Genomic DNA, 144,179 nt, shown 5'->3' with positions numbered 1-144,179 from the left:
AAAATTCTACCCCACTGCCTCATGATGCTATAAGCATTGCCTTGTGTAACATGGAGCCGCACAGATCTTCCCTTCGTAACAGAACTGAGTATAGCTATACCAAATGGACTGCAGCGGTTCAAGAAGGTGGCTCACCACAACCTTCTCAAAGGCAATTCGGGATGGGCAATAAATGCTGGCCTAGCTGGCGACACCCACATCCCATGAAAGAATAAATTTTTAAAAGGCCCGGAAAATGTTCCATGTAGGAGTTCATGATATCTCTGTTCCAGGGTAATTTTATTTTGCGGGGTGTGTGGGGGAGTTAAAGCTGAATGCCACCCACAAATCTATATAAAATTGTTCCACAGGCCGGGATTTCCCAGCCGCCATGGGACCGGAAATTCCAGCCCAAAGTCAATAGATTTTTGGCTGGTCCATCAAATTTTCCATCTCACCCAAGACAATTCCCACCACGGGCGGGACCAGAAAATCCCGACCACAGTGTATTGTTCAAAGAACAAAGATGATCTTGTCCAACTCTAATGTAGCCTTTGCGGTGGTTGCGTGGATATGATAACCTGCAATTGTGTAGCAACCTAATTGCAGAATTAAAGAGGGAAGTTCTATTGACTTTCCATTTTATAGGCTCCCTTGATTGCTCAGTGGTTAAATGCATGATTAAGTGCCATTGAACCACACATCAGGAAGGCTCCATCTGTCAGCTGTGGCTCAGTTCATAGCACCCTCGCCTTTGAATCAGAGGGTTGTGGGTTCATGTCCCACTCCCGGAAACCAAGAACTGTGATTGTACTCAAAAGAGTTGCAATCTGTGACTGTTGATAACTCGAAAGAGTTTCCAGTTTGATCTCCTAGTCTCTGTTGAGTCAGCTGGCCTAAGCCAACTGGTTGAACACTACAGTTGGTCTCAGGGCCCCTAAAGTGCAGCAGTGGGATCACTTAGCAGTTCCTGTTGGAACACTTGCTCCTTTAAGTTCATTCTCGGTATGTCACTGGCAAGGCCAGCATTCATTGCCCATCCCATGTTGCTCAGAGAATATATGATGGGCCTTCTTCTTCAAATGTTGCAATTCTTTCTAGTGCTTTTATAGAATTACCAGGCATGCTAGGCCAGTTTAGAGGACACTTAAGTCAGCAATGTTGCAGTTTGACTGGAGTCACAGATAGGCCAGATTGAGTAAGAGCAGCAAGTTTCCTTCCATAAAGGACATTCATGAACAACATTTACTAATACCAGCTTTTTATCTCCAGGTTTTTTTTAAAAGGCTGAACTCAAATTCTTGAACTGCCACAGTGGGATATACGTTGGGCAAAATTTTAACAATCAAAATCCATTCTCTTACATAGAGTTAAAATCAAGCGTCATGTTCTCTGACTTAGTCCAGACTTCTGATTTACTCATACAGGAACATAACTACTGAAATATCTGGTTAATGCCGACGTCCAGTGTTGAAGCATGATAAGGTTGCAGGCAATCACACCACTGCTCCTCAACATGGTTCACCATCTTCCAGAAAGGAGAAGAACATTTTTATCTCAAATATGAGGGTAAATTTTCTACTTCTTATTCGCGTTGCAAAGTCGCACTCACGGGGAGTGAATATCAAGGAATCATATGGAAGCATCATTAAGATGATTGGACAGAAAATCAGGGTATGCAGTTTCCCAATAAACGCTCTTGGTGGATAAGACTTCACAACGGCAAAAGAAGAGGCTACAAGTTACCCTTTGGCTTGAATGAAATATAACCTTTTTTAACCGTCTTAGCCTAATATTTTTGTAGATGTGAGTGAAATTTTAAATGTGTACACTTTTAGCAGCCAGAATATTGCAACTAGTGGCAGTCCATTGCACAGTTTATTTCACATCTGAGAAAGACCTGCAAATTATAGCAAATCTCTCCCAAGTGGAAGAGCATCAATGGTCTAAGAACATAAGGAGTTTGGGCAGGAATAGACCACGTGGCCCCTCAAGTCTACTCCGCAATTAAATATGATTAAGACTGATCTTCAACCTCAACTCCATTTTACCAACTCCCCATACCCATTGACTCCCTGAGTGATGAGAAATCTATCGATCTCAGCCCTTAAATAGATTCAGTAATGGAGTATCCACAACTCTCAGGGGTAGAGAATTCTACAGATTCACAATCCTCTGAGTGAAGAGATATCTCCTCTTCTTAGTCCTAAATTATCGACCCCTTATCCTGAGACTGTGTCCCAATGTTCTCAATTACCCAGCCAGTGGAAACAATGCCTCAGTGTGTACCCTATTCAACCCCTTCACAATCTTGTATGTTTCAATAAGATCACCTCTCATTCTTCTAAACTTCAGGGAATATTAGCCCAATTTACTCAGCCTCTCATCACAGGACAACCCTCTCATCCAACTGAGTGAACCTTTGCTGTACCGTCTCAAATGCAAGTAGATCCTTCCTTAAATATGGAGACAAAAGCTCCACACAATATTCCGGGTGTGGTCTCACAGAAGTCCTATACAATTATAGCAAGACGTCCTTATTCTTGGTACTCCAGTCCCCTTGCACTAAAGGCCAACATGCCTTTTGCCTTCCAGGTCAACCGTCTGTGTTCCTAGTACATTGCACCTTTGCCGGTGAGCATCAGCATTTAAAAGTTTCAAGTTTTTTTTCCTCTTCTTAGTCTTTTTCAGTTTTCTGAATGAAGGCAGGTGTGACCCACAGCACTCTGATCTTCACCACAGGTAGGACAAGGAGTCAGGTCCAAAAACCACCCCAGCCAAAATGGGGATTAAACACTATACTATTGATACCAATGTGATCCACACCAGCCATCCAGGCCCCGCAAGCAGCTTGAGTTGCTACACTTTTACATGCATGTTGTAGTCCAGAGCTATGGATAAGTGATGATAGAGGCCATCACATAGCTTACCTGGAATCTCTCTCACTCTTACCATTGTATGCCAAAGGATTTATAAGTTGATACTCAACCTGTTTGGCTACATTATTAACGCACCTTCCTTGGCTATCACGTCCTAGAGGGGGAATTTGAACCCAGAACTACTTGTCCAGAGACAGGTATGCTACCCACTGCACCAAAAGACATCCCTCTTCTAATTTTGCTACCAAAAGCGAATAACCTCACACTTCCCTACATTATACTCCATCTGCCACCTTGTTGCCAACTCACTCGAACTGTCTTCTCTTTGTAGCCTCTTTGTGTCCTCCTCACAGCTTATGTTCCCACTTAGCTTTGTATCATCAGTAAACTTGGATACATTACTCTCACTCTCTTCATTGAAGTCATTAATATAGATCATAAATAGTTGAGGCCCCATCACTGATCCTTGCGGCACTCCACTAGTTACAGCCTGCCAACTTGAAAATGCCCATTTATCCCTGCCCTCTTCTTCCTGCCCAGTAACAAATCCTCCATCATGCTAATATATTACCCCCAAATCCATGAGCCCTTATCTTGCATTTTAATCTTTTGTGTGACATTTTATTGAATGCCTTTTGGAAATCCAAATATACTACCTCTACTTGCTCCTTCTTATCTACCCTATGAGTTACATTCTCAAAACACTCCAATAAAAATTTGTCAAACATGGTTTCCCTTTCATATAACCATGTTGACTCTGTCTGATCATACTATGATTTTCTAAGTGCACTGTTAAGACTTCCTTAAGAATTGATTTCAGCATTTTCCTGATGACAGTTATCAGGCAAACTGACCTGCAGTTCCTTGCTTTCTGTTTCCCTCTTTACTTGAATAGTGGAGTTACATTTACTAACTTCCATTCCACTGGGTCTGTTCTAGGTTCAAGGGAATTTTGGAAAATTATAGCCAATGCATCCATTATCTCTACAGCTACCTCTTTTAGAACCCTAGGATGTAGGTCTTCAGGTCCTGCAGATTTGCCAGCTTTCACTCCCTAAGTTTCTCTAATACACTTCTCTGTTAATATTAATTACTGTACGTTCCTCATTCTTATTAACGCCTTTTTAAAATTATATCATGGGACTTGGGCATTGCTGGCTAGGCCAGCATTTAATGCTAATCCTAATTGCCCTTGAGAAGCTGGTGGTGAGCCATCTTCTTGAACCCTTGGTTACCCCCTATTTCTGGTATGTAACTTGTGTCTTCCAATGCGAATACACACACACATACATACACACACACACACAAACAATGTGTGTGCAACGTCTCTGCCATTTCATCATTCCCCATGATAATTTTTCATGTCTCAGCCTCCAATGGGCTAACATTTACTTAGTTACTCTCCTCCTTCTTATACATTTGTAATAGCTCTTGCAATCTGTTTTTATATTTCTGGCTCATTTACTCTTATATTCTAATTTTTGCTCTTTTAATCAGATCTTTGGTTGCCCTCTGCTGGCTTCTAAAACTTCCCCAAATCCTCTGGTTTATACAATTCTTTGCAACCTCATAGGATTCTTCTTTTAATCTAAGACCATCTTGAACTTCCCTGGTAAGTCATGAATGGATACTTGTTGCCGAGTTTTTGCTTTTTAATGGTATATTTCGTTGAACATTTGGAATTGCTTCTATAAATTTTTTGCACTGTTTACTTACCGCCATATCTTTTAATCAACCAATCAACCTTAGCCAGGTCTCCCCTCATATCTATGTAATTGGCTCTGATCTTATTACCTTGTAATGTAGCTAAATTTCTTTTTCAATTTTCTCTTCTCCCCTGAAGGCAGTGATTTTTGCTGAGAAGCAATTCTGCAGCCAACATTGTCTTCCCCACTCTTTGGGTGGAATTGTCCCAGAATTGCATGACGTGCAGTAGCGGGCGCGTAAAACAACGTTTTACCCGCCGGCCACAACGGCGGGTTTTCGCACCGTATTGTCCCCTTCCCGCCTCAATATTTATGCAGTCACGGGAAACACGCCGTTTTGCTAGCGGGCTTCCTCCGATTCGCCCGCCACACTGTTACCTTGTCACTTCCCCATGTCAGGCACCATATTTGAACTTTAACTGCGCGCACAGCTATCACAGCTTATGTTCAGTTATGAAACACGTCGGTGTGATTGCCCAGATGGTCCAGCTTGGGAGGATGATTCCGGTAAACAGGGCTTAAGAGATGCTAAAATATTGAAATTAAGTTCCCGACGTGCAGCAACAGAAACGCGGCCCGCCATTGATGGGTGGAGCGGACCATCGTAAATTGGTTTCACGACGGTGTGAGACCAATTTTTGGCCGCCTTGCCATATTGTCTCCGCCCCACCCACCATGACACCCGATGCCAACAGTGCTGGGAAATTCCGGCATTTATCTCATCCTACTGGACATTCGGGAAGAGCAGCTGAAGAGGCGCACCTGTGGGAGATACATGGAGAGGGGAGAGAATAAGTACAGCCCGAGGAGTGCAGCTGACATCACTCACCTTTGGGAAGAGCAGTCGGAGAGGCAGACCTGTCAGCTGCTCAGAACCAGCCCGCGCTGAGTTCGAAAGGAGAGTGATAAAAAACAAATTGTGATATCACAGAAAAGAAGCAGGATGTTGCCTAGGATGAAACATTTAAGTTATGAAGAGAGCTTGGATAGACTTGGGTTGTTTTCGTTGGAGCAGAGAAGACTGAGGGGCGACCTGATCGAGGTGTACAAGATTATGAGGGGCATGGACAGGGTGGATAGGGAGCAGCTGTTCCCCTTAGTTGAAGGGTCAGTCACGAGGGGACATAATTTCAAGGTGAGGGGCAGGAGTCTTAGGGGGGATGTGAGGAAGAACCTTTTTACCCAGAGGGTGGTGACGGTCTGGAATGCACTGCCTGGGAGGGTGGTAGAGGCGGGTTGCCTCACATCCTGGATGAGCACTTGGCACATCATAACATTCAAGGCTATGGGCCAAGTGCTGGTAAATGGGATTAGGTAGGTAGGTCAGGTGTTTCTCATGTGTCGGTGCAGACTCGATGGGCCGAAGGACCTCTTCTGCACTGTGATTCTGTGACTCTGTGATTGTTTGAAGAAGAAGCTAGCTGTTTGGTGGGTATCTAGTAAGTGTTTAAGGTTTATTCTATTCCTAAGGTTTAGAATAAACTAGGAACTGTACTTTTGGTAAGGTTTATTAAATAGGGCCAAGGAATATAAAGTGAATAGAAGTAAACCAAAATTAAATAAATGTAAAATAAGTAAATTGAAGCCATGGCAGGGCAGCTCAGTCATGTAGACTGCGTGTCCTGTAATATGTGGGAAGTCGCAAATGGTCCCGATGTCCTAGATGACCACATGTGCAGAAAGTGTCACCAGCTGCAGAACCTTGAGCTCCGGGTTTCAGAGCTTGAGCGGCGGCTGGAGTCACTGTGACACATCCACGAGGCTGAAAGCTATGTGGATAGCACGTTTAGAGAGGTGGTCATACCACACTTAGCAGCCTAGGGGTAGAAAGGGAATGGGTGACCACCAGGCAATCCAAGAAAACTAGAGGTAGTGCAGGAGTCCCCTGGGGTCCTGCTCACAAATCGGTTTTCTATTCTGGAAGCTGATGAGGGCGCTGGTTCCTCAGAGGAGTGCAGTCAGAGCCAGGTTTGCGGCACCAAGAGCAGCCCAGCAGTTCTGGAGGGGAGGAAGAAGAAAGGAAGAGCTATAATGATAGGGGATTCGTTAGGGGAACAGACAGGCGTTTCTGTGGCCGTAGACATGACTTGAGGATGGTATGTTGCCTCCTTGGTGCTAGGGTCAAGGATGTCACAGAATGGCCGCAGGACATTCCTCTGGGGGAGGGTGATCAGCCAGAGGTGGTGGTCCACATTGACTACCAATGACTTAGGTAGGAAAGGGGATCAGGTCCTGAAAGCAGGCTTTCGGGAGCTAGGAAGATTCAAAAGCAGGACCTCCAAAGCAGTAATCTCAGGATTACTCCCAGTCCCACGTTCAAGTGAGTATAGAAATAGGAGAATTGAGTGACTAAACATGTGGCTGGAAAGCTGGTGTAGGAGAGAGGGCATCAGATTTCTGGGGCATTGGGACTGGTTCTGGGGAAGGTGGGACCTGTACAAACTGGACAGTCTACACCTGAACAGGACTGGGATGAATATCCTCGCAGGGAGATTTGCTAGTGCTGTTGGGGGTGGTTTAAACTAGATTGGCAGTGGGTGGGCACCTGAGGGCAAAGTCAGAGCAGGGAATGGGAGATGGAGAATTAGTGAGTGACTCTAAAAGACAGAAGAAGCACAGGTTAAAAAGTGTACAGTACGAGAAGTGTTAAAAGGTATATATTTAAAGCAAGGAGTATTGCAAGTAAAGCCGATGAGCTGAGGGCACACATGGCAACATGATATCGTTGCTATAACAGAAACTTGGCTTAAGGAGGGGCAAAAATGGCAGCTCAACATCCCTGGGTATAGAGTTTTCAGACAAGATAGGGAGGGGGATAAAAAAGGTGGGGGTGTAGTTTTATTGGTTAAAGAATCAATTACAGCTGTGAGGAGGGATGATTTACTAACTGAGGCATCAAATGAGGCCATATGGGTTGAGCTCAGAAATAAAAAAGGGGCAGCCACATTGCTAGGAGTGTACTATAGACCCACAAATAGTGGAAGAGAGTTAGAAGAACAAATATGTAGACAGATTTCTGAGTGCAAAAACAATAGGGCAGTATTAGTTAGGGACTTCAACGACCCAAATGTCAATTGGGATACAAACAGTGTGAAGGACACAGGGGGTGCAAAATTGTTGAACTGCATTCAAGAGAACTTTTTTTAGCCAGCATGTAACAAGCCCAACAAGAGGGGGTGCAATTCTAAATTTAGTCTTAGGAAATGAAGCTGGGCAAGTGGATGAAGTAGCAATGGGGGACCATTTTAGAGATTGTAACCATAATACAGTTAGATTTATCATTATTATGGAAAAGGACAAAGATAGAACAGGAGTGAAAGTTCTAAATTGGGGGAAGACAAATTTTATGAAGCTCAGAGGTGAGCTGGCGAGAGTGGACTAGATACAGCTATTATAAGGGAAAAGTGTCAAATCAGTGGGAGGCATTCAAAAGGGAGATTTTACGGGCATGTCCCTGCAAAGTAAAAGGGTGGTACTGCAAAATCCTGGTTATCCAGAAGCATACAGGCCGAGATAAAGCAGAAAAAGAAAGCTTATGACAATCACAAAAGACTTATAACTGTAGAAAGCCGAGAAGAGTATCGAAAGTACAGGGATGAAGTAAAAATGGAAAGTAGGAAAGCAAAGAGAGGATACGAAAAAATATTGGCATGTAAAATCAAAGAAAACCCAAAGATGTTTTACCGGCACATTAAGAGCAAGAGAATAACAAAGGAAAGGTTAAGGCCTATCAGAGATGTACATGGTAACTTGTGGGTTGATGCTGAAGATGTGGGCAGTGTTCTCAATGAGTACTTTGTCTCTGTCTACACTAAGGAGAGGGATGATGCAGACATTCTAATTAATGAGGAGGATCATGAAACATTTGATACAATAAGCATAGTGAGAGAGGGAGTACTGGAGTGATTGACATCCTTAAAGGTGGAAAAACCACCAGGGCTGGATGTATTGTATCCCAGGCTGTTGAAGGAAGCCAGGGAGGAAATAGCAGATGCTCTGAGGATCATTTTCCAATCCTCACTTGATACAGGCAAAATACCAGAGGATTGGAGGTCTGCAAATGTTGTACCATTATTTAAAAAGGGTGTGAGGGATAGGCCAAAAAATTATGGGTCGGTCAGTCTAACTTCAGGGGTGGGCAAATTATTGGAAACAATTCTGAGAGATGGGATAAACTGTCACTTAAAAAGGCACGGGCTGATCAAGGACAGTCAACATGGTTTTGTTAGAGGAAGATCATGTCTTGCTAACTTAATAGAATTTTTTGAGCAAGTAACAAGGAGGATTGATGAGGGTAGTGCAGTGGATGTTGTTTACATGGATTTCAATAAAGGCATTTGACAAGGTCCCACATGGCAGACTGATCAGAAAAGTGAGATCCCATGGGATACGGAGGAAGGTGGCAAGTTGGATCCAAAATTGGCTCAGCAACAGGAAACAAAGGGTAATGGTCAATGGGCGTTTTTGCGAATGGAAAACAGTTTCCAGTGGTGTTCCACAGGGTTCAGTGTTGGGAACCTTGTTGTTTGTTGTATATATTAATGATTTGGACATAAATGTGGGAGGTATATTGTGAATTTTGTAGATGACACAAAAATTGGCCATATAGTTGATACTGAAGAGGATAGCTGTTCTCTCCAGAATTACATCAATGGTTTGGCTGAATGGGCAGAAAAGGGGCAAATGGAATTCAATCTGGAAAAGTGGGAGGTAATGTATTTGGGGACAGCAAAAACAAAATTAGGGAATACACTATAAACAGGAGGATATTGAAACAGGTTGAGGAAGTGAGAGACCTTGGAGTGTACATCCACAGGTCCCTGAATGTGGCAGGACAGGTGGATAAGTTGGTCAAGAAAGCATATGGAATGCTTTCCTTTATTGGACGAGGTATAGAACACAAAAGCTGGGATGTAATGCTGGAACTGTATAAAACACTGGTTAGGCCACAGCTGGAATTTTGAGTACAGTTCTGGTCACCATATTACAGGAAGGACACAATTGCTCTGGAGAGAGTACAGAAGAAATTTACAAGAATGCTGCCAGGGCTTGAAAATTGCAATAACGAGGAGAGATTGGATGGGCTGAGGTTGTTTTCCTTAGAACAGAGGAGGCTAAGGGGTGATCTAATTGAGGTGTACAAAATTATGAGGGGCCTAGATAGGGTAGACAGGAAAGACTTGTTTCCCCTAGCTGAGGGGTCGATTACCAAGGGGCATAGACTTAAGGTGATTGGTAGAAGGATTAGAGGGGGCATGAGGAAAAACTTTTCCACCCAGAGGGTGGTGGGTGTCTGGAATTTGCTGCCTAAATCGGTGGTTGAGGCTGAAATGCTCAACTCATTTAAAAGGTACTTGGATCTGAACCTGAAGTGCTGTAATCTGCAAGGCTGTGGACCAGGTGCTGGAAAGTGGGATTTAAATGAGCAGCTTGCTTCTTTCTCATCTTTCCTGGCCGGCACAGACATGATGGGCTGAATGGCCTCTTGCTGCGCCATAACTTTTCTATGGTTTCTATGTGCAAACCAAGGCAGCAGTGTCAAGGAGCTATTCCACTCCAGATGGCATCACAGCAAAAGCCCATAATGCCATTCACCTCCACCCTACCTTCAATGTCCATAATTTCCAGAAACAGCAAGAACCTAGGTAGATATTTTTACCCCACACCCCCAGCTCAGGGTCGCTCAAGACAACTGTAGCAATTCCATGGTCTCACTGGCTTTAATCAACTTCCTCAACATAGACTGGCCATTGCACCTGGGAGCTGCTGATATGTCTGACTCAACACAGCAGAGCTATCATGGGATCTGAACTTTTGTACTCATCAGGAGGAGGCACAGCAACTTAGGGGGTGCAGCAATTTTTCAGTTCTTTCACTTGTTGTCAGTCTCAAACATGCTGGGATAAGTTAGTAACAAGGCAAAATTCCTATTCTTCAAATGTGCTGTCCTTCACTTTTCTGAAGTCTTTCATTTGCAGCTGACTCATTGACATTGTCTGCCACTCCGAATTGCCCATTCTTCACGTGTAGCGCTAAATTATAGAATCATACAGCACAGGAAATGGCCATTCAGCCCATTGTGCCTGTGCTGGCTTTCTGAAGGAGCTACGAATTAGTCCTACACCCCCTCTCTCCCCAAAGACCTGCAAATTTTCCCATTTCAAGTACTTATTTTTGAAAGTTATCGTTGAATCTGCTTCCACCACCCTTTTAGACAATGCATTTAACCTGCCAAGTAAAAGATTTTCTCCTCATTTTCCCCCTGTGCTTTTTTTCAAATTATCTTAAACCTGTGCCCCTTGGTTACCAACCCTCCTGCCAGTATAAATAGCTTTTCCCTAACCATTCTACCAAAACCCTTCAGCATTTGAACATCTTTGCTCAATTAACCTCCGATTAACCCTCCTATTAACCCTCTTTGCTGTAAGGAGAACAATCGCATACAGCTAATGTGTATTCCCAGACTGTCTGAGCAAGGTTAACATCACAGATAAGTCTGATCCTGTCCTCAATTGACATCCACATATGCTTGCTTTCCAATGGGAATCACTGGACAGAGTGGGAACCCTGGCAAGTTTTTCCCTTCTCTAGGCAAATATGCTGAACACAATTGTGATGCTATTCCACTCGACCTGGCAGAGACTAGCTACCCCAGCCTAGATTGAGTATTAAACAGGGGACATTCCTGGTCATAGACAGGGCGGCAAATTTATTGATCAAGTCACTGCTGTGCTCATGTGCCCCAGCAATGTGCCATGGTTATTATGTCCTTGATGCCAATTTTCCATCAGAAGAAGCTCCCTTTCTTCTCCAAAGGCCTTGCATGTATTTTCACCTCCCAAATCTTTGCCCAAACTTCATGTTTGAATCCTTCCAATCAGGTTTCCACCATTGCCACTGTACCAAAATGACTCTTATCAAAGTCACAAATATCTTCTTGTGCGACTGTGGCAAAGGTAAGCTATCCCTCCTCATCCTTCTCGATCTGTCTGCAGCCTGTGACACAATTGACCACACCATTCTCTTCCATTGACTGTCCACTCACTTCCAGCTGGGTGGGACTGCTCTCACTTCGTTCCATTCTTATCTATCTAATCATAGCCAGAGTATCACTTGTAAAGACTTCTCTTCCTGCTCATGCACCGTTAGCAGTGTCCCTCAAGAATCTATTCTTGGTCCTCTCCTATTTGTTATCTATATGCTGCCCCTCAGTGACATCATCAGAACACCGCATTAATTTCCACCTGTACACTGATGCCACCCTTCTCTTCCTTGCTGCTACCTCTCTCAATTCCTCCTCTGTTGCGCTGTCACTAAATTGTCAGATTGCTTCTCTGGCATCCAGAACTGGATGAACAGAAATTTCCTCCAATTAGATACTGGGAACACCGAAGTCCTGAACTTCCCCCCATCTCCCCTGCAGCCCCCAACACCCCTCCAACCCCCCCAACACCCATCACTGGTACAAACACTGTTCCCTAGCTACCAACTTCACCCCTCTCTCTGGCAACTGTCTGAACTAGACTGTTCACAACCTTGATGTCATATCAGCTTCTGACCACATATCTGTGCCATCACTAAAACTGCCTATTTCCACGTCCATTACATCGCTGACATGGCCCAATCCTCAGCTCATTTGCTGCTAAAAGCCTTGCCTCTTGGCTCGATAATTCCAATCCAACTCCTAGACGGCCTCCCACATTCTAAAGTTTGATATCACCTAAACTCTGTTGCTCATGTCACTTTTTGCATCAAGTCCCATTCACCCATCATCACTGTGCTCATTGATTGACATTGGATTCCAGTTAAGCAATGCCTCAATTTTAAAATTCTCATCCTGGTTTCAAAATCGCTCTACAGCTTTGCTCTTCCCTACATCTGTAATCTCCTCTGGTCCCATAACTCTCCAAGATCTCTGCACTCCTCTAATTCTAGCCTCTTACACATCCCCAATTTTATTCACTCTCCCATTTGTTACCATCCCTTCAGTTGCCTGGGCCCTAAGCCAGTGGTTCCTGAACTTTTTCCTGGTTGAACAGATTGGGCCCTTGCCCAATGGAGTTTCAAAGAATGACGAGTGATCTCATTGAAACATATAAGATCCTGAGGGAACTTAATAGGGTGGACACCGGGAGGATGTTTCTTGTTGTGGAGGAGACTAGAACTAGCGGACACAGTTTAAAAATAAGAGGTCTCCCCGAGATGAAGAAAAACATTTTCTCTTAGAGGGTCATTAGATGTGGAATTCTCTCCCCCGGAAAAGGTTGGAAGCTGGGCCATTGAATTTATTCAAGGTCGAGTTAGATTTCTGATTGAAAGGGAGTCAAGGATTATGGGGAGCAGACAGGAACTGGAGTTGAGATCACAGCCAGATCAGCCATGATCACATCAAACGGCAGAGTAAGTTTGAGCAGCCAAATGGCCTACACCTGCTCCGAGGTCCTATGTTCCTATAGTACGACCTACTTTAATGCCTCAGACTTCATGTGATCTTAGAGTGAAAATTTGGGAGATGTGAGAGCTGTTGAGCAGGAGGGTAGCACAGGGAGGAAGGTTCAATTGCTGAGCGGGGAGATTTCGGGTGTGGAGGAACAGGAGTTAGCGGAACTGATGAATAAGATAAGGTTTCAGCCGCAAACGGGCCTTAGAAAACAGCCATTAGGCCACGCCTACCAACTGAAAGAAATATATGGATTTAAAGGGGCCTTGCAGCTGAGAGAAATCAGCCATTGCTGCCTCGAAGCTCATGACCCCAAAATCATGTCTTGCTGAAAAATCACTGGGGGTCACGATGTGCAGTTTGGGAAGCCCGGCCCTAAGCTCTAGAATTCCCTCCCTAAACCTCTCTTCTTCTATACCTCTCTTTCTCCCTTTAAGACACATCTTAAAACCTACCATCTGACCTAATGTTGCATTATGTGGCTTGGTGTCATATTTTGTATGATAACGCCCCTACAAAACAGTTTGAGATGTTTTATTGTGTTAAATGCCCTATATAAATGCACATTCTTATTGCTGTTGTTGTGAAACACTCCCTTGATTAGGATCCTTCCCTTTTAACCAAGCTATCAATTTAATGCCAATTGTTGTGGATGAAACAAGGTGATGTCAGCAAACAGAGGAACATAGGAAATAGGAGCAGGAGTAGGCCATTTGGCTCCTCGAGCCTGCCCTGCCATTCAACTAGATCATGGCTGATCTTCTACCTTAATGACATTTTCCCGCGTTATCCCCATATCCCTTGACATCTAGAATCCTATCGATCCCTGTCTTCAACATACTCAATGACTGAGCCTCCACAGCCCTCTAGTGTAGAGAATTCCAAAGATTCACCACCCTCTGAGTGAAGAAATCCCTCCTTATCTCAGTCATAAATGGCCTACCTCTTCTTATGAGACTGTGCCCCCTGGCTCTAGATGCCCACAACCAGGGGCAACATCCTTCCTGCATCCACCATGTCGAATAAGAATTTTGTATGTTTCAATGAGATTACCTCTCATTCTTCTACACTTTGGAGAATACAGGCCCAGTCTCAATTTCTCCTCATGGGACAATTCCGCAATCCCAGGGATCAGTCTGGTGAACATTCGTTGCTCTCCCTCGATGGCAAGCATATCCTTTCTTAGGTAAGGAGATCAAACCTGTATGCAATACTCCAGGTGCAGTCTCAACAAAGCTCTACACAATTGCAGCAAGACTTCTTTAGTCCTGTACTTAAATCCTCTTGCATTAACGGCCAAGATACCATTTGCCTTCCTAATTGCTTCTTTATTTTAATGAGTATGATCCCAGTTCTCCAATCTCTCTGCTGAATTGATGTCCCTCATTCCTTGTAACACCCTGATTAACTTTCTCTGTACCCTCTCCAGGACCTTGGACACAATACTCTGGCTGAGGCCTCATCAATGTTTTTAAAAGTTTAGCATTGCTTCTTGTTTTTGTAGTCAATACCTCATTTACAACGCAAAGTATTCCATTAGCTTTCTTAACTACTTCAGCAGCTTGCTCACCCACCTCCAAAGCTTTGTGAATATGCACTCCCAGATCCTTCTGTACTTGTCACACTCCACCCCAAAAGCAGTATCATTTAGATTATACTGCCTCTTGATGTTGTTTCCCTGAAAGTGCATCACTTCACAAGTATTTGCATTAAATTGCATCTGACACAAGTCTGTCCATTTCACTAGCCATTGGTCTCAGCTGCAGCTCAGTTGATAGCTCTCTCACCTCTGATTCAGCAGCTAATGCGGGGTTCAAACCCCACCCCAGAAACTTCACCTTGGCTGGCACTCCAACGATGTACAGTTGGTTGCTATCTTAGGTGGCTGTAAAAGATTCCATGGGTAAAAGCAAAATACTGCGGCTGCTGGAAATCTGAAATAAAAACAAAAAATGCTGGAAAAATTCAGCAGGTCTGACAGCATCTGTGGAGAGAAAGACAGAGTTAACATTTTGAGTCCGTATGACTCTTCAGAGCTGAAGAAGAATCATACGGACACGAAACGTTAACTCTGTCTTTCTCCGGAAAGATTCCATGGGGCTGTTTTGAAGAAGACAACGGAAGTTATCACTTGATTCCTGATCAAAATTTATCCCTCAATCAACATCACTAGAAACAGATTATCTGGTCATTCTCACATTGCTGCTTCTGGGAGCTTGCTGTGTAAAAATTGGCTGCCGTGTTTCCTACATTCCAACAGTGACCACACTTCAAAAAGTATTTCACTGGCTGTAAAGTGCTTTGAGACATCTGGAAAAGTGTTATATTAATGTAAGCCTTTCTCTTTTTCAGTAACAGCTGGACAGTACATATGGTAACGTGCTTTGGGATGTCTTATTAATATAAAGAAAATTTTGCGTTACTAATATAGATTTGTTTTCAAAGTACACTAAGGTAAGAGTGCCTCCATTAGCTTTCCATTTTTTCTCTGCCACTCCTGAAGGTGCTGTCACACATGGTACAATTCTGCAGATATCAGGTGATGATCTTCATGTGACATAAGTAGCCATTCTTCATGTATAAGCTGCGTAATGAGTGCAAGCAAACTACTCAAAACATTGGCCATCTTGGCTCACCTGACATCCGTATACTTTCCAACAATGGTTCCGGTGAGCAGTCAGGAAACCTGGTTGAATTTTCTTCTCCCTACACTGCAGGCTCTGAGGCCAATTGTAGGTCTTCAGTTTTAATTCTGGCTGAGTTCAGCTAATTCAGAATAGATATTAAAATAGAACTTGGGACTTTCAGGATCCGTACGGTACACTGCCACATCAGACAGTGCAATTACCAACTGAACCATTTGTGGGCTCCTCTATTGCTAAACTTCAATATCCGTGTCAATAGCATTGTAACTACAAACAAAATAGATAAAGTTCTGCACTTAGTTTGAATAGCTTTGATTTTAGGTGCAATCACTGTCTAGCGGAAAGAAATAAAGATTTACATTCATATAACACCTTGATGGAGCACTGAATTATTTTGGAGTGAAGTTGTTATGTAAACAAACATTGCTATGTGACACACAGGAAGATCCTGCCGACACCCCCTATGAGGCAACTGACCAATTAAGCTGCTGTTGCTTGTTGTTGAAGGAGGCTTGTTGGCCAGGACACAGGGAGAACTCCCTCCTTTTCTGTGAATAGCGTCATGGGCAGACAGTTCTTCAGTTCAATCTATTCTAAAGTATAGCCTCTGTGACAATGCAATATCAGTTTAAGTCTATGAGCTTAAATTCCCAGTGTGAAGCTTGAACATATAACCTTTGTGATTCAGAGGTGAGAGCACTACCAACTGAGCCAAGCTCTCACACAGCATCAGTGAATACCAAATATTTTGCTTTATGTTTGTCACCCTATTTATCAAGCAATGTAGGTCCTTAACAATACTGCTAATTCCAGTTTTTGGCTGGGACGTATCTTTTACTCATCCTCCATTAAATAAATCTTTTGTTGTCTTCATGCATTTTAAAATAAGTTGCTATTGGCCAGGTCATGTCTGATTCGTCCCGTATATCACGCTGAACAGTGATAAGTGCAAACATGATCTCATTTAGACACTGTTGCAGCCATTGATGGGAGATATTGTCAGTGTTGAGTGATATCAAATACTATCTGTTTTCATACCGTCCTGCTTCCTCTATTCTTTGATAATTTGATAACCACAAGAATGTTATTTCAGTGTGAAGCTTCCGTGTGGAAAAACTATTTTGTTGGAACTTTGGAGAAGAAGAAGTGTGAAATTTTGAATTGAGCTCAAAAAAATCCTCAAGTCAAAAGCTGGTATCAGAAAAAGTGAACATGAAGCAATCGGACTGTTGCAAAGCCCCATTGATTCATTAATGTCCTTTAGGAGAGAAAACCTACTATCTTTGCCCAGTCTGGTCCATATGTGACTCCAGTACCATACCAATATTAATTTCTGAAATGGCCTTAGTTGCATCAAATGGGCAACTGAGAATGGATGATAAGTGCTGGCCTCCCCAGTGATGCCCATATCCCAAGAATGAATTTTTAAACATTTTTTAAAATGCACTGCTGGTATCTCTCCATGGAGTTAGCTGATCTCAGCCAAGGCAGTAAGAGGTGCCTGGAAATGAATCTATATTAGGGAGCAGCACTGGTCTCAATGAGCTGTTATGTGGACATAAGATGAGGGCAGGATTCAACTCAGTCATGTCACCTCCACAACACCCCTATCTCCTTCTGCCAAATTTTGTCAAATTGCTTGGGCTTGAGCTTGAGAAATGATTACTTGGTGGGAAGGTTTCGGAGGAAAAAGAAAGCACTGTCTGTTAAAGAGTACAATAAGTCTGTCAACTTAAATGGAATGTAGAATAATGATTTGTATTCATAGAGCATCCTTAATGTACAATATGTCTTGAGGTATTTTACTGATTAATACCTAGAGGAATAGAACTTTGAATTGGGAGCGAGAGCTTAAATGGTGGGATTCAAGGTTTGGCAGCAAAAATGGATTTGGAAAATAATTAAAGGGAGGTAAAGAGAAGTGGGTGATGGTGTACTGGGGAGGAGTCTGAAGGGACAGGGTGTAGGTCAGGGATGGTAGGATGATGGGCGAACAGAATTTAGTGAGGGACAGGACACGAGCTGTGGAAAAGTTGGAGTTTATGGAGTGTGCATGAAGAAGGGGTAGAAAATAGAGCTTTGGAAAATATGTGCTTATTTTAAAGTTCCCGGCAGTCTGTAGAGTTCACAGTAAATCACTCATGTTCATTTGAGTCTATGTGGCAAGAAAAACTCTATTGCCTGACTACTATCTCCTCATCATGTCCTTTATCCACTCTCTATTTGATGGATATTGTTGTGGTCAGTGCTATTCTGCACTTTTTCTCTTTTATCCCCAAGTTCTCAATGTTCTATCCTAAGTACCATTCTCCCTTCCTGCATCTTCTCAATGTTGAAATGGAAACTCTTTGCACTCTAACTCATTCTTCTCCAAGACTTTGAAACTGTTGAACTCCTTGTCTTCCTCATTGTGCCCACACGTCCTCCCAATCTTCAGATCTTCAAAACCAAGCTTAGCATCAAATTCTAATTGACCTGTCTTCTCTTTGACTTTCTTTAATTTTTGTGGTGTTCTGCGCTGTGAGCCTTCACGCTTCAGATGACGCTTGCAAGCCTGATGGAAAGGGGCTGACATATATGTAATACTGCCATCTCCTGAGGGGCAGGATAAGGATCTAGGATAGACTTCCTGAAACTGTGAACTCAATGGGCAGCCTCACCCATGTGGCCATGCATATTGGCAAATTGCAGATGGGATGCCCATGATTTCCAGTCCATTAAGCTGAATAGATGGAAAATTGAGAAGAGTACTCCTGAAATTGCCCCGTACAGATGGCTGGTAGGCGAGTTTCCCACTGGGATCATGAACCAGGAGTTCAACCTTCCCCATTTTGAAATCTTAAAGTTGTCGGAATATCAACAGGGGAATCAACAGGAACCTCTGTTGTGACCTGCAAATGAGAAAGAAGGACTCTGAAGTTGTCAAGGATCAGTGCCACGTTACTCTTAGACTTCCGGATGCTAGAAATATCCAGATAGCTTTGGATGTGGAAATTGCATAATGCACATGAGACATACCCATGGGTATGGGCATTGAGAAAAAACAGTTGTGAATCTAATAATTAATAACTATTTCAGCTATCACAAGGCATTCCTTTCCATCCAACCTCCTTCATACAGTTTGATAAACATACCATTTTTTGGTATTCATTTATTGAATGTGAACATCAGACAAGGATTAATCAAGGACAGTCAGCATGGCTTTGTTAAGGGGAGGTCATGTCTGACCAATTTGATTGAATTTTTTGAAGAGGCGACCAGGTGTACAGATGAGGGCAATGCATTTGACATAGTCTACTTGGTCTTCAGCAAGGCTTTTGATAAGGTCCCACATGGGAGACTGATAACAAAGGTAAGAGCCCATGGGATCCAAGGCAACTTGGCAAATTGGATCCAGAATTGGCTGAGTGGCAGGAAGCAGAGGGTGATGGTCGAGGGGTGTTCTTGTGACTGAATGCCTGTGTCCAGTGAGGTTCCACAGGGATCGGTGTTGGGTCCCTTGCTGTTTGCGGTATATATAAACAATTTAGACTTGAATGCAGGAGGGTTGATCAGTAAGTTCGCGGATGACACGAAAATTGGTGGGGTGGTAAATAGTGAGGAGAATAGCCTTAGATTACAAGAGGATATAGATGGGCTGGTCAGATGAGCTGATCAGTGGCAAATGGAATTTAATCCGGATAAGTGTGAGGTGATGCACTTGGGCAGGACAAACGAGGCACAAGAATACACAATGAATGGTAGGACCCTGGGAAGTACCATGGATCAGAGGTGTGCATGTCCACCAGTCCCTTAAGGTAGCAGGACTGGTAGATAAGGTGGTTAAGAAGGCATATGGGATACTTGCCTTTATTAGCTGAGGCATAGAATATAAGAGCAGGGAGGTTATGCTGGAACTGTATAAAATGCTGGTTAGGCCACAGCTAGAGTATTGCGTGCAGTTCTGGAATCCGCATTATAGGAAGGATGTGATTGCACTAGAGAGAGTGCAGAGAAGATTTACCAGGATGTTGCTTGGGCTGGAGAGTTTTAGTTATGAGAAGAGATTGGATAGACTGGGGTTATTTTCCCTGGAGCAGAGGAGATTGAGGGGGGACATGATTGAGGTGTATAAAATTATGAGGAGCATAGATAGGGTAGTCAGGAAGGAACTTTTCCCCTTGGTGGAGGGATCAATAACCAGGGGGCGTAGATTTAAGTTAAGGGGCAGGAGGTTTAGAGGGGATGTGAGGAAGAATTTTTTCACCCAGAGGGTGGTGGGAATCTGGAACTCACTGCCTGAAAGGGTGGTAGAAGCAGAAACCCTCATAACATTTAAGAAGTATTTGGATGTGCACTTGTGATGCCATGGCATACAAGGCTATGGGCCTAGAGCTGGAAAATGGGATTAGAATAGTTAGGTACTTGTTTGACTGGTGCAGGCTCGATGGGCCGAAGGGCCTTTTTCTGTGCTGTAGACTTCTATGACTGTATGACACTGGCTAGGCGAGCATTTATTGTCCATCTCAAATTGCCCTTGAGAAGGTGGTTGTGAGGCACCTTCTTGAACCACTGCAGTCCATGTGGACCCACAGTCCTGATAGGGAGGAAGTTCCAGGATTTTGACCCAGTAACAGTGAAGAAACAGCGATCTAGGTCCAGGTCGGGATGGTGTGTGGCTTGGAGGGGAACTTGCAGGTGGTACTCTTGTCCTTCTAGGCAGTGGAGACCATGGATTTGGAAGGCGCTGTCTAAGGAGCCTTGGTGAATTCCTGCAGTGTATCTTGTAGATAGTACACTGCTGCGATTTTGCGCCAGTAGTGGAGGGAGTGAGTGTTTAAGGAAGTGGACGGGGTGCTAATCAAGCAGGCTGCTTCATCCTGGGTGGTGTCAAGCCTCTTGAGTGTTGATGGAGGTGCACTCATCCGGACAAGTGGGGAGTAATCAATCAAAATCCATACTTGTGCCTTGGTGTGCCTTGTGGATGGTGGACAGGCTTTCGGGGACTCTGAAGGTTAGTTATTTCCACAGATTTCCAAGCTCGCGTCGCCACAGTATTTACTTTAGTTCTCTGCCTGAAGGCAGGTCCAATCCATAGCACCACAATTTCTTCCACAGGTATGGCAAGGAAGCAGGTCCCAAATCCACTGCAGCCAGGACGGCGATCGAACCCCAGGCTGTTGGCACCAATCCGATCCACGCCAGCCAACTGACACCCTAAGGAGTCAAAGTTGCTGTGGCAACATGCACTTTTATATACGTGATATAGTCCAGAGCTATGATATTGATGGTAGAGACTCCAATTTTCTTTCCATCATATCGTTGACCAGCAATCTCTCCTGCTCTTACTATCTGTCACAGGTGTATTTTGGAAGGATCTACAAATTGATATTCAACCTGTCTGACCGCATTATGAACACACCTTCTTGGCCATCACATCCTGGAGTGGGACTTAAACCTGGAGCTTTGACTCAGAGGCCGCGATGCTACCCACTGCGCCACAAGACCTCCTAAGCCACAGTATTTATAAGCATGGTCCAGTTAAGTTTCTGGTCAATGATAATCCCCAGGATGTTGATTTTGGGGGATTCAGCGATGGTCATGCCTGTCAAGGAAGGTGGTTAGATTTTGAGCACTTGGTTCTGGCCATTTTCAGACTGAGCTCCCAAACTGTCCATTTGTGATTCTGCTGTTGCCACCCCATGTCGACCTCCCTTGACATCCAAAGGAAACATAGAAAATAGAAGCAGGAGTAGGTCATTCGGCCCTTCAAGCCTGCTGTACCATACAATATGATCATGGCTGGCCCTCTAACTCAATGCCATGCTCCCGCTCCCTCTCTATACCCTTTGATGCCTTTAGAGCCCAAAAATCTATTTCCTACATAAATATATTCAGTGACTTGGCCTCTAAAGCCCTCTGTGCTAGAGAATTCCATAGGTTCATCACTCTCTGAGTGAAGAAGTCTCTCCTCATCTCAGTCCTAAATGGCCTACCCCGTATCCTGAGATTGTGACCCCTTGTTCTAGAACCCTCAGCCAGAGGAAGCATCATCCCTGCATCCAGTCTGTCCAGCCCTGTCAGAATTTTATACATTTCAATGAGATCCCCTCTCATCCCTTTAAACTCCAGTGAATATAGGCCTGGTTGGCCCAATCTCTCCTCATACGACAATCCTGCCATCCCAGGAATCTGGTGAACTTTCGCTGCACTTCCTCTATGTACCTTTCTTAGGTAAAGAGACCAAAACTGCACACAATGCTCTAAATGACGTCTCACCAAGGTCCTGTATAGCTGCAGTAAGACATCCTTGCTCCTGTACTCAAGTCCTTTCACAATGAAGGCCAACATACCATTTGACTTCTTAACTGCTTGCTGCACCTGCATGCTTGCTTTCAGTGATTGGTGTACAAGGACACCCAGGTCTCTTTGTACATCAAAATTTCCCAATCTACCACCATTTAAATAATACTCTCCCATTCTGTTTTTCCTACTGAAGTGGATAACTTCACACTTATCCATGTTATACTGCATCTGCCATGTATTTGCCCACTTAGTCAACTTGTCTAAGTCGCCTTGAAGCCTTTTAACATCCTCCTCATCACTCACATTCCCACCTAGTTTTGTGTCATCAGCAAGCTTGGAAATATTACATTTGGTTCCCTCATCCAAATGATTGATATATATTGTGAATAGCTGGGGTCCAAGCACTGATCCCTGCTGTACCCTGCTAGTGACTGCTTGCCATTCTGAAAAAGACCCATTTATTTCTACTCTTTGCTTCCTGTCTGCTAACCAATTCTCAATCCATGCCAATATATTACCCCCAATCCCATGTGCTTTAATTTTGCACACTCACCTCTTATATGGGACTTTATCAAAAGCTTCCTGAAAATCCAAATACACCACATCCACTGGTTCTCCGTTACCTATCCTGCTAGCTACGTCCTCAAAAAATTCCAGTAGGTTTGTCAAACATGATTTCCCTTTCATAAATCCATGCTGACTTTGTCTAATTCTGTTGATATTTTCTAAGTGTCCTGTTATCACATTCTTTATAATAGACACTAGCATCTTCCCTACCATTGATGTTAGGCTAACCAGTCTGCAATTCCCTTTTTTTCCCCTCCCTCTTTTTTTAAATAGGGAGATTACGTTTGCTACCCTCCAATCTGCCGGGACTGTTCCAGAATCTACAGAATTTTGGAAGATGACAACCAACGCATCCACTATTTCCATGGCCACTTCCTATAAAGGTGGGATATAGATTATCAGACCCTGGGGATTTATTAGCTTTCAGCCCCATTAATTTCTCCAGCACCATTTTTTTAGTTATACTAATTTCCTTCAATTCCTCCATCTCACTAGACCCTCAATTCCCTAGTATTTCTGGGAAGTTATTTGTGTCTTCCTCCATGAAGACAGAACTAAAGGAGTTGGTTAATTGTTCTGCCATTTCCTTGTTCTTTATTATAAATTCTCCCCTTTCAGACTGTAAGGGACCTACACTTGTCTTCACCAATCATTTTCTTCTTACATACATAGAAGCTTTTACAGTTTTTTTGTGTTCCTTGCAAGTTTACTCTCATACTCTATTTTTACCCTCTGAATCAATCTCTTGGTCCTCCTTTGCTGAATTCTAAACTGCTCCCAATCCTCAGGCTTGCTACTTTTTCTAGCAACTCTTTGGATCTAATACTACCCTTAATTTCTTTTGTTTGCCATTCAGATTTGAAAAGTTACAAGCATAACATTTTCCCTCGTGCACAAGCATTTGTTAATTTGTATTGCCCTGCTGTTCAATCCAACCTGCATTGTAAATAGGATCGATTTATCAGCAAAGGAATATACTTAATTTCAAGTCAACGCTTTGGAAGTGGTTTTGTGGTCCTGTAATGTAAAAAGCCCTGTATTGTATTCAGGCTGGTTGGATTAAATGCTATCAATCTGTTTAGCTTCAGTGATGAGAAACCTTTTAGAAACGATAATCTGGGACAAAATTAACTGTTATTTGGACATGGAGGGCAGAATTTTACGGCCCCTCCTGCCATTGTGATCTTCCATTCCTACTGAGGTCAATGGACTTTTGAACGGCCCGCCACATTTTCCAACCCCACCCTTGCTGCAACAAGGCTGTAAAATTCCGTCCATGGATTAATTAAGGAAAGCCAGCCTGGATTTGTTAAAGGCAAATTGTGTTTAACTAACATTTTTTGGTGAGGTAAAAATTGTCCTTTTTTGAAACTAAGTGCCATGGTGTGGGCGGGTTCTGTAGTGCGTTTCCCGCTGGTCTGAATGGCAGGAAATCATGCCCGATTTCGTGCTTGGAAGCTAATTAATTAGGCATAGGCAAGTGGCTCCCTGAATCACATGGTGGGTTGGGACTGATTTGTCTGCCCTGCCGTAACCTAATGGGTTCAAAGGCCCAGGCGCCATCTTTAAATGCCACCCAAGTATACACATTTCATTCTCTCCAGCCCAGCTGTCTTTCAGGAGATCTGTACAGATATCTGTGCAGCAGAAGAAGGTTGCCCTGAGGTTTAGCCACGACTCCCTCGAGGCATTGATAAGAGGAGCATGCGAACACCAGAATGTGCTGTACCCGTGGGATACTTCCAGGAAGCACACCAGCCTCACCTCTGGCCTGGGAGGCTATGGCAAGCCAGTCAACGCAGCTGGCAACGCCATTCAGTGCAGGAAGAGGATGAATGTTCTCATCCACTCCACCAGGGTAAGTTAACCTTCAGTTCACTCCAATCTCACACTCTCATCATGACATTATGCACTCAAAGTGTTACACTCTTCAGGGATCTCACACAACTTTAACGGGGACACATGTTACCACTGAATGTTTCACGGATATCATGCTGCACAAACTCCATCCTTAGGCCTTTCTGGGGAGGGCTCACCACACACAGGAGGCTTGCATGTTTCCCAACCTCTGCTCCATCACATTCCTTCCTTTTGTCTTCATGCAGTCCAAGCTTGCCCACAACAGAAGGGAGAATCCCAGACCGGGAGGAGGGACGGCCAACATCAGAGCTGTCCAATTTTGAGGAGGATGCCACTGAACTGGCTGGGGAGGACAGGGATCGCTCCTGTGGGGAAGGCAAGATTGGCTTCTCCCAGCAACCTAGAATAGATGATACCTCCCTGAGTTGATCACTTCCTTTATTCACAGTGAATGACATGCAATCTAGCATTCTTCCTGCTCATGAGCTAAATTTGTCTTCTCTCTCTTACAGGCATCAGCGGGTCCAGGCAGAGGAGGAAGGCAAACATAAGCCCCAGCCCACCTCAGAGGACAAAGCTGAGGAACCATCAGAGGAAGATCCATCACTGTGTTCACCCGCACCCTCCACCAGCTCTTCGACGCTCCCTCTGTTACTGTCACTGCCCCTCCAATCTTCCTGGAACCCCACGGTGTGCAGGTAGAGATCCCTCCTGTTATCCTCCAGTCTCCCCCAATAACCCTCGATCCAATAGTTATTGCTTTTGATATTCTAATCTTCCCACCTGAACCTATAACTGTAGATGTCCCAATGCCCACTGTGGACCTCAACCATCTCCATCTTAAGACTGTGTGCATGGTCATATACAGAGGAGACCCCCCCCCACCCCCCCCAACAACCGCAGGAAAGTTTGACATACCCACCTCTTCATTATGTTTTCCTCCTTTACAGACTGCAGATGCCTCCCCAAACCCTGACTATCCCACCTGCAGTGCAGTACCAAGACCCAAGACAGGCACGACCATGGCCAGTGACAAAGAGACCCCAAATTACACCCTCCCAGATAATGGAGGAAGGCAGTGAGGAGCGCAAACCTACACCCCACCAGTGTGGCATCTCACTGGCTTTGGTGAGAACCCAGAGCAGCACTGCTACAGGTAGGCTTTCAGTGTTGTGCTCACCTTGAAGTCATGAGAGAAGTGAGTGCCACCAGCTGCATGCCACTTCCATCCAAACGTGATTCAGACCAGTCTAATTTCCCACTGATGTGGTGCTTGATTGGGAGGAGCTACATGATTCCGGCGAGAAACGTTTTTAATGAGCGTTCATGAGATGGTAATGCGTGCAAATGGGGTTGCCGCCATGGATCAGCGGGAAACCATGGATCAACCGCCATGGATCAGTCTGCCATGAAAGTGGTGAAGGGAAAATTCCAAACACTTTTCCTGCTGGTGGGTTTCTGATTTTTGGCCTCTTACCAAATTTTCTGATCTTGCCCACCATGAAACCTGCTGCAGGCTGGAGGGGAAAATTCTGTCCAGATGTTGATGAGGGTAATCCAGTTGATGTGGTCGACATGGACTTCCAAAAGGGCTTTGATAAGGCGTCACAAAATAGGTTTGCTAGCGAAGTTGAAACCCATGGAACAAGGGTTTCAACATGGAAATGAAATTAGTTGAGTGACAGGAAACAGAGACTGGTGGTGAAAGGTTGTTTTTTGGACTGGAGGAAGTATACCTTCCTCCAATCTAAAAAACAACCTTTCACCACCAGTCTCTGTATACCAGTGAGGTTCCCCAGGGTTGGCACTTGGACCACTGCTTTTTTTGATATTTATTAATGATATATTTTACGGTTGGGTGTACAAGGCACAATTTGCCCTGTCAAAATTTGCGGATGACACAAAGCTTGAAAGTATTGTGAATTGTGAGGAGTTCACAATATTGTGTGATGAACAATGTATAATTTTAAAGTTGTATTTTGATATATATGGTATTTTTGTTTTAAGGAAGATAGCGCGATTCCAGTTTCACTTAGGTTTTTATGAGCCTTGGTGCCTATAGGTCTAGGTGGACCTGTGGCTGAAAGGTCAGTCTTTTGGGTTTGTTCCTATACATAGATATATATAAACATACAAACACATTTTTAATGAGGCTTTACAACCCTTGAAGTTAAAGAGATGGGTTAAAAAGGGGTTAGGAGTTTAGCACTTTGGAAAAAAACACGAAGCAGAAAAACTGAGCTGTTGTCTACTGACAGTGGTCAAGTAACACAAAGACATAGGGATAGACAGGGAAGAGTTCAGTATGTGTGTGTCAGAGAGTGAAGACAGGGATTTTCAGCTCTCTGAGATAAGAAATACTACAAGGCTACTGGGAGACTGAGTTGAGGGAATTCGTGTGTTTGCTGTGCAGTTGAAGCAATAGCGAGTTTGAAGTGCAGTTTTAGGTGTCTCCGGGAGTGATACGAGTTGGGTGAGTACCATCAAGTGAATGCTCAAGAATTCACCAAAGAAAACCATTTACATGTGTGCCAGTCTCAAGCAAGGAGCCTTTGTGTCAAGCTTGTGGTAACTCCTCACTGGTTAATGTGTCTGTAAAGATATTGCTGGGTAAAGAAATATTGAGAAATTCACTCGTCTTCATATGTTTGTATTGAGATCTTTCCAACCCATTTGTCTGGTGTAGTTAATTTTTCTTGTTGTAATAAATATTTTATCCTTTGGGTTAAAAGTTCATCAGCAGACTCCTGTGAATTTGTTCAGTAACTTTCCTCCATGGTTTCTAAAAAGAAAAGTCAGGATCTATCAAGCCACATTTCACTCTGGGATCTGACTTGTCCAGTATTAACATTAGCTGGAATCGTAACAAATGATAGACTTCAAAAGGACATAGACAGCCTGGTGGAATGGGTGAACATGTGACAGACGAAATTTAATACAGAGGTGCGAAATGATCCATTTTGATTGGAAGAATGAGGAGAGACATTATAAACTAAAGGATACAATTCTAAAGGGGGTGCACGAACAGAGAGATCTGAGGATACATGTGCACAAGTCGCAGAAGGTGGTAGGCCAGGTTGAAAAATTGGTTAAAAATGCATATGGGATCCTGGGCTTTATAAATATAAAAGCAAGGACCTTAAGATGAACATTTAGAAACTCTGTTTCAGCCTCAACAAGAGTATTGTGTCCAACTATAGGCACCACATTTTAGGAAGGATGTTAAGGCTTTAGAGAGGGTGCAGAAAATATTCACGACTATGGTCCCATGGATGAGGGACTTCAGCCATGTGGATAGATTGGAGAAGCTGGGGCTGTTCTTGGAGAAGAGAAGCTTGAGAGGAAATTTGTTGGGGATGTTCAAAATCATGAGGAGTCTAGACAGAGTAGATAGAGAGAAACTGATTCCATTGGCAGAAGGGTAGAGAACTGGAGGACACAGATTTAAGATAATTGATAAGACAATCAAATGTGACATGTGGAAAAACCTGTTTATTTAGTGAGTGGTTAGGATCTAGAATGCACTACCTGACAATGTGGTGGAGGCAGATTCAACTGTGGCTTTCAATAGGGAGTTGGATAAATGCCTGAAGAGAAAAGAATTGCAGGCCGACGGGGAATGGGCTGGGGAATGGGACTGGCTAAATTGCTCTGCAGAGAGCTGGGATGGACTCCGTTGGTGCTGTAATCATTCTATGATCCTATTCCACGATGACATTTGTCATTCAGGATTGTAACTATTGGGGTTTCAATGCTATTCTATTCATTCATTACAAAATTAACTAGCATTTCATAAATCTCACAATCAGTTATTTTCTGGTTATTAATTCCAAGTGTAAACTGAAAAAAAGGCAACAATAACAGCGCTGGCACATTTACTGGGAAAACAGAACTCTTGCAAAACCCACACATAAATGTAAAGCCAGTAGCAATAGGTCAGCTATACAATAGATGGGCTATTCTATAGTCCAGTTATACTGCATTTTTTAATGCAAAAGCAAAGTGATTTTGGCTTCAACGTAAAATATCTTGTTTAATTTGGAACTACTGTTGATGGTGCGGTATTCTGACAGTCGATGTGAGACTACCTCCATCCACTTCACTTCACACCAACTGTAGTATAATGGGAGAAGGTTAGCAGAGTTTTTCTGGATAAATAAACTAAGATGGACAAAATGCCTTTCCTCAGCTGTAATTGTCTTGTGAAAGTGAGCGTCAAAAAGTTCTCCGGCAACATTGTTAACCTTGTATTTTGATTAATTTTCTCCTCATATTCCTCTCTTGAAAACTCCAGCCCATATTTTCTGATCAGGATAAGTTTGAGGTCATTTCAGTTTGTGATTGAAGCAAATAATATACATGCATATAAGGGGGAGCTAGATAAGCATATAAGGGAGAAGGGAGTATGGCTTCCAATGATAGATTCAGATGAGGGAAGGTGCTTGAGTGGACCATAAATACCACCATTTACAGCCAGAGCGCTTGTGAAAAGCAGCGGGGCCATTTACAGAGAGAGTGCTTGTGACTTCATTTAAACACAGAGCAAGTGAGCGTGGACTTTATTTAAACAAAGAGCGGGGAGAATTCATTTAAAAAGAGCGCAAAGTGCAGAGCACAGCTGATTGCTGAGTTGGATTGGTAAGTATTTCTAGTCTTTAGGTTAAAATTAAGGCCTATTTTTATTGTTTAGGTCTCTAGTTTTTATTTTCTCGTTCTTAAAAATAGCCTGTTAAGTATAAGGTAGATACTGGTGTAAATAAATAAATTCAATAAAGTGTAAAGAGCAGGGATATGAGAGTAATTAATTAATACATTAAATAAAATAGTATAGCAATGGCAGGATAGGCGATGTGTTGCTGCTGCAGCGTGTGGGAGCTGCTGGACACCAAGATGATCCAGAGCGAACACATACGGACTAAGTGTTTGCAGCTCAAAGAACTTTGGATCTGAGTTGAGGAGCTGGAGTCCGAGCTGCAGACATTGCGCCACATCAGGAAGGGGGAAAGTTACCTGGAACTTTGCTCCAGGTGGTGGTCACACCCCTCAGATTAGGTAATTCAAATTTGGTCTGTGATCAGGGACAGGAGGGTGTGACTGCAGGTGAGGCAGGTATGGGGACCCAGGGAGTAGTGTTCGAGGAGCCTCAGCCCCTGAAATTGTCCAACAGTTATGAGGTTCTTGCAAGCTGTGTGGACGAGAGCGGGGACTGCAGGTAGGATGAGCGAGCTGACCATGGCACCGTGGTACAGGGAGCCATTCAAGTGGGGGGAGGAAATGGAAACGTACTAGTGGTAGGGGACAGTATAATTAGGGGGATAGATACTGTTCTCTGCAGCCGTGAGCGTGAGTCCCGAAGGCTATGTTGCCTGCCTGGTGCCAGGGTTAAGGACATCTCCTCAGGGCTGGAGAAGAACTTGGAGTGGGAGGGGAGGATCCAGTTGTCGTCATCCATTTTGGTTCCAACGGCGTTGATAGGACTAGAAAGAAGGTTCTGCTGATAGAATTTGAACAGTTAGGAGCTAAATTTAAAAGCAGAACCTCCAACGTAATAATCTCGGGATTACTACCTAAACCACGGGCAAACTGGCATAGGGTAAATAAAGTCAAGGAGTTAAACGTGTGGCTCAAAAATTGGTGTGGGAGAAATGGATTTCAGTTCATGGGGCATTGGCACCAGTACTGGGGTAGAAGGGAGCTGTTCCGGTGGCACAGGCTTCACTTGTACTGTGCTGGGACCAGTGTCCTGGTGACTCGAATAACTAGAGCTGTAGAGAGGTCTTTAAACTAAATAGAGGGGGGAAGGGTTCTGGAAAGGGGATACATAGGCTTACAAAGCAAAAGGACATGGCAGCCCTGCAGGGCAGCTATTTAGGTAATGATACCCAGAGTGTGACAGGGAGGGATAGAGTGTACAAACATAAAAAAACTGCAGCAAATAGGGTCAAAGGGGAAAAAACTGGTAAAAAGGTAAAATTAATGGCTCTTTACTTAAATGCATGTAGTACTCGGAACAAAATAAATGAATTAACGGCACAAATAGAGATTAATGGATATGATCTTATAGCCATTACTGAGACATGGAGGTCAAAGCTGGGAACTAAATATTCAGGGGTTTGTGACTTTTCAAAAGGACAGACAGGAAGGAAAGGGTGGTGGGGTAACTTTGTTAGTCCAAGATGGAATAAGAACGATAGCAAGAAATGATCATGGATCGAAAGATGTGGAATCCATATGGGTGGAAGTAAGAAATGACAAGGGGAAGAAGACACTGGTGGGAGTAGTCTATAGGCCCCCTAACACTAGCTATGCTGTCGGACAGAGAATAAATCAGGAGATAATGGGGGCAGGTAAAAAAGGCAGTATATTAATCATGGGTGACTTTAATCTCCATGTATATTGGGAAAATCCAATTGGCACAGGTAGCCATGAGCAAGAATTTATAGAGTGTATTTGGGACAGTTTCCTAGAACAATATGTTGTGGATCCAACCAGGGATCAGGCTATTTTGGATCTGGTAATGTGTAATGAGGCAGGTTTAATAAATGATCTCAAAGTAAAAGATCCCCTAGGAAACATTGACCATAACATGGTGGAGTTTAGCATTCAGTTTGAGAGTGAGAAACTTACTTTGGAAACACCTGTGCTAAACTTAAATAAGGGTAATTACAAAGAAATGAGAGCAGAGTTGGCTTGTGTGAATTGGGAAAGGAGTTTAGCAGAAAAGACGGTTGATGGATGGACAATGGCAGACATTTAAGAAAATAGTTCATGACTTTGAGGGTAAACTAGCAAGTAATATAAAAATGGACAGTAAGAGCTTCTTTAAATAGATAAAAAGGAAGAAAGAGGCCAAAGTGAACATAGGACCCTTAGAGAATGAGGCTGGGGAAATAATAATTTGGAACCAGGAAATGTCGGAGGAGTTGAATAAATACTTTGCATCAGTCTTCACGGTAGGAGACACTAATAGCATACCAAAAATACTAAATAATCAAGGGACATAAGTGGAGGAGGAAATAAATACAATAACTATCACTAGAGAAAAAGTACTAGGGAAACTAATGGGGTTAAAGGCCGATAAGTCACCTGGACCTGATGGGCTGCATCCTAGGATATTAAAGGAAATAACTGCGGAGATAGTGGATGCACTGGTAGTAATCTTCCAAGAGTCCTTGAATTCTGGAAAAGTCCCAGAGGATTGGAAAACTGCCAATGTAACACCCTTATTCAAAAAGGGAGAGAGACAAAGAACAGGTAACTATAGGCCAGTTAGTTTAACATCTGTCGTTGGGAAAATGTTGGAGTTTATTATAAAGGATGTAATAGCTGAGCATTTAGAAATGCATAATCTAATCAAGCAGAGTCAGCATGGCTTCATGAAGGGGAAATTATGCCTGACAAATTTATTAGAATTCTTTGTGGAGGTAATAGGCAGGATAGATAAAGGGGAACCAGTAGACATAATATATTTGGAATTACAAAAGGTGTTTGATAAGGTACCACACATAAGGCTACTTAATAAGATAAGAGCCCATGGTATTGGGGGTTGTATATTAGCATGGATAGAGGACAGGCCAACTAATAGACGACAGAGAGTTGGGATACAGGGGGACATTTTCAAGATGGCAACCTGTAACCAGTGGAATGCCACAGGAATTAGTGCTGGGACCACGATTATTTACAATATATATTAATGACTTGGATGAGGGAAGTGAATGTACTATCACCAAGTTTGCAGATGACACAAAAATAGGTGGGAAGGCAAGTGATGAGGATGACACAAAGAGTCTACAGAGGGATATAGTCAAGTTAAGTGAGTGAGCAAAAATATGGCAGGTGAAATATAATGTGGGAAAGTGTGAGGTTATGCACTTTGGCAGGAAGAATAGAGGAGCTGACTATTATTTAAATGGAGAAAGACTGAAGAAAACTGCAGCACCGAGGGATTTGGGGGTCCTCGTGCATGAATCCCAAAAAGCTAGCATACAAGTTCAGTAGGTATTAGGAAAGGCAAATGGAATGTTGGTCTTTATTTCAAATGGAATTGATTAAAATAAAGGGAAATCTTGCTAAGCCTATACAAGGCTCGAGTTAGACCACACCTAGAATACTTTGAACAGTTTTGGTCCCCTTATCTAAGGAAAGATATACTGGCATTGGCGGCAGTCCAGAGATCACTAGGTTGATCCCGGGGATGGAGGGATTTTCTTATGAGTCGAGATCGAGCTGGTTGGGCCTGTACTCACTGGAATTTAGAAGAATGAGAGGCGACCTTATTGAAACATATAAGATTCTTAGGGGCTTGACAGGGCAGATGCTGAGAGGTTTCCCCTTGTGCTAGAGTCTGGGACCAGAAGGCATAATCTCAGAGTAAGGGGGCGCCCATTTAAAACAGAGATGAGGGGGAATTTCTTCTCTCAGAGGGTAGTCAATCTGTGGAATTCTTTACTGCAGAGGGCTGTAGCGACTGGGTTGTTAAGTATATTCAAGGCTGAGATCGACAGATTTTTGATCAGTATGGGAATCAAGGGTTACGGGGAAAAGGCAGGAAGGTGGAATTGAGGTTTATCAGATCAGCCATGATCTCATTGAATGGCGGAGCAGACTCAATGGGCTGAATGGTCTACTTCTGCTCCTACTTCTTGTAGTCTTGTAACATGGATCAGTTGGGCTGAATGGCCTTTTTCTGTGCCGTATATGCTTTGTAATCACAGCAACATCTGATTCTGTTCCTACCTGATCCCCATATATACGCATACTTTTCCGCAGGAGTTGCAAAACCGCAAATAGGATGGAAACTCTTGCTGATTTTACGATTCCTTATTCCAGGAGTGCAAATGGGAATTCCAGTGTTACAACTCTCATCCCAAAGGAGATCAGCTAACTCAGCACAGAGTGCGGATTGCCCTTAGGACATCTTGTTCTGCATGAGTTTCAGTGAGATTTCATTTTGTATGTGCCCGACTAAAGTTAACAATACTTAATGAAATTGGGCAAAAGTCAATCATTGACTGTAAGCATTCTTGGGAGAAGCACCAATTGCCCTGTGGTATGGGAGACCTGGAGTTTCTACACACTCCATGGCATAATGTAAAGCTGTGCAGATGAAGCTATAGGCTTCTCCTACCAATCTGCTATCTTTAGCCCCCTGCTTGGTACAATCCATGAATGATGACATCAACTCAATGCTCAGAAATCTTTCAACTTTTAATACAGGACATTAGTGAACAGGTTGTATTTTGACAATAATCCAACAGTTCCAAACCCTGTAGAAGGTGCACCTGCAGCAATGATTGTGGGCAGCTCTGGGCCATAGTGAGCTACAATATCAAGTGATATCAGTATCTCTTTGATTTTCTCAAAAGGCCTCTGTCTTGCTTCTGCCCAGCACCATGTCTTGTTTTGTCGGAATAGCTGACGTATTGGCTCCTTGATGACAGCTAGATTGGGCATGAACTTTCCATCTCGGTTTACCATACCCATGAATCTCTGAAGCTGTCCCGTTATGAGGAACTCCTGGATTGCTCTTGTCTTCTGTGGATCAACTCTGATACCGGACACATCCACAATATGTCCAATGAACTTGACAGCTGGCTGTGAGAATTCACATTTGTTGTGAAGTGTAGGTCCTGCTTCCTGTAGGTGTTGCTTCAACACAGAGTCAATTTCCTTCTTTACTTTTGGCAAGAGTGGATGAGAACTTTTCTGGGTGTAAACAGACACACAGGCTTAGTTTCAGGACTTAGGATGATGTCATACGCTGTCTTGGTTCTGTGAACAGCTGTGGAAATTCAGCTCTGAAGTTTATAGGCTGATCTTCTTGGCTTTCCAGTTCCTCTGCTCTGCAAATCCGATGGAATTTGGTACAGGCTTTCCTGCTTGCAAGTGAATAGCTCTGGTTCAAGATCACATATAAGGTTTCAGCGATTTTTCTCTCTCTATATTGAGTGATTGCATTCAGTTGTCCTATGACCATGAGTTCAATACCTCCTGACCCATGTAGTATTTTTGCACGATGGCTGAAGAGAACTTTTCTCCAACCACAGTTCAGCATCGGAAAGAACCGAAACTGCTATACCAGTGTTGAACTTAAAGTGTGTCTTGTTACCCTCTACTAGGATATCAGCACACCTGTAACTTCCGCTTGGTTCCTGGATCTCTCCAAGGAAAGGCATCTCAAGATCATCGATATCTTCTATTTCATGGATCTTAACACCTTTCAAAGACTTCTCTTTTTGCTTTTCTTCTTACTGTGACACTGCAAAAATGGCATTCGGCCTCTTTGGCAGAACAATTTTTGTGCCCAAGTTTTTTCTGCGACACTGATTACATTTACTGGAGCAGTTTAAAGGCTCTCTTCCTACCTCTCCTGCTTTTTTACAGCCACCTCACTGCTTTTAAAGTTAACATACTCCACTGGGAATATTTTAGGATATGGTGCTGCCTGTCACCCTGAATCACCGATCGATTTTGCTTCCTGACCTCAGCTTGTCTGCTCAGTTGACTTGCCTTTGTTAAGGTTAAATCATCTCTCGACTACAAGTGGTCAGACCATGGTTCATCCAAGACTCTGACAACAATTCTGTCCCTGGTTAGTTCATCTTTAAGCTGCCGTATTCACATTTCTCTGCAAGTCTATGCAGATCATTGATAAATGTATCAATACTTTCCCCTTGTCGTTGGGTGAACTTGTTAAATTTAGCCCGCTTGACAATGGTATTCTTCCACAGATTGAAGTAGGATCGAGTGCTTTTATTACTTCATTATACATAGCTTTTTCTTCGTTGCTCCCTTGCCTGACTCCGATATTGTCTGCACAGCCACCGATTGCATATAACAGCATAATGACCTGCTCGTCGCTTGGCTTTGCTTGGAGGCCCGATGTGGAGCAATATCTGTTAAATCTTTGGCGCCAATTCAACCAAGCTTCTGATTAGCGGAGACATGTGACCTTCTCAAAGCTTTCCAGTCATGACAGAAACTTTTCCATGTTTGTTCTTCCACTTGCTGCCTATAACATTTTTGGTCTCATTGTGCTAACACAGAATATTTACAAAGCCTACTGAGATAAGGAAAATGTTACCTTTATTGGAACACATCTTACTGTGAGCTACATCTCACCATGAGGTTGTACAAGAGAGAGCAAGATCATGAGACAACACACCACTTCCTGTGTTGGTTTATACCGTGTCTCACTGGCACATCACACACTTAGAATTACCATCTTATACTAAATCTCTCCCTTGGTCTCTAATTCTCCCCATTATACTAAAAAGATAACCAGCGGTCCCTTGGGGAATATGAAAAACTTTATCTCAAAATTACCTGGTAGCTCATATCATCAGTTAAAGACAAAAACAAAAAACTACTGCGGATGCTGGAAATCCAAAACAAAAACAGAATTACCTGGAAAAACTCAGCAGGTCTGGCAGCATTGGCAGAGAAGAAAAGAGTTGACGTTTCGAGTCCTCATGACCCTTCAGCAGAACGTTCTGCTGAAGGGTCATGAGGACTCGAAACGTCAACTCTTTTCTTCTCCGCTGATGCTGCCAGACCTGCTGAGATTTTCCAGGTAATTCTGTTTTTGTCATCAGTTAAAGAGTTCTGGCTCCAAAGCCTAAAAATCAGGAAGGCATGGGAAACAAGAGTCTCTGACCCACAAGATCATCATGGATGGGGAATGCAGCTTGGCCCATCTTGGTTCATCCATCTTGAGAAACCTATGGCCTGTCCCACTGTGCATTATGGCCCCCAATTGTTTCTGAAACGATTCCATGGCTCTTTCAATCTACTATTGGCAGCCATGCCCTCAAGATTCTGCACCCTAAGCTCTTGAATTCCCTTACTCCCTGAAATTATCCATCTCACTCTCTCTCTCAAGATGTTTCTGAAAACTTAATTCTAACCAAACCATTAGTCACCTGTCTGAAGATCCCTTTCTTTGGTTCAGTATAATTTTTTTTCTCTAATTACATTCCTGTGAAGTGCCTTGGAAAGTTTTACTAAGTTAAAGGTATAATATAAATGCAAGCTGTTGTTGAATTAAAGTTTGAGACAAAGCGGGAGTCAGCAGACAAACTTTGTTGTTTACATAGATTTATTTCCTGGGTTGCTCACACCAGGAGATCAACTTTAAATTCCAGTAGACTCCGAGACCTTCTGGGAGGGCTGGAAACCTTTCATGGCCTACTACCATCAGTGTCCATTTGTCAAGCAACTTACAACATTAAAGGTATACATTTCTTCTTCCTTCTGCACTCGCCTGATCTGAACAAGAAGAGCAATACATATTTTAAAATGAAACTGAGGAAAGCTTGATGAATTTTGGATATGCTCGATAGGTGGAAGCAACCCCAAAATATTGCACACTTCCACATACTCAATCCTGGCAGTTTTACAGGTACAGATTGGGCAGAGCTGTGGGTGTGGTCACTCTAGCTGGCTGCCTCTCTTCCATGATCTTGTCCATATCTGGTGGCATGCAGTGCCTGCTGATGCACTAGATTGTTTCCTGGGATGAGAGCATTGTCCCATGCTGAGAGACTGAGTAAATTCTGCCTATGCTCTCTGGAGTTGAGAAGAATGAGAGGTGATTGTGTTGAAACATACAAGATTCTGAAGGAAATACCCAACAGGTCAGGCAGCATCTGTGGAGAGAAACAGAGTTAACGTTTCAGGTTGATGACCTTTAATTGACCTGAAGTTCTACCTGAACATTTCCACAATTTTCTATTTTTATTTCAGATTTCCAGCAGATTCAGCAGTCTTTTGCTTTTGTAATATTCTGAAGATACTTGGAAGGATAGACATTGAAATCTAGGATACTAGAGGTGGTAGGGGAGGTGGTGAGGGCACTGCCTAAGAATAAGGGACTGAGAGGAGAAATTTCTTCAGAGGGTTGTGAATCTTTGGAATTGTCTACCACAAAAGGTGGTGGTGGCTGCTCCATCATTGAGTATATTCAAGACTGAGACCAATAGATTTTTGATCTCACAGGGAATGAAAGGACACAGGGAGCAGGTGAGAAAGAGGAATTGAGGCATAAGATTAGCCATGATCTTACTGAATGGCGAAGCAGGTTCGATGGGCTGAATGGTCTACTCCTATTCTTAAATCTTATGTTTCTACAGCTAGTGGGCACTGCAAGGACTGAAGGACATAGTAGGCACAGGTAACAGCACTATTATTTAACTTTACAAGTTTTTTTTCTATGGTTTAGTTCCTTATTAGTTGTGATCCACCAAAAAATGGGTCATTTTTCTCTATTGGGTAAGAGTACAGGAGACAGCAGCACATAAGTTGGGGGGGGGGAGGGGGAGGAGTGAGCATGAGGCTCCCGGAAGCTGAATGGCATCACTTCTTGTCTCGCACTGCAACCTAACGTGCTGGCCCAGCCGTTGCAATGACAAGCGGTCTGACCACTCAGAGATCGGAGCAGGAGGCGAGCGACCAATGAGATGGCGGGGCGGGTCGCGGCTAGCAGGTTAGGTTGCGTTTCGTGGTCGGCGGCGGCAGATTTTTTTTCACACCCCCCCTCCCCCCATTGCTTCTCCATCATGGCCGACGTGAGTTTGTTGATGCAGGATGGCCTGTTACACCCGAGCCAAGCGCAGGCGGACGGAGCCAACGAGCAGCCAAAACCCAACAGCAACACCTCTAACCAGGCCCGGTACGTGGAGCGACTAAATCCGGGATGTTGGTGTAAATACGTCTTCTTCCTACGACTCACCAGCGCCGAGTCGGAGCAGACTGGCCAGGCCTCAGGCCCCGACCGCCTGAGGGGTTTTAACTGGAGAGGAGGCGGGTGGAGCTGGCGGAGAGGGGATACTAGGGGGTAGTTTTGGGAAAAGGGGGAAGCTGGGGGTGGGTAGCTGTGGGGATTGGCGGCAGGGGAAACCGGGGGGAGTGGGGGCATGTTTGGGGGAAGGGAAGCTGGGGTGGAGGACACGGCTGTCCCTTATTACTGGGCTCAGCAGTTCCATTCCCCTCCCCAAAGGGGTAATACACCACTGAGAACTCTGCTCACATTACCTAGAAGGTCTGACCAGTAACTTCACACAGGCAGTGTGTGTACATGAAGCAGCCATGTTTAATTATTAACCTTTCACCTCCCTTTCCAAAACTTCTCGTTTATCTTCAGAATCTGATTTTGGAGGGGGGGGGGGGGTGTCATTTCAGACCGGCCATTGGAGGATTTTACATAATTTATTTGTCCCTGTGGCTATCGCGTGTTTTCTCTGGTGTATGGGTATCTTTCCAGAGCCAGTCCCCCCAGCGCTAACTTGTGTAGAGAGCCTATTTTGAGTGTATTGTAGTTGTACCAGACCCCGTTGCATGTCAGTGACCTTAGAAACGGGCAACTGGACTTTTTTTTTTCTCTTTTTGCCAGGGCTAATGGATTGGCAGTGGGAATGAGCTACCTGGATAAGAGCAACTAAGAAATGGTTGCCTGAAAGGCGGCCATTGCTAACACAAGTGGCCCAGTTAAATGAAAACTGCATGCTTAAGTGTTCAGGTCTAGGTCAGATAGAGAATAATGAGCATCCTTTGTTTTTGATTGGTTGTGCAAAGCTCAGAGTTCATTGGATAATGATCAGGAATGGCAAGCTTTATGTTTTTTTTAAGTCTGGCCCCTCAGTCGCTGATTTAGACTCAGTACTAAAATATCGATTGTAAAATTGTTTTTGTTTTCCCTTGAATAGTTCTGTCAGATGATGCTTGAAGTTAGATGTTTAGATATGTGAAATTGGGAAGTTGGATGAAACATTTTGCTAACAAAAATCGTCATTGACCTGTTTTGCATGCATTTGATGACCTGATTTGGTGGGAGGGGTGGAAATATTGTAAGGTGAGCATTTCTGGAAAAGGAGAGGGATTTTTAAAGAATTGACACTTGCTGACGAGAGAGTGAGGTGTCATCCACTTCCCTACTTGGTGAGAGGCCCTCGTGAACCGAGCAAAGTTGAAAGAATTGCATAAATCAAGGAATTGCGAATTGTCATTGGATTTAATTAGCATATTTGTATTCTGCAGGGAAAGCGATATGCTTTCATAGAAACTTGCGGTTATGTAACATTTAACCAGAAGTGCTTTACAGTCAGTGAATTAGCATGCACGCTCCTAGAAACAGCAGTGAGATAAATGACCAGATAATCTGGGTTAATGATGGTTAAGGCATAGATGTTAGGCAGAATACCAGATGAAATTTGCTTTTCTTCCCCTGGTGCTCTTATGCATCTAGCCAGGAGGGCAGAAAGGGCCCCAGTTTCATGTTTCAATCACTTGATGATGTAGCAAACCCATTGGAGCTTCAAGCCTAGATTATGTTGTGAAGTACTTGTGGGGCAATTTGCAGCTGGGGCTGAGGGGAGTGTAAAGTAAATAGTAAAGGAACATTTTGAATATCAGTGTTCACAAAATTGGGGTGATTGAGGTTATGGTGGTCAGAGATATCAGCTTTTACTTGTGTTGGAGCAGTATTAATGTCTTGGTCTGTCTTGAAGACTTAGTCATTGCTGTTTTATGAAGAATTATGCAATGTTGAGGGGAAAGAGGTGGTGTCCATTGAAGAGGACAGCAAGCTTGAGTAGTGGAGAAGACATGTCTGCTCCATCTGAGACCTGAGGAATTAGTAAAGTGAAGAATGGCAACAGAATAAGTTATTCTATTCAAGTGAGGGTGTTTTTAAACTGTTTGCGATTCAATATCTGCAGTTTAAAAAAAAATTTTTGTGATTTGAAACCTTTGTCCTTGTCAGCAATACTTAAGGGTGCCTGGAATTTAATTGTACAACCTGTGATTCCAGAGGGAGTCTGCTTTTTGTTTTTGGTACTGGGCTTGAGCACTTGGTTTAAAGTTTCAGATTTTTGTCTTAATCTCAGCCCTCAACTGAGGCAGCAATAAAGAAAAACAGGAATGATGATGGCAATTCATCCTCCAGTCAAATGGGACATAGTGTAAAAATAAAATTCATTTTCCGCCTTTTCCAGAATGGCATAGAACCTTGATCTTCAACAGTCTCTGAGACTCCTAGCATTGAAAGTGTATGCTGCGTGTTCTGAGACATTGGCCTGCAGAAGCTTGGTGTTTCTTTGCACAATGAGAGTCACAAGACTATTTTCACAATACACAGCTTTGGGATATAATTAAAGGTTGACACTTTGGTACAGTATTGAGGGAATGCTGCACTGTTGTCTTTCAGATTATATGTTAAACCAAGACCCCCATCTGTCCCCTCAAGTGGATGTAAAAGATCCTGAGCTGCGGTGCAAAAAAGAGCAGGGTAATTCTGAGTTCTGGCCCATATTTGTCCTTGAATCACTATCACTAAAACAGATTCTCTGGCCATTATCACATTGCTGTTTATTGGATATTGCTGTTTGCAAATTGGCTGCTGTGTTTTCGAGAACATCGACTGCATTTCAGAAAAGTTGCTGTATATCGCTTTGGGATATACTGAGGTTGTGATTTGTGCTACAGAAATGCAAGTTCTTTTTTTCAAACTCCCAATTGTGGTGATGGGGAAAGACCTGAAGAGGGAACCAAACTGTTTGGTATATTCATTCAAACAATAAGGGAGCTGGTAAGATGATAAGTGTCTGAGAGGATGAAGAGTGTTCTGGGGGCAGAGTATTTTGAGTAAAATGGAGTTCGGAATTTTCGAATTAACAGTAAAAATTTAAATTAATCATAAAAGGATTATTTACCTCCAACATAATGTAGCTATGCTTTCTTACAACCAACACTTAGATAGGAGTCCAGTACTTAAAATTCACCCTTGAACAGGAGGAAGAGAGCTGTTGGTTAATTTTCCTTTTGTATCTCATCTCCTTGTGCCTTCAGAACTCCCCCGTCATCCTTGTTTCCTGTAATGTTTGCTCACTCTGCAGCATTAGCACCAGTGCCAGCATGAAGAGACTTGCTTATTGTCCCACCACAATTCTGTAAGCTAGTTGGATGGAGATCTCTGTCTGCTGGGCATGCACTGGATTGAGGATTGGAGTGATTGGAGATTTTGGAACACCTGTGACTACATGGGTTGCAGTCCACAGATATTCCCGTCCTCAATTCTGGGGAAGCCCAGAACATCATTGCAAAAGACAAGGCTAAAGCACTTACACCCTTCTAGCCAGAAGTGCGGAGTAGATGGTCCATCTCAGCCTCCACCTGAGGCCCCCAGCATCACAGATACCAACCTTCAGCCATTTCAACTTAGTCCATGTGATATTAAAAAATGGCTGAAGGCACTTGATACCGCAAAGACTATGGGCCCTGGCAATAGTACTGAAGACTTTTGCTCCAGTACTAGCCACGTCCTTAGCCAAGCTGTTCCAGTACAGCTATAATACTGGAACAACCTGACAATTTGGAAAATTGCCCATGTATGCCCTGCTCACAAAAAAACAGGGCAAACCCAATTTGGTTAGTACCCACCGTGTCAGTCTACTCTCAGTCATCAGCAAAGTGATGGAAGATGTTGCTGATGGTGCTATCAAGCAGCACTTGACTAGCAATAACCTGCTCACTGATGCTCAGTTGGGTTCCACCAGGGCCACTCAGCCCCTAACCTCATTGCAGCCTTGGTCCAAAAATGGACAAAAGAGCTGAACTGCAGAGGTGAGCTGAGATTAACTGCCTTTGACATCAAGGCAGCTTTTGGCCAAGTGTGGCATCAAGGTGCTCTAGCAAAACTGAGGTCAACGGGAATCGGGGAAAATGCTTGACTGGTTGGGATCATACCTAGCCCAAAGGAAGATGGTTGTGGTTGTTGGAGGCGAATCATTTCAGCCCCAGGGCATTGCTGCAGGAGTTCCTCAAGGTAGTGTCCTAGCTCCAACCATCTTCAGCTGCTTCATCAACCTTCCCTCCATCATAATGTCAGAAGTGGGGATATTTGCAGATGCTTAGTCCTGAACATTGCACATTCACGATTCCTTAGATACTGAAACAGTCTATGTCCCTTTGCAGCAAGACCTGGACAACGCTCAGGCTTGGGCTGACAAGTGGCATGTAATATTTGCATCACACAAATGCCAGGCACTGACCATCTCCAACAAGGGAGCATCTAACCATCACCCCTTGAAGTTCAACATTACCATAACTGAATCCCTCACCATCAACCTCCTGGGGCTTACCACTGACCAGAAACTGATCTGGACCAGCCATATAAATACTGTGGCTACAAGAGCAGATCAGATACTGGGAATTTGGAGGCAAATAACTCGCCACCTGACTCTAAAGCCTGTCCACCATCTACCAGGAGTGTGATGGAATATTCTCCACTTGCCTGGATGAGTGCAGCTGCAACAGCACTCGAAGTTTGACACCATCCAGGCTATTGCAGCCCACTTGATCAGCACCCCATTCACCACCTTAAACATTCACTATCTATACCACTGATGTACAAATGGCAGCATTATATACGATATACAAGATGCATTGCAGAAGCTGAATGCATCTTTGACAGCACTGTCCAAAACCACGACCCCTACCATGTAGAAGGACAACAGGCATGGAACGCCACCAGCTGCAAGTTCCCCTCCAAGGCCCTGCATCATCCTGAATTGGAACTATATCGCCTTTTCTTCACTGTTGCTGGGTCGAAACCCTGGAACTCCCCACACACACACACACACACACACACACACACACAAGGTGTACCTATACCACATGGACTGTAGTGGTTCAGGAAAGTGGCTCACCACCACCTTCTCAAGTAGGGACGGGCAACCAATGTTGATCTTGCCAGTGATCCTCCCATTCCATGAAAGAATTTTTAAAAATGCAATGGGGTGGATGAGAGTGTTGGTAAGGATGAAGGCAAGACATTCTGTTGGTTGACAGTTCCACACAGTATGATATTGCACGCTATTTTGATGGATCTGGCACTCTTGCACTTCCAATCAAGATTCATCAATCAAATGTAGTATTTGTCCATGGCTTTAGATCTTGGCCTCAGATGCAGAATTCCAGCTGCCATCATTGGATAGTAGTAAGCAGGCTGACTGATATTTTCCACCTCTTCAGCTAACTTCACACTGGTGAAACCTATTTGCTTGGATTTAAAGATTGGAAATTCCCTTAGTAAAATTTGCTGTGCGAGATAGCAACCTCCAATCACTATCAAGCTTCTGGGTATTAAGGACAATGTCACAGTTGATCTGTTGAATGCATCCCATCTTTGTGATTTTATTTTCATTCATGGCTCTTCTGTAAATTGCAATGTAACAAAGAGCTACTGTTTAAGCCCATTGCTGTCTGGGTGATGTAATGGCCTATGTGTTGATAAGAACAAACATTGAACATTTTTCATTCATTGAATTAGCTACCTGATGTTTCTTTGTAAGCTAATGGTTACATAGAAACATGACTTATGGCACAGAAGGAGGCCATTTGACCCATCATGTTTGTGCCAGCTGCGAATGAAAGAAAACTATCCAGTCTAATCTCACTTTCCAGCTCTTGGTCCATGCATATCTAGTGTCTTCTAACTGTGATGAAGGTTTCTGTCTCTTTGACCAATTTTGGACAGGGAGTGCCAGACCCCCACCACTCTCTGGCTGAAAAACCCCCTCCTCAACTCCCCTCTAATCCTTCCATTAATCCTTTAAACCTATGACCCCTGAATGTTGTTCTCTCTGCTAATAGAAGTAGGCCCTTCCTATCCACTCTATCTGCACCCTAGATAATTTTGTACACTTAAACCTCCCCTCAACTTCCTCTGTTCTAAAGAAAACAACCCCAGGCTATTCCAACACTCCTTATAGTTAAAATGATCAACTTCTGGCAACATCCTTGTAAATCCCTTCTGCCCCCTCTTGAGTGCCATCACATTTCTCCTGTAACGTGGTGACCTATACTATAGGTAGTGCTGGAGCTGGGGTCGAGATTGCGTTTTATACAATTCTAGCTTAGCCTAATTGCTCTTTAACTGCACCTCTTGCCAATAAAGCAAAGTATCTCTTCCATATGTCTTCTTGACGACTGATGTACCTCTCCTGCTACCTTCAGGAATCTGTAGACATGTGCTCCATTGTCCCTCTGTTCTTCCATATTTTTCAGAATTTGCCTTGTTTGTCCTCCCCAAATGCATTCCCTCACTTCTCTAGATTGAATTCCATCTGTCACTTTTCTGCCCACCTGACCAGATCATTGGTACCTTTCTGCAGTCAACAGCTTTCTTCCTCAGCCACACAACCAATTGTTATATAATCTCCAAACTCCTTAACCATGCTCATTACAGTCACATGTAAGTCATTGATTAATACCACAAACAGCAAGAAGCCCAGCACTGAGCCCGGCAGAACCCCACTGGAAACGGCCTTCCTGTCAGAAAAGAACACCCATCGGACATAACCTTTGCTTCCTGCTACTGAGCCAATTTTGGATCTAACTTGTTACTTTGCATGAGTTTCCCAGGAAATTTTAATTTATTGATCAATGTACCATGTAGAACCTTGTCAAATGTCTTGCTAAATACCATGCAGACTACATCAAATGCACTGCCTTTAGTGACCTTCCTGGTTAGATTCTTTTTCTGATCTTGCGTCACCCTGACCCACCTCCCTCAGTGACTGAATATACAAACATACGAATGAGGAGCAGGAGTAGGCCACTCGGCCCCTCGAGCTTGCTCCGCCATTCAATAGGAACATGGTTGATCTGAATGTAACCTCAGCCTCAAATTCCTGCCTACCCTCTAACTTTTCACCCCCTTGTTATTCAGGAATCTAACTAGCTCTGCTTTAAATTATCCAAAGACTCTGCTTCCATCACCTTTTGAGGAACAGAGTTCCAAAGGCTCTCAACACTCAAGAAAAAATTTCTCCTCGCCTCTTTCTTAAATGAATTACCCCTTATTTTTAGACAGTGACCCCTAGTTCTAGATTCTCCCACAAGAGGAAACATCCTCTCCACATCCATCCTGTCAAGACCCCTCAGGATATTAAAGGTTTCAATTAAGTCGTCTCTTACTCTTCTAAATTCAGTGGATACAAGCCTAACCTGTCCAGCGTTTCGTCACATCCTGCCGACCGGAAAAAGATCTCAGATGGGGCAGCAGCACCATTGACCTCAGTGTTTTAAGATCTGGATTTGGGCATTTTTCTATTCCTGGTTGCTGCCATCCTTGACTTCTGCTGGAACATGATGAGGTATTAGAGGGTTCCTGGCATCCCAGAACTGTACGTCAGACTTATAGGCTCTCTTTTTCTCCTTATGATCAAAAGAATCATTCAGATGAGGTGAAAAGATCTTTAAAGCATATTATTTCTAAGCTTTGTTAAAACTTTGTTCTGCTCTCAAATTGACAGTCTGAAAAGAGTTTAATCCTCCCTTAAAAAAGCTCTTGTTCAGTATGAAACATAACTGATGCAACAGTGTAGTGGTTATAATACCAGACTAGCAAGTAGGGATTGAGAGTATAAATGGCATGGAATTAAATCAAATTCAATGAACCTGGGAACTTGTGGTGTCCAGTACACTGACCGCAAAAAAACTGCCTGATTGTTGTAAATACCAAACCAGTTCACAAATGAGCTTTAGGGAGGCAACACACCACCCATAACACAAGACTGTAGTCTCAGAAGAAATGACAGGCCCTTAATGCCCTTGGATTAAATAGGGATAGGTAATAAATGCAGCATTGCCGCTATTGACGACATCCTGAGAACAAATTATTAAACAGAAAGCAAAGGATCATGTTGACCTTGATTAAACATAGTGCTCTGGGGATTAAGATAGATGATCATTGACCTGGACTTTGGCAGTATTCCTTTTCTCGCTTTCCAGACACTATTTTTACGATGTCATTTATTCCTGTTACTTCCTTGCTCCTTGTGCAAACACATGGGGAGGTGAGCAATCTTTGTTACTATGTTAAAGGCAAGCCAAAGGCCAAGCTGGGAGGGGAGAAAAGAAACAAAAAATGCCCCCTTGGTAAAAGCACGACTTGTTGGGTTCTGCACTTTACAGGAAGGGACCAGGAAGATCCCAGATTCAATTACTGTTGACATTGAATTAGGTGATATCTGCTGTGATAGCAATGTCGATGTTATAGTGGCGGGGTGGGGTGGGGGGGGGCTTGTGGGCTGGCCCCTCATAGCTTCTGATTCTTTTTACCGTTGACTGACTCCACTAGAGAAAAAATAAATTTTGAGTGCAAAAAATGGATCCATTCTATGATGCCTCTCCTGTCAAATGTCTTGTTGACATTTAGTGTTGAGACTGATGACTAACTGACATACCAGAGGGCTGCTGGTGACCTTGGAAAATTCACTATGTCAGCACATTAAGTGCTAAAATGTAGAGAACTGATGGTACTTTCGGCAATGATATCCATAGGACTGTTATGCTTTTTGAGGGGGAGGGTAACATGGTAGTTGTTTTGTTTTAACTTACAATTGCACTTAGCTGTTTTGATTGTCAATCAACATGTTATAAGATTTAACTGATTTTCAACCATGCTTGAGTTAGATCACTTCGTACAGCATGAGCCAGGGATGTGCTGTTGTACTTTGGGAGCATTCCTTTTAGTTTTTGTGTTTCAGTTCATGTTCTCCTGTAAAATACAGTGACCTTCAGTCGGAGACATAGTTTAAACAGACGTGCATACAAGGGTCTAGGCTCAGTTTTGATGGTTATCAACTTGAGGTGGCGAGTGATTGGCCAATGGCTCTCTCTAGCAGCTGAATGATGTAATTGTCCTTAAGCGATTTGGCAGAGTGTTCCATTAGAAAGTGTGAATGAGCACACTCCATGGCATGGCATTTGGATGCACAGACCAGGGGGTTCCAAGTTCAGTACCCAGTCTGTGCTGAGGTAAGTGGTCTGAGCCAGGGCAACAGTTGGGGTGTGATAACTGGCTTCAGGCAACAGTGTGCTGGTACTTGCTGTAAGTGCGATGAAGTAGAAGTGCTGCTTCCACCTGTGGAACTGTACACCAGTAAAGAGACTGGCATGAGGGTGGAGACCTGGAGGAGAAAGTCATTTAATAGGATTGATTCTGTAGGGCCCGCAGGGGGTTTCTTGTTTCTAGTTTTCACTAATTTAAAATATCCAAGTTTCCAGACTTTCAGTTTTTACTGAATTTTATTTCCATATCATATGGTGTGATTTTTTTTCTCCAAAATCCAGCGCCCAAACATTGGAATTTAACTCTATACCACTCTTGTAATTCGTAACATTATTGTTGTTTCCCATTTCAACTGTAAAAGAAAATAAAACTGGAAAAAGTGTTTATCATCATCAGGTATTAATTCCAAGAATAGATTATTTTTGTATTAATTTTTCACCCATAAGATTCAGCTGGAATTCTGTACAGTAACTTTGTCCTGATTTAAAAATAAGAAATTGGAAACCCTGAAGGAGATGAGAGTGCAGCTGAAATGGATAAAACTGACTAAGATATTTAATCTTAAATCAATAATTCTCTTTTCCTGTAAACATTAGATAACCCTTCCCTTTTTTGGTGGGTCGCCTTGTGTCACTACATCACTGGTAGTGGTGCCTCCCTTCTGTTCTGGGTTCAGATTGCTGTCCTTGTTCGTGAATAGTTTTGATACTTATACACGCCAGCAGAATTGCTGATTCGGAGCAGATTACAGAACAAAAAGCAGAGAAGTGTGGATACTGGAAAGCTGAAACAAAAACATGTTGCTGAGGCTTTCAGCATTTTCTGTTTTTTGCTTCAGATTGATTGCAGTGTCACTTGATGCTCTGATTTGAACTTGATAATCCCTCTCGTTTGAAAGTCTATTGATAAAACGGTCGAGGCACCTTATAGATTTTTATGGTAACTTCTTCATTCTCCTCCAAATCTGTGTTAACGTGTTCATAAAATTGTGCTTATACATGGGATCAATGTCTTTTTGTTCTAACTTTTCATGATTTAGGACCATTGTTATGTTCCTTGCCCTTATTTTCATACATAGAATCTGAGGAGATCAAGAAACAGCAAACATTGTTTTCCTATGTACAGTAAGGCTGCCTCAAATTTGTAGTAATTCTGTGTTCTTCAAGGGCTTTCTACCTTTCTAAGTGTGTAAATGCAGAATTTGGTGAGGCAATAGCCAAAAAGATCAGGGTCCCAAGTTTGTTTCCTGATTTTTGCTGCATGAGTTGCATTGGGAGTTAAAAATCAGTCAGTGCTGTAATCATTATCCAGTGACTTCAGCTAGATGGCACGTCTGTGGAAATTTGTTTGGTTCTGGTGCACCAGTGCTGAGGCTTAGCATGTCATGCTATTGGTGAGCGGCTGGTAACTGTGGAATTTGTTTTTCTTTATTCATGGGATGCGGGAGTCGCATCCTTTATTGCCCATCCCTTGTTCAGAGAGCATTTAGTGGTCAACCACATTTCTGTGGGCCTGGAGTCCTGAGAGGCCAGACTAGGTAACGACGGCACGTTTCCTTCCCTAAAGGACAGTAGTGAACCAGATGGATTTTTACAACAATCGTTTTAATTCCAGGTGTTTTTTTATAATTGAATTCAAATTTCACCATCTGCCATGGTGGGATTCGAACCCGGGTCCCCAGAGCATTACCCTGGGTCTCTGGAATACCAGCCCAGTGACAATACCACTATGCCTCCCCACACCGCAAAAGGAGGAGATCAGGAAGAAACCTAGCAATTTGAAACTGTTGGTAACCTGTGTGTTATAATCTATTAATTATTTTGTTATGTTAAATCTATTTGTTTTATTTCCTCTGGTAGGATGGCACACCAGCAAGCGCTACGATTCCGTGGTCCAGCTCCTCCAACAAATGCCATGTTGCGGGGTCCACCACCACTTCATGTACGTCCACCACCTCCGCCTTTTGCAATGATGAGAGGACCCCCACCACGTCCTCCTTTTGGGCGACCACCATTCGACCCCAGTATGCCACCAATTCCGCCACCCCCAGGAGGAATGCCACCACCTATGGCTCCACCACATTTACAGGTAGGAGGTACAGAGGGTAGAAGTTAAACGAATGACTTTTCTTTCCTCAAAGGCCTGTGGCTCAGTTGCCATTTTGCTTGGTTACCTTTCACTTGTGCATGTTTTTCAGGTCATGCTTTCAGCCATCATAGATGAGGCATTTTTGTTTAATGTCATTGATTTAGAAATATTTACAATTCGCTCTCCCAGTGAGTAAATTCTGTGGCTGGCCTTAGTGCCCGTGTTCAGATAGGAGTAACAGTAGTTGTGGCTCCTACTTCTGCTGGCTATTCATTGAACCCAGTGAGAGAGAATATTTCTTTGGACACAGGATGAGGACAGTATCAGGCTAGACTGTGATGCCATTCATGAATCCCAGCCTGCCACTATTCATCCCAAGTTAACTCATGCATGAAGAATGGTCACTTGGGTGTGTTCCCAGAGGGCATAATGGTCCCTGTGTGAACCATAACTCAGCTCAAGTTACTGCCCTCAAAGGAGGAGAGGAGAACTTGAAATTTTAGTTCAAGTATTGAACTAAACGGGTAGATAGGATGTGTAATTTTGATGCGAGCTGAAAATCCATCTTTGTATCCTGTTTCTCTGGTGAATTTTATGGTCTTCATAGCCTTTTCCCACCCTTTTGTGTGTGCTATAATGTCCAGTGAATTCTAGAACAGATCCATAGTTTATACCCATTGCCTTTTTTTAAGATCACAATTTTTACACCTCAGAATTGGCTAAGCTTGAAATTTCCCTCTAATTCAGGACTAAGTTGTTTGACCTGTTTGAAATTTGCTTGCTGTCAGTGGCATGTGTATCTCCATTCCAGTTCTCTTCTACTCCCTCCCTGCCTTCATCCAAAGGTTGCATGTACAAGCCAACAAGGACTCAAAAAGTGATGGAGTCACTTCCCCAGCACACAAACCTAATTAACCTAAATTAAAACAAGCAGCTCCCTGAAATTGTACTCCAAAAACATACGAATTGGGCATTAGTATGTCTTTGCAAAATGTCCATTCACTTGCAAGCACAGTTCTTGCCATCCACGACCTAATAATCTTGTCACCCATGGTTTTGACTGACTGTTGACTCACAGATGGTAACACCTTGCTACTTCACAAAGACTTCCTGCCTGTTTTCAACGGTTAACTATGATCAAACTGTCATATTGGTGTGACCTTTATGAAATCACACCCTGGTCTCTACACATTACTCTCTCGTCTTTCTCCCTGGCCCCCCCCTCAGGTTTACACATCTGTCTCTTCCCTCCTCTAAGATATTTGTTGTCTTCTGCCTCCACTCCCATCACCAAAGTTCTCACCAAGGTTTTCTCCCACCTTCCCTTCCTCAGTCTCTAATTTTAATCTCCATTTCAACTGACGTTGCCATATTCTCTATGATTTTACTGGCTTCCTGTGGTCCCTCTTCTCCCTTCATAAAAGCTCTGTCACTTATTCACAATTATTTCCTTCACCTTCCTACACCCTGGGACCTCTCTACTCCCATGTTCCTGATTACAGTCCATTTCTCCACTATTTCCATGCTTCCCTTGCTACCCAAATTCCTGTAACCCCTTGAAACTCTGCTTCCTTTTATGTTCATGCCGGGATAAAAAAAAACCCTCTTTCCCCAAATCACTTCAAGGTGATTTTTCTAAATCTCAATTGCGTAGTGTTCATTTCACTGTTCACTGCAAGACTCCTGCAATTGTTGGCCTGCTCAACCACTATCATGTTCCTTTGATACCAACAAAATCTCTCCCATCCTGGTTATTAGCCCTTGTATGGCCCCTATCTCTACTCGCTTAAGTCCAATGCTGCAGACATGAGAGTATCTTCTTCCATTCTTCTTCAGATTTGGCTCGACTATATCAAAGGCAATCGGACCTCGGTTTTTCTCTGGGTGTGGGAGCACAGAGTGAGATGGGGCCTGGGTGCAACAAGGTACAAGTGTTAATTTGGTAATTTGGTGCAGGCGGGGATCTCTCTGTTAAGGTTTTCTCAAGCTGTAATTTAGATTAGTGGCCAGATTCTGACTTCAGACATTTAAAACTGCAAACTAGTTAAGGAGCCAAGTTAACATAAACTTCCTGGCAGTGGCAGCTATCTGTTGATCAAGTGAAAGTGAACAGGTGTTAATCACTGTAGCAGGAAGCTGACTTAGCAGTTGCAACTTGGGTGGGAGTCATCAGCTCTCTGTGAAAGTAGACAGGTTTTGCTGTTGCACAGATTGAGGGAGTATGGAGTGTGACAAGGCATGAGTGCTAACTTGGAAGTTTGGTGAAGGTGGGAATTCAGTGCAGAGGGTGAAGGTGGTGCTGCTTTTTACACATTTTTTTCAACCTCCAGAAGCTGGTGAGTATGCAAGGCTTTCATGAGTTAGGCATGTAGGTGGTTGAGTTTATAAGATTCCATCCCTCCAAACCTGGGCAGTGGTTTCAATTGGTACCGGGGAGATGTAAATATTACATTAAATTTATAGCTTAACTAGTTAAATTACTGGGTTTAACTAGAGAAAATGGTTGAGTATTGCTAGACTTGAAACTTAACTAGTTAAATTAAACACAAAGAGGCAGGGTGGACAATGTTTTGCAGCTGCAGCATGTGGGCATTGGTGGACACCAGTATGTTCCACAGCAACCACATCTACACTAAATGTCTGCAGCTCGAGAAACTTCGGCCCTGAGTTGAGAGCTGGAATCCCAGCTTTGGATACAGCAATCCATCAGGGAGGGGGAAAGTTACCTGGACACTTTGTTCCAGGAGGCAGTCACACCTTAGGATCAGTCCTCAGATTTTGTCCGCAGTCAGGGATAGGAAGGTGTGACTATAAGTGAGGCAGGTATGGGGATGCGGAAAGAAGTGGAGGCGCCTCTGCCTTTGCAATTGTTCAACGGGCTCCAGGTGCTTGCAGCTTGTGTGAACAAGAGCAGGGATGACAGAGAGGCTGAGCAAACTGACCGCGGCACCATGGTGCAGGGAGCCATTCAAGTGGTGTGAGTAATAAATAATGTACTTGTAGTGGGGGCTAGTATTGTTCAGGGGATGTTGTCCGCTTGATGCTAGGGTAAAGGAAATGTTGGAGAGGAACTTGGAGTGGGAGGGGAAGGATCCAGTTGTCATAGTCCTCATTGGCACCAATGACATAGGCAGGACAAAGAAAGAAGTTCCGCTGAGGGAGTTTGAGCAGCTAGGGACTAAATTAAAATGCAAAACCACAAACGTGGTAACCTCTGGATTAATCATGGGAAATTTTAATATTCACATAGATTGGGTGAACCAAATTGGGAAAAGAAGCCTGGTGGATGAGTTCGTAGAGTGTATTCAAGAAAGTTGCATAGAACAATACGTTCCAGAACCAACCAGGGAACAGGCTATTTTAGACCTGGCAATGTGTTATAAGACAGGATTAATTAATTACCTCATAGTAAAGGACCCCTTGGTAAATGTGGTGATAACATAACATAATATTCAGTTTGAGGGTGAGAGATTGGGTCTGAAACTAGAGATTTGAATAAAGGCAATTATGTGGGTATGAAGGCAGAATTGGCTAAAGTAGACTGGGAAAATAGGTTAAAAGGTAAGACAGTAAATGGCAGACATTTAAGGAGATATTTCATAACTCTCAACAAAGAAAAAGTCCATTGAGAAAGAGAGACGCTACAAGAAGGATGCATCATCTGTGGTTAGCTATGAAGTTAAGGATAGTATCAAATTGAAAGAAAAGGTATACAATGCTGCAAAGATTGGTGGTAGCCCAGAAGATTTGGAAAATTGTAGAAACCAACAAAGGGTCGCTAAAAAAATAAGAGGGAGAAAAATTGGAGTATGAGAGAAAGCTAGCAAAAATATTAAAACAGGCAGTAAAAGCTTATGTAGAAAGGAATTGAGTCTGTCACAGTGGAAGACACAAAGAATCCCAAGAACAGTAGGAAATCAACTAAAAAGGGAGGGAGGAACTTAAAACCATCATGAGACAGAAAGTACGAGGACAACTAATGGCACTGACGTGGCTGCAGAGATATTGGATGCATTGATTGTAATTTCCCAAAATTGCCCAGATTCTGGAAAGGGTCCAGCGGATTTGAAAACCACCAACTTAACACCAGTGTTCAAGAAAGGAGGGAGACAGAAGGCAGGAAACCATGGATCAGTTCGTCTTAACATCTGTCAATGGGAAAATGCTAGAGTTAGCAACAGGCCATTTAGAAAATTGTAACATAATCAGGCAGAGTCAGTATGATTTTGTTGAAGAGAAATTGTGTTTGATACATTTATTCAAACTCTTTGAGGATATGACATGCAGGGTGATTAAAGGGGAACCAGTAGATGTAGTGTATTTGAATTTCCAAAAGGCATTTGATATGGTGCCACATAAAAGGTTCCAAGCAAGATATGAACATAAGGTGTTGGGGGTCATCTATATTGTGTTATAGACAGAGATGAGAGAGAAACTGAACCTTTGTTCCCTTTCCCTTACCGTCCATAATCAGTGTGTTTTTGGAGAACAAAACCTGAGTATTTGATCAATTTTGAATTACCAGCAGCAAGCTTTCATGAGTTTAAATAAAGAGGATTTATTCATTTACTGATGCCACAAGTCTAAGTGGTACGTGTCTCACTCACACATAAACACACATGCGCACACACCCTCGAGAAAGACATAATTCCAGAAGTTAGTGCACTTTGACAAATTATTAACAAAAGAACAGTTTGTAAGTCAAGTATTTGGCTTGTTTTAGTCATTGCCACCCTGATAAAGAAGGTGTTTTCACTCCAGGTGGGTAGTCTAGGTGGTTCCAATATCTGGAATCAAGTATCAGTATTGTTGCAGGATTTCCTCAGATGGCTTTTGTAGTAGTTCACAAAGTTGGTTACCTGTGATTTTCCTATTAGGAGGTAAAGTTTCTGTACTGGTGGGCTTTAAAAAGGAGTGGCTGGGAGACTCTAAGGTATAGCCTTCTCCAGATTTTAAAAGGCGTAGGTGTTACTGCCCTTTTCTGCAGTTGCTGTGTTCTCTGCAGACTGACCAGTTTCCCTCTGGTTCTTGGGATAATCGATTTGTTATCTGAATACAGTCAGTTAGGTGACTGCCTGATCAAATACTCAATGCCCACCCATAATGGTTTCAAGCAAGAAGCCATTGCTACACTATGGAGAATGGATTGGTGGAGAGGGTGGGCTGTTCATACTTATGATAAGCTGGCTTCTGCAGCTTTCTTTTGTTGAGTGTCAAGCTCGCAGCCAGGGAGTCGAAGAGTCTATAATTTTGAATTTCATGTGAGTCCACAAACGATAGCAAATGTAAATCTTGCAGGTGGATTTCATCTTGGTGTATCCATTCAAGCGGGAGGCCCCCACCCATGGTTATTGAAATCAGGATCTTTCCAGATGTGAGGCAGAAATTGCAAAAGTCACATGACTTTTGACATCCATCTTGGCCACTTGCTGATATACATTTTTTAAAATGAAAGTTAGTTCTGGAAGATTCCGAACTCATTACAGTCCATGTTTTAAAATTATGGATAGGACATGCCTCTACTAGGCATGACATTAGCATGGATAGAGGATCGGCTAACTGACAGGAAGCAGAGAGTCAGGATAAATCGGTCATTTTCCAGTTGACAAACTAACCAATGGAATGTCGCAGGGATCAGTGCTGGAGCCTCAACTATTTATGGTCTATATTAAAGATTTGGATGAAAAGACAGACTCTATTTCAGCCTCATTTTCTGATGATACAAATATGGATAGGAAGGCAAGTTGTAACGAGGATACAAAGAGTCTGTAAAAGGATATAGATTGATGAAGTGAGTGGGCAAAAAAATTGACAGGCAGGTATCATGTGGGAAAATGTGAGGTTGTCCACTTGGAAGAATAGAAAAGAATCTTAGTTAAATGGAGAGAGATTGCAGAATGCTGCAGTACAGAGGGATCTGGGTGTCCTTGTATGTGAATCTCAACGAAGTTAGCATGCAGGTACAGCAAATGATTCAGAAGGCAAATGGAATATTGGCCTTGAATGGATGTGGGTTTGTGTATAAAAGTAGGGAAGTCTTGCTACAGCTGTACAGGTGTTGGTGAGACCGAACCTGGAGCACTGTGTACAGTTCTGGTCTCCTTAGTTGCCGAGCGATGTACTTGCATTGGAAGCAATTCAGGGAAGGTTCACTCGGCTGATTTCTTGGATGAAGGGGTTGCCTTATGAGGAAAGGTTGAGCTTTTACCCATTGGGAATATAAAGGATGAGAGGTGATCTTATTGAAACGTATAAGATTGTGAGGGGGCTTGACGGTTTAGATGCTGGGAGGATGTTTCCTCCTTGGGGGAATCTTGAACTAGGGGGCATAGTTTAAAAATAAGGATTTCCCATGTAAGACGAAGATGAGTTTCTTCTCTGAGACAGTTGTTAGATTTTGGAATTCTCTTCTCCAGAGGGTGGTGGAAGTATAAGGTCTGAGGTTTACTTTCATTTAATTGTAAGACTTGGTCTGTACTTGTAATATATCTAAGTTGGGAGAGTTAATCTAAAAGGGTGTTTCAGTTTAAACTTGCCACAGACCACACTGGGTACAAGTGTTATGATCCCCAGCTGAGGCTACCACTGGACAAGCCTGATCCCAGAGTGGAACCCAGCTTAATAGATCCTAACTTTTATTTTTGTTTGTTTAGATACATGGAGAGGAGCTACTGAACAGAGTCACCAGAGTCAGCTAATGAACTTCCAACAAAAGTGTAAAACATTTATGAAACAAGAAAAGATGAACCATATTACTTACTCCTTCACTCACAACTCTACCTTTTACAGATATATACAGATTTGTAAGGATAGCACAAGTTACAAAGCTATCTTATACTTTAATGTTCACAGGAAGTCCACAGCTCACGAAAAAGAATAGGCACACTGTGGCCAGACACACCACATTCTGAAACCGAGTGACAGATGCCACCTCAACCAAGTGCTATGAATCTCTCCTCAACTCCCCCCAGATGCTTGTCATACCGCTAGCCAACGAGTCTCACTGCACTCCGTCCTTCGCATGAGGGTTCCCAATCTCCACTTTGGAGATCTCCAATCTCCAAAAACTCACCTTAGAATCTTCTCTTAAACACACGCTTTCTCTCAGACGCTGTCCACAAAGGTTCACCTCCAGGGTTTCAAACTCCCCTTCTGGTGTTCCTCTTCCCTGGGTCAGCACATGCAATCAAGCTGTCTTCGCACTCTCTCTCACTGACTCAGCCGTCAACAGTGCACCACTGCTTCGCATGCCCATAGCAAAGAGTTACAGACCTTCAGCTGTCTCTTTGGACCTTCTTGCCTCTTGCAAGCTGTTCTCGCTTTAAATCTGCTTTCTGCAGCTTTTGTCTCTTTAAATCTGAAGCTTGGAGCCTTTCTGCCCTTCCTCATAACTTCATTAATAGGACCATTTCCAGGTTCCTGTCCTTCCTTTGTTGAGAAGGCATGCTTAGGATTTTCTCCTTTTCCACTCCCCTGGATTTTGGGGTCTTTTCTTTAGCTTGGGACTTGCTATTTGTCCCTTTTGCTTAGTCTCCCTCTGGCAGCTACTTTCAACTAATTTTAGCTTGGGACTGGCTGTCTGTCCCTTCTAGGTGGCTTCTGTTTGGCAGCTGCCTTCAAAACCAGCTGAACCCCAACAGCTTCCACATCAAACTGCTGTTTCTTTAGTTTTCTGTGTGTGTCTGTGGAGGGACCTGCCTCTCTGGACCCCTGTTGCAAGGCAACAGCCCGGTTTCTCTACTCTTGTTTGTTTAGCTTAGCTGCCACAGCTGTAAAACACTCATTAGAAATGTTGGCACCTTTTAAAACTAAAACTCAGTTTGACTTTTCTTCACACACAGACACAGAAACATAAATCAAAATTAAACATTAAAGCTAAGACTCATTCCTAATACCCACAAATACCAACATAACTTACTTAAACTATCTCTATTTCTGAATAACGAGCGTATTTTCATAAGCTTCACAGAATTTATTAAGTTTGTTACAATTGTCCAAATTGTGACACTTAGCAAAAGACAGTGTAAGCAGTCGCATTCAGTATGGAACACCGGTCCTTGATCTCCAGTTGACTGTGTTGCTTGTCTGTTGATTGAAGTCTATTTTCTTCTCTTCTCGATGATGTGTGCTTTGGGGTCTTACAAGTTCTTACTTCAAAGCCTTTTCCAGCTCTGGCACTGTTCCATATTGGGTAAAACTCCTTTCCTAACTACTCGATTGGTTGATAATTGCCTTGTTGTTCTACCAAGGCTATACCTTGAGTTGGCATGTATGTCAAAACGGTCACTACCATATGACTTGTGTCTCTGTTGTTTACAGGGGCTTCAGTCTCACACTTCCTTGATGCTGTTAACTCTGTGCAACTCATGCCTTTTTTCTTTTGCAGCTTTTGTCCAAGGCAATAATCTCAGGATTGCTCCCTGAGCCACAGGCAAACTGGCATAGGGTAAATAAAGTCAAGGAGTTAAATGCGTGACTCAGATATTGGTATGGGAGGAATGGGTTTCAATTCATGAGGTACTGGCGCCAGTACTGTGGTAGAAGGGAGCTGTTCCGGTGGGATAGGCTTCACTTGAACCGTGCTGGGACCAGTGTCCTGGCTAACCAAATAACTAGGGTTTTAGAGAGACCTTTAAACTAAATAGAGGCGGGGAGGGTTCTAGACAGGGGATACCGTAGGCTTACAAAGCAAAAGAATACGGCAGCCTTGCAGAATAGCTATTTCGGTAATACCCAGGAAGGGACAGGGTTACAAACATAAAAAAACAGCAGCAAATAGAGTCAAAGGGGGGAAAAATGGTAAAAAGACAAAATTAATGGCCCTTTACTTAAATGCACGTAGTGTTCGGAACAAAATAAATGAGTTAACGGCACAAATAGAGGCTAATGGGTATGATCTCACAGACATTACGGAGACATGGTTACAAGGGGTTTAAAGCTGTGAACTAAATATTGTGGGGCATATGACTTTTTGAAAGGACAGGCAGGAAGGTAAGGGTGGTGGGGTAGTTTTGTTAGTACAAGATGGAATAAGTACGATAGCAAGAAATGATCTTGGATTGGAAGATGTAGAATCCATATGGGTGGAAGTAAGAAATAACAAGGGGAAGAAGACACTGATGGGAGTTGTCTATAGGCCCCCTGACAGCTATACTCTAGGACAGAGAATAAATCAGGAGATAATGAGGGCATGTAAAAAAGGCGGTACATTAATCATGGGTGACTTTAATCTTCTTGTAGATTGGGAAAATCAAATTGGCAGAGGTAGACATGAGCAAGAATTCAGAGTGTATTCGGGACAGTTTCTTTGAACAATATGTTGTGAATGCAACCAGGGATGAGGCTATTTTGGATCTGGTAATGTGTGATGAGGCAGGTTTAGTAAATGATCTGAGAGAAAAGATCCCCTAGGAAACAGTGACCACAATATGGCATAATTTAGCATTCAATTTGAGAGTGAGAAACCTGGGTTGGAAACAACTGTGCTAAACTTAAATAAGGGTAATTTCCATGCAATGAGGGTAGAGGGTGGACTGGGAAAGGAGTTTAGCAGAAAAGATGGTTGATGATAAATGGCAGACATTTAAGAAAATAGTTCATGACTCTCAACAAAGATATATCCCAGTGAGGTAGAAGGATTCAAGGAAGAAGATAAACCAACCATGGTTAACCAAAGAAGTTAAGGACAATATCAAATTGAAAGAAAAAAGCACACAATGTGGCAAAGATTAGTAGTAAGCCAGTGGATTGGGAAAGTTTTAAAAACCATCAAAAGATGATCAAAAAAAAAATAAAGAGTTAGAAGATAAGCTTTGAGGGTAAATTAGCAATTATATAAAAACGGTCAATGAGAGCTTCTTTCAATATATAAAAAGGAAGAGAGGGGCCAAAGTGAACATTGGCCCCTGAGAGAATGAGGCTAGGGAAATAATAATGGGGAACCAGGAAATGGCAGAGGAGTTGAATAAATACTTGCTTCAGTCTTCACAGTAGAAGGTACTAACAGCATTCCATAAATACTAAAATAATCAAGGGGCAAAAGCAAGAGAGGAAATAAATACAATAACTATCAGTAGAGAAAAAGTACTAGGGAAACTAATGGGGCTAAAGACCGATAAGTACCCTGGACCTGGTGGGTTGCATCCTGGGATTTTAAAGGAAGTAGCTACAGAGACAGTGGATGCACTGGTAGTAATCTTCCTTCCAAGAATCCTTAGATTCTGGAAATGTCCCAGAGGATTGGCGAACAGCCAATGTAACACCCTTATTCAAAAATGGGAGGGAGACAAAAAGCAGGTAACTGTAGGTCAGTTGACTTAACATCTGTCATTGGGAAAATGTTAGAGTATTATAAAGGATGTAATAGCAGAGCATTTAGGAATGCATAATCTAATCAAGCAGAGTCAGCATGGCTTCATGAAGGGGAAATCATGCCTAACAAATTTATTAGGATTCTTTGAGGAGACAACAAGTAGGATAGATAAAGGGGAGCCAGTAGATGCAATATATTTAAATTTCCAAAAGGCTTCCGATAAGGCACCTCACATAAGGCTACTTAATAAGATAAGAGCCCATGGTGTTGGCGGTAGTATATTAGCATGGATAGAGGATTGGTTAACTAACAGAAGACAGAGTTGGGATAAGGGGTGCATTTTCAGGATGGCAACCTGTAACTAGTAGAGTGCCACAGGGATCAGTGTTGGGGCCTCAATTATTTACAATATATGTCAATGGCTTTGAGGGAAGTGAATGTACTATCGCCAAGTTTTCAGATGACACAAAAATAGGTGGGAAGGCAAGTGGTGAAGATGACTCGAGGAGTATACAGAGGGATTTAGACAGGTTAAGTGAGGGGGCAAAAATTTGGCAGGTGGAGTATAATGTGGGAAAATGTGAGATTATGCACTTTGGCAGGAAGAATAGAGGAGCTGAATATTATTTAAATGGAGAAAGACTGCAGAAGGTTGCAGCACAGAGGGATTTCGGAATCCTGGTGCATGAATTGCCAAAAGCTAAATACAAGTTCAACAGGTAACAGGGAAGGCAAATGGAATTTGGCCTTTATTTCAAAGGGAATGGAGTATAAAAATATGGAAGCCCTGCTAAGACTATACAAGGCACCAGTTAGATCTCACCTAGAATACTGTGAACAATTTTGGCCCCCTTATCTGAGGAAAGATATACTGGCATTGGAGGCAGTCCAGAGAAGATTCACCCCAGGTTGACCCCAGGTATGGGGGGATTTTCTTATGAGGAGAGGTTGAGTACGTTGGGCCTGTACTCATTGGCGTTTAGAAGACTGAGAGGCGACCTTATTGAAACATATAAGATTCTTAGGGGGCTTGACAGGGAAGATGCTGAGAGGTTGTTTCCCCTTGTGGGAAAGTCTAGGACCAGAGGATATAATCTCAAAGTAAGGGGGCGCCCATTTAAGACACATGAGGTGGAATTTCTTCTCTTGGAGGGTGCTCAATCTGTGGAATTCTTTGCTGCAGAGGGCTGTAGAGGCTGGGTCATTTAGTATATTCAAGGCTGAGATGGACAGATTTTTAATCAGTCAGGGAATCAAGGGTTATGGGGGAAAGGCAGGAAAGTGGAGTTGAGGATTGAGATCTGCTATGATCTCATTGAATGGCGGAACAGACTTGATGGGCTGAATGGCCTACTTCTGCTCCTACGTCTTAGCCAAACGGTCACATCACCTACTGTATCTCTGTAGCTACTTTGCTAACAATGGCAGCTTTAAGGGATCAAAATGTACAGAGTCTGTTTTTCTAGCTCTTCACAGGTATATTTACAGTTTTTTACTGGACGAAGTGTTGGAAGTTTCCTTGAGGCTGTTCAAAGTTTAAAGAACTTCCAGTAAAGGTTTACATGAACTGAATTAACCATTCTACATCGCTTCTTGGCATTTTGTATCACTTGTACAAAACTTGAGCTAACATTCAACTGTCACACACACAATACCATACTAACAGATATTCTTAAGGATCAGACGACTAAGTTCTAACAGTACTCTAATTATAAAAAGAAAGTTTAATCCTAGAGATGCTGGGTCATTGAATATATTAAAGGCTGATTTGGAATGATTTCTGATCGGTAATGGAGTCAAAGGGTATGGGGCCAGGCAAGAAAATGGACTTTCGGCCACAATCAGATCAGCCATGATCTCATCGAATGGCAGAGCAGGCTCGAAGGGCCAACTGAACTACTTTTTTTTAATGATCTTATCTCACTCCTCTGCCAAATCTGTGCGTGACTCAAATATCGCTGCAAAGCGAGACATGTTGCTGAAGCTTTTTGCCTTGCTCTCATTAGGACAAGCGCAAGAAATCCACCTTTCAAACAACACAACAATTTATACTGGAGGAGAAAGAGTGCAAAAACAAAACATCTATGGATAACTGTTCCATGATTGAGCAGCACTTGCTGAACAATCCTGAGTTCTCTAATAACTATACTAATGATCAATTTAAGATAATCAGTCAAGCTCATAAAATGGCTCATTTACACTTTGTGGAAGTGACATACATTCATAGGCAGAGACCTATTCTCTGCACAGAAAGGGAATATATTCAAACCTTGCACCTTTTTGAATTACCCTGGAGTTTGAGGAGCCTATAATTCCCCATGCCTTTCCTCGCAGCAACGCCTGAGCCAATCAGAGTTGACTTGCCAACCAATCAGCACCCCTTTCCTCGTGTTATAAATCGTTGTGATCGTTTGAAATTTACCTTACTTGCATTTGTCCTAATGAGTGCAAGACAAAAAGCTTTGGCAACATACCTCTCTTCAGCAATATTCAGCAAGTCCTGTACCACCAAGTGACTTTGTCCAAAACTCCGTGATCATCCTTGAGCACAAAGATTTCTACATTATTTTCTCGACTATCAGCCTTTGCTGTAAATCCATCCCCTTTCCACCCTCCATCCCAGCAAGTACAAGGAGTTCATGGACTTTGTAACCTATCTTTGAGAGCATCCGTATACAATCCTGTGCTTCTTCTCCCCTTCCCTTTTCTGACAAGCCCTGGCTACCTCTGCTGTAAACTTGAACGGCATCTTAGGTTTTTCACCTTTGGTGCAAACTCACTTGTCCATGAGACCCATCTCTTGCTTCCTTGACTACATTTTCATTAATTGCTAAGCAATCCACTGGCCCCTTTGTTAGATGGTATTGTTGCCCTCTTGTACAATAGGTTGTCATCATCCTCCCCCTCAAAAAGTCTGCCCATGGATTCTTTGACCTTGCAAATTACCACCTACATTTCTAATTGCACTTTCCATCCCAAAGCTCTTGAATGTGTTGTTACCTCCGAAAGCCTGCATCCACATATTTGAACCTCTACAGTCGGGTGTCTATTCCTGCCACAGTACTCTCACAGCCCTAGTGGAAGTCCTAGATAACATCCTCTGTGTTGTGACCATGGTGCATTATCCTTCACTGACCTCTCCACCACCTTTGACAAAACAAATCACACCACCCTCCAACCAACACCTTTTCTCTGTTTTCCAGTTCCATGCATTTACCCTTGCCAGTTCTCACCCAACGATCTAATAGGTGCAGAATATTTCCAGCAATGGCTTTTCTTTCTGCCTGTACAAAACTATGTTAACTTTCAAGTTTACCGAGTTCACCCTCTCTTCATCTACATGGTGCTGCTTGCTGACATCACCTGCAGACAAGAGCAAAGCCATAATCTTCAGTTTCTGAATAAGCTTTGTTGTCCCTGGCACTGATCCATTTTGCTGTCCAGCCATTGTCTCATGCTGAACTGGACTCTATGCCCAATATGATTACCCTGTGCGGTCTTGAGCTGAGTTTCTAATCCCACATTGTCTTTACCTACATCTGCCTCTGTACCCCACGTTGGCCCATCGGCCTTTGAAGCGCTTATCCATGCTTTTGTCACTTTGTTTTTTTAATGTGTTGGCCATGTCGCACCCAATCTCTAATGCCCTATTACTAAACAAGTGCTCCCCACAAGCTTGCCATTTCCATGTCCCTGACCTTTTGTTTATCTGCTCTCCACTTGTTGGTGGCTGCCTTCAGCTGGCTCAGACACTCAATCTAGAATGCCCTCCCTAAACCCCTTTACCTCTTTACTTCCCCCCTCCTACTCAAGATGCTCTCCTAAAGAAATCCGTTTGATGAAGCTTTTGGTCACCCCTCCTTTGGCTTGACATCCATTTTTTGTCTAATGGTGACTTTGAAGTGCGTTGTGAAACTTTTCTGCGGTAATCATGCACTATAAATGCAGGTGTCATAATGTCAACCTTCATAAAACATTGCATTAAAGAGAAAGCTTAGATTTACATAGGAGCTTTCGCACCTTTAGCGCATTGCAAACCACTGCTACCAATGAATTTCTTCTGAAGTGCAGTCTGTTATTTGGGCAGTTATGTCAGCCCATTTCCCAACAGCAAAAGCATGTACAAATGCCCTTGTTCTTGATGGACTCCTTGCTCTTCAAATAGTGTCACAACATCATTTCCATCCACCTGAGATAGGGCCTTGGTTTGACATGCCCTCAGTGTGCCTGACAGTGCAGCACTCCCATAGTACTGCACTGAAGTGGCAACCTAGATAATGGACTGAAATCTACGGAGGGGCATAAACCCATAACGTTTTGACACAGGAGTGAGAGTGCTAACACCTGAGCCAAGATGACATTGTTCATTGTTCAATTAAGTAAGTTATTTGATCAATTTTAATTTTGATATTTTGAAGTCCTGGCTTTAGAATTAGTAAATTACTTCACTGGAGTTTTAGTAATAATTTGGAGTTTAAAAAATGCTTTTTAGATTTTCACTGTGTAACATTTAGTGTTATATCTGAAAACCAGATTATGTTTTTCAGAGTCAGTGGATGTGATATTAATATTTTGTTTGATTACCAACAAACATTACTGAAGTGCTAATGACAATGCTCCAGGCTATTGATCAGTGCAATCAGTGCATTCACAGAGCTGGAATTGAGGAATGCAGAGTGTTTTTCAAGTATGTTGGCTTTCTGTACACAGAGTTGACCAAAATAATTTCAAATAAGCAGCTGTTGTAATAAAGGAGCATTGTAAAAAAGACAAGGTTGCAAATGCTGGATATCTGGTAAGAAAACGTAGAGGAGTAACTTAAGCATTTGAAAAAAGACAAGTCATTACCTCGGATAGAGTTGAGAAGCAGTCTCTGTGTCGGGTACACAAAGACTTTTCAAAAGTGAGTGCACTTGTGTACTTTGAGAATTTCGTTTTTAGCCCAGTCATGCAGTTATCTGTTTTACTGACAGCCGCACACAAGTTAATTACGTGACATTCAACCATTTTGCCAAAAATGCTATAGAGACGCTTAGTAGTTGAGTGACAAATGAGTGCAGCTTTGGAACTGAGTGCATCTCTGGGAGTTTGGTGAGTGGGGGAATTTGGTGACAAGGGGATGAAGATGTTTGTTTCCTTTTGCCTTTTCACCCTGTAGGAATTGATTCTTAATTTACTACAGGGAAAGGAGTATCTGATAAGTGGTTAAGGTCAGGTTAAACCTAAGGTTTAAAATAGTATATGAACTGATGGTAAAATTAATAAATATAACAAAAAGGAAAATTGAATTAAGTAAATAATTAAAACACATTAGGGATGGCAGGACAGGTGATGTGTCAAGGCTGCAACGTGTGGGAGCTCCTGGATAACATTGTGATCCAGGGCAAACACATTTGCAGTTAGTGTTTACGGCTTGACGAGCTTCAGCTCAGAGTCATTGAGCTGGAGCCTGAGCTGTAGACACTGCAACACGCCAGAGAAGGGGAAAGTTATCTGGATACTTTGCACCGGAAGACAGTCACACACCTTAGGATAGGGTCTTCTGATTTGGTTAGTGGCCAGGGACAAGACGTTGTGACTGCAGCTGAGGCAGATATGGGAACCTCAGACTTGGCAATTGTCCAACAGGCTTGATGTTCTTTCAGTTTGTTTGGATGAGAGTGAGGGTTGCAGGGTGGATGAGCAAACTGACCATGGCCCGTGGTACAGGAAGCCATCCAAGTGAAGGAGCAAAAAGGAATGTAATGGTAGGAGTGATGGGGAGTGACACTTTTGTATGCAGCAAAGAGCAAGAATCCAGACGGCTATGTTGCCTGCCCGGTGCCAGGATTCGGGTCACCTGCTCAGACCTAGAGAAGAATTTGCACTGCAAGGGGAGGATCCAGTTGCTGTGGTCCATGTAGGTACCAATGACGTAGGTGGAACTAGGAAAAAGGCTTTGCATAAATAATATGAGGAAATAAGTGCTAAATTAAAAAGCAGAATTGCAAAGGTGGTAACCTCTGGATTATTACCTGAGCCACATGCAAATTAGCGTAGGGTACATAAAATTAGAGCAATGAATAAGTGGCTCAAAGACTGGTGTGGGAGAAGTGGGCTTCAATTTTGTGGGGCACTGTCACCAATACTGGGGAAAGTGGAGGCTGTACCATTGGGACGTTGTGCGGTTGAACCTGGCTGAGACCAGTGTTCTAGCGAGCCCCATAACTTGAAGTAGGGAGGGTTTTAAACCACGTAGTGGAGGCAAGGGATCAAATTTGGGAAGATGTGGTAAATCGAAGAGCGGAGACAAGGCAAGAAAGAAGTGTGATCCTGTGGGAAATGATAAGCAGACATGACAGGAAAGGACGGAGTATAGGGAGTAGAAACCTAAGAGTACATTGGCAGATAAGGCTTGAGGTTACAAAAATAATAAAAGGACACAAAGGCTCTGTATCTGAATGCACGTAGCATTCGAAACAAAAAGATGAACTGAGAGAGCAAATAGAAACAAGCACGATCTGATAGACATTAGAGACATGGCTGCAGGATTGATTGTTTGGGACCTGAATATTGAAGGGTATGTGATATATAGGAAGGTCAGGAAGCGAGCAAAAGATGTACGTTTGCTCCTGTTAATTAATTATGGTATTAGCGCAATAGAGAAGGATGACCTAAATTCAGGAAACCAGGATGTAGAAACGGTTTGGGTAGAGATAAGAAATGATGAAGACAACAAGTCACTTGTGGGAGTTGTGCACAGGTCCCATAACAGGAACCATACAGTAGCAAAAACTTCAGGGTAATCAGGCAGAGACGACACGGTTTTGTGAAAGTGAAGTCATGTTTAACCAATTTATTGGAGTTCTTTGAAGAAGTAACGTGCTGTGGATAAAGGGTGGATGTACTGGACTTGGAGTTCTAGAAGGCATTTGATAAGGTGCCACATCAAATATTATTGCGAAAAATAAAAGCTCATAGTGTAGGGGGGTAACATTGTCATGGATAGAAGATTGGCGTGCTAACAGGAAACAGAGTAGGCATAAATGGATCATTTTCTGGTTGGCAAGATGTAATGAGTGGTGTGGCACAAGGATCTGCTGGGGCCTCAATTTTTTACAATTTATATAAATCACTTGGATAAAGGGACCGAAGGTATGGTTGCTAAATTTGCTGATGACATAAAGATAGGTAGATAGTAAAATGTGAAGAGGACACGAGGCTACAAAGGGATATAGATGGTTAAGTGAGTGGGCAAAGATCTGGCAAATGGAGAAAATGTGGGATAAGTGTGAAATTGTCCATTTTGTCAGGAAAAATTTAAAAAAAGCACATCTAAATGGTGATAGATTGCAGAGCTCTGATATGCAGAGGGATCTCGGTGCCCTAGTGCATGAATCGCAAAAGGCTAGTATGCAGGTACAACAAGTAATTAGCAAAACTAATAGAATATTATCATTTATTGCGAGGGGAAATGAAAACAAAAGTATGGAGGTTATTTAGTTATACAGGGCATTGGTGAGACCACATCTGGAGTACCATGTGCAGTATTGGTCTCCTTATTTAAGAAAGGAAGTAAATGCTTTGCAAGGTTTACTAGACTGATACAAAAACAAAAATACCTGGAAAAACTCCTGTTCTGACAGCATTGGCGGTGAGGGATACAGTTGATGTTTTAAGTCCGTATGACCCTTCATCAAAACTAAGACATATAAACAGATCCAGCAAATTAACACAATACCCTAGACAGTGGAATTCCAAATGGCTAACATCTTACTACTCCTGTCTGACAAAGTAGATTCCAATCTAGTTTTGTCTGAATTAGCACCTCTGTCAGTAAAACTCTGGAGCTCAATATGCTGATGATGAGGCGTTCAAGAACTGGCTTTCAGTGTGGAATTGACCCATGTTAATCATTTCAAGCACTCACTGATAGTTGAGATCATTGTTTTTCAGGTTTATATCATTTAAAAACTTCATCTACTTTAATGTGGCGACATTAATATTGCAGTTGACAGCCAATGGCACATTTGGAATGATTGTAATGTGAGCAGATGGCCTATGAGCTTTGTTGGCTGCATATCATGTTTGCACCTCCTAAATACTTCAATTACCAATTAGAAAATGACTCATTGAGATGCCAATAAAGATTTTTCTTTGTAAAATTTTAACATCTGAGGAAATTGATACAGAACCCTTAGCATTGTTATCTTACATTGCAGGTAGCACCCACTTTTGCACATGGTGTATTATATCTATGGACTGTCACTTGTGGACTTAGTTACTCAGAAAAATGTTTTTAAGGCTTTTCCACAACACCAACAGCTAAAAGTATTGCCTGGTGCACAAAATGCAGATTATTCTAGGCCTCCATTGTACCAGATAACCTCAGCAAGGATAGCAGTAGAGCTTCGTGCCCCTGGAGTAAAGAGAGTAAAAGTGGAGGTGGAAAATCAGCCAAGGTTTTCACTTCTGGTTGTTGTTTACTAAGATGTGTTTTCCAGATGTGAAAAAGGTCAAAATGAATTGTGATGACCCCCATTGACAAACAGCCTGCTGGCAGTAACTAAAAGCAAAATATTGCAGATGCTGGAAATCTGAAATTAAAACAGAAAATGCTGGAAAAACTCAGGTCTGGCAACATCTGTGGAGAATGAAACAGAATTAACATTTTGAGTCCATATGACTCTTCAGAGTTTTTCCAGCATTTTCTGTTTTAATTACTGACTGTAACTGTCTAGCCTCGGAGTGCAGAATAACCACTTGGGGAAGGTGACAAGAGATGGCCCAGTATCAATTAAACCATATTCCAGTAGCAATCAGTGCCTCCTCAAGAGAAGAAAATTGAAAAGAAAAGAAGAAAGTTTACTGCTTAAGCACACTGGTGGCATCAGCCCCATGTGAGAACAATAATCCCTTTATTTGCACTGTTAAACTCTAACAGTTTTATTTCTCATGATATGACTGCTTCATACTCCCTCTTATTTTTCAAGTCTTCACCATACTTCTTTCACTCACCCCTATGTCTTGCCACTCTCTTTTCCTGTTCCATGTGGCAGAAAATATTCACGCACTCAATATTGCCACACTCGAAAGGCAAGTCAAAAAACTCCACAACTGCTTAATTCGAGTCATTTACAGTGTTGCCCTTTGTGAAGTTGCCATGTTATATCTTAGTAAAACATTTCACTCCCGAGTGCTGTTGGATTTCATTTTTATTCAATCGGAAAGATCATCAGGAAGAAATAGTTACTTTTTAGATATTTAGGTACTTTGTTGCCATATCTCTAAATGCAAACGTTTGCATGAGGTAGGCTAGAATTTTGGGATGGTGTTTTGACTAATAGAGCACTGTGACTATGAATATTAACAAAACTTGAACGGTGTTGTCATCATTAGAGGTGTACAACTACAGTCAGTGGGCCATACATGGAGCTGGGTGGGTTTGTTCTTGCCGCATTGGCGGGTGAACCCTAAATCAGAACACCCAAAATGTTTACATTGACAGCTTAAGCTGTATGCAAATCAGCGAGAGCATTGATTTCAACTTCATGCTTAGCGCATTAGGGCTCTGTGACAGACACCTAAACATGCCATGCTGTAACTATATTTTCCCCCTCCCTCTGTGGCTATATGAAACTAATAGACTTGATCCATGGTCATAGCTGAATCTGCTGCATTTACTCCTGTTGATCCTTGTTATCAGCACTCCTGCTCAAAAACATGGGTGTATAAATAAACGGGAACTGTTTGTACCATTAACGTGTGCCAAGCTGCTTGCATGGTAAGGTCCTTATAGTGAGATTCAGCTGCTGTGGTGTGCAAGTACTGGATCCTGTCCAGATTTCAGGGCTGTTTTGGCTATGCTAAAGATTTTTTTTTGTTGTTGAAATCCATTCCCCATAATCCAGTTTCCTTAAGGTTGATGACAAAAATTTTATAATATGCTTCTTTTCTCTTTGGAAGCTGTTGGGAAGGATACAATTTGACAGGTATTGCCTGCACAACATCCGAGAACTATTCGTCATGTGTTGTGAGTTATTTGACCATGGAGGTGTTGGAATGAAACTTAATCTTGTCTTCACCTGATGCCCACTTATGTATGAATGTATGTTCTCTTGCACAACACTGGATAGGAATCAAGAGTGGTAACCTGAGATGTTTTTATTTCCTCCATGGCTTAAGAATATTGAGGCCAGTTTCAACAATCATTTTTTGTCCCAGCTGAAATTAGTTAAAATAGCACAGACCAGGAATCAGTGCACAACCTGGAAACCTACATGATGCAATATCACACGCAGTAGTGGAATTTCCCACCAGGATATTCAGATGGGTTTCATCTTCTCCTTTCCTTATACTTATAAAGCTTCACGTGCAGAGGAATGGAAGTGTTTCCTGAAAATTGATAACCTTCCTTAGACCATTGAGTTGTTTAAAAGCTGCAATCCAGGGGAAGAACAAGTCTCACTGACTCATAGTCGTATCGTTACTTATAATAATTGTTTGAGTTTTCCTACTCAAGGTCCAACAAGACTGATTGTAACGATCCCTTCCTTCCAAACCTTGTTTATAAAAAAAAAAGTCTCCAGGCTTTTGGGTTACTTCCCCAATCTCTGCTGTCCCTTTCTCATCTGTAAAATGCTCTGTGACATGAAGAGGGCTACCAAATGTAGTGTTTTGAAGTATGCCAATCAGTATTCTGGTCAAATGCCTATTACTAGCTTAACCTGATGAGCGCTGCCTAATGATGGGCATGCTGCATGCAGGGTGCACAGAACTCTGGCTAGAATTTCTGAAAAGCAGAATCGTGTTAATCTCTTGGCTTTCTTTAAAGTCAGTGGTGGGATCGGTGTGGAACTGCCTCGTGTGGCATCTGAAATTGTGCAGGATAAAATGATGCATATGCAGCTGATTTGTGGTACAATTAGAATGACCATTTGTTAGTTGGATCTTGAAACACAACTAGCACTCTTTCCCTATCAAGATTTTAAGCACCAGCACCAAAAAGGCATTAACTGGCCATACGTGTCTCTGCTGTATACATGGAACATTTCCAACTGCTGAATGGTTGTTGGATTCACCCGAATCAGAGGAGGGGCTGCCTTTTTGATTTGTTCCTTGATTTGTTAATTTAGTTTTATTTGTTTTGACTCGAAAGAGTTACACTTGAAAGTAATTCATTGTGGTTCATGTGTTATGGGATGTCCTGGGAGAGGTAATGGAGTGCTAAATAAATACAAACCATCTTAATTTGGAACATTTGATTTCAGCCCCAGCTAGTTAGACACTTTCTGGTGTATATCAATAGAACTTGCTGATGCATCTGTTTCCCTATGATAAAAATGGTTTTTCAAGTAGTTTTGGGAAACAATGCTTTGAGAATTGTCCCAATTCAAGGATCTTTTAGAATAAGGCAAATTCTGGAGCTCCCAGGTCCAAATTTATAATCATCTCTGTTCAAATTTTCTGCCATCATTCTCTGTGTTGAGCCTCTTCGAATTGTCCCAAGCTGCCTTGACACTGAGTTACATAAGGAGATAATAGGGTAGGTTTCAAGGACATGTCTTAAAGGAGGAGAGAAAGGTAGAGAAGTTTAGGGAGGAAATTCCAGAGCTTAGGACCTAGATAGCTGAAGGCACTGCTACCAATGAAGCAATGAAGCCTGAGAATGTGTATTTGGCCAGAGTTGGGGAAGCATAAAGGTCTTGGAGAGTTGCAGGCACCTTCCTGATCAGATAATCACAGAACTTGGGATGTGAGACTAGAATACCTCCTGGGGTGAGTTGAAGACTCATCCCTGCTGTCTGTTTGCTCCCTACTGACTTAGCCTAGAGTAGTTTTTCCTCACCATGCAAATTGACTCCAAATTTTCTCACACCACTTGGTCTAAATTTTTTTAAATTGTCCTGCAGATGTTCGTTGTAACCTGGTACCTTAATATTTAATTTGTTTACCATGACTGCCAGTAGGCAATCATGGTAATGAGGCTTTTGAGGGCAGGCTGGAGAACATCACAGCCTAGATCAATCTGTATTTATTTGAGAATAAGATGCGTGCAAATTTTTAAAAATATTAATATAAATCTTTCTTTATCATAGCCTAAGTCTCAGTGTGTTGTGTTTATCCTACGACATTCCAAAATTACATGACGACATGTGATATATCCAGTTAGCCAAATACAGTGACTAAGATTTCAGTTTGACTCATGAACTCTGTATGATTACCTAGATATTGGGAAAGTAAAGGCACAATGCATTTCATAGGAAGTGAGGGCTTGCTTAGGGGTGACAGGCACAATCCCTGAGGAGCTGGCCCAAGAACTTAGCAGAGATTTATGCTTTTTGGTTGGACCTTGCACGCAAGTGTCATAAACGCTAGCCATCAAGAGCCACCCGCACTAGTTTTTACCTCAAACTTTCCTCACATTTTAAAATTTAGATTTTGCCAATAGAAATTTTGGCCAGATAATACAATGAAGACTGCACTGTATCTTCATTAAAAACAGGTGGAATGTACCTTTATCATTGTGTTGTGATAAATGGTTTCATCATTATGTATTTGGCTCAGAATTTGCTGGATAACATCCACCTCATACTTTCTCATTTCTTTTCCAGAGGCCACCTTTCATGCCCCCTCCAATGGCCAGTATGCCCCCACCACCGGGAATGATATTTCCACCAGGAATGCCCCCAGTTTCTGCTCCAACAGCACCTGGGTTGCCGAACAATGAAGAAATTTGGGTGGAAAACAAAACCCCAGAAGGAAAGGTAAGTTCTGGGAGAATTCAGGCTCGGTGTTCTTAACAGGTAAAACGATTATTGAAATGTTCTTTATTAAAGGAAAATAAAATTAGGCTACTTTAGTAGTCTGTCCCTTAAACATCTGTTCCCTAGAAACAAGATGATAAAAGCTGAGATTTCACTGCTGATTCCGGTTTCCTTAATTGCATTTTCTGCACTTAGAGTAGCATGTGAAACAGTATTATAAAAGATTTAGTTGCTAATTTTGCTGAACAGAGAGCTAATCAAAAGTTTAATGGTTAGACTGCGTAATGCTTCCACATTCAGAAACTGCCTTGCAAAGACTCTAGTTCTGATCGAATAATCAGTTTGGCTGAAGTGAGCTCTCGAGACATTTCTACTTATATATTCAAAGTGTTGGTTTAGGGCTTACGAGCTAACCATTGAGTCCTGGCAGCCTTGAGCTTTGAAGACCAGGTAACCTGGTTCTATTTCTAATTGTTATTTTTCACTGAACAAAAACAAAAATATCTGGAAAAACTCAGCAGGTATGACAGCATCTGCGGAGAGGGATACAGTTTACGTTTTGAGTCCGTATGACGCTTCATCAGAACTAAGACATGTAAAAATGAGATGAAATATAAGCTGGTAGAAGGGGGTGGGACAGGAGAGCTCGATAGGGGGCAAGTGATAGGTAGAGGCCAAGAGACTGCCAAAGATGTCATAGACAAAAGGACAAAGGGGTGTTGATGGTGGTGATATTATCTAAGGGATGTGCTAATGGGGACATTAAGGGTAGCAAGCAGGGCAAGCTGGTGGCAGATGGCCCTAGGGGTGGGGTGGGGGAAGGGATTGAAATGGGCTAAAAGATGGAGAAGAAACAATGGATCGAAATAAATTTTAAAATAGGGAAGAGAAAAAAATATAGTTGTAAAAAAATGATAAATTATTGGAAAAAGGGGGATCGGAAAGGGGATGGGGATGGAGGAGAGAGTTCATGATCTGAAATTGTTGAACTCAGTATTAAGTCTGGAAGACTGTAAAGTGCCTAGTCGGAAGATGAGGTGCTGTTCCTCCAGTTTGTGTTGAGCTTCACTGGAACATTGCAGCAGGCCAAGGACAGACATGTGGGCATGAGAGCAGGGTGGTGTGTTGAAATGGCAAGCGACAGGGAGGTCTGGGTCGTGCTTGCAGACAGACCGAAGGTGTTCTGCAAAGCGGTCACCCAGTCTGCGTTTGGTGTCTCCAATGTAGAGGAGACCGCATTGGGAGCAGCGAATGCAGTAGACTGAATTGAGGGAAGTGCAAGTGAAGTGCTGCTTCACTTGAAAGGAGTGTTTGGGCCCTTGGATGGTGAGGAGAGGGGGAAGTAAAGGGCTAGGTGTTGCACCTTCTGCGGTTGCGTTGGAGGAGTGGAGCAGGGTGCCCCGGAGGGAACGATCCCTGCGGAAAGCCACCAGAGTGGGTGATGGGAAGATGAGTTTGGTGGTGGCATCATGCTGGAGTTGGCGGAAATGGCGGAGGATGTTCCTTTGAACGTGGAGGCTGGTGGGGTGATAAGTGAGGACAAGGGGGACCCAATCATGGTTCTGGGAGGGAGAGGAAGGTGTGAGGGAGGATGCGCGGGAGAAGGCCGGACACGGTTGAGGGCCCTGTCAACCACCATGGGTGGAAAACCTCAATTAAGGAAGAAGGAAGACATGTCAGAGGAACTGTTTTTGAAAGTGGCACCATCAGAACAGATATGACGGAGCTGAAGGAATCGAGAGAATGGGATGGAGTCCTTACAGGAAGCAGGGTGTGAGGAGCTGTAGTCGAGGTAGCTGTGGGAGTTGGTAGGCTTGTAATGGATATTGGTGGACAGCCTATCACCAGAAATTGAGATAGAGAGGTCAAGGAAGGGAAGTGTCAATGATGGACCATGTGAAAATGATGGAGGGGTGGAAATTGGAAGCAAAATTAATAAATTTTTCCAGATCCAGATGAGAGTTAGAAGCGGCACCGAAGCAGTCATCGATGTACCGGAGAAAGAGTTGTGGGAGGGGGCCTGAGTAGGACTGGAACAAGGAATTTTCCACATACCCCATAAAGGGACAGGCATAACTGGGGCCCATGTGGGTACCCATAGCGTCACCTTTTATTTGGAGGAAGTGAGACGACTTTAAGGAGAAATTGTTCAGTGAGAGAACAAGTTTAGCTAGACGGAAGAGAGTAATGGTGGATGGGGATTGTTCGGGCCTCTGTTCGAGGAAGATGCGGAGAGCCCTCAGACCATCCTGGTGGGGGATGGAGGTGTAGAGGAATTGGACGTCCATGGTGAAGTGGAGGCGGTTGGGGCCAGGGAACTGGGTATTGTTGATATGATGTAGGGTGTGAGAGGAATCGCGGATGTAGGTGGGAAGAGACTGGACAAGGGGAGAGAGAATGGAGTCAAGATCGCAAGAAATAAGTTCCGTGGGGCAGGAATAGGCTGACACGATTGGTCTGCCGGGGCAGTCCTGTTTGAGGATTTTGGGTAGGAGGTAGAAGCGGGCCGTCCGAGGTAGGGAGACTGAGAGATTGGAAGCTGTGGAGGGAAGATCTCCAGAGGAGATGAAGTCAATGACAGTCCTGGAAACAATGGCTTAATGTTCAGTGGCAGGGTCATGGTCCAGAGAGAGGTAGGAGGAAGTGTCTGCTAGTTGACGCTCAGGCCCTGCGAGGTAGAGGTCAGTGCGGCAGACAACAACAGCACCACCCTTGTGAGCGGGTTTGATGACAAAGCCAGGGTTGGACCTAAGAGAATGAAGCACAGCAAGTTCAGAAAGAGACAGGTTAGAGTGGGTGAGAGGAGCAGAGAAATTGAGATGACTGATGTCACGACTTATGTCGTGACTTATTTTTCACTTGCTGGTTGATGTGTTTGAATTTTGAGAGCCTGGAGATGAAAAGGGCTGTTCTTCCTGTCTCTCTCATGAATAAATCCTAAACCAGAGAACCAGACTCAGTTTGTATTGGAACCTTGAGATGTACACAACTTAACTGGAACATAGAATTATGTTTTCTATGTGGTCCTCCAGGGTTAATGACATACTTCTATTTGGCCCACAAAGATGCAAAGCTTAAAGTCCTGACGTAGGTTACCATTGTCCCTGAAGGAAGCCTCATTGGTCAAGAAAAGGGATTGTAAGATCTCATTCTGTTGGGAAGCAGGGATCACAAACGACCCTTGGTTCTCAAATAAGAACTTAACTTTTCATTGCTATCTGCTCAACATGATCACCTCAGCAATGATTATGGTCTTTGATATATTCTTCTTTAACAAAATGTTGTGCTGTGAGAACATTAAACACTGGTTAAGCCATAGATGTTTTCAAAATGGCAAATTAAATGAAAGTAGCCATTTGATTTATTTGTTTGATAGCTGATACAGAATTAATAGGCTGTGTCTGAAATGTTTATGTCACAGGTTGTCTGCTTTTCAGGCGCAATTCTGAGAGATGGTATAAATCATTGGAAATGACTGCTTCAGAAAGTTAGATTTGTTCAAGTTCAAAGCTCCTTTATAATTTACACAACCTTTGTTAATCTGATGGGAGAAAAACTGCCATCTAGTTAATTTATGTAATTTAAGGAGAGTAGGAGCTAACTTTCAATTTTTTGTTACCAGCAAATCTCCTATCAATGAAGGTGTCATCAACAAAGTGTGTTGATGGAACAGTGCTGCAAGAATTAACTCTGACATTTTGCAGGAAGCCTGTGAAACTAAATGGGGACAGTGTGGGAGAATTGAGTCATATATTTGGAGTTTTCTGTTGAAGGAAACAGAAATTTACCTGACTGCTTGAATAATTTTATTGAGCTTACTCCTGTTGATTTTTTTTCCTCTTTTGATCACATCTGCAGCTTTTAGTTACCAGCTCGCTTTTACGTACTCATGACTGCCCAGTGATTTATTCCCTTCTAGGTTTCTAAGATTAAATATTGATTTTGTTACGATCCCTTTGGGGGAATCATAAACCAAAATACCAAATTTGCCAAATGACCCACAAATGAAGAAATTACCAGCGAGATTTCATTTTTTGTAAATTTTACTTGAACACAAATCAGAACAAACACAAATTAAACATGAATTAACAGGCAAATGATAGTTCAGATAAAAAGGTAAATTTCATTTTAAATAGTCGATGCAACAAAGATACGTCTTGGACAAACACAAGCACCCGTGTCACTCTCTGCACAAATGTGGCACCACTCCCACAATCTTTCAAACTCAATCGATTCGGCCCTCAAGTTGCATTCACTAGTAGGTGTATTCCATCTGACGTCCCTGGATACAGTTAACTAGCCATGGTGCAAATCAGCCAGCCCCTTCTTACTCGGAGTACCTCAGTCTTGATGGCTTGGCTTTCCAGAGTTCCTTTTCAGCCAACCAGCAATACTCAGTTCACAACCTGGTCCGCTGGTATAAACCCTTAGTTCTCGTGCATGCCTGAGCTATTCACACCACTTTTTAGGATTCAGTACCTTTCAGCTCGCTTGTGTATCACTTCCCCAAAAGCTTATGGGATTCTATTTCCTCCTTAGTGCCAAACAGAAAACTGATTTTTCCATAGAGCAGTGCTGACTTCTCCAGATATGGTGTTCCTTTTTCTTTCTGTCTCTGTCTGCTTTCTCTTTGTGGCTATGTCTGTGTGCTGATTGCCTTCTGCCTACAGCACTCCTTTGTCTTGTGACTCTCCTTTGTGTCTAGCCACATGGCTTCTGTATCTTAAGCTCCTATTGGTGCTGTTTCCAGATCAAGGGTCGCCAGGTCACATGGACCAGTAATTTTTCTTATTCAAGAAAAGTACAATTAATCCCATTGTTGAAAATCTTAAATCCATTTCAAGCATTCTTTAAAAAAATACAGATTTCAATGACATTTTAAGAAATAGCAATTTTTTTTCTGGGTCAAAGGTCGTTACGGTTTGTTCTCAGTATGAATGTGTTGGACTCATTAGCAAAAAGAAGTGTGTTGGCTAGGAATGTTTTAAATCCTGTATTAAAACCTTTGGAGCTGGTAATGGCTTTGAATATCTAAAGCATTACTTTTGAATAAATTAAAATCAATTGTTAATTGGTGATTATACAAAACGTGCATCACAAAACTCCAGGGAGAGATTTATCAGAATTTTGAACTTGTTAGCTGTAGAGTCTGCAACAACTTCTGCAAATCCTCATTCTATGCAGCTACCACAGACGGAAGCATTTGCTGATTAATGAGACCAACTTTACCAGAGGCCATGCCTTCGGTGAAAAGAAGTGATGAAAATTGGAGTGTACATGAGCCATGAAATAGAGGGGTACGGGGAAATGGAGGGTGAGGCCATGGACGGTTTTGAACACAAGTATAAGAATTTTAAAATAAAATTATCAGTGGTGGGGGTTAGGATAGTATGAGAAGAACAGGTGAGAAAGGACAGAGGCTCATTTTCAAAAGACACATAGAAAATTGGAGGAGTCATCTCTTTGTGGCAGATTAAGGTGATCTGATATCTGAGCCAATGTAGTCCACAGTACTTCATGGCACCAGTTTAACTGAATCTATTTACCATGTATATCGTTACCAATGTTTTATTTGTGTGATCTTGCTATATGGGCAACACTGGCCAAACCACATTTATTGCCATGCCTACTTGTCTTGAGAAAAAGGTGGCGGGTCTTCCCTTTAAACAGCTGCAGCCTTATATGGTGATTGGTTGGGAATTTCAGGATTTTGACTCAGTCACAATTAAGGAATGGCATCCATCCAATGGAGTACAACTGTTCTTTTTTTATCTCAATTGCTGAGGCCAGAAAGCCTGATTGTGCTTTTATAGTAAACTTAGTGAGCTGCTACAGTGCATCCTGTCGATAGTATACATTGCAGCCATTGAGAGGAATTGAATTTTCAGTCTAGTGGCAGTGCCACAAATCAATCAGATACTTTGTTGTGAACAGTGTCAAATTTCTTTTGATGATCTGGCTTCACCCATACCCAGATGGATGGTACTTTTTCCATAGCACACCTAATTTGTGCCTTGTTGATGCTGAGACACTTGACAGAACAAAAAGTGAGCTGCTGCTTATGGAATGCCTAGTATCTGCCCTGCTCGTCGAGCCAAGCTGTTGGTTTGGTTGTTCCAATCAAGTTTTTGAACACTGGTGACCCTGAAGATTTAAGGAGATTCTGCAGTGATGGTACTGTTCAATCTTAAAGAAAGGTGGTTTGGTGTTTTCTTGTTCAAGGTGGTCATTGCTTGACACCCTGGTGCAAATGTTATTTTCACTTGCCAGCCCAAGCCTGGATCTTATCCAAATGCTGCAGCAGTCTGACATTGACTGCTTTATTGGCCAGGGAATTGCACGAGTTCTGAAGACTGAAATCATCACATATAGCCCCACTATGAGCCTTATGGCAAAGAGTAGGTTAGTGATGAAGTGGTTGAAAAGGTTTGGACTAAAGACACTGCCCTGCAGAATTGAGGTCCTGGGGTTGGATGACAACCATGGCTGTCTTCAGTTTGTCAAGTATGACTGTAGACATGGGCAGGTTTCCCTTTCATCTTTATTGATTCCCTTTTTTTTCAGGGTGTACAATGGATTAAACCTTGAGTTCTTGTGGGAAAAATACTCTAATTTTAAAAAATATATATTTGTTGTGCTCTGCTGCTTTTATTTCATACTGAGGAGCTCTCCTGTCTGTCTTAGGTGTACTATTATAATGCTCGGACACGAGAGAGTGCTTGGTCAAAGCCAGAGGGCGTAAAGATCATACAGCAATCGGAACTGACACCAGTGATGGCCTCACAAGTGATCACTACGACATCGACACCCATTGGTAGCACAACAGCCCCATCAGCCTCAACACCAGTTTCATCTGTTCAGTCCACAGCACCAGCCTCTTCAAGTACACCTACATCAGTTGTAACAGTCTCAGCAGTGGGTCCAGGTGAGTAATGCAGAAACATACAATCTTGAGAAATTGAGCAATCAGAAAAAGAATCCCAGATGTTGCTAAATTTATCAGTGCTTCAGACTGTTTATTAAGTAAACATTTCCTCCATTATATATATGCATTTGATCTCATTGTCTATTTTCAGGATCAAATTGGTGCATTTCTAGAGGAAATGTACTTGTAATATTCTGAGATACTGATGGGATTTTATATTGGTTGAATGTGAATGCTTGATTTGGAAGATCCATTCTCCATATAAATGAGCTGCTTGCATGGTCAGTAATCACATGATCATAGTAGATGAGCAGGGAACTTAGTCATATTACGACAAAGAAGAACATCATTCAGCCCATTAATTCTATGCTGATTCTCTGTAGAGCTTTCCAGTCAGTCTCATTCCCCTGCTGTGTCCCCTGGCCAATACTTGTTTCACAATCATCACTGCTGAAACAGATTATCTCTCAAGTATTTGAGAGACCTTACTGTGCACAAATTGGCTAACGCATATCAGAAACATAGAAAAATAGAAGCAGCAGTAGGTCATTTGGCCCTTCGAGCCTGCTCTGCCATTCAATATGATCATGGCTGATCCTCTATCTCAATGCCATACTCCTGTTCTCTCCCCATACCCTTTGATGCCTTTTAGAGTCTAGTTCTATGTTACAAGAATGATGATACTTGAGAAGTATTTCATTGATGTAAAGCGCTTTAGGACAACCTGAGGTCATGAAAGCTGCTATGTAAATTAATTTTTTTCTCGTTAAATTTACCCATTTTTATGCTCATTCAAAACTTTACATCCATGGAACTTCCTTTGTTGATAATATATTAATCTTTCCAAATGCACTATGTATGCATGGCAAACTATCAGTGTTGCACATGGAGAGTCAAAAGCAAGTGCATTCTTAAGACAAATTGGAATTAGAGAACAGGGTGATACCTGGAACATGGTGTGTAGTTTAGTCCTCATTTTGAACTTGGGTAACCTGTCCTTTGGATTTTGAAATAGAAATATAAAACTTTGTCTACATCTATAATGGAAATTGTGTTTGGAAACTTATCATGCTGTAATCATATTCTCCCACTAATGCTGACAGTGCAACACCTCTACTGTGTGGACAGTGTGACAACTTTACACATGCAGTTTCCATCATAAATATGGACATATTAATTTATAATGACACAAGTTGGCTGGAAGTGCATGCAGATAACACATGTATTTAGTGCAGTACAAGTTTATGTATTAAATGAGGGAATAGTGCAGTATTATGGCAAAATATTCACACGAAGCCTGACGGAAATGTGTTAACAGAAGGCCCAGTAATAGAGAGTTGAACACAAGATTTTCATTTCTAACGAATGAAGTAGATCAAAGTTTGTTTTAACAGGACTCTTTAGTTATGATATCATTTTCTACCTTAATGCAAGTTGGTCACGTGGCAAATGCAGTAGCATTTGACAATGTCGGGAGGGGTGGGGGTGCAAAGAATCATTAGTGTCAGCAAAATTTGTTGGTTAAAATTCACACTTCTGGATTACATGAAACAAAAGTGCATGGTAGCATTATCTTTATTTTTACTGATGTTGTAATTCCGAGGCCTAAACTAATGAACTGGCCACATGTGTTAAAATCCCACCACGACATTCAAGAAATTTAAGTTCAGTCAATGAAACAAAATACAAAGCTCGTAACAGTAATGGCAAGCATGAAACTCCTGGATTGTCTTTAAAAACTTATCTGGTTCACTAGTGTGATTTAGGGAAGGAAATCTACTGGCCTTAGCCAGTCTAGCCTGTATTTGACTCCAGACTCTCTCTGATGCGGTTGACTCTTAACTGCCTCCTGAAATGGCTGAGCCAGCACCTAAGGAGACTGACTACCACCCTGAGGGCAATTAGGGATGGACAATAAATGATGGCCTTTCCAGCGATGCCTACATCCCATGAATGAATGATTGAATTTTAAAAAAACTAAATATATGCAATTGAATGTTGAATGAAATCTGGAGTAATATATGGGATAGTGGAGTAGCACTTCTGTCTTTTGTCAATCCTCCTCAATTGAGGAACAATTTCATGGATGTCAATTGGAGTTACCTTCTGTTTCACACAAGTACCTATTCTTCACATTTAAACTGAGAAATTGCGCATTAGTGGGCCATTTGATTCCTAAGCCCAATTTCTTTCCCACAATGTCCAGACATACACTTCATTAACAGGTATCAGTGGGTGAAGATCAGGGCCCTCAGGCTGGTTTTGTAAATCTCATTTCCTCCTCCAGCCAAGTGGCATTCAGACCCATTGTAGCATCCCAACAATGACACTCACAGGGATTAACCACCTCAGCTGATATCAGAGGTCAAGCCTGAATCCTTCCTAATCTTTATAATGTGATATGACTCACTAGGCCAGTAAGAGAGTTTTGTCCTTTAAATGTCTAAATACTTGAATTTGGAAACTATCAACACTTTTGGTACTGCACCACCCACCAATTCCTGCCAGTGATTTTCATGGTCTACAAAGTGTATGATATGTTCCTGGAGGTGTATGAAAGTTACAGAAGTTGGTTCAAGTAGTTTTTTTTTAGTTTTCAAGAGTTTTGTTTCATTGTTGATTTTCCACCAATTATTGATGAGTCCTAAAAACGGATTTGTTAAATTGTAAGGTGGGAAATTCATAACTAATAAGCTGGCGCATTGAATGGCATCATTCAACTACTTTAAAACCTGGCTGCAGGACTATTAACATATAGTTTTAATTGCATGACTCACTGGAGAGAGGACAGTAGATCCTTGTTGCAATCTGATTTTTAGCTCCCCCCTCCCAGCCCCCCAGCCTCCCACCCGCCCCAAACTATGTAAGACACTCCAAAGTTTGATGTAATGTTGTAATAGATTGAAAATCACTCGTGTATCTATGTTGGGATAACTGCAACATAATCTATTGGTTTTAGTAATCAAAACTTGAAAGCTATGGCTACTGAACTGGCTTGTTAATAATTTTAAAATAAAATGTATTAACTATATATCTGTGTAAGAGAAAGTGAAGGCTTTCATAGCCTGTTTAGTGTGATATATTTTTCCAACAGCTGCTTTTGTTTCATTTGAAATGGTACAGATCACATGCGATTAAGCACACCAACTTACTCAGCATTAAAAGGGTTTGGAAAAACTATGAGGAGTGTGTCAAGTGACGGTGCCAGCTTTACTTTTCCACTGGTATCTGCAGCTCCCGATCAACCTCCACCTGCTGTTTCAGTGTCTACCCCAACACCCGTCTCTGTAGCCGTGACTACCAACGCGACACAGCAGCCGGTACCGCAGTCTGTGCAGCAGGCCATGCCCCCGCCTGTACCACAGCCTGTACCCCAGCCAGCCACAGCAATCCCAGCCTTTCCACCAGTGATGGTGCCACCATTCCGTGTGCCATTGCCCGGCATGCCAATTCCATTGCCAGGTAAGATACTACTTCTTAAAATATAATCTTTATCATGTCATTTTTTTCATTTCCCTTTGTGACCATTTATGTTTTGTTGTGATAATTGCTCCCTGAAACTTGGATTGTGTGCTCTCATTTTGGGTTGTAATTGCTGTCTATGTTCGGACATCCAGCCATAGCAATTCAAAGAAGGCTTTCTCTTTGCATTTAAAATCTTTGGAACCTGGAGTCATATATATATATTTAAATAGATACATATATGAAGGAGTTTTGCTGAATATACTTTGCCTGATTCAAGTCTGTGATTGTGGGTGTACAATTAATCAGGCGTTTACATGGATAAAGCAGGAGGAGTATCCAGTTCCAGAAATCCAAGGTTTCCTAGATCCTGAGAACAGAGGTTAGAGTTTGGAAGATGGGCACGTGTTCTGAATTTCTGCCCAGTGGAGAACTGCAACATGATGAACTAAGAAAAAAAGGCAAGAGTGGGGCTTGAATGTCCAGGCTCTCTCATCTCAAGGCTGCTGTCCAACATAAACTTGTACATGCTTTTGTGTAGAGTTGAACCAATACCTTCATATCAATAGTCCATGATTGCAACTGGTGAGAACATTGCAGCTGGGATTCTTTCTTTTTTCTTCCTATTCCCAGGTGCTATAGCGCTAATGCCACTATGACTACTATAGCTACAGAAGGTACTTTGTTCCATGCAGTTGACAACAACTTAGATTTATATGACACCTTTCGTGTAAGCAATCCTCCCAAGGCACCTCACGGAAGCATTATAAAGCAAAGGAACATGATAAATCACATAAAGAGATATTAGGTAAGATGACCAAAAGCTCCTGATTGCTAAAACACACCTTCACCTTTGATGCCCTAGTTCCCAGTAAAAATATTACTCTCTCCCCCTAACCCTTCCTCTGGCAGAGCCCTCATCTCGGTTCCCTTAAGTCCAGGCTTGAAAAGATATAGCAGACAATTTGTTTAGCCATCCACCACCAAATATGGCTGGACAACTTAAAGCACTATCGGAGTTCTGCTCTCGTCTGCTTTAACTGCTCATTATTCCAGGATCATCCTTGAATGCAAAAATACCCCTGGCTTCTTTTCTCTACTGCAAAATATGGTAATGTTTCACTCAAATATTCGCACCCGATCATTTGACTCTCTCGTGGAAAAAACAATGATTCAGCCCAAAGAAAATCTAATATGTTTTGTAAATTGTTGCCCATTGGGGCATTTTCAAAGCGTACAGTTTGATTCTGTACTCCATCTGCTTCCCCACAGCAGTAGTTTCTTGGTTGCTGCGCCTCAAACGGCAGCTGTCCTTTTTCTGTGAGATATGGTGCAAAGGCATCAAACCATCTCCCACACACCACCCGCAGTGGGTTTCTGTCTGAGTTGTGCTCCCCTCAAGAACTGGATCACGTGATCATGAGCTGAGGTCTTTATCCAGAATGTTGTTTTACTTTGAGTCAAAGGTACATTTCAAAACATCATCGCTTCGTAAAGTTCAATGTTCAAGATGAATGTGGTTTCTTTAAGTTTTGCAACTCTCCAGAATAAATGGGAGTTCTCTGTGAAATCGCCAAGGTATCCCATTGATAAGAGAGATTCCAGGATTTCATTGTGAATGGTTTTCTGCAAAATGGTAAAATTAAATAATGGTGACACAGTTATTTTTCTATATAGAATGGGCAAGCACCTTGGACAATTAGGACTCGCCATAAATTCCTTTTCCTCAGCAAAATCACCCAAACACTGTAGAACAGTGAACAGTATAACACTGTTTATTCAACTAGCCACCTGAATTCAATTGGATGCCTATTGGACTATTTCTTAGATGTGATATAGTCATTTTCTGCGTCTTTTTTAAGCCTCTGCTTAAGAATCCTGAGTAATAAATACACTTAGCCTTAAACATGATCCATTTGTCAATAAGTAATTCCTGAAATAGTTATAAAATTTGGCCATGAGAAAATGGTGGGTTTTGTTTAGGTGGTGTTAGGGGGCAGCTGGTCAGCATTTGAGTATTGCTTTCTCTGGTTTTGCAGTGCGTAAAATGTGAGCTTCAATGGCCCATATCATTTATCAATTGATTTATATATTTTATCTCTTGGTTATTGTACTTCTAAAGCTGCGTTAATTTTACCAAGAATCATCTTAGATTTAGCTGCTCAAGGTTTCAACTGGGGTCTCAGTCTTGCAACATGATGGTAATAGAATTACTAACTCGCTTGAGAGGTTCAATGAATGAGAATTTCTCATATAAATTAAATGGCTGACACCACGTTAGTGTTCGCTTTTGTATATTAAAGCGTGTTTGCAATTTAGCGTATGCTTTTGTATATAGAAGCATGTGTCATAAATGTTGATGAGAGTTACGAGTTGCATTTCAGCAATTTGAATGGAATCTTGAGGCAGGCTGTATTTTAATATAAGATGTGCATTGGATAAATTGGGACTGATTATATGACATATAGTGGCTGGAGTTGGATTAGCAGCAAGAAAGTGTTTTACAGGAAATAAACCAAATTTCTATACAGTTATGGAGCTTTGGTTATTTAGAAAATTGAGTTAATCTTTTTTTTGGTTGCGTACTGTATGTAGTAATATGGAGGCCATGAAAGGTTGCAGAGTAATGGAATCAAATTATTTACTTTTCCTCTCCCTTTAATTCCTTTTTATGATATGCAGTGTTCATGCCATGAAACCTAGAGACTTGGCTAGAAGAAGTGAAGATAGAATAAAGTTTTGCCTTGACAAATGCCAACTATTGATCAAAATTAAAATTTTGTAACACAATTACAAAATGATAAGAATAGATTCAGCACAGGAAAAACTTGGGAAAAACTATGCGTCCCAATTCCAATGTATAAATAATACAACTTAATCAAACACCTTTTATAGAATGAGTCTGGAAAAGGTTATTCCAATTTGCTCAGTTTTAGTTCTGGCTGTTCTTCCTCTTCCAGCTTTTACTACTAATTTTTCCTAGCCAGTTATCATCTTTGTTTTTGCCCCATCCCATCTGTTTCCAATTTCTTTGGCATCTTTTTCATCCTGGCTAATTCCCTACCTTGTCCACCCATGACTGTTTATCTCTCCTCACCTCGCTGTGCTCCTTTTTGTTCCCCATCAGCTCTCCCACAGATGTTTGTTTTTATTCATGCTGGCTGTTTTTTTTCCCTCATCTTTTGAAGCCAGTTGTTACACTCTATGGCCACCCCAGTCATTGCAGCATATCCCTGGAATCAGTTTACCATGTGATACATTCACCCTACTTAGCCATCAGGATAAGCTGTTTGAAGGAAAACTCTTTATCTGAACTCTGGGATTAAAACTGTCTGCAAACAAAACATCTTGTCAACATCTGTGCAGTATGAATGAAAATTCTGTGTTTTATTAAGTTACTTTCTACTTCGATTTGTACTATTTGTCTACAGGGAAAAATGGATTTGTGTGGTTCCTGGGCTGTGGAGTTTTCAGTAAATCAACACCGATTCAAAAGGTTTTGAGGCTCCTAAGTAGCACCCAGAGAGTGTTGCAGCAGAAAAGCTCTTCATATTTCCAAAAAGGTTCTTGAGGCATATTTTAAAATCCGTACTGTGAAGGTGACAGTAGTTCACTATTTATGCCCCAGTATAAATGAGGAGATTTGTTCATTTCCAGTTCCTGTGATCTAACTTCCTGTGGAAGCTGTGAAAGCAATTCAGAGGCACAGAAAATGAGCGCTCCCATTTATTGATCCTGCAATGTCAATGAGTGGCATACAGGTGCAGTTTTTTTTAAGATGGTGAGAACAGAGTGTAAAAGTTTGCGGGGCTCCTTTGAGCATTGCACGTACAGACCTAGAGCATCTCTGCAAAATTGCCACAAATGTGCCACTAGTAAAGCTTCTTGTGCTCATTTAGCAGTTCAACAGTGCTGTTGTTCAAGGCACAACATTCCCATCCTGGCCAGCACCAAAAACGAATCAACTGGTAATCTTGTCGCTGACGTATATTGCAGCGCACAATTAGCCTTTTTTCTGCACGATGTGGCAAATGTGCAATTCAATTTAATTAATTGAATATGAAAGCCTTTGGAATATTTGACTTTTTAAAAATAAGACTTTATTTTCCTTTTGTCTTTTCTTCTCTCTATATTTGTGCATCTGTTCGTATATGTAAATGAGGAACTGTTCGTTACAAGATGAATAGATGAGAAAATAGGTAGTGTAGAGCATGGGTCTGTTTGACGTTTAGTGGTTGATTATAACCATGGAAATTTTTAAGGTTAAAACTAATTTTTGCTGTTCGTGGTTTTGTCCTGCAGAATTTTTTCACAAAATTCTTTATCTTGAATTTCAAATAAAAAGTCATTGCTCCTTTTTTTTTTTGCACCTTGCACCAGGCTAATAGAAGTGAGAAATATTAAGCTGGAGTTTCAGTGACAACTGAGACTTTATCCATATGTTTAAATTCCTACCATCATTCCAAAATTTGGGGATTCATGAGCATGGTAGTTTGTCCAAAAATCCATTTATGTTTTAGTATCGTGTTTTTATCTCAAAATGTAGTCTACGTTTTAGACCTGATTAGAAACTTGTAATCTTAGTTTCGTGATTAAAAATTCAACACTTTTAGTTGACTTAATTTCCTTTTATAATTCATCAGCTGTGGCTAATGGGGCTCTCCTGTTTGAATCAACAGATTGTGGGTTCAAGTCCCACTCCAGAGACTGGTTTTTTTTTTTTTGTAAAAATATACTTTATTCATAAAATATCTTCAATCACATTCCAAACCATTTCAAACACAACATTACAAGGGTACAATCCAGGTTAAACTTTTACAAAATGTATCACCAGGTGCATCAGTACAAACAGTATTACAATCATTTACAGCCTTTCATTTTGATCTGTACAGCCCGAGGGGCTCTAAACAGTTCCCAGTCTCTCGGTGCGCTGTGGTAGAAAGGTCTTAGACAGCGACCCTTCCCCATTGCGCCTTTGCGGCAGCTGCCCCAAGCTTTAGTGCGTCCCTCAGCACGTAGTCCTGGACTTTGGATTGTGCCAGTCCGCAACAATCGGTCGGGGACAACTCTTTGCGCTGGAAGACCAACAAGTTTCGGGCAGACCAAAGCGCGTCTTTCACCGAGTTGATGATCCTCCAGCTGCAGTTGATGTTTGTCTCGGTGTGTCCCCCTGGGAACAGCCCGTAGAGCACAGAGTCCTGTGTCACAGAACTGCTCGGGATGAACCTCGACAGCAACCACTGCATCTCTCTCCAGACTTTCTTTGCAAAGGCACAATCCACAAGGAGGTGAACAACGGTCTCTTCCCCAACTCAGCCACCTCGAGGGCAACGTGCAGAGGGGGTGAGCCTCCTGGCGTGTAGGAAGGATCTGACGGGGAGGGCCTTTCTCACCACCAGCCAAGCTACGTCTTGGTGCTTGTTGGAAAGTTCTGGCGATGAGGCATTCTGCCAAATGACTTTGACAGTCTGCTCGGGGAACCATCCCACAGGGTCCACCCTCTCCTTTTCCCTCAGGGCCTCTAGGACGTTACGTGCTGACCACTGCCTGATGGACTTGTGGTCAAAGGTGTTTTTCTGCATAAATTTTTCCACGAGGGACAGGTGGTACGGCACGGTCCAACTACTTGGAGCGTTCCGCGGCAGCGTGGCCAGACCCATCCTTCGCAACACCGGAGACAGGTAGAACCTCAGCACGTAGTGACACTTGGTGTTTGCGTACTGAGGGTCTACGCACCGCTTGATGCAGCCACACACAAAGGTGGCCATCAGTATGAGGGCGATGTTGGGCACGTTTTTTCCCCCTTTATCTAGAGGCTTGTACATCGCGTCCCTGCGGACACGATCCATTTTCGACCTCCAGATAAAGCGGAAGATGGCTCGAGTGATCGCCATCGCGCAGGAGTCTGGAATGGGCCAGACCTGCGCCACGTACAGCAACAGCGAGAGTACCTCACACCTGATGACCAGGTTCTTTCCCGCAATGGAGAGGGAGCGTCGCTCCCACATGCCCAGTTTCCTTTTCACCATAGCCACTCGCTCCTTCCAGTTTCTAACGCATGCCCCGGTCCCTCCGAACCATATCCCCAGCACCTTCAGGCCGTCAGCCCTGACAGTGAAGGGGACAAAGGATCGGTCAGCCCAGTTCCCAAAGAACATGGCCTCGCTCTTCCCACGATTTACCTTGGCTCCCGAGGCCAGTTCGAACTGGTCGCAGATGTGCTTCAGTCTGCGCACCGACAGCGGATCCGAGCAGAAGACGGCGACGTCGTCCATGTCCAGGGAGGCTTTTACCTGAGTGCCTCCACTGCCTGGGATCGTCACTCCTCTTATGCCCGGATCCTTCCTGATGGACTCGGCAAAGGGTTCTATGCAACACACGAAAAGGACAGGCGAGAGAGGACAGCCCTGCCTGATTCCAGATTTGATCGGAAAGCTATCTGTTTCCCACCCATTGATTGAGACTGCGCTACTGATGTTAGTGTAGAGCAGTTGGATCCAATTTCGAATTCCCTCCCCAAACCCCATTTTGGAGAGCACATCCCCCATGTAGGTGTGCGATATTCTGTCAAAGGCCTTCTCCTGATCCAAGCTGATGAGGCAGGTATCCACACCCCTGTCCTGTACATAGGCAATCGTATCCCTGAGCAGCGCCAGGCTGTCAGAGATCTTCCTGCCTGGCACAGAGCAGGTCTGGTCAGGGTGAATCACCAATTCCAGAGCGGATTTGACCCGATTGGCGATGACCTTGGACAGAATCTTATAGTCCACATTCAACAGTGAAATGGGTCGCCAATTTCTAATTTCCTCCCTTTCCCCCTTGTGCTTGTAGATGAGGGTGATGATGCCTTTCCTCATGGATTCTGACATACTACCGGCCAGGAGCATACTCTCGTACACTCCTAGCAGGTCTGGGCCGATCAAGTCCCACAGAGCCGAATACAACTCCGCCGGCAAGCCGTCGCTTCCGGGAGTTTTACTCTTCTCGAAGGACTCAAGGGCCTTAGTCAGTTCATCAGGAGTTAGCGGTTTGTCCAGGCTCTCCCGCGTACTGTGGTCTAAGACCTCCGTGATAGAGGACAGGAAGGACTGGGAGGCCGTGCTGTCCGTGGGCTTCACGTCATACAATCCGGCATAAAAGGATTTGCTGATCCTCAGAATGTCGGACCGTGATGACTTTACTGAGCCGTCTTCTTCCTTCAGGCTGCTGATCACAGAGCGCTCTCTGTGTACCTTTTGGAAGAAGAAACGTGAGCACGTCTCATCCTGCTCCACGGAGCGGACTCTGGAACGGAAGATGATCTTGGAGGCCTTCGAGGCAAAGTGCGAGGCTTGCTGGCCCTTCACCTCTTGGAGCTCCTCCTTGACATCGACCCCCATCGACTGCAGCCGGAGCAGATTCTGCATCTTTTTCTGGAGTCGGGACATTTCCCTCTGTTCCTTTCTAGCTTTCTGGGTGCCTTTGAGGATGAAAAACCTCTTGATGCTTCCCTTGATCGCTTCCCACCAGTGTGTCAGGGACTCAAAGAGGGGTTTCACGGTTCTCCAACCTTTGTAATCCCTCTTGAGCTCCTCAATGTTCTCTGGGGTCAGCAGTTGCACATTTAGCTTCCATGCCCCCCTGCCCACCCTCAGGTCCTTCTCCAAGTGGCAGTCCGCCAGTAGGAGGCAGTGGTCAGAGAAGAACACCGGCTTGACCTCGGTGGATCTGACTGTGAATGCACGGGACACAAACAGGAAGTCTATCCTGGAACGAATGGACCCGTCTGGCCGCGACGAGAGTGGTAGCATATAATCTGGGCTGGTAGTTCAGTGCAGTACTGAGGGAGTGCTGCGCTGTCAGACGTGCTGTCTTTCAGATACCACTTTAAACTGAGGCCCCATCTACCCTCTTAAGGAGGCATGCAAGACCTGATGGCGTTATTTTGAAGGAGAGCTAGGGAACTCTCCCTGGTGTACTGGCCAATTCTCTAAATTATAAGGGTGACTGCACTTCAAGTGGACTTTATTGCCTGTAACATGTTTTGAGGCCGTGAATGCAAATCTTACTTCCTTCCAATACACAGTGCTGTAGTGCTGCAGCACCCAATTTCTCTCAGCCTGACTGGTAGTAAGAACTATTGTAACAGTAAATGTATTTTTATTAACTGTTATAGCCTGAACATTTTAAAACCAAGGACAGTGATTAGCATCACCTGGAACAGTTATAATATTACTCCCAATTTTGAGCATTTTAGACTTTGGCATAGAAAGCCTGCACGTTCTTTTGTTCCAGTTTGTGACTGACACTTGTAGCCATATTAAAACGTTCATTACACAGGCACATCATACAGACCTCAGAAGAAGTTAAATATTTAAAATTCTTCATATTCTGGCTAACTACAATCCTCCCTCTCCTTTCCTATACTTAACAATAACATTTAACTAACAATAACACTTAACTAGGCTTTAAGTCCCGGTCTCGGGATTGCAAGCCAAGTAGCATGATGCAGTGGTTACCATACATTCAACTGGTGAGAGAGCATCTACCAGCTGTCTCGTGCTTGCCTTCTCTCTCGTGCTCTCTTTTCTTGTGCGTTCCAAATAGCAGCCACACAAGTAAACCCTCTGCTTGCTATCAATTAAGCGGAGATTAAGTCAGTTCTTTCCAATAGAATATCGAACTCAAATATAACCTTACTGCTAGGTAAATAAATTGCAATGTTATAACTCTCAGGCAATAGAATACTTAATCTAACCCAGGTAATTATGCCATAGGACAGACCCTTTGATGTCAGCCATAGTTGTTTTATTGTAATGCTCCATGCAACTTAGTCCCATTTGTTCTGCTCTTTTTCCATAGCCATGGAATTTTTTCCTTTTTCAAGTATAATTCCATTTCCCTTTTTGTTTGAATCTGCTTTTACCACCTTTTTAGGCAGTGTGTCCCAGACCATAGCAACGGGCTGTATTTAAAAAAAAAAGACAAATCTCCTCATTTCTCCTTTACTCCCTATTCTTTAGGAAATCCCCAGCGCCAAAGCTTTGGCAAACAGCCTGGTGCGACTTCACCTGGAGTATTGTGTACAGTTTTGCTCCCCTTACCTTAAGGAGGGAGTTCAACGGAGGTTAACCAGATCAATCCCTGGGATGGCGGGATTGTTTTATGAGGAGAGATTGGGGAGGCTGGATCTATATTCCCTAGATTTTCGAAGAATGAGGGGTGACCTCATGAAACTTAGTAAGTGCTTACAGGGCGTGACAGGCTAAATGTAGTTAAGATGTTTCCACTGGCTGTTGAATCTAAAACCAGGGGACGTAATCTCAGATAAGGGGTAGGCCATTTAAGACTGAGATGAGGGGGAATTTCTTTCCTCAGAGGGTGATGAATCTATGAAATTCTCTACCCCCAGAGGGCTGTAGAAGCTCAATCATTGAGCATGTTCAAGACAGCAATCGATAGATTTCTGGAGACTAATGACATTAAGGGATATGGAGAGAGTGCAGGAAAGTGGAGTTCTGTTAGATGATCAGCCATGATCTAATTGAATGATGGAGCAAGCTCGATGACCTCAATGGCCTACCCCTGTTCCTATGCCCCATTTCTTTTATCTCTTTTTTTAAAAAAAAAACTTTCTTTGGTTTTTTTTGAAAGAGAGGTTCAATCTTGCATGTAAAGGTTTAAAAGAAAACTGCTGCTGCCCGATGCAGTTCAACAGAAAGATTTTTTTTATATATTCGTTCAGAATTTCTGTGGGCTTTTTCACTGTAATTTAATAATTGTGGTTATTAGAGAGCCAAAACACTCTGGTGCCCCAAACTCTATGGACACACCATTGTTTTCCCTATTCAATCAGGTTGAAGAATCCTTAGTGGGAGGCACAGAATCTAAACCAGGAAGTGTAAGTTAGATTACTCAATGGGAAATGATGTACAGGAAGTGAAATGAAGAAATAAAGATGGGATTCAGAGCAAAATAAGGGAGACAGAAAGAAAGACAATTATTTTAAAATCTCCCAACAATAATTAAAATATGAAGGAATGCGAATCCACATTTTTAAGAATAAACTTTCAGTGCCATGGACCTTATTTGGCAGTAATTAAATTAAAACTTAACAATGCTGTTGAAAATCCACTTGCATTTGAAAGGCGTGAGCCTAATCACCACGATTTCACACCTTCCATGCATTTGAATGTCAAGTCTCTTGGAGCACCCATGCCACAAAGCATCTGGAGGAGCAGGGCAACTTGGGCACCATTTCCTGATTTCTACGTTTAACTGCACGTGTGCAGATGCCAGAAGTTGCTATCGGATTTATTCTTGAACAACGGTGAGCGCTGATAACTTCACCGTACTGTTACTGCAAAATCCTGGCCATCAGTGTTCTTGGTGGGGCTAATGGTGTGAAGGTTCTGGGATAATGTGAAGCAGCATAACAAATGCCCCAAGTCAAAAACTCGAACTTGCCATAACAACGGCGCAAGTCCCCAGGAAAAGCTGGGGCAACACAGTCCAAAAGGCTTTGTTTTGAAATGTGACCCTGCAATAGTTTAATTTCTAAGAATTTAGAGTCATTTAAAAAAAAAATGCCAAACTCTGACAGCAGCACCATCACATTTGGCCTCTGAAGCCCCAGGATAGGGAGAATGAACATATTTGGCAGTTTAATCCTGATTAACACACAGTGACTGAACCAGGAATGTGCTGCTGTGTGACATCTGGTGAGGAGACTGTAATGTCAGATAGTTTTCCAATGCTCCATGCCGAAACCATGTATGCAGAACCTGCTACTCGGCTGAGCTTACCTGTGACACAAGGCTGTATCCCAGCAGGTGTTTATGTCATTTAGAAGAGTAATGGGAAAACTTGCGAATGACATAAGATTTTTGGATCTTCTAGAAAATGCTTTAACTCGATGAGTTGAAAACAAATAGCAAACATCATGAAGTGTTTTTCTTCAGTGAGGTATAAACATTTCTTAATACCCTGATAAAGTGCTCACCTACTTCAGCTTTTGATAGCCTGTAGAAATTACAACCTGAAACCTGGAGCGAAAAGCAAAACCTGTTTCAGCTGGGCATTTTATCACTAATAAACCAGCAGATGGCAATGACTAGCAATATATCTGTCTGATGTCTGTGACTTCCTTTTGCTGCTTTTGTGCAAGATTCCACTGCCTGCCTGCATCAACCGACCCTCCCCACCTCTCAACACTCAAAACCACTCAGCATTACTTGCAACTGGGGTTAGGGGGAGGGAACACAGTGTAGACTGAATAGTACAGCCACAGGTACCACTAGCTGTTCTTCCAGAGCAAGGTTTTAACAATTGATTTAATTTGAGAGATTAATTTTAACATTGTTGTTTTTTGTTTAATTTATGCTATAAGCTGTGAATTCTTGAATGCTGATAGTTTATTGAGGTGGGGGAGCCTAGTTAGAAGTTTTGCTCCATAACTTGAAGGAGCTGAATTAATGTTCACTTAAAATGAAAGGACTGATGAAGAATCTGAGAGATCAGTCTTCATGATTAATGTATAGACGAGAGAGAGGATTGGAAGGTAAAAGGACAATTATGAGACCCACAAGTGGTGTTTTAAAGACTAATTGTGAAATTGTATTTTCGGAGTTCATATAACTTCCAATTGTTATTGCTAATGTCTGAGTAGTTTTGTCTGTAATAGTGTTGGCATATTATCATGCATGAGCTGAAAATTCACCAAAAATAAAATGGTCATTCCAGCGAGATAGGAATTGCCTCTTGACAATCTGTCAATCTGATGGCTAAGGAACATTGTTCCATTGTATTCCCTGTGGCCTATTCTAAGTTACATGAGGAATAAACACAATTCAAATTGTAGGTAATTCAGATTTGTAACTTGTGCAACAGCATTCCTCACCCTCATGAACAGACATTTAATTCGCCCAGTTATGGTTAAAAAATTCAAATGGGCACTTCTATTCAGACGTAGAGAATGTTGAGCATTTTTCTGAAGTTCTGCCAGCTGTACTTAGCTGCACTTAAAAGTTTGTGGTAGGCTTCCTGATAGTTTAGTGATAGTTCGGCGCCATACACTCCAGGGTTGTCCCATGTGCAATATATGCTGTGTTCTCTGAAGCTATTGGGCATGGTGATAGAATGGTGGCCTCCCTCTTGAAGTTAAGGAAGGGGAAAATCAGCCACTGATTCCTATTGCTGAAAATTCAATCTCATAGATGTCAGTTGGGATTGCAGAAAGGTTCAGCTCTGTCCTCAATTGAATGGCATGATAACACTCAAAAAGCTGTGACACTCAAACATCTCACACCCATGGAACTTCCCAGCATAGACAGTAAGTTTAGGGAAGAAGAGCAAAGAAAAAATTAACTGGGTTAGCATGCACAGTTTGCAAAGCAAATTGTAAGCATCTGGCAAAGGTACTGATTTTTAAATTGATAAACTTCTCCAGAACTTTATTCTTGAAAATAAAATTATCCATTTAAATAAGCATTTTTTTTTTAGTGAGAAACTGACTTTTGTCAGTGAATATATTTGGGAAGATTTCAATCCATCTCCTGCTGAATTGAATTGGTATCAGTGGGGGATAAATTGACTCTAGTTTAGTTTAAAGCTGCATTATACTTCATGATGTTTTTATTTTTTATTGGTTTTGCTTTTAAATATGTACATATATTCTTACTAAATTGGGTTTAGGTGTGTGCATCTATTAATGTTCTAAAATGCATACTTTCTGTACATTATCTGAAAGATTCAGTTATTAATTCCTGAGGATGTACCTATGTCAATTCTTGCAGGTTTACAAGTACAGTCTACTCCACTTACCTGTAAGTGCATACCTCAGTTAAGTGTCTTTTTATGTTCCTTTTTAACAAGCCAAAATTTCCCCCATTTCATAGGAAACCTGTGGTGTTAATGTTTGTAATATTCACAGCAAATTTTACTTAAGTGTGTGTCCCCTACAGATGCATATGTAGTAGATAAATGGCCCCAATTTTCTCTGCTGTTACTCTGTTCAGTGTAGTTCAGGCAATACAAATGTCTTGATGCTTTCCTAAATTGTTACTGTATGACATGCTAATCAACTTTTTTTAACACAATGGTATACACAAGTTTATATGTGTTCCTTTTAAATGTATACCCAGAATAAGTGTGTACATGTCATGGGAACACACTGTACTAAAGCCCCGAGTGTGGCGCTTTCCATTTCAGACAATGAAAGACTAAGTTAATGTGCACAATTTTTTCCCTCTGCAATGTTGTACTGTATTTTTCCGACTGGTGATCTAATTGAGGAATTGGAACATGTTTTTACTATAATGCAGCTTTAAAATCATAACAGCTGACGCCTATCTTTTCTCCAACACGCTTGCTTATCCATTCTTACAGGTGTAGCAATGATGCAAATAGTCAGCTGCCCGTATGTAAAGACAGTCACTACCGCCAAGAACGGTAATATTTTATCTTGGTCCTTTCTGTCTTATTAGTGGCATGATATTTGAATGTTATGATTTTATTTTAGCTGTCCAACTAAATACCTATTCCCAAACCTCTGGCTTTATTTTAAGATAGCATTATGCAAATATTCCATCAAAGGCAATAATCACTTTGGGGCATTTATTAGAAGCAGCTTGGATAAAGCCATGCTTTGCCAGTTCCCAGTATTGCTGGGAGAGGTGGGTTGGTGGGGGGTGGGGTGGAAATTCATGTGTAGATTCCCATCTGGCTTTGCTTGTATCATATTTGTGGTTCATTTGTTTGTGCTTATGTGAAGCCTTCCTTCATCCAGTTAGCTGTGCCATCTATTTTGACCAGTGCTTGTGTGTGCAAAACCCATTTCCTCAAGCATAGTCAGTTTGCATGCATGCCTTTAAGTGCTACCCCATAACCTGGCTCAGTAACTTTGTTCTGCAATTTATGAATATTTTGTTTGCTTTGCTATTTTTATTATTGTATCTTAAACAACACATGATGATTCCAAGTTGAAAGCAAATTCTACCATTATTATGATTGTGGTCACACGGGTTGGGGAGTATTTCCAGCTTTCTTGTGTCAAACTGAGCAAAAGCTTTTGGTGTCAGAAGTTGGAGGTGTTGCACCTGAACTTCTGGATATCAGGGTACCATTTTTCCACCACCTTGTCCAGTTTTCACATCTCTGGTGAGCAATAACTCTGTTGCACCTGTCCCTCTGGTTTGTATAGTCCTACACAGTGAGCAAAAATCTCCAGCCAAGTGATTCCAGAATTCTTGGCCTTCTCTTGTCTTTAGGGCCCATTTATTTGCATGGTTTGCAAACATATTATGGAGCAGCAGGTTTTCTTAACACTGCATTGGGGAATACTGCATCCATGTGTCCTGAAACCTATCTATTATGTTGGGCATTTTAGCACTTGCTGGCTTTGAAAGTCCATCAAAGCCACAGTTCCTTGAGAACCCAGACCGTGTAATGATGGATTGTAAAGATCCTGTACATGAGTGTGAAGACAAGGATAACTCAAGTTTTATGAGTAGTAGCCTGTGTGCAGGAACACAGACGGGGAAGTTTTGGTTTATCTGCTGAGTACAGGTCATAGAACCTTTATCAGAGCTTTTGGGGTAATTTATGTTTAATGTTGTGTAAGGAGAAAGAACTCTGAAGTCTTAAGCTTCAGCATCTGATTAGTGATCTACATGATGCCTTCAGTTTAATTGTAGAAAGCTTGGGGATCATCAGATAAATGAAACAAGGTGAGAACTCATTATCTTTCACCGGGATTGAGAATTGATCTTTGGTTTCCCCAACGAGATGCAGTCAAATTTTCGATAATGTCCTATCTGGTTTTCCAATTATTCCAAAGTAATGATTTCCTGCTGTGTGTGTAATGTTCAGTTATCTTTTGTGGCTTAAGCAACTTTTGAATTGAATTCAGGGAATGAGTGCGCTGCTGATTGTGTAGTGTTAGTTCATTTGAAAATCCACATGTATGAAATGATAATTTGGAGGAAAGTGAAAATTACAAATGACACACAATAAAATACAATTAACTTCTGTCCTTCGAACAGCAAGTTAAATGCTATAAATGAAACACTTCCATTGCAACTTGAAACATCACACAGTACCTTCAAATTCTGATGCACCATCTGCTTTTGTATGTTAATGATAAAAAAAGCTAACACTGAAACCACATTAAAATGAAGGCAGAGGTCTCATTTTAATAAATGAAAGTCTTTGTATAAGTTACGTTTAAACTGCATTTATTTAGAATCTGCCTTTAGAGATCAAATAATATTTTTGGTGCATTATTTATTTGTCTGTGGGGATTGGGGTGACAAGATGGAACATGTGGCGTGAAATAACAAATCAAAATCTCTACCTAGGAAGTAAAACAGCTGAACATTATTCAAAAAGCAATGGTGGGTGATCACTTAAAAGTTTATAGAAGCTCTTTTTTATTTTATTTAGTTTTAGCATTTTAACAAGTATCCTAGTGCAGACTCAGACCTAAGTTGACTTCAAGCTTAAGGAAACAAGTTGGTTTGAAATTGCTTTTGAATAATGTTCAACTATTTTACTTGCAAACTATATACAGAGATTCTGATCTGTCATTTCACTCCACATGTTTCATCTTGCCAGCTGTGAAATGAATCTTAAAACAGTTGTTCACACATGCATATTTGTGCAGCATTGAATGAAAAATGTGATCAGACTGGGAAAAAAAGCAAAAGCTAACAATGGAGATTGTAGAGAGGGTATCTGGACCATCATTTCCATCTGAAAGAACTTTTACCACAGCAATTTTCTTCTCCCTTAAGAGATTTTATTTGTAACTTAGTTGATTTTGCAGCAGTAATGGAACAAGGAACAACTTCTTAGTAATGACTGATTCCCATTAAAACCAACAAAGGTAACAATTATCCCGACAGCATGCACTAGTCAAATAAGAAATTGATTTGAATCCATTAGTGAGAAGAGGTAAAGCTGTGGGGAACAATAAAGATCACTTTTTTCAAAGTTTGGAAATATAGGTTTGCTTCCTGGCTATTTTTTTTTTCTGGGGTGGATAATGAAACTGAAATTTCAATCAAAAATGGATGAGATGAGCCACTTTGTTTCTTTCCTTTTAGGTTTGCTCTGTCTAAAAAATGTAGCCATTGTGTTATAACTTGAACATGCTATGTTCTCCTTTCAGGTATGTTACCCGGAATGGCTCCACCTATGGTGCCGATGTTGCCTCCACAGGTTACAATAGCTTCTTCCGTCACCCTTCCTGGAGGCATCCCAGGTGCTGAATGGACAGAATATAAAACTGGCGATGGAAAAACCTATTATTATAACAACCGGACCTTAGAATCTACATGGGAGAAACCACAGGAGCTCAAAGAGAAAGGTAACTGGTCATAAATTTCCAAAAATAAGGCTGTTGCCCCAGAGGGTTTTCTTCCTTGCACAATGTTCACCTCTCCCCTCTTCTGAAGGCGTTGAGTCCCTTCTAAAGTACAGTTCTGTGGTTACTGTATCACCACTGGTATCTGTGCCAAGTGGACATAATTTGTGAAAGAGGCTTGCTGACGAGCCTTGGCAGGCTATTCAAACACTGGGGGCACTGTGGCTCACCTAGCAAGGGCCAAAGGACAGCAGTGATGATCAGGAATGCTGGATGATTTTCTTCTCTCTAACTCAGGGCACTGAGACCAAGTAATGCCCCATAAGTTGCTACCTCTGAGATCTCCCGGTCTTTCTGTCTTAATGATACTCCGTGTAGTACTTTTATTCACTGGGCCATTGAATGGGGAGGGTGTGTCTTGGGTGCTTAAGGGGAAAGGATAATTGGGTCCTCAAGTAAGTTGAGGAAAATGAGAACTTGTTTCCCAAGTTAATACAGCCAAGATTGCTGGTTCCTGAAGCAGTCCATGCCCATCTTAAGCAAGACCTGGGCAGCATTCAGGCTAGGGCAGGTAACATTTGTGCCACACAAGTGCCACGGAATAACCATCTCCAACAAGACAGAATTCAACCATCGACACGCAACTGCATTACCATTACTGAATTCCCCAACATCCTGGGGGGTTACCGTTGACCAGAAACTGATCTGGACCAGCCATATAAATACTGTGGCTACAAGAGAAGGTCAGAGGCTGGGAATTCTGCAGAGAGTAACACAGCTCCTGACTTCCCAAAGCCTGTCAATCATCTATAAGGCACAAGTTAGGAGTGTGATGGAATACACTCCACTTGCCTGGATGAGTGCGGCTCCAACAACAATCAAGAAGCTCTACACCATCCAGGACAAAGCAGCCGCTTGATTGGCACCCCATCTACCACTTCCAACATCCACTCCCTCCACCAATGATGCACAATGGCAGCAGTGTGTGCCCTCTACAAGATACACATCAACTTGCCAAGGCTCCCTTCACAGCACCTTCCAAACTTACAGCCTCTACCACCTAGAAGGACAAGGGCAGCAGATGCATGGGAACACAACCACCTGCAAGTTCCCCTCCAAGCCACACACCATCCTCACTTAGAATTCTATCATCATTCCTTCACTGGCTGTGGGCCAAAATCCTGGAACTCTCTCCTTAACAGCACTGTTGGTGTACGTACACCACAGGGACTGCAGTGATTCAAGAGGCAGCTCACCACCACCTTCTCAAGGGCAATTAGAGATGGACAATGAAAATGCTGGCTTAGCCAGCAACACCCACGTCCCGTGAAAGAATAAATACAAGTCATGTTCAAACTGGTACAAAAACAATCTGACTCTGTTTCAATTCTTTTTGTGCTTCTGGTCAACATAAGAGTTCTGAATTAGTGAGAGGATAGTTTGAAATATTACCATTCATACAATGCCTACAACACGGAATCGCTGATGTAAGAACAGTCCCGTCATATCAGATGGCTGTCTGCATTCCATATATACCTGAACTTGACGTTGATTCCAAATTTTGGCCAGTTCCCATGACTGGCAGAGTTGCTCTTAAAGAAGATTCGCTACTTCATGCTTCCAGTTGTGAACATTGCCAAACATCCTGGGAATGACTGTGAGTGACTGGGAATGTCTATACAAGTGAGTGATGTTTAAAAAAAGAAAAGACTTGCTGGCCTCTTCCTTAAGAGCAACTCTGCCAGTCATGGCAACTGGGAAAAATTTGGAATCAACGAGCAAACAATTTGTCTACCAGCAGAACAAAATGGCAATGTAAATGGAAAATTGTAGCAGTGGCTGTTAATTGTATGTTAATTGAATATTTAACTGTATTCAGGGGGCGTACATTAACTGGGGAGTCACTCATACTCCTATATATAGGAGCAGACTGAAACTGGTTTTTGGGTTTTGAGGTGCATGTTTGTAATCTGTGTCTAAGTGTATAGTAATTGGGCTCCAGTTCCATCCTTCACCTAGCTATCTATAATAACAGTAATAAAGACAGAAAATGTTTGAAATACGCAGCAGCTCAAGCAGCATCTGTGGAAAGAGAAATAGAGTGAATGCTTCCTTTCAGCAGAACTGGCAAAACTTATAAATCTAATAGGTTTTAAGCAAGTGAAAGTGGAGAGGGTGGGAAGAACAACAAAAGGGTTGTTATCTGATGGAAGACAGGATAGATTAAATCAGGAAAGGGTTGGTGGTATAAGGCCAAGGGGAGTGGTAATGGAACAAGTAAGGAAACAAAAGATATGTCGAGAGAAAGTGTGATTGATAGAATGATAAACAACTGCCATCCAAAAGTAAAACTAAGGGAAAAAGGAGAGTAAAATCAAAATTTGCAAAGATAAAGGAGAAATAAAATGGGGCAGAGTTTACGGTATGTAATTGTTGAACTCCATGTTGAATCTGGAAGCCTATAAAGTGCATAATTGAAAACTGAGTTGCTGTTCCTTAAGCTTACGTTGAACTTCATTGGAACTCTGCAGGATGCCGAGGAGAAATAAGTTGGTGTGCGAGTGAGGTGGAGAAGTAAAATGACAGGTGACAAGAAGCTCAGAGTCACACTTATGTGCTGAACCCCACCATGGCTAACAGGGCCCTCGACTTTGTCCGTTCCATTTCCTGCCCTTCACCTCTTGCCCTCCTTCCTAGAGCCATGATGGGGTTCCCCTTGTGCTAACCTTATACCTCACCAGCCTCTAGACCTCTTCCATTTCAGCCACTCCCAAAGTGAGGCGGCCACCACCAAACGCATATTGCCGCCTCCTGCTTTCTCAGCAGCCTGAAGGGAACCTCTCTGTTCATTCTGTGCCATCCTAGTTCACTCCTCAGTCACCCCAGCATCCACCTCCCTTTCATATGGCACCTTTACATGCAAGGCCTGGAGGTGCAATACCTGCCCTTTCGCTTCCTCTGTTCTCAGCATCCAAGGCCTCAAACACTCCTCCCAGGTGCAACAATGCTTTACGTATACATCTTTCAATTTTTAGTGTATTGTTTTCACTGCTCAAAATGCAGTTTGCTCTACACTGGGGAGACTAAATAGAGAATGAGTTAACCACATTGCGAAATGTCCATGTTTGCTCTGCAGTTTTTGGTTGCCCCTCTCATTCTCCACATTGTCCTCATGCTGACCTGTTTGTCCTTGGCCTCTTGCAGTGTTCCATTGAAGCTCAAGGAACAGTACTTCACCTTTCATCTGGGTACTTTTACAGCCTCTTGGACTAGACGTAAATTTCAACAGTTTCAGAGTTCAGTTCGAATGCCCTCATTTTGCTTCTCTTTTCTTTACAGGTTTTAGCTTTTGGACAGCAGTTGTTCATCGTCCTGCCATTCACACCTCTTTCTGACACATCTTTTGTTTCTTTTGTCATCTCTTCTACAGACCACCTCTTTTGTTCTTTGTTCACCTTCCCCACTTTCACTTGCTTAAAACCTATTACATTCCTGGTTCCAATGAAAGCGTTAACCTGAAACATTGGCCCTTGTTTCTCTCTCCACAGATGCTGCTAGACCTGCTGCCTATTTCCATAATCTTCTGTTTTTATTTCAGATTTCCAGCATCTGTAGTATTTTGCTCATGTTTAATAGCAAAGTGCCTGCTTTTGTTGCCAGTGTTGTTTTGCCTCTTGGTTCAGCAACAATCCCACTTGTTCATATCATAGTGTTATAATGTAATAGGATTTGAGATAAGGTCTCTATTAATTAGGTGTGATGCAATGCAGTAACGTTTTAAGATGTTTTTAAACAATTAACAATTGCCCATTTGTTTTTGGAACTCAGCACTGTAGCTTTCGCGTCCTACTCCACTGACACAAAATGTTAGTTTGAGGTCAGGGGGAGAAAAAAAATGTTCTGATTGAACTTTTCAAATCCCTAGTTGGTTTCAGTGCTTATCAAGGCGTTAGTGCTGGGGAATGATGCACTCACTGTTTCAGTTAACCACATTCTACAAATGGAACTCCCAGGTCAGGGGCCGCGGAGTTGGAAGGAAAATGAAGCTTCTTCTGTCAAACAATATGCCTCAATCCTAACCTCAGGAAAAATTGCAGATGCCACGTCCCAAAAAGCAAAGGCTTTCGTTTCATCAGTTGGAGCTACATTTGAACTCTGGTCCTTGCGACAAAAGACCAGTGTCTTTCGGCCCGCCCCCCGCTTTGTCACTGTCACTCCTAATTTTAATCAAAAAGTATCCCTCAAACTAATGCACTTGACACAATCTTGTGTTCTTATTTTTCTCCTCTACTTTCAATTACTGTGATTTGTGAAATGGTTGCGGTGCGGATGTTGTTTCCCTCTAATTCTTGTTCAAGTTTCAAGTGGCTGTTATTGCAACCTTGTTGAATCTCCTGTTAACGTGATGCTCTTCAAAAAGTGTGTCTAAATTCCAGTTTTTCACAAGGATAAACATCCATTATACTATACAGTGGCGATAGCTCCTTCATTAGCACTTCAGAAACCTGCCCCAAAAGGCATGATATGAATACAGTTTACAGCTAAATGAGAGAGACGATTAGCCTGTGGCAGAGGAGCGTACATTAAATTCATGAATCATATAGAAGGACCATTCATCCTGTTGCACTTATGCCAGCTCTTTGAAAGAAGCATTCATTTGGTGGTGGTGTAATGGTATTGTCACCAAACTAGTAATTCAGAGACCCAGGCTAATGCTCAGGGGACATGAGTTCAAATCCAACCATGGCAGATGGTGGACCTCGAATTCAATAAAAAGAAGCCTGGAATTAAAAGTGTAACAATGATCATGAAACCATTGCTGATTGTCATAAAAACCCACCTGGGTCACTGATGTCCTTAGGGAAGGAAGCCTGCTGTGCTTACCTGGTCTGGCCTGGTGTGACTCCAGACCCGCAACAATATGGATGACTCATAAATGCCCTCTGAAATGGCCTAGCAAGCCACTCCGTTCTCAAGGGCAATTAGGGATGGACAATAAATGCTGGCCTAGCCCCATCCCATGAACGAATAAAAAAAAAAGCTCCATAGCCATGCAGTATAGATCCAATTCTCCAATCAAAGTTACTGTTGAATCTTCCAGATCATCATAGCTTAATGCATTAAAAAAAATTCTCCTGCTCTCTCCTCTGGTTCTTTTGCCAGCAAGTGACCTTATGGACCACTTGCTTTTGCCAGTTCAGTCTAAGATTTCAAAAAGCGCATCTGCTTGTTAATGAAATGGCTCAAGTAGCAGTAATGCATCTTTGTACGTTTGAAAGAAGTATCTCAGAATTACTTTATCAATTTCCAATGCTGAATGCATTTTCTCAATTAGGGTTGTTATAGACCAAGCAGACCTGCATATGAAGACCATACAAAAACATACCTGTAGGGATCAGCCTGTGATGGGCATATAGAAGCAAATGTCATTTTTAGTCCAATTTAGATCCAGTGACCTACTGTACTGATTTACCACAACCGAATGCCAAAGTTTGGGATCCATCTGCATTAGGATTTGGCATCTGGGGTTTAGATGGCTCTTGTTTCTTGCTCAGTATTGTGCTACTTGAAATGCCAACACAGGTGATTCAAATGTGTTGCAAGAGTAAGAAATTCATTTATGTTTTTGCCTGTTGGTTGGCTAGGTTTTTATAAATTGGAGGAAAATCTGTGATGGGACACATCAAACTCCTTCCAAAGCTGCTACGCCCATCTTTAAATAAGTTTGATTGAATAAATTTAATTGCACCCATCAAAGAGATTGGTGTTAACTTTCAACGGAACAGCTTAACACCTAACAAACGTGTTATTACGTCAGTTGGAACAAACCTTTTAACTGGGAGTTTGTAGTTAGCTCCGTAATTCTGACCGGTCACAAGACTACTGGTGAGGAAGGTTCTGTCTCTCTAAAAAGAAGTGCGCCTCTTCACTTTTGAGTCAGGAGAACCAGCAGAACCTGAGCAAATGGAAATACGGAAGATATAGTCCCATGAGCTCTATGACCAGCTTATTGGGGAGCTTAATGGCCAGGTCTGGTTGTGTCTATACTTGGCACTCTTGCATGCATACTCTGTAGTCAAGGGTCACTTGATAACCATAAGGAGCGAGAAAACATCGGTTTCTGCTGCCTCGCCCATGGACACTCAGGACAACTATGGTTGAAGCTGCTGGATTGGCAGAAAATGCCGACTAGTTCACTATTCCCCTTGGGATTTTTAACACAAGGCTGAGATCAGATAGTTCAGCACGGACTGCATTGAACCTGTGAACTTAGCCTGTATGGTCTTTGCTAAACTGGGTGGCGCCTTGAACCACTCGGTCATTGGTGTTATTGTCTGAGAGCAAGTAATTAGGTCTACAATTGACCACTGTAGAACCCTTACAACAGCAGGCTCCAGAAACCGGCTATACTTTTCAGTTTTTCAACAGGAGCTACATGTACTTTTATTTTCAGCTTCAGTTTTGTTTTCCACCTAAAACCTGGAACAATTGTATGTAAAGTCAATCTCAAAGCATACTGAATTTCTAGCTTGAGTTGCACAGTCCAGCAACATATACAAAATGCTCAATCCTTATTTTTTGTTTTCATAACAGTAGAGAAAGAAGTTGAGAAACCAAAAGAGCCAAGCAAAGAGCCAACAGAACCTGAGCCAATGGAAATGGAAGAGGAGGAGCCTAAAGAAGAGCCTCCAAAAGAGAAGAAAGAGGTCTGTAGGAAGGCCATGTAGACTGCTTCAGTGCATTTGAGGGATGCGAGGAGACTTGGAGCTATTAGGAGCAGGAACTATTTTCTATTTTTCTACTTTGTACTCATCCTCATTCATCCCCCCCGCCACCCCCCAGCAAACACAGGCCACTGAGGCCAGTTGTAGTCTCACTACTCCAGCCCTGTCTGAGAAAAGCTCACTCAAAACAGAAATGTTTAAACCTGGATGTGGCCTGGTCTAAATGGCTTGGCTATGAACTGGATTACTTCATGAACCCATTGGGTTCCATAACCAATTTTTTTTTTAAATTAATGTTGGAATGAAATTAGGCTACAGTAGATTGGGTGTTATGATTATGGATTAGTAATCCAGGGATCTGGACTAATAACTCTGAGAATGAGAGTTCAAATCCTACCATGATAGTTTGAGGATTTAAATTCATTTATCTAAAAAAAATCTATAAACAAACAGGAAGCTGTTGAATTGTTGTTAAAAACCCAACTAACTCCCTGATGCACTTCAAGTAAAGAAATCTGTTTTCCTTGCCTAATCTGGTCTATTTATGGCTCCAATGCAGTTGACTTTTAACTGCCAAAGATCACTTAATTAAACTGCTATTGACTCAGGAAGGTGGCCCATCACTGTTTTCTAAGGGTAATTAGGAATTGGCAATAAACGCCAACCGACAGCAACGCCTGACCTCAGTCCACTGAATTTTTTTTTAGAAAACTCCAAAATTGTCCATAATAGCAACATTTGTTAAATTTTTTTGTCCAAGTCTAATTTGCTAATAATTGTTTGTCAGCATCATTAGGCACGTTCAGTGTATTGGTGTATGTGCTGTTGGAATTTTCTTTTATTTAAGTCACGTAATGCAATACTCATAGTTCAGCACCTTGAATAGTCCCCACTACCAGTAAGGAGCACTACATGCTGGTTATGTCACACTAAACATTTTCTGCTGACAGAGTCATACGCAGCACAGGAGGAGGCTATTCGGCCCATCGAGTCTGTGCTGGCTCTGCAGAGCAATCTAGTCAATCTCACTTCCCGATCCCTGTAGCCTGCAAATTTATTTCCTTCCAAGTCCCCATCTAATTTCCATGATGCTGATTCGTAGAGACAAAACTACTATTCAGTGTATTTCACATTTAATGTCTGCATAGTACAAAAATTCCATCCACCCATCCTTATTTCAGCCAGTCAATGAAGTATAATATTGTCAAATCTGTATGATATGAACTGCTTTTCACACTTCTAAAGATATTTGATCACATTCAGTATTGTGGCAATATGGCTTTCACAGTAAATCAATGTAGCACGGATGTCCACCTGGACTGCATGTGGCCTGCAAGCCTCAACCATCCATGGTACCCAGAACTCCTACTTGTGCTTACATTTCTTACTCGCTGGCTTGTCCTTTTTGAATTTTGTGGACCTAGAGATTTGCAAGGGGTTGCTTATAGGACTAATACCCCATTTGAAGAAATTCTGAATTGGAACATCAGCGCCTGTCAGTATCTCCAGCTTCTGAGAGATGCAAGTTAATGGGCATATTCATTTCAACTTTACATCTGGCCCACAAGGTTTTATAATAGCACTTATGCTACTCACAAGAATAAAAAGCTTGGAGATTCCTGTCCTGCAGCTTTAATCAATAAGTGTCTATAACATAGCTGTCTGCTCGCCTATCTTTTTTAGGAGCCAAAGGAGGAGGTGTTGACTGAGGAAGAGAAAGCTGCACAAAAAGCTAAACCTGTGGCTACCACCCCAGTCCCTGGCACACCATGGTATGTATGCAAATGTGTTCAGTAAGTTGGTACTTGATCATTGTTAAGTATTTATGTTCCTGTGTCTGTATTAAATTTTAAAGCTATCTGCAAAGGTAAATGAGCTTCTAAATTGATCAGTTGCAAGATCAATATTCTAGTTGCATTTCCTGTATGTTGCTGATATAGTTATGTCACAGACAGTTGACAGAGGAGATTTTCAACCTATGAATCTGGGCTGGATTCTAAATGAGGTCCTTGAGGTAGAAAGACAGTCTTCTGACCTATTTTGCACCCAGCTTTTCATTAAACGCCATTGGATTGTTGGCCCTCAGTTTACCTGAAAGCTGAGTGCAGGACATCTCTACACCAGTTTATCAGCAAGAAAATATATTTATACAATACTGCTAATCTCCATATGTAAATACACAATTCCTGTTTTAAATTTTTCTTCCATTAATGTTTGAAAAATCAATCTTTTTTTTGGAATATATTAATTTTTGTTTGCCTCTACCATTTCTGAATTGAGTGGGTGAGCAGGCAAGCAGCCTCACTTAAATTGAGGTAATGTTTTAAATTGAATTAGACTGATGAGGGTACTTCAGAGTTGCACCGCATTCAATTTAGCTCTTCCCTTGCTAGTGTCTTTGAGATTTGGGACTTCATTTGGGGAGAGTCCTCAGCTCTCTGGCAGAGGGACAAGAATACAGCCAACATACAGCTCTGCCTGCCCTGCCATTTTATTTTGGTTCTGAGAAAGCCTATCTGGCTTCATGTAAAGGAAAACAGTTTTTTTTAGGAAGTAGGACTGTCTAATGTAGATGTCTTCATTGTTTGCCTCAGGGCCTTTAGTTTTGTGTTTTTTCTAATTAGGATTGGGCCCCTAGATGATGCCATTTAATTTCTAATGTGTTTTGGGGAAGTGATCATAAAACGTTCTCTGTGCACTAAAACCATACTTATAATCAGCTGTCAAAATGCTGAACAAAAGCAGTAGGGAGCACTGAAACAGTGAGTTGTAAGAAAGCTTGACATTTGCTTTCCTGTAATGAATGTCATAAATACACTGGCACCAAATTAAATGGCACTCCTGAGATGCTGTGTGCTGGTGAAAATAATTCTTAGAAATATTTTTGTCTGTTGAAGCCATCAAGAGTATCAGTAAAGGGTTTTATTTTTGGTCCCCTGAGCTTTTGCTCACCCTTAAGCTTCAAGTACAAATTAAATCAGTATCCACATCAAATTTGGACTGATTTGATGATGTGATGTTTGTTTGTTACAAACCAATGAAAAATTTTTTAAAGCTTAATCGGATTAGATTTGTTTTAACTACTGGACCCTCACTTCCATGGCCTAGTTGGATCATCCTTTTGTTGGTAGAAGAGGAGAGTGGCCATGGAGCAGCCATTGAAAGAGCAGCAAAACCAAATCCTTGACTGATCAGCAAGTCAGCAGTAGCAAAGAACATAAACACATGGTTATGCTGCCAGTAGATGGTGCTGGGGCACTTTATTTACAACATAGGACAGATTACTTAAAAAATTATTGCATTCCGCATTAGGATTGTACCTTCAACAATCCTCGGCTCTTCTCCACATCCCACAACTCATCTTCCGGAGTAGTTACGCTGTACCTGGTGTTGGTCGGTTATCTGTGTCTTTATTTTCATTTTTCAACCTCTCCATGCTACTTTTGTCCATCTCTGTTGATGTCATAATAGTTAAAGATTTCCTCCATTGCTCATAGTTCTATTCAAGGCTTTTTTCAGAGTTGAAATAAACCATCTTGACCATGTCTTCTACTATAACTACTTCTTTCTGAAGACTTTTGAACTTCTTAATTCCCTCAGTCTTTGACGTCTTTTTGCTTTCAAAACCCAAGCTTGGTGTTTCCTGCTCAATGTTTCTTGAATTACCCCCTCATCTTCTCTACACTTGTCAACTATTGATGTCCTGTACTATGGACTTTGGCTCGTCACCTAGGTTTTTCACTTTCCAAAATGTATTCGATATTTTCATAGGTACAGGCCAGAGTAATGATTGGTTTTTAATAGCTGCTTAATTAGTAACCAATTTTTTCATTACCATTTCAGGTGTGTTGTGTGGACCGGTGATGAGCGGGTGTTTTATTATAACCCAACAACTCGCCTGTCAATGTGGGATCGGCCTGATGAGCTGGTTGGAAGAGCGGATGTAGACAAAATTATCCAGGAGCCTCCTCATAAAAAGTCTGAGAATGAGAAGAAACCCGGTGAGCAATCCTAATCGGTGTATCGACTAATACTGCAGCATTAGTTTTAACGTGACGCAAATCTTTACTTCTATGCTTGGGCTGACAATTTGAATTGTTCCCTAAGTGTGCTTAAATGCATGACTGAAAAAGCTTGGATAACTTCTGTGTGAATTTTTAAATTAAGTATCAAATATTAGAAAATGAGAAGAGTGTCCTTTGAAGAATTTAGTCACTGATTTTTGTATTGTTAATTGATCACTACTTACCATTTTCCAGAGTGAGGGGTTTGTGGTCCAAAGTTTTGATTTGTACTGATTAGTGAAAAAACAGTGTTTTTATAACATTAGTAAGTTGAACTTTTTCTGACACTGCCATTGGTGATCTTTTGTTAACACATAGACTCATGTGAAGGTACAAATTCACATCAATTTAAATTAAAATATCTGTTTCTCTATGCACTGGCACTTGTTAAAGGTAAACTTGTTAGGTTTAGCATGAATTTTTTTTACCTAAAGGCTCAGTAGTTCAACTGAAATTTAGATTTTGATTTAATTTTGAACAAATCTATCTAGCTGTTATGTAAATGGGACAAATAATTTGTCTTTTTTCTAATTTAATATATTTCCCTTTTTTATGTAGTGAAAGAGGAGACTGAGCCCCTAGAAGATGAATATGATGATGAACCAATTAAAGCAAAGAAGCGAAAGTGAGTAGCGTAAAGCCTGATAAATCCGAGCTGTATAGGAAATCTACAAAGAGCTGTCTTTTATTTCTCATTCATGTGGTTGGAATGTAATGTGTTAAAAGCAATTCATGGTTCAAACGTAACTATTATATAATTTTAAACGGTCCTGCTCCAGTCTGCCCCTTTCCTGAATTCATTAACTCAGGCTAGGGTACAGCTCTTGAGTGCCAGCTGCCCTCCCTGTATCTCACCAAGTGACCATTCCTCACATCTGAATGCTAGGTGGTCTACAGTACCTTTCTTTGGTCCCGTACATTCCTATGTTTATAACTTATTGAACTTCTGTAAATGGGAATAGAAAGAATGTTCTGTTCTCTTGGATTGTGATGTTGTCACTTTTTTTGATATTTGAAACTATTACAGGAAGGATGATCTCAAAGATCCAGAGTCTGAGAAGGAGGCAGCTATGGAAGCTGAGATCAAAGCGGCCCGGGAGAGGGCTATAGTTCCACTGGAGTCTCGTATGAAACAGTTCCGAGATATGTTGCTCGAGAGAGGGGTAAGGATTTATGTTGGTTTTCTTTTTTTGTGCAAGACTTGGAAAATACAGACATTTAACATTTATAGTAACAGAAGTGCCCCTTTCTGCTGTGGTCATTGATTCAGTTAGCAGTGGAATCCAACAAATCTTGTTTCCTTGGAAAGTTTGAGCTGAGCTCCTATCAGTTGTTTGGTGAAATTTGTGCTTCCCAAGTTACACAAATCTAGTTTCCCATTGTAAGGACATCATGAAAGTTCAGATTATTTCTAAGTTGAACATTTTATTTTCATGGTTAGGATGTCCCTTGAACACCTCCACTGTCTTCACAGCTTTAAAGTATGCTCTTGAGCAATCATCTTTTCTCCTTTAACAATGTATTGTGACAAAGCTCCTGAAGTACCCAAGGTTTTTCTTTGTCTCAACTGCAGAAAGAGCCTTTTCCCAATCTCTTCATTCCATTCAGAGCACTCAGCATTTTTTTTGTCTTCTCTCCAGGTTTTAACTCATGCTTGACCACAGGATCACTGTGAGCTGAACTAGTGATTGGATATTGTAGAGCCTTTCAACAATCACAGAGTAATTCTGTCCAAAACTTCAACACCCAATTCCATAAGGGGTATTGATAGAGGAACCTGAACCAACCTGATTAGCCATGATCTTAATGAATCGCGGAGCAGGCTTGAAATGGCCTACTCCTAAGTCCTATGTACCTATGAATGAATTAAAACCAGACCATTCTGCCAAAAACTTCACTGAAATATATATGATGTTGTGGAAACATGGGAGGACTGTTCCATATGGCACTTTGCATTGTTAACAAATTGGACCCGATTAGCATGCACAGCAGTAGCTATGGAACAGTTCAAATGACTCTTACATAATCCATCATGATCCCTGTAGGATTTAAGTTCTATCTAACCACCCGTTTGGCTAGTACTATTGTCACCCACCTGGTTGGAATCATCCCACCACAAGATCCAAATGACTGTTAAAATTTCTCTGTGAGCCATGCAATACCTTAGGGCTTTTAAGCATCCAAATGGAGGAAACAACATTCTTGTTCTAATTTGTATGGCAGTGCAAATAAGGATAATTTCTTCATCTGAATGGAACTGGCAAGTGACCTCGGGTAAGAACGCTTGGGTGATTGCCTTCTAAAAAAGCCAAATCAAGCGTGATTAATCTGTAATCAGGACAGAGCAGCTACTAACTCAAGAAAGGACTGCAGTGTTTTGCAGAAGGGACAAACTCAATCATAAAGATTTAAATAAAAGACATAAATTGGGGTTTAGGCTTAAATAGACACAATTTCTAAATAGTTTGCATTAAATGAGATACTCTTGCATTCCTAACTATCCAACACAAAAGGGAAAAATGAAAAGGTTCATATAGTCACAATATGTACCTGAATAGAATTGAATTTAAACCAAGATTCAACAGATGCAGGACGTAGCCCACATATTCTGAACTATCACATCTGAGATGGAAATGGCCTTTGCTTGGTTCTGAGAGGATTCAAAGCAAAATAAGTTCTCCTAGTCTTTGCCTTATGGTAGGCCCTAGCCCACAGTACTCCAAACCAGCAATCTTACTCAGATACTGCAATGTATTGTTGGTGGGAGTAGCAAGAAAATAATGCCAGAGAAAGAGTTCTCTGCAGCTTGGTTAGTGCACATTATTGTGAGACAGTGGAGAGCGCTTTACTTTGCATCTGACAAGAGGTCGATAATGAAATTAATGTTGACACTGCATGCCTAAAATGGGATTGTACTCCTGAGGGAGGGTTGTGTGGAAGAAAGAATCAACACAAACATTATTCCATCCCTCGACCACTCCCATTCTCCACACCCCACAAATAAAAATTATGTGGCAGAGATGGCAACAAATATAAAAAACTGAAATTATTTCTAAATTCCCTTGAAATATCTGTTGTCACCCACCTCCCCGGAATCATTCCACTACAAGATGCAAATGAGAGTTAAAATTGCTCTGTGAGCCATGCAATACCTTAGGGTTTTTAAGCATCTGAATGGAGGAAACAACATTCTAGTTGCAATTTCTATGGCAGTGCAAATAGGATAATTTCCTGATCTGATTGTGGTCTCAACTCCACTTTTTTGCCTGTGCCCTGTAACCCTTGACCCTCTTGTCTATCAGAAATATATCTCACTCAGCCTGGAATAAATTCAATGACCCAGCCTCCTCCACTTTCTGGGGAAGACCATTCCACAGATTAATGACCCTTTGAGAGAAAAAAGACCTCCTCCTATCTGGGAGACCTCTTACTGTTAAACTGTGTACACAAGTTCTAGTCTCCCTTACAAGAGGAAACACCTGGAGTGCGCTCAGGATCTTATGTTTCAATAAGATCACTTGTCGTACTTCTGAACACCAAAGGGGTATGGCCCAACCTGCTCAACCCTTCTTCATAAGATAAGCCATTCATTCCAGCAACGAGTTGCATGAGCCTTCTCTTGAGCTGCTTTTGATGCAATGATATCCTTTTTCAAATAAGGAAACCAAAACTGTTCGCAGTATTCCGGATGTGGTCTCAGCCAGGCCCTCTACAACTGCAGTAAAACTTCCCTACTTCTATAATTCCATTCCTCTTGCAATAAAGGCTAACATTACGTTTGCCTTCCTAATCATTTGCTGTTCCTGCACACTAACTTTTTGTGATTTGTGTACCAGGGCACCCAGATCAATCTACCAGCGAGTTCTGCAATCTCTCGCTATTTAAATAGTATCCTGCTTTTCTGTTCTCCCTGCCAAAGTGGACAAGTACACATTTTCCCATGTTATATTCCATCTGCCATTTTTCTCCCCCACTCACTTAACCTATCTACATTCCTTTTTTCACCTCTTCTTGTTGGCTTACCTATCTTGGTGTCATCGACAAATTTAGCGACCATATATTTGTTTCTTTTGTCCAAGTCATTGGTACAGATTGTAAATAGTTGAGGCCCCAGCACTGATCCCTGTGGCATTCCGCTAGTTACAACTTGCCAACCTGAAAATGAAACATGTATGCGTATTTCTATTTCGTGTGTTCGTATGTTAAGTCCTGAAGGTTATCCCAGTACCCTTTCCCTGGTAATGGTAATTGTTTTAAGTTCCTCCCTTTCACCTCTTGATTCCTAAGTATCTTTGGGAAGTTTTCTAAGTCTTCGACAGTGAAGACAGACCCAAAATACCTGATCAACGCTTCCCGCATTTCCTTGTTTTCCATTATTAATTTCCCCAGACATTCACTCTAGAGGACCAACAATTGCCTTAGTTACTCTTTTCCTGATTGAATACTTGTAGAAACACTTATTTTCTGTGTTTACATTTCTAGCTAGCTTTCTGTCTTTCTTAGCTTTTACCCTCTTTTTTGCCATTTCTTAAAATCTGTCCAATCTTCTGATCTACCACTAATCTTTGCCAATTTGTAGTGTTTCTTTCAATTTGACACTATCTTTAACTTCCTTACTTAGCCACAGATGATCCATCCTTCCAAGGTGGCCCATTTTGTATTTCTATTACTTGACTTGTTAAAAATTTGCCCAAAGTTCTAGAGTGCATATCTTGCTTCCTCTGTCAAGTGCCTTAAGGCTTTTTTTTCACATTAAAGGCATTATATAAACGCAATTTGTTTACATTGCTGTATTCCTGTAGTGTTTGGACGATGTGCGATAAAACAACTATTTTATCTTCAAACATTGTGCCCTCACTAGAATCCAAGCCATCCATTCCCACAGGTCTTGCAAGGCTAATAGCTTTGGAGGAGTTAGTGTTGGGCGCGAATAACTTCAGCTTAGCTTCATGTCAAAACATATGGGTAATATGGTGCAGATCTTGGAACTTTATACAAGTGAAAGTAGATGATTGTATGTTTCACCATCCATCTGGAATGTCATGATGACACTTTCGTGGCAATACTCAGCATGTGGTTTCCCTAATCAGATAAGCTATTCTCCTTCACTGTGGAGGTTGTTGTCATTTGAAGAAAGATGTCGATCCTACCAGGTAGGTCATTATTTTTACACCAATTTCTCTCTCTCTCTTTCTTTTCCTCCCTCAATCCCCATAAGGTTGCATTAAGCTCACATGGGTCGCAGAAGCCTTTCAATACCTCACCTGAGATATTAAGCTGTGAGCTGACACGAGTCAGTGTCAACAGGCTATTTAAGGCACCATAATTGATGCTAATCCTAACCTGACCCAGCACTAGTGCTTGACAGTGGGAATCACAATGGGGAGAGGACTCATGGCACCTGTTTTTCACTCCTAAGCCTAGAGGGGCTGAAGCCAATTTTTGCACTCCAAATGTTGGCCCTATCTGAAATCAATACATAGCATGGGATTGAACCTGGAATTAACGTAGTCGTGTTGAACCTATGGTCTGAAAACCAAGTGCAGCCCCTGAACCACGACAAGACAGCCTTTGAAACCCAGGCAATTAAGTCTGATTATGATTGTTTCTTTTCTGGTTTATCCTGTTTGAAATTTGTGATCCTGGAGGTTTGGCATGGATTTATTTTAAATGCTATTGTCTCCTTGTGGATGAACCTTAAATGCACACCAAGCTCTGGCATCAGCAACTTGAGGTACAATAAACTTACAATGTGGCCTCAGCTGCTGTATAGTTGATGCGCACGCTGACTTAAGCTTGGATTCTTATTTGGTGTGACACTGAGCTGTTAGGGAGCGGGAATGGGGAGGGGGCTAATGTTCTGTAGAGGATTAAGAGTACAATATGTTCATTATTTGTTTAAAAATTGCTATCTTAGTGTTTTTTTTTAGTGGATGACAGTACCATAGTGAAAGACGGGTTAATTTTACCCCAGTTTCCTGAGTTATACATCTCATGGGACATACCTCTATTTTATCTTTTAACTCCTTTCTCACAGCATCTTTCCCAACATATTGTGCCTACTAGGTTTCATTGTATGACCTGAACTTCAGGTACTTCCTTGCCCAAAGGATTTCTCTCAATTTATGCACCGTGGTATAAAAGGAGCCAACAGAACTTGCAATCAAAAGATTAAACTTCAAGGCTTTGCTCCATGGGAGCTCCTGCTGCGGTCATTTTAAATGTCACCCGGTGGTAGATCTTTTAATGAGAAACTAGTTGACTGATATTGTAATTGTTCAGTGGAATTCGAGGCCAATTAGTGGGGAAATTGTCAGCATCCCACTGTTGCTTGTCTTTTCTAATGGAGATGGGAGCTGTAGGCATTTAAGGTGAAATTGCAGAGATGATTGAATTTGGTTTCATCATTCTAAGGAATCTGTCCAACCTCCACTTCCTTTCCTTCTCCCCTGAAGGCCTTGAATACTAGTCAAGGTACAGACCCACAGGCGCTGGCAACCCTCTGGCATGTCATTGACGTGAGGCTTAACAGTGAGTGTTAGCAGACTATTTAACTGTAGAGGGCATCATTGGCACTCCCAATCATGTTCTCTGCTAACTTTCACTTCAGCATACCTTTCAACAGGAATCACAGGTTGGATAGCACAAATCACTGGTGTTTTTCTTCCTATTTTCACCCTCACCCTCAGGTTGCCATGGGTAATGGAAATGTTTTGGTTGCCATTCTCACTCAAATCAGCTGAGACCAGAATTAAACTTGGAACATGGTGATTGGCGTTTCACCTGGAGGCTCCTTCACTTTATAAATTTGGGCAATTAAAGGAGCTTGGTTTAGTCCGTTTTCTTTTAGTCATCGATTTTGTATGTCAGTAGAAGTGCAGAGGGGCCTAGATTAGTATTCGTATTTCAGTCCCATATGCAGGTGACTTCTTCTGTGCTGATGTCCAATGCTTAAACCTTTGGATGAATTCAGCTCAGTTGCCTTTTGTTCTTCCCTCTCTGTTCTTTTAGGTCTCAGCATTCTCTACATGGGAGAAGGAACTCCACAAGATTGTTTTTGATCCCAGATATCTCCTACTGAATCCAAAGGAAAGAAAGCAGGTAACAGCAGGACAATCAGCTGCACTGTTAGGGATGGGAGGGAATTATCTGCACAAAACCCCCTTTAATTAAAAGGCTACATCAGAAACAAGTTAGCAACATGTTGCTAATTTTGTAAACTTATTGTTTCAATTTCTTTCTCTCTTTATTTCATTAAAGGGCTAAGTTCAGTTCCACAAGTACTGGCAACCCACTAACACTTTGACTGGGGCCACCTATAGACAACAAGAAACTTGCACTGTTGCATTCAGCAAATGTCACTATGCAGCTATTAGGAGTGGATGCCAAGGGCATCGAGCAACATACGCTGTATTTTTGGAATGTGTGGTGACTTATTTAAGTTTGTGTCCCTTTAAATTATTTTACATAGCAACTTAAAGGGGTCTTTCGTGCAGCTTGTGCGGGGACTTTAGGGTTGCAGCACAGCCACACAATTTACATGGAATATTGGCACTGAGTGCAGTTGAAGCAAAATAATGCACAAGGGTTTTTAGTTCTTTGGAATATTAATTGTTCAAATTATAGGCTGTGCAGTAGCAGGTGTCTGAAGCCTTGCATGATAGTGGTAGACATCTGACTTTGTTCCGACCTTGGTCTTAATTGTCACTATAGATCATCCAGACACGAGTTCAGTAGTGAAGCCAGATTCAGTTGCAGCAAAACTTGTGCAAGTATAAACTCACATTTATTAACAGTGGAATTGGAAAGATTGGGGAGCATGCTTCCCAGTCATTTCTGCTTCCCATCTATCCCAAGCTCTGCATGCCAATCAGCGGCTGACATGAGAGAGAGTCTGCGTCCATGGATTAACAGCTTAACTTGGAAATAATAGTTCAAATATTCACTAATGTAATCCAGTCACGCAGAGTTTATTGCTTTATCTAGACTGCAGGACATGAGCTGCCATGTATCATCAGTAATCAATTAAGTAGATGATGCTGCACATAGTATCCCACAGGCCCACATAATGTCAGGGAAGCATGTATAATGATTGGCATTAAGCTAATATCAGTAGAAATAGAATTGATTGTGGTAACAATAGACTTTAAATATGGCAATGCATTGATGATGCAAATCGATTCCTAGAATATATGGCCAGATCAGAAGAGTGCAAAACTGCCCAAGTTACTCTTAAGCTTTACATGCTGTGCAATGCTCTGATGACACTTGAAAAGTTTGTTCAGGTTTGGTACATGGCGGTCATTAACACCATAGTCAGCCTAAGTATCTTCGGTTACTGTGAGCACATATGAGCAGCTGTTACTTTTAATTAGGACAGTTGTTTAATAAATGTGGATCTATTGCATGGGATTGAACTATGTAGATGTTTTTGTAATTCAAAAAATCTGCTTTGTTTAAGAATACCCTTTAACAAATGGGCTTTCAGCTCTGGGATCAGGGTTTCAAATTCTGACCAGATGCATATCTGCCTCTGTTGGCTAAGAGTCCCACATGAAATCATAGAAATTTACAGCAGGGAAGGAGACCATTCGGCCTATCATGTCCGGGCCAGCTGACAAGAAGCCATCCAGCCTAATCCCACTCTTGAGCTCTTGGCCTGTACCCTATTTAGGTTACAGCACTGCAAGTGCATATCCAAGTACTCTTTAAATATTCTGACAGTTTCTGCCTTTACCACCCTTTCACGCTGTGAGTTCCTGAGCCCCACCATCCTCTGAGTGAAAAATATTTCAACTTGAATTTCCTCTAATCCTGTTATCTTTTATCCTAAATCTATGCACCCTGACTATGGATTTGCCAAGCCAGGGAAATACGGCCTTCCTATTCATTCTATCTAGATCCCTCATAATTTCGTAATACACTTCAATTAGGTCTCCCACTGTTCCAAAAAAAAAATCCCTAGCCTGTCCAATCTTTCCTCAAAACTAAAATTCTCCAGTCCAGGCAACATCCTCATAAACCTCCCTTGTACCTTGTCTCGTGCAATCTTATCTTTCCTATAGTGTGGTGACCAGAACTGTACTGCATTGCAGTACTCCAGCTGTAGCCTAACCAATGGTTTATATAGTTTCAGAATAGCTTCCTAGCTCTTAAATTCTGCACCTCCTCTTATAGAGGCAAGCATGCCTTCTTGACCACCTTATCTGCCTGTCCAGCCACCTTCAGGGATCTGTGAACATGCACTCCAATGTTCCTCTACACTTACTGTTGTACCATTTAAGGAAGTTGGCAAAAAACGGCAATGGGAACATGAGGAAAAACTTTTTCACGCAACCACTGGTTAGGATTTGGAATGCATTACCTGAGAATGTGATGCAGGCAGGTTCAATCGAGGCATTCAAAAGGGTATTGGATTTTTATCTGAAATGGAATAAGGTGCAGGGCTACGGGGAGAAGGCAGAGGAGTGGCACTAGGTAAATTGCACCTATACTGAGCTGGTGCAGACACGACAGGCCAACTGGCTGCTTTCTGTGCTGTAACGTATCTGCAATTTATTGTGTTTCCCCTTTTCCTTGTTAGCCTTTCCAAAATAAGTTTGGGTATTTGTAGCTCAGTTCCTTATAGTTGAGCATCCACGTGGAAAATTTTGCTCAGGTGCACATGGTTGAAATAGAAAATATGTTCCTGTCGTTGGGGGCACATTTCTCAACTTATATCGAACTGTATTTTCATCATTGATAGCCATGGCTTCAGCTGTCTAACCCCTAAACTCTTAAATTCCCTTCCTAAATCTCTGCTTCTGTACCTTTCTTTCATCCTTTAAGACATCCCTTAAAACCTTTGGTTTTGAGCTGTTGTCTTAATATCTCCTTATGTAACTTAGTATCATTTTGTTTGATAATTACTCCTGCTAAGTGCCTTGACACATTTTACTACATTGAAAGCACCAAACAAATACAAGTTGTATTTGAGGATGCTGGTTTCCCAAAATGGAAATTTTCCAAAATTACAAAGTTTACAAAATTAGCAATTATTTGTAGAAAGGTGATCTACTTTCAGAATCCCTGTGTAATACTGTGCTTATGTAAATGCATTTGTAAAACCTATTCATTATTGGCATACAAGTTTGATTTATTCTGAAGGTACCGATTCCCTAATCTCTTCTACATCAACTAGAAGAAAGTGTCTCCCTAGCCTTGTCTTAGTTCCCAGTCGCATTGACAGAAGTCTAGGTACTAGGTTGGTGCATCATCAGTGTTGTGGGTAAAGGATGAAGTAAACCTCTGTTCCCCTTCATTTTTTAATTTGCTTGGAACTATGACCCAACAGGTTTTTGACCAATATGTAAAAACTAGAGCTGAAGAAGAGCGAAAAGAAAAGAAAAACAAGCTGCAACAATCAAAAGAGGACTTCAAAAAGTTACTTGAGGATGCAAAGTTAACTCCCAGGTAGGTGCTGCTGAATTCTGTTTCAGTGCAAAGTCTTGAAGTGCCAGTGTCTCCTTGCCTTCGTTAAAGTGATGTGTGTGAGTTATTGCATAAAATTAGTTTTCAGAGGTATTTCATCAGATCGCTCCTGTAGAATCTTAAGGACGCTGGAGGACATGCCACTATAAGAATTTACTGTTTACTTTTTAAACATTCTTGTTTTGTCACTACATTTTGGGGGTTGGCATTCACCATACTTAACTGAGTTGCTTTTTAAAATCTACCTAGAGCCATTACTTTGAACCAAACGTTTACCACCATTCTGCGTACCAAGTTGGCACCTCTGTGACTCCGATGTTGGCTGAATTAGATTAACTGCGTTCCTTCATCAGATGGACTGTCGGTGTGTGGCTCGAATAATGTTGAACTTTGTGCCAATTGCAGGCCAATCACTTCACGCCAATTGCAGGCCAATCACTTCGCACCCTTCTCATCAAAGCAGGTTTGGTGGCATCCATGATTGGGAATGGCTTCCTCCAGGAGCAGAATGATTCAGTTCATGTTGGTTTGGGCTCCCCAACTTTGGAGTCACCTGGGAACTGCCCATACTTCAGGCTGGATACAACAATATACTCGCTTTCTATAGCCAGGTGACTCTGGAACATCCCATACTTACACAAAGTTTTGCCTCGTTTTGAATTAAATTCTTCTCTTGAAATGCATACAGTTTGGCACTGATGTCAGCAGAGCAGCTTTGGGTTGAAGGTGCCACAAAATGGTCATCAGATGAGAAAGTGGACATTTTCTACACCTCTATATAATAGGTTCATAGTATTGTCACAGATAGATTGAAGAGGACTTTGAACAATAAGTTCTTGCCCTGACATTTCCTTTTCCCTTGAACTTTTAAGGTTATACTCAAGTGTTCAGCAGCATCATAAAATGATTGTAAGAAATGAAGTTCATTTGTATTAGTGGATTCAAGCCCTTAGTTTACAAGCTTTCTGATGTTCCATTATGTCCTATAACCTTTTGATAGGTAATCATAGCCTTCTATGGAGAATATCTTGAGCTTTCTTCATATTACAGGGGTGTATTATGAAATTGATGAAGTGTTTTGAATAATAGCCCTAGATGCATAACCTTTTCATCAATAGACGGAACATAATTAAAATTTAAGATTATGTTGGATTAAACTCAATTCAGAATGGACTGATGCCTCTGAAAGGATTAGCATAACATTATCTCATGAATTGGTGTTCCTAAAGTGTGTGAAGCCTCTGTGTGAGACAAATGGATGTGGGTTGGAGAATTGGGACTAATATTTGACGAGTTGGTGTGACTCTTGACGGTGTCGTGACAAGAGGCCATCCAGCACCCCCCCGCCCCCCCAATAGTGCTGAGCACTGTATACCAGAAGATCTGAGGTTCCATTTCCCAGTTTATCCTGAGGTAAGCAATTATATCTAAGGAACCATTGTGTTAACTCCAATTGTCATCAGTCCCCTGCAGAACCAAGGTGGATGAAAACCAGCTAGGTTTTTGATCACGCCATCTTCAGTTGGGCCTTCTGCAGAATGGGCTTGTGTGGATGGAGTGCAAGTCCACAATTAGTCAGCTTCATGCTCCACCATTGACACTTTCCATCTCGACTTCTGAGCCAAGGGTGGTAATGTGGGTGAGGCCCTGAAAGTCAACTGGCACCTGTGGAGCAGTAACCCAACCAAGAGTTTAATACCTTGAGAGGGTCAGATCAATACAGAGAACCTCTTTGAGAGCACATAGCTTTCATGCACTTCAAAAAGGGTTAATTAAATAGCAAAATTTAATATGGAGGATATTATCCCAGCCTAGAAAATGGAATAGCTTTATTGTAGTGCAACAGCAACAACTTCAATTTAACGCTAGGCAACACAGTCTTCGAATTTGATCTAATGCTGATTAAGAGAATTCAGAAAAACCTTCATGAAAGTTGTGAAAATCACTGCCCCAGAAGGTTACAGATGCCAAGTCGATTGAAATGTTAAGAAGGAAAATAGATAGGGAATTAAGGTATTTGGAGAAAAAGCAGCATGTAGTTCAGGTGAAGCTGTCATGACTAAAAAGGTGACAGAGCAAATTTGATTGGCTAAATTCCCTTCTCTGGTTTGTTTATATAACTTGTTTTTTATATATTACAAAATACCCATTCCAAGTCACTCAGTTTCTGAATTGCAAATACTTCACAAATTTTGATTCCTAGATCCACGTTCAGTGACTTTGCTGCCAAATATGGCAAAGACTCCAGATTCAAAGCTATTGAAAAGATGAAGGATCGGGAAAGCATGTTTATCGAGTTTATTACCAGCGTGAGGAAGCGAGAGAAAGAAGATTCGAAGAGTCGGACAGAGAAGGTAAGGTGGTTGTAGTTCCAGTGGAGTGAGTGGTGGGAGTGCGAATGTAAGGGACACCAGACTCTCCCAGCAGAAACCATGCTAACCTAAATCTACCTTTTTTAATGAGCATTTGTGTATTTCAGAGTGCACTTTTATCTTTGTTGGGTTTCCTGGCAGCAGTTTTATCTTTTGAGGGGAAAAAAATCCAAAGTATAAACCAGTGCGTTTCAAAAATAAAGGTCATGTGTTAAAAATTAATGAGTTTTGAATGTCATGTTGCTGTGGTGTCAAGTGCCCTGGGGATGTGGTTTCCACTGGGATGCAGCTTGGTAGGGAGGAGGCATCAATAACATTATGATAGCAACGCACTGCAGTCTTCCCACAAGTCCCTGTATGCTGTGCGAATGCATCTTTCAACCTCTGAAGCCTAATCATTTGTGACATATGCAACAGGAGAATGTTGAATAACTGCTATTCATGTAAATTTTGTCCATAAATTATATAAAGAATTAACAAATGAACGTTAACTTTTTTTATATTCTTTTTTAGAAGTCTTGACTGAAGCTGCTTATAATGATTATGCTTTTCAGAGGGTAATATGTTAAATAGTTTTGAAAATAGTAAATATTGCTTAATTTAAATTTGACTGCAGTAGTACAGTAAAGATTTTTTACTTGTAAATGTTTTTATTTGAAAATTGCATGTTTATTTACAAAATCTGTAATTGTAACTTGTTGATCTTTGCATTTTGATGTTTTCTAAAGCCCTTTTGTAACCATTTTATGTATTCTGTTTTATAACGAGAATAGTCTTTACAGTTTTGTGCTGTGCGGCCTATCAATCAGTTCAGTCTGACAGCTGTCAATCACTGACAAGCAAAGTATTATGGGAATCCCTAGTGAGGAAAGAATTGGTGTTTCTCTGTGTGGTGACTTTAGCCTCCCGCAGCTCTGGTACTTTACATTTTTTTAGTTCTTTTCCTTGTGAAGTGAGAGTTGTGCCCAGAAATGTGTTAAGACAAAACAATCAAAAAAAAAAAGTAGATCTGGATAGAGCCAGATCGTGTTCAACCTTTATCTTTATTCTATTGCTAACATTTGTAAAGGTATATTAATTTGTATTTCCATTTGTAATTAGTCTTGTTATACTTTAACAAGTTACAATCTGTAATAGTATCGGAGCATGTTGTGAAGCTTTCTCAGTCTTCTCTGGGTTTTTGAATATTGCGCTAAAGTACATTTCTTGAAGTGCTAAAACAAAATTGCTTTGTTTAGCTTACATGGTGGTGCTTCCCCTTCTGATCCCCTTCTCTGTCTTGCTCACTCTGCCCCTGAAAAACGCACATTTTAACAGATAGGTCGAAAGAGTAGTTTGTAGCTCCCTCAATGGCTTGGTTGGATCTGGCAGCGTGTAATTTGACTGCAGAAAAGGCCTAGTCTGAGACCATAAGTCGCAAGAGCAGAAGTAGGCCATTCGGCCCATTCAGTGAGATCATGGCTAATCTGATAATCCTCAATTCCATTTTCCTATCTTTTCCCCATAACCCTTGATTCCCTTACTGATTAAAAATCTGTCTACTTAATGACCCAGCCTCTAAAGCCCTCTGCAGTAAAGAAAGCCACAGATTCGCTACCCCCTGATAGAAGAAATTCCTCCCCATCTTTGATTTAAATAGGCAACCCCTTAGATTGAAATTATGCCCTCTGGTCCTAAACTCTCCCACAAGGGGAAGTAACCTCTTTGCATCTACCCTGTCAAGCCCCATAAGAATCTTATGTTTCAATAAGGTCGCCTCTCATTCTTCTATACTCCAATGAATACAGGCCCAACCTACTCAACCTCTCCTCATGAGAAAATCCCTCCATACCTGGGATTAACTTAGTGAACCTTCTCTGGACTGTTTTTAATGCCAGTATAGATAATGGGACCAAAACTGTTCACAGTATTCTAGATGTTATCTAACTAGTGCCTTACATTGTTTTAGCAAGACTTCCCTATTTTTATATTCCGTTCCCTTTGAAATAAAGGTCGACGTTCCATTTGCCTTCCCTATAACCTGCTGAACTTCATGCTAGCTTTTTGTGATTCATACACAAGGACCCCCTAATCCCTCTGGCTGCAGCTTGATGCAATCTTTCGCCATTTAAATCATATTCAGCTCCTCTACCCTTCCTGCCAAAATGCATAACCTCACATTTTCCCACATTGTATTTCATCTGCAAAGTTTTTGCCCACTCACTTAACCTGTCTATATCCCTTACCACTTGCCTTCCCACCTATTTTTGTGTCATCCGCAAACTTGCCAATATTACATTCACTTCCCTCATCCAAGTCATTAATATATATTGTAAATAATTGTGGCCCCAGCACTGATCCCTATGGCACTCCACTGGTTACAAGTTACCATCCTGAAAATGCCCCCCTTATCCCAACTCTGTCTTGTATTAGTTAATCAATCCTCTATCCATGCTAATATACTACCCCAACACCATGGACACTTATTAAGTAGCCTTATGTGTGGTACCTTATCAAACGCCTTTTGGAAATCCAAATATATTACATCTACTGGTTCCCCTTTATCTATCCTGCTTGTTACCACCTCAAAGAATTCTAATAAATTTGTTAGGCATGATTTCTCCTTCATGAAGCCATGCTGACTCTGCTTGATTAGATGTATTTCTAAATCCTCTGCTATTACATCCTTTATAACAGGCTCCAACATTTTCCCAATGATGGATATTAAGCTAACTGGCCCATAGTTATGTTTTTTTTTGTCTCCCTCCCTTTTTAAATAAGGGTATTACATTGACATTTTTCCAGTCCTCTGGGACTTTTCCAGATTCTAAGGATTCTTGGAGGATTACTACTAGTGCCTCTACTATCTCTGAAGCTACTTCCTTTAATATCCTAGGATGCAACCCATCAGGTCCAGGGGACTTATCGGCCTTTAGCCTAAGCCTATTAGTTTCCCTAGTACTTTTTCTCTAGTGATAGTTATTGTATTTCTTCCTTCCCTTCCCCCCCACAACCCCACCCTTTTGCCCCTTGATTATTTAGTATTCCTGGAATGCTATTAGTGTCTTCTACTGTGAAGACTGATGCAAACTATTTCTTCAACTCCTCTGCCATTTCATGGTTTCCCCATTATTATTTCCCCAGGCTCATTCTCTTAGGGGCCTATGTTCACTTTGGCTTCTCTCTTCCTTTTTATATATTTAAAGAAGCTCTTACTGTCTGTTTTTATATTTACTTGCTAGTTTGCCCTCAAAGTTTATTTTCTCCCTCTTTATTTTTTTGGTCATCCTTTGTTGGTTTTTAAAAATTTCCCAACCCTCTGCCTCACCACTAGTTTTGCCACATTGTACATTTTGTTCTTTCAATTTGATACTATCCTTAACTTCTTTGGTTAACCATGATTGTTTTATCCCCTTCCTAGAATCCTCCTTCCTCACTGGGATATATCTTTGTTGTGAGTCATGAACTATTTTCTTAAACGTTTGCCACTGTTCATCGATTGTCTTTTCTGCTAAACCCCTTTCCCAGTCCACACCAGCCAAGTCTGCCATCATTCGTTTGTATTTACCCTTACTTAAGTTTAGCACAGTTGTTTCCGACCCAAGTTTCTCACTCTCAAACTGAATGCTAAATTCTACCATATTATGGTCACTGTTTCCTAGGGGGGTCCTTTACTCTGAGATCATTTATTAAACCTGACTCATTCCACATTACCAGATCCAATATAGCCTAATCCTTCGTTGTCCCGAATACATTCTTATCAATTCTTGTTTGTGGCTGCCTCTGTCAATTTGATTTTCCCAACCTACATGAAGATTGAATTCACCCCATGATTTATTTACTGCCTTTTATACGTGCCCTCATTACCACCTGGTTTATTCTCTGTCCTTCAGTATAAGTACTGTTAGGGGGGCCTTTAGACTACTCCCACCAGTGTCGTCTTCCCCCTGTTATTTCTTAACCTCCACTCATGTGGATTCTCCATCTTCCGATCCAAGATCATTTCTTGCTATCGTAATTATTCCATCTCGTACTAAGAAAGCTACCCCACCACCCTTTCCTTCCTGCCTATCATTTTGAAAAGTCTCACACCTCTAAATATTTAGTTCTCAGCTTTAATTTCCTTGTAACCATGTCTCTGTAATGGACATAAGAACATACTCATTAACTTCTTGTGCCGCTAATTCATTTATTTAGTTCCGAATATGACGTGCATTTAAGTAAAGGGCCATTAATTTTGCTTTTTTACGATTTTTCCGCTTTGAGCCTATTTGCTGTTTTTTTTTATGTTTGTTCACTCTGTCCCTTCCTGTCGCACTCTGGATATCATTACTGAAATAGCTGCCCTGCAATACTGCCACATCCTTTTGCTTTGCCCCCTCTCCAGAACCTCCCTCCACCCCCCATTTAGTTTAACGTCTTCTCTACAGCCCTAGTTATTTGATTTGCCAGGACACTGGCCCCAACACAGTACAAGTGAAGATTGTGCCACCGGAACAGCTCCCTTCTACCCCAGTACTGGTGCCAGTGCCCGATGAACTGAAACCCATTCCTCCCACACCAACCTTTGAGTCATGCATTTAACTCCTTGACTTATTTACCCATGCCGGTTTACCCATGGCTCAGGTAGTAATCCCGAGATTATTACCTTGGAGGTTCTTTTTAGTTTAGCTCCTGACTGTTCAAATTCTTTCAGCAGAACCTCCTTTCTAGTCCTATCAATGTTGTTGGTACCAACATGGACGACGACAGCTTGATCCCTCCCCTCCCACTCCAGGTCCCTCTCCAGCCCTAAGGTGATGTCCTTAACCCTGGCACGGGCAGGCAACACAGCCATCAGGATTCACACTCACGGCTGCAGAGAACAGTATTTATACCCCTAATTATACCGTACCCTACCACTACCACGTTCCTATTTCCTCCCTGACTTGAATGGCTCCCTGTACCATGGCGCTGTGGTCAGCTCGCTCATCCTCCCTGCAGTCCCCGCTCTCGTCCACACAGCTGGCAAGAGCCTTGTAACTGTTGGACAGTTGCAGGGGCTGAGGCTCCTTGAACGCTACCTCCTGTGTCCCCATACCTGCCTCACCTGCAACCACACCCTCCTGTCCCTGATCACAGACCAAATTTGAATTACCTAATCTGAGGGGGGTGACCACCTCCTGGAGCAAAGTGCCCAGGTAGTTTTTCTCCTCCCTAATGTGGCACAATGTCTGCAGCTCGGACTCCAGCTCCTCAACTCGAATCCGAAGTTCCTTGAGCTGTAAGCACTCACTACAGATGTGTTCGCTGTAGATCACCTTGGTGTCCAGCAGCACCCACATGCTGCAGTAGCAACACAACGCCTGCCTTGCCATCACTATCATATTTTATTTAATTTATTAATTAATTACTCTAGTAACCCCACTCTTTGCACTTTATTGTAATTAATTTTTTTTACACCAGTCTTGTCGTTAACAAGCTATTTTTAAGGGAAAGAGAGGGAATAAAAGACTAGAGACCTAAACGCAAATTAAAGACCTTACTTTTACTTTAAAGACCAGAAATATTCACCAATCCTCCTCAACCAGCTGCTTTCCCTGCACTTGTGTCACATTGTGGTTCATGACGTCATTCCGCCACGGGTCTCCCTGCAGATCGGCCTCTCAATCCGCACCTTTTGTCCTCCCCAGCTCACCTCTCGTTCAAAATATACATTTTGAGCCTTAGGAATAAAATAAACCTTAATCACTTACCAGGTACTCACCAATTAACCAGCTTCTTCCCCTGTAGCAGCACAAGAATCAATTCCTGGAGGCTGAAAAAGTTTAGGCAAAAGCAGCCAAACACCTCTTTCCCTTCTTCTGCTCAACTCCCTGAAGCGCTCAACTCCGGCACTCTTGTTCAGCTCACTATGCTCAGCTCAGCTCACTAATTGCAGACAATAGTGGTACAGCAATTTGCTTCAGTGCCCTGGATTGAGGTGGGAGTGAAGAGTTTGTGAAGTCAAGGATGGTTCCCACTCCTAGAATCATAGAATGGTTACAGCACAGAGGGAGGCCATTCTGTCAATCGTGTCAGTGCCAGCTCTCTGTAAGAGCTGCTCAGCTAGTACCAATCCCTCGCCTTTTCCCTGTAGCACTTTTCTTCTTATAGTTATCAGATTCCCTTTTGAAAGGCATGCTTTAAAGCTGCCCAGTCTCAAGTAGCGCATTCCCCTTTCTAACCAGTCCTTGTGTGGGAAACGAGTTTTTCCTCATTTCACCTGTGGTTCTTTTGCCAACTCCTTAAAATGGTGTCCTGTGGTTCCTGATCCTTCCACCAATGGAAACAATTTCTCCCTTTTCACTCTGTCCAGCCCGCTCATGATTTTGAACACCTCTATCAAATTGTGTCTCAACCTTCTCTAAGAACAGCCCCAACGTCACTAATGTAACTAAAGCCCCGCATACCCAGAACCACTCTCATAATCATTTTAAGGATATAAGAATTAGAGCTGGATTAGACTGTTTAGCCCCTTGAGTCTGTTCTGCAATACAATCATGGCTGATCTTCTACCTCAACTCCATTTCCTTCCCCATTCCCCGTAGCAGTTGATTCCCTGAGAAATCAAAAATCTATCAACCTCGATCTTAAATATGCGCAACAATCCTCTGGGTAGACAATTCCAAAATCTCACCATTCCAAAGAGTGAAGAAATTTCATCTCATCTCAGTCCTAAATGATCGTCCACTTATCCTGAAACTGTCACCGCATTTTGGATTCCCCAGCCAGCAGAAGCAACCTCTCAAGCCCCTTTAGAATCTTGTGTATTTCAATGAGATTGTCCTTCCAGTGAATATAGATGCAATTTACTCAACATTCATCATTGGACAACCCTCTCATCCCAGGAACTAATCTCGTGACCCTTCGCTGTACCACCTCCAAGGCAAGTGTATCCTTCCTCAAATTTAGAGACCATAACAACACAGTACTCCAGGTATGGTCTCACCAAAGCTCTGTGTAATTATAGCTAGACTTCCTTCTTATTATAATCCAATACCATTGCAGTAAAGACAACATGCCTTTTGCATTCCTAATTGCATGTTGTACCTGCATGCTAACTTTGTGTTCCTTGTACCAGTACATCCAATTCTTTCTGAACATCAACATTTATAGGTTTCACACCTTTTTAAAAAAAATTCTGCTTTTCTATTCTTGCTACCAAAGTGAATAACCTCTCACATCCCACATTATGTTCCATCTGCCACTTTGTTGACCACTCACTCAACCTGTCTATGTCTGTCCGCAGCCTCTTTGTGTCCTCCTCACAGCTCACATTCCCACCTAGCTTTGTATTGTCAACAAACATTATTGTCCTGATTGCTAGCCAGCATTCCCTGCTACAAGTATGGATATTGAGTCAGGCTGAGCACAGCTGTAATGTTCCCATGCAGGCAAATAAACTGCAATTTGGGCTGTTTAGGCTTTTCCACAAGGAAATTGCCACTTGGATCAGATACCCAATGACCATGAAACCAGACCCCAAAAAGGTTGAGCACCTTTGTGAGAGGAAGAGGAGAGAAAATTAAGTTGTGGGGGAGGGAGAGGGTATGGGGTAAAAAGGACAAAAACTTAAAATGTATGGAATAAAAATGACACTGTATTCCTGGCCTGGTAGTTCACCAGGCCTGTAGGAATGTGGCAATGTGCTCCCTTCTGTCTTGTTGCTTATTTCCCGGTACTGTTTCATGCACGTTAGACCATTTTTAAGATATTAAATAGTTAGTTAAAGTCTAGTGCTCCTTTTAACCTGAGGTAAACGCTGCCCAGGACTTGATGGGTGTAATGCATAGCATAACATAAACTTGTCACTAAATAGCCAGCCTTGTTGAGAGGCACCATGCTGGGACTCGGTTCACTGCCTATTGAGAGCACCTGACCTTGGGTGCTGAACAATGTCCTTTTCATTAGCACTGACATTCCCTTGCTTTGAGTATAGAATTCATTGAGGAAGTGACATTAAGCAAGTTCACATTTGGTGCTTTAACACCAGCTGAGCTTACCAATTGCATGTTCTTTCTGTTCCCATTCAATTTTCAGTCTATTATTTCTAATATATAATAGCAATTTTATTTCTGAAGTATCCTCTTGAAATAACCTTAAAACTTAATGTGGAAAAGTGGTTGGAATTGTTACCAGTTTGATCCAACATATGCAGAAAACATGAGAGGATCTAGTTCTGTTCTACCTGTGAAATCTCTTTTTTTAAATAAACTCCTGAATAGAGAGAGAAATATGTTACCGCTCTTTAACATTGTTATTCACTTTTAACAAGGGGGAAAGCACTGAATCAGTTGGCAATTTAACCAAACTTATAGACTCAGCAAGCTTCACACGTCCGTATACTGATTATATGCTTAACTTAAAACACTAATAAGTAATTACCTTAGCTGATAGTTATATATAATCCCCAATCATATAGACTGCATTGAAGTTGGTGTGTGTCAATTTAATCTTGCATTTAAAGCCCCCAGTACTTTAAAATCAGCTACAATGTTCATAGCTTTTAAAGCATAGATTGGTTTTAAATGTTTATTTGTCATATCTATATCATGTTTTTAAAAAATCTGTTTCCAACAGTTGTGGATTTATACAAAATTGTACAGATATTTCTGGACTTTTTAATTTGTGATGAATTTCAGCCATTTTGTACACACATTGTCTGAAGCTACTGTATTGGTATCTAACTTCAAAATGATCCTTAGACAGCTAAATTATATTACTCTGGTCCATTTTTATGGAAGTAAATTGTCCGAAGGCAGTGTCCGATCATAGAACTTGTTTTGGTTCAAGTACAGAATTGAACATTTACTATGTAATTTATTGAAATTAGTTAATTTCAAATGAGTTTGGAAGGTTTTGGAAGGGACTAGCAATATGCCCCTCAAAACAAGATATTCACTGGTTTTGAACCCTTTGGTACCTTGGCATTCTGACGCTGTCTGTCTTCTGCCGTCCTTCAGTGAGCTTTCCGTCTCTGGCTGCCAGCTGAGCACCTCCGTCTTGAGCTGGGCAGCAATCGGCCCAGCTTCACTACGCAGTGACTTTGGACCTTAGAGCAGTATTGACTGGCATTGTGGGGTATCCCACTGGCTAAACTGCTACATGTTGTGTCAGTGGTTTGAGCAATGGGCTGAGGTAGATTGAGAAATTAAGCTGTCCAATATGTAAAAAGCCAAATGGCATAAAATGAATGCATTAGCATCAATAAAAAAATCCACAATCTATTTTAAAAGGGCTAATTCAGTAGAGCTAAAACTGATAAATTACCGTTAACTTGATAGGATTTGATAAAACTATAAACACCCTGCCCCTATACAAACAACAGATCAGTTATTAACTAGGCATAGTTCTATGAAATACATATTAGTATTCCATGCTATAAGGTATATTTTATTATAGAAGTTTAATTTGAGTGTGGAGGGTGTATTCACTTTCCTTCAGTGTGAGGTAAGTGAGTAATGCAGTGGTGACTAAAATAACACAATTACAAAGCTGCTTCCTGACTTGGATTTACTCTTCGTTTCTCTCCTCATCAATTCCTCTATCCATTACTCAATACTGAGCAGATAAAGGGCAACTTCTTTGACATGCTGTCTGAGCACCATCTGGACAGTCAGTTACGCTGGAGCAAAGTGAAGGAGAAATTTGAGAGTGACTCGCGCTACAAAGCTGTGGATAGCTCTGGGCTCAGGGAGGATTTCTTTAAGCAGTATATGGAGAAACTAGCCAAGGTAAGGAGCTGTGCATTGAAAAGTGCACAAACATGGCTCTCCATTGACTCAGTGGGTCATTGCCAGGTATGCTACTGAGTCATATAGACCAGCAGTGGCCTTGATGGACTCAGCAGCTATCAGCAGAAGTTGTTATTTTTTTCCTTCCATGAGCTTATAGCAGTGAGGTTTCCTGTTCCTGACAGTGATCCCTGGCATTAAATGAAATTCAGGTGTATAGACATGGACAGGATTGGGCTAAGATGGTCTCCATGGTCCAAAGCCACCAACACTCCTATGAACAGTCGCTTGGTAGTATAGAACTTGAAAATTGCTGCAAAGAGAGACATGTTGCTGAAGTTTTTCTTCTTGTGTTTGCCTTGATGAATGCAAGAATGCCAAATTTCAAATGATCAAAACAATTTATACTACAGGAGAAAAAGGCACTGATTGAGTCAACTGTGTTTGGGGCATTGCCATGGAGAAAGCAACAGGAAACCATAGGCTCCCCAAGCTCCCAAGTGATTCAAAAACAAAAAGATGCAAGGCTTGAACATAATACTTTTGTTTGCAGAAAATGAGTCCCTGTGCATGAATGTATGTCGCTTATATCAAGCGTAAATGAGCCACGTTAGGAGCTCGACTTATTATCTTAAATTGGTTGTTAGTGTAGCTATTAGCATGCTCAGGATTGATCAGCAAGTGCCACCCAATTGTGGAATTACATCTAACAGTAGACGTTTTGTTTTGGTTTTTGCAAACGCGGTCTAGTTGAGTACAGCTTATACTCTGTTATGAACAACCGAAGGAACATGCTGTTTGATTCATTTGGCCTATGTACCCCGCAAGACACACGCACTGAAATTCGTACACAACGTTACTCAACTGTGTAATAGGCAGAATGTGTTTTTGGACTGACCACAAAACCCAAAACAAAATATGTCTGCTGTTGGAATGCAGTTCTGTGATGGGCCGCACTTGCTGAACAATTCTAGAGTGTGCTAATAGCTACACTAGTAACCAATTTAAGAAAATCAGTTGAGCTCATAACGCAGCTCATTTACACCTGCTAGAACCAACGTGTATTGATATGCAGGGACCCGTTCTCTGCAAACAAAAGGAACATGTTCAAGTTTTGCACCTTTTTTGAGTTCTGTGGGAGCCTGGGGAGCCTATAGTTTCCTGTTGCTCTCTCCATGGCGATGCCTCGGCCAACCAGAGTCGACTTGCCAACCAATCAGCAACCTTTTCTCCTGCAATATAAACTGTGATTGTTTGAAATTTGGCATTCTTGTGCTTGTCCTGATGAGTGCATGATGAGAAGCTTTGGCACCATGTCTCTTCAGCAATATTCATATGAGGAATGATCACTGGAGTGAGGTACTGAAGAATGACAGGTAGGTGCCCTATGGACTGTGAGCCAGTGAAGATCAACTGCATCTGGAAGAGAAGAAAGGGATAAAATTGTTTTTATATTTTTAAAAAATGCAAGCAAAGTCATTTTTAACTTTATTATTATATTTGTTCTTTGGCTACTTTACTTTTATAGTGTATATGGTCACAATACCGGTGAATGTTTTGGATTGTGGATGATTCTGGGGGCTTCTCCCATTCAGTTGTTTCCATTGCCACCTTTGTATTGCTGGGTTTTGGATAAGTTGGCAGAGCTTTATGAGTTACCTGAGTGACGAGGACAAAGAGTGTTCCAGTAACAGATTGGAGTGCTTGCAGCAGGTGTTCAAATATGAGAACCTGCTAATAGCTACTTATTCCAGATCTGTGTGGCATAAGCAGCAGCTTCACAGCATGCTTCAGACTTTCACATCCTGTGCCTGTCAAAACCAGCAGGGAGGCAAAGAAAACGCCGCGATGGGGCAGTGAGGAGGAATTATGTTCATGTGTTTAATTTACCTCGAGTATCTTAAATACTGTCAAAAAATGTTTGTAGCCTTGTGGTGTCCTGGATTGGCTGGAAAGATTGGATTGTCACTGTGCAGTGGTCTTGTGGTTACATTACTGGTCTAATAATGCAGAGACTATTAGTTCAAATACCACTGTAACAGTTTGAGAGTTTGGATTGTGTATTTTTCAATCTAGTTCTAAAAAAGAAACCTGGCACCTGCAAAACTGACATTGAAGTTAGCGATTGTCATAAAATCGTACCCTTAGTGACCTCACATGATCCAATCTCTGTGAATGCAGTCCCCCACCAGTGTGGTTGAATCTTAACTGCCTTTGAAGTAATCTGGAAACCCGCTCGATTTTATCAAATCTGCTACCAAGAATTCAGTTCAGGGAGAAGTCCCATCCCCACCTCTGGGCAAGTGGTGAGAGGCATTGTATTTTGGCCTTGCCAGCTATGCCCATCCACATCTTAAAAAAATCTTTTTTAAAGACTGGCTGAAACAGCGCTCCCAGGATTTCTGTAAAGCACAGTAGTGTGTTTGTCATTTTCATGTCACGTCCACATCAACTGCATGTCCAGTAGTTCGATGACAGAATTTTGTTTTTTAAAATGTTAGCTGTGTCTGGTGCTGGTCACGGCTGGTGATGTGGAGCAATTTGCAGAGATAGCTTAAGAATATCACCAGGAAGAGCATTGCACAGTACTAAAGTTTATTTGTTTCAATGTGAATTTTCCTGTAGCTTTTTGGTACTATTATGAAATGTTAGGTTAGTTGTTAGCATTATCATAGCTTGCATGCTTTTTCCTGTCTGGATGTACATTTTACGATGAGTCACACCTTTCATTTAGCTTGCTTAATAAAAAATAATGTACACTTGTAGGAACAATTTTGACATAAAATGAGATGATTTGTTTAAAGTCACCATGTAACCCCACTTTATCCCCCCTCCCCTCCCACCCCTTGACAGCACATAGACTCTGATAAGGAGAAGGAACTGGAGCGCCAAGCACGAATAGAAGCAAGTTTGCGAGAGCGGGAGAGAGAGGTGCAGAAAGCTCGTTCGGAGCAGACCAAGGAAATCGATCGGGAACGTGAACAGCACAAGAGAGAGGAAGCCATCCAGAATTTCAAAGCCTTGTTGTCTGATATGGTAATAAGCCTTAGTCTAAAGTTAGATATGCTCAAAAGTCAATGTACAATCCTGGTTGTGTCAATTTGCATATGATGGAATTTGTGTTTGACTGGCTATAAAAATAGTGCTAAACAATAATTTAATTTCCTGGCTACTGCTTATTACTTGGGGCAACTTTATTTTTAGTATTTCCCTAAGCTGAAATTGGGTGATTTTTTTTTAATCACACTTAATCATTACTGTCATTAGGTGTTAATGTAGAGGCTTGTCCATCAGCGTGAAAAATTTGCAGCTAAAATGTAATTCATTCAGCATGCTATGTTGAGCTTTTTATTTGTTTTGAATTTCTTTTATTTCCTATTGTAGCAGCTTAAATCTGGTAAGTTTTATTTTGCTTTTTGAAATTTTCATTTTTGGAATGTCTGACAAAAGTGTGCAATTTTTAGTGCATCAAACTCTACAAAGCTCTATGTAAGTTTTCTGGAAACAAGGCAAAGGTCATTTTGTCAAACAAGCCTGTGCCCTTTTCACAAATGAATCCCATCTATCAACCTTCTCAGCATGTCCCTTTATCCCATCTCTCCAGAAACTCATCTTGTTTTCTCTTGAGCATTTTTATGCTGCATGCTTCAGTTATCCTCACTGGTAACTTATTCCATAACTCCATTGCCCTTTTGGTGGGATAAGCTTAGCTTCATTTCTGTTACTGCTAAATTTCTAATCTTTGAGCGGTGTACCCTTCACTGCAATGAGCGATTCTCCACAACCAGCTTTGTCATAAACCGTATTATGTCACCTCAAAGTGTCCTCTTTACCTTTCCTCATGTCTTAACTGGTATTTGTTCTTCATGTTTGCCACACGTAGCATTCTTTCTACCTTTTTCACAAAAATAATATTACTTCATGCTTTTTGTTCTTTGCAGGTCCGTTCTTCTGATGTCACATGGTCGGATACCCGGAGGACCCTCCGTAAAGATCACCGCTGGGAGTCTGCTTCGTTACTGGAACGAGAAGAGAAGGAAAAATTATTCAGTGAGCACATAGAGGCACTTACAAAGAAGAAGAGAGAGCATTTTAGGCAGCTTCTGGATGAAACCTCAGCGGTAAGTGTGACTAGTTAATGATTAATAACATTCCTTCTGAATCTTCATGTATCTTAATGTTTCTCCTTGATAACATGAAACATGCCCAAAGATTGTTGTGGAACTGTCTATAGGAAGTTCATTCTTTATGGAGCATAAGAACACATTTGTATAAATTTGTGTTTTATAAACTAAAATATTATTTAAATATTGCACCTATTATAATTGAATTTATGCGGTGCTTTATCATCAAAAAATGTAAACATGTCTTTTATAATGAATTAACTGTTATACAGGTAAATGTTAATCATATCTAAAGTAGCTGTAGAGCTGTTTTCATACAGCAATCAAATCAGAAGATAAGGAGCAAGATAGGCTGGCATAACAGGGAGTAAAACAATTTTTGTGCATTTGCTGTTGCTAGTAAGGTCAGCATTTATTGCTCATCCCTAGTTGCCCTTGAAAAGATGGTTGTGAACCATTGCTGTAGGTTTGACCCAGTAGCAATGTCATAATGGTGTGTGACGTGCCAGTTATGGTGTTCCCATGCACCTTCTGCCGTTGTTCTTGTAGGTGGTAGAAGTCACAGGTTTGTAAGGTGCTGTCAGAGGAACCTTGACAACCAGCTGTCGGGCATCTTCTAGATGGTGCATACTGCAGTCAAGTTACACTGGGGGGGTGGGGTGTGAATGTTTAAGGAAGTGAATGGGATGCCAATTGAGTGGGCTGCTTTGTCCTGGATGGTGTCAAGCTTCTTGAGTGCTTTTAGAGCTGCACTCATCCAGACAAATAAAGAGTATTCCATCACACTCCTGACTTGTAGATTGTAGAAAGGCTTTGGGCAGTCAGGAGGGGTGTCATCTATTGTAGAATACCCAGCTTCTCATCTGCTCTTGTAGCCACAATATTTATGTGGCTGATTTAGTTATATAGTTGGCGAGTTGTTTCCATTAAGTTTCCTGCTTGTTCGTAATGTTTGGATCTTTTTGCAATGTAGATTACTCTTACCTCTACATGGAAGGAAGTGAAAAAGGTTATCAAAGAGGATCCTCGCTGTATCAAGTTCTCCTCCAGTGATAGGGTAATGGTCATGTCTGCGAAAGATGCAAAGTATTCAATCTTTCATCTAAGTACAGTTCTTTACTTACTTACTTGTGCTCTCTTTAAGAAAAAGCAGAGGGAGTTTGAAGAATACATTCGAGATAAATACATCACGGCCAAAGCAGACTTTCGGACACTGCTGAAAGAGACCAAATTTATTACTTACAGGTGAGTAATGCCTGCTGCCATTCTGGACTATGGGCTATTTGTCGTTTTCAGTGTCTGCATTAGTGGCTTTCATTGCCAGCAAAATCTGGTGTACCTTATTAGGATCTCCAAGTGTTTTTGTCAATTGTGTAAAAGGTGACTTCAAATGGTGTAGGTTGTTGGGTAGGAAGTTGCACTTTGTCAAAATTAATCTTAGTTTTGGGGCCAGCAATTCAAATTATATCCCACATTTGCTAACAAAACATTCCCAACAAGTTGTATCACTTTAATCAGCCGAGTATTCAGGGTACAATTTGCTGAAGGATAGAAATTCTCATTTTGTGCTATTTATTGGCACAGGTGCATAAATCTAAGGGAAGGAAAGTGCATGTAAGTAGAGCTGAATGAAGAGGTTGAAATTTTTACTTGAAGCTTGTAGTTGCATCAGCGCTTTGGCTGGGTAACATCCATATTTTGTTATGCAAGTATAATGGATGAGTAGGAAGTCATAGAAGTGTATTTTTTAGTGTTGAACCTTGTGAATGGAACAAACTACTTTATAAAGCTTCATGGCTACAAAACATTCTTCAAGCAGAAGGAAGGCCTGATGGTCAGCTATTGGTTGAATGGCATGTTGTATTTCCTTGCCTCCCTTTCTTTAATGGTTATATGTTTAATGTTCAGGGAAGATTCACTCAACTGATTCCTGGGATGAGGGGGCTTTCTTACGAAGAAAGGTTGGACAGGTTGGGCCTATATCCATTGCAGTTTAGAAGAATGAGAGGTGATCTTATTAAAACATATAAGAATCCTTAGGGAGGACTTGATAGAGTGAATGCTGAAACAATGCCTCTCCCACAAGGGGAAACTAGAACTAGGGGACATGGTTTTAAAAGCAAGGGGTCTTCCAATTAAGACTGGGATGAGAATTTTTTTTCCCTGAAGTTCATGAGCCTATGGCACTCTCTTCCCCTTAGACCAGTGAAGGCAGGGTCATTAAATATTTTTAAGACAGAGGTAGATGTATTCTTGACTAACAATGGATCCAACGGTTATTAGGTTAGGTGGAATGTGGAGTTGAGGCCACAATCAGATCAGCCATGATCTTACTGAACGGTGGAGCAGCGTCGAGGGGCCAGATGGCCTACTCTTGCTCCTAATTCATATGTTCGTATGGGTTCTGAACTTCAACCCAGCCAAGGATGTTGTCCAGAGCCAGCTAACTTCAGGAAAACCTGCCCGATTAGCCAGGATGTGTTACAACAGCAACTTGTATTTATATACTATCCCAAATTGTTTTGTGGCAGGTGTGCAGGGGGTGAGACAACACCGAGTCATGGAAGAGATATTGGGACAGGTGACTAAAAGTGTAATCAGAATTAGGTTTTGAGGAGAGAGCGGTGCAGAGGCAGAGATGTTTATGGAGGGAATGCCCAAGTTTAGGACCTTGACATCTAGAAGTGATGGCTGCCCATTCTGAAGTAAAAGCTCTGGAGGGTAAGTGAAGATGCTGGAGCAGCACAGTTCTGAGAGGTTGTAGGGCTGGAGGAAGTTGCAGAGAGGGAAAGGGGTGAGGCCATGGAAAGAGTTGAACATGAGTGTGAGAAGTTGAAATTCAATTTTTGTGGACAGGAAGCCAATGAGCACATGGATGGTGGGTGAATGAACTTGTTGCAGGTTAAAATTCAGGCAGTAGTTTTCAACAAGTTCTAATTTATGCAGACCACAAGAGCATTGGATAAACATTGCCAAGGGTTTTAGCAACAGATGAGCTGAGGAAGGGCTGGAGAGGGCTAATCATACAGAGGTAATAATAAGTGGTTTTTCAGGTGGGGAGGGTATGAGATCTGAAGTTTAGCTTGCATTCAAATAAGACGTTCAGGTTGCAAACATTTTTAACTGAGATAATGACCAGCGAAGGTAATGGAAGCGGTGGCGTGGGAACAAAGCTTTTGGTGTAAGTCGAAACGATTGGCTTCCCAGTGTTTAATTGGTTCAGTTTGCAGCTTATCTAAGACTGGGTTACTGTTAGCAGGCAATCTGATGAAGCCGAGGCAGTGGAGTGTTTGGAGGAGGTGGTGGTTTTTGACATTGTACATGTGGAACCTACTTTTGCTGCTGTGCCTGAAAGGGCAGTATGTAATTGAGAAATAAGAGAGGGCTCAGGATAGATCCTTGGGGGTGTGAAGAAATGTCATGGTCGGAGATTCTGGATTGACGAGTGAAACCATGTGAGGGCCATTCCCACTCAGCTGGAGAACAAAGGAGAGGTTTTTGAGGAGGATGGTTTGGATAACCATTTCAAGGGCTACAGACAGGTCAAGAAGAATGGCAAGGCAGGTTTGCGAAGAGACTTTTTAAAGCAAATTAGGCAAAATGGAGGGATTTAACAAGGGTGTTCCAGAAGGTCAAAACCAACCAGCAGAAAGAGTAGCTGCTGATAAACAAACCAACAGGAGATCAGAGAGACATAGAGTTGGAGGAGGTTTCCCAAGATATGGTGAAAATATCCATAGCACAGCTTGTTAGTTTTGTTGTGCTCATTTAATAATATCCATTGATAGCTGGTAAAGTAAGGATGCAAGTGTAGAACAGTTTGTAAAGTGAATCACGTTGCTTTAGCTGAATGGATTTCTGAAGATCTTGTCTTGTCTGCCATAAATCAAAATTTGTGCTGGGTTTCCCCACCTTCCACCAAGGTCGAAAAAACTACTGCACGAGTCAGATCAGCACCTGAAAGACATTGAAAGGATCCTTCAGAATGACAAACGATACTTGGTCTTGGAGTGTGTACCGGAGGAGAGACGCAAGCTCATTATGGCCTACATCGATGATCTAGATCGGCGAGGTCCTCCGCCACCTCCCACTGCATCAGAGCCAACCAGACGATCTGCCAAATAGCACCCGGAAAAAAGTTCTCCTGAGCATGAGCAGGCTGCCCATCAACTGAGACTTGTGCATGAGCCACCTGCCAGACATCAACGTGTGTGCAGTATTAATGTGTCTGCTTTGTCCAGTTTTGTATATAGTATGGACACATTTGTACCAGCTTGTCATCATGTTGAAGTGGAAGCTTTGACTCATCATTCAGTTGTGTAAAATAAAACTTTTTAAAAAAAAAAATACAGCTGATGTAGTACGTGTAGCATGGTCATTAGTCCAACCAAATGGCTGTGCCACAGCAACTCTGTAAAAACTAGCATTTAGTTACCAGTAATTTTCCAAGTCAGTCACTGATCTCAAAAGGGTTTTGTTTGTAACATTTAAGCTTTTACTTGTGTTTAAATGTAAGTTTCCAAAGTGACTTTATTAACTAAGGTGTTGGAAATGTTGCCTAGTTGAAATGTTTACTGCAATAAACCATTTTTTTCTAAAATTTTGAAATGCGTTTTTCTTTGTGTTGATTTAAATTGTTTTTAGCAACAACATAAAGTGCTAGTATTGAAAATTCCAGAAGGCATTTGTGTTCTCTTCTAATTAATTAGGAAACTGTGTTCAATTTATCGTTTGTCAGCCAACTACTTGTGCACATCTCTACCTCTAACCTAACCCAGCAGTGTTCAAAGTGTGCAGGCTTTAGGGGGTGACACATTCCATCATTTCTTTGAATAATTGAGTTGCTCCAGACTCTCCCTAAACATTGAAGGATGCAGACATTGACCTTTGACTCAAATACCTACTTGGTGCCATTACGGACAGTTACAGCACAGGCAACCTTAAAGTCCCAAATCTCTCTGCTGTAACCAAAGTAATCATTGGAACAACTTTGGAGAAGGTCAGGGATTAAACATTTTGCCCTGAGAGATCTGGGGATGGATCCTTCAACACTACACTGCACTTTAGTTGCCTCAGTAGCTGCTGCATTTAATATATGGAGTGGGAGAGGATGGTTAACTTGTAGGAAAGTCAGGTACTACAGTACTTGGTCACGTTTGTTGTCATGTATAACCTACCTTCATTGGCCTCTTGAAATAAATTGATTTCCTAAGTGCCCAAGATGTGCTTGGATGCCTGACAAGTGGTCTTCTGTGTTTGGAGTATTGTCCATTTTTATTTTTTGGGACTGGAAGGAAGACGTTGGGCCAGCAAAACCACGCAAGTGCTTAAGGTATTCTTGACGATTGCTTTCCACAGATGAAGGTGACTTTGCGCTGTTCAAAATGCCCCTTCATGGGAGGTGAAAAAAGGCAAGAGATTTTGGATGGCCATAATTTTGTTGAATATACTACGCAACTTGTTATTTAAAATTCAAGGCAATGGACAATGTTTCTGCAAGGGAGGAAAATGGGTGTCAAACTTAATATGGATTTTTCATCATTCTTTATGTTCAGAGCTGATTCTGACGGGAAAGAAGTATATCTTTTGGCAGGATTATAAGGTGGTTTATCACATGATATAACGCTGCTGTTTTTATAGCGTATATCGGTAGCATCATCCAACTTGGCTTAATCAACATCAAGGGAGATCCTCTACACACTGCAGTTTCTGCAGTACATGCATACTCGTGCCTAGAATCTATTCAGAATGAGTAAGAAATTGCATTTTTTTAGATTGTAATTGCCATTAGTGTGAATACTGAGACAAAAACAGAAAATGCTGGAAAAACTCAGCAGGTCTAACTGCATCTGTGAAGAGAAAAACAGAGTTAACATCTTAAGTCCGTATGACTCTTCAGAGCTAAAGAGAAGTAAAAATGTGATGAAATTTGTACTGTTTAATGGGGGTGGAGTAGGTGAAGTGGGATAGAAGGCCAGCGATAGGTGGGGGCAAAGGAGAGATTGACAAAGATGACATGAACAAAACGACAAAGGAAGCATTAATGATAGTGGTAAAGGCTAAAGGAGATGCTGATGGCATTAAGGTAAGAAAGCAGAATGTGATAATAGCAGGACAAGGGTAAACACTCTGAAAAGAACAACATGAACAAGTGACAGATGGCCCTTGTGGGGGTGGGGTGGTGGGAGGGGTCAGTGCTGCGGAAAAAAGATCGAAATTAGTATCATTCAGGTGCTAAGGAACGCAAGCTGCACCAACTTACTGATACAAACACCCATCCAGGACCCTCCACCCCTTCCCGTCCCTCTGACCCCATCCCGTCTTGTAATCCCAGCCCTTGTGTATTCACCATACCCTCTGACCTTTCCCTCTCTGATGCTGAGTGTTCAGTAACCAGCAAAGGACTCAGTTTCATACCCTTACTCCCTCACCTCAATGAATTTCAGGCTCAGCACGATGCTGAACTCTTGTGCCGTCTTCATCTCTGCTCACTTCTTTGGGCAGGAGTCCTCCCCCCATTCGACAGATCCTTTCACCCACCTCCAGTATTCTCCCTCCACCTGGACTCTGGCCTCTTACCTGTTCTTGATCTTTTCGTTGAGAACTTTGAGCGTGACATTGACCATCTCAACTTCTCTGCTCCTCTCACCCACTCTAACCTGTCTCCTTCTGAACTTGCTGCATTCCGTTCTCTTAGGTCCAACCTTGACTTTATCAAACCTGCCGACAAGGGTGCTGCTTTGTTGTCTGGTGTACTGACCTCCCTCGCAGAGGCTGAGCGCCAACTCTCAGACACTTCCTCCTACTTCCCCTTGGACCATGACCCCACCACCAAACATCAAGCCATTGTCTCCAAGGTTGTTACTGACCTTATCTCCTCTGCAGATCTTCCCTCCACAGCTTCTAACCTCAGTCTCCCAACCTCAGACAGCCCACTTCTACCTCCTACCCAAAATCCACAAACAGGCTTGTCCTGGTAGACCAATCGTGTCAGCCTGTTCCTGCCCCACGGAACTCATTTCTTCCTATCTTGACTCTGTTCTCTCTCCCCTTGTCCAGTCTCTTCCCACCTGCATCTGCAATTCCTCTGATGCTCTACATCGTATCAACAATTTCCAGTTCCCTGACCCTAATTGCCGCCTCTTCACCATGGACGTCCAATTCCTCTACACCTCCATCACCCACCAGGATGGTCTGAGGGCTCTCCACTTCTTCCTTGAACAGAGGCCAGAACAATCCCCATCCACCACCACTCTCCTCCGTCTGGCTGAACTTGTTCTCTCACTGAACAATTTCTCCTTTAATTTGTCTCACTTCCTCCAAATAAAAGGTGTGGCTATGGGAACCCGCATGGGCCCCAGTTATGCCTGTCTCTTTATGGGGTATGTGGAACATTCCTTGTTCCAGTCCTACTCAGGCCCACTCTCAACTTTCTTTTCAGTACATCGATGACTGTGTTTCAGTACTGCTTCATGTTCTCATCTGGACCTGGAAAAATTTATCGATTTTTGCTTCCAATTTCCACCCCTCCATCACCCTTCACATGGTCCATCTCTGACACTTCCCTTCCTTGACCTCTCTGTCTCAATTTCTGCTGATAGA

General features: G+C 41.9%; 1 protein-coding gene across 3 annotated transcripts; it reads left to right on the top strand.

Moving 5' to 3' along the window:
- Positions 1-37,876: 37,876 nt before the first annotated feature.
- On the top strand, positions 37,877-141,177 carry LOC144685709 (transcription elongation regulator 1-like). 3 transcript variants are annotated; one of them, XM_078550512.1, is made up of 22 exons: positions 37,877-38,030; positions 49,073-49,301; positions 72,207-72,359; positions 79,044-79,284; positions 82,408-82,746; positions 95,520-95,549; positions 96,112-96,174; positions 98,894-99,091; positions 105,683-105,795; positions 107,497-107,585; positions 109,657-109,814; positions 110,436-110,502; positions 110,905-111,040; positions 116,889-116,978; positions 120,211-120,329; positions 122,551-122,701; positions 132,289-132,453; positions 135,307-135,489; positions 136,395-136,574; positions 137,551-137,634; positions 137,722-137,822; positions 140,501-141,177. In XM_078550512.1, the coding sequence occupies exons 1-22, from the start codon at positions 37,918-37,920 to the stop codon at positions 140,700-140,702; spliced, it is 3,204 nt and encodes a 1,067-aa protein (XP_078406638.1). In that variant the 5' UTR covers positions 37,877-37,917; the 3' UTR covers positions 140,703-141,177. The 3 variants fall into 3 exon arrangements, with proteins under 3 accessions (XP_078406638.1, XP_078406640.1, XP_078406641.1); XM_078550514.1 differs by lacking the exon at positions 95,520-95,549; XM_078550515.1 differs by lacking the exons at positions 95,520-95,549; positions 96,112-96,174.
- Positions 141,178-144,179: the final 3,002 nt, after the last annotated feature.

Source organism: Cetorhinus maximus, chromosome 10 (assembly GCF_964194155.1).
Source record: "Cetorhinus maximus chromosome 10, sCetMax3.hap1.1, whole genome shotgun sequence".
NCBI classification, from domain to species: Eukaryota; Metazoa; Chordata; class Chondrichthyes; order Lamniformes; family Cetorhinidae; genus Cetorhinus; species Cetorhinus maximus.
The sequence above is the reverse complement of the archived record's forward strand: the minus strand, read 5'-3'. Positions and strand labels throughout refer to the sequence as shown.

Coding starts and splice junctions, on each gene's coding strand:
- LOC144685709 (XM_078550512.1), top strand. CDS start 37,918: ATGGCCGACGTGAGTTTGTTGATGCAGGATGGCCTGTTACACCCGAGC. Junction 109,815..110,435: donor TGAGAATGAGAAGAAACCCG/GTGAGCAATCCT, acceptor TTTTTTATGTAG/TGAAAGAGGAGACTGAGCCC. Junction 120,330..122,550: donor GATGCAAAGTTAACTCCCAG/GTAGGTGCTGCT, acceptor TTTGATTCCTAG/ATCCACGTTCAGTGACTTTG.